Genomic DNA, 144,179 nt, shown 5'->3' on the forward strand with positions numbered 1-144,179 from the left:
CACTTCGCTCAAACTGTAAAGTAAACCCTTCAATTCACTTCGCATGCACTGTAAACCGAAAGCTCATGAAATTTTGAAAAGATCCACAGTCTTTATTTTCCGCGAGCGAAAAGACACACTTTTTCACGTAGGGTATGTTGCTACATCGTCGTAATTGCCTATTCCCGTCCTATCCAACACAAATTATTAAAAATATCAGCATTTTTATGACACACAATGCAAAACTAGTTGTTCCCTACTATTTTAGTTAGTTGTCTATCATACGCGATCAATCAAAGTGAGCTGAGATCTATTTAAATGCTTTTTATCATTAAAGAAGTCCTACCAGCCAAATTTCCTACGTTTTTTCGTGCGACGAAGAAGACAATGTCGACTAATCGTTTTAATTTCTGTCATTCATAAAAGAAAATAACTCACGCAAGGCATTGTCGTTATTCTACAGCCAGAAAAACTTGCCTGACCTGCAGAAATTTTGTAGAATAACATTTGTCATGCCGTCCTACACAAATATATGCGCGTTAGCTTCGTAAACATTGTTGTGATTTTTAGTTTGGACGATGACAAATTTTGATGGACGGATTTTAAAACGGTACGACGAATTTTAGCAATAAAGTCAGTTGCGTAATTTCAAAAATATGCTTTAATAGTCGCTTTTCAGTGATTTCAAAGTTCACGGATCGGAAGGTAAGTGTGTTTTAGTCAAATCAGCACAAGAACTATTGGAGTATTCATTAAATCCATCCAGCAAATGATGAAAATTAGAATGGCATTCCTTATTACGACGGGAATTAGAAGAAGACCCTACTTCAATTTTCACTTCGCTTGGAACTGTATCTATGCTTAAAAGGGAATCGTTTATACGATTTATGCTGTTCTGCAAGCACCGACACCGAGTAGTTTATTTTTGCCTTTTTCTTTTTGGTAAACGTAAACACACTTTTGACACTTGTATCTCAAAAGTGCTGACTCCTTGCTGGAAGATGATTTTCCAGAAATACAATGGGCACACTAGCGCCAATACTTGTCTAGAGGTATGAGGTCTGTTTTTTACAGGGGGATCTATTGCTGTCAAATTCCTTACATGTGTGCGTTACCGCAGATTGTGTTTGATCCACAAAGTTCGTTTGTACTGTCATGGACCAAACGGCTATGTGATTGATTTCGAGCGTAGGTTAGCAAAGTTGCCAAAAGCATTTAAATATTTTCCAAAAGTTGCGCCCATTATCCGCCATTAAGCACGCGAAAAGGTGGATAGAGTTCCGAGCGAAGTGAAAATCCCATACAAAACGTTTAACTTTTTCACAAGCGCAAAAGCTGCATGTCACTTCACTCGGAACTGTAAACAAACGTGATCCACCGAAATTAAAGATTGTGGATGACATCTTTTTCACTTGGGTACTTTTCTTTCGTACGCGCCAACGCTCGTGAACAAGGCTGCAGCTAGCGAAAACTTGACGTTTCAAGGCAATGAGTGTGTAGAGCTGTGGAAAAGGAAAATATTTATTAATATTGGCAACAAAGCCTTTATGACTCCAAAAACATACCGCAACAAGCAATGCGGATTTTTTGTAGAATTGGACGTCACGCCTAACCGTTTTTACTAGTTTTTCGGTTCCAAAAATGTAAGTGATAATGTTTTGCGCTACACTTAACTACTGCAGCACCATTGCCCCACTTGTAAATACCACATTGGCTTTAAATTTATTTTCACTTCGCTCGAACTGTAAACCCTTCAATTCACTTCGCATGAACTGTAAACCGAAAGCTCATGAAATTTTGAAAAGATCCACAGTCTTTCCCAGGTAACCAATAAGCATTAAAATAAGCAGTAAATCAGTTGTTTATTAGCATCCCTGGCGTTTTATACTGCAGGTTGTTGTTTATCAGCTTTTTGACTGCATAACTGTTTTAAATTGGCATCCACAATTCTATTTAAATTCTTCTTGTTGGTAACTAGCTGCAAATAAGCATTGTCAGCACTATAAGAGGGCTAGCAGTAAAGTAGCCGCATATTTTGCCAAAATAGCATTTAAGTAGCATTTATGGCAACTTAAATGCTTATTGGCTTGCTTTTAAATTGCATTGGAAATGCTTATTGGTTACCTGGGCTATTTTCCGCGAGCGAAAAGACACACTTTTTCACGTAGGGTATATTGCTACATCGTCGTAATTGCCTATTCCCGTCCTATCCAACACAAATTATTAGAAATATCAGCATTTTTATGACACACAATGCAAAACTAGTTGTTCCCTACTATTTTAGTTAGTTGTCTATCATACGCGATCAATCAAAGTGAGCTGAAATCTATTTAAATGCTTTTAATCATTAAAGAAGTCCTACCAGCCAAATTTCCTACGTTTTTTCGTGCGACGAAGATAAGACAATGTCGACTAATTGTTTTAATTTCCGTCATTCATAAAAGAAAATAACTCACGCAAGGCATTGTCGTTATTCTACAGCCAGAAAAACTTGCCTGACCTGCAGAAATTTTGTAGAATAACATTTGTCATGCCGTCCTAAACAAATACATGCGCGTTTGCTTCGTAAATATTGTTGTGATTTTTAGTTTGGACGATGAAAAATTTTGATGGACGGATTTTAAAACGGTACGACGAATTTTAGCAATGAAGTCAGTTGCGTAATTTCAAAAATATGCTTTAATAGTCGCTTTTCAGTGATTTCAAAGTTCACGGATCGGAAGGTAAGTGTGTTTTAGTCAAATCAGCACAGGAACTTTTGGAGTACAGCCTGAATTCGTTAATTGGGCCACGATTGCACTCCAGCTGATTCGCTAATTGGGCCGACTGACAGTTGTTAGAAATTTCTAAACTCGAAAATTCCATACAATTTTGACATTCAAGTTGTCATATAGCCCAATTAGCGAACACCCAATTAACGAACCGCCCAATTAACGAACCACCAATTAACGAAACTTTGCTGTATTCATTAAATCCATCCAGCAAATGATGAAAATTAGAATGGCTTTCCTTATTACGACGGGAATTAGAAAAAGACCCTACTTCAATTTTCACTTCGCTTGGAACTGTATCTATGCTTAAAAAGGAATCGTTTATACGATTTACGCTGTTCCGCAAGCACCGACACCAAGTAGTTTGTTTTTGCCGTTTTCTTTTTGGTAAACGTAAACACACTTTTGACACTTGTAGCTCAAAAGTGCTGACTCCTTGCTGGAAGATGATTATCCAGGAATACAATGGGCACACTAGCTCCAATACTTGTCTAGAGGTATGAGGTCTGTTTTTTACAGGGGGATCTATTGCTGTCAAATTCCTTACATGTGTGCGTTACCGCCACGGTCCTGCTAGGCAGCCATGTTTTTGGAGTCAACATCTAACCATTTGCGTAAATGAAATAGCATGACACCGCTATACGTTCTGTTCGTTTCACTCTGCAAAGCCGGTATGCTGGCAGACGGGTAGTATTTTCAAATCTTAGCCAGATTTTTGCAAATAATACCCACGCCGCCAGTAGATGTTGGCTACTGTCAAACACATTGAGTAGGGATAGGGTTGCCAGTCCCTTGGTTACCGCAGATTGTGTTTGGTCCATGACGTTTGTACTGTCATGGACCAAACGGCTATGTGATTGATTTCGAGCCAGGGGACTCGCAACTCTATTTTCGTCTGCTGCAGTTGACAGAAACTCAAACCCAAACACGCAGCGCAATTGTCGTTTGTATTGTTTTGATCCCGATAATGCATTTATTTGCTTTTTAGCGTAAATAATACAAACTAAGAAACTTTTCGGAAGCTACACATACAGGCAAGAGCAGCAAATCGGTAAGAAAAACCGACAGATCCCCACTGGTTTTTTACCCATTACTTTTCAGCAGCGTACGTCGCTTTACCCATTTTACCCGTTTGTAGGTAAAGCTTTAGGCAAGGCTTCAGGCTATTTTTATTTGAATGAAAAAGATAGGTAGTAGGATAACTTTGAATTGGGAAAGTTTAGGTAAAACATTGGTCTTATCTCTCTTTCTCTAGATTTTAGAGGTAAGGATCGAAATATTGTATTTTACCTAAAATTGGTGTTTATATATAAGATTAAGATTTTGGTTTTAAAATTAGTGTTAAATTTGTTTCCACTCAAGGTGGTCAATGTTTAAACTAAAACAAGTTAAAAAAAATTAAGAGTGTACCTATTTTTTGGTGAGTTTCGTTTGTCAAACTGACGATGTAACTTTTGTAAACATCATTGAATCATAATTTAAATTTTTGAATTTTATCAAAAATCCTTTTATAATTACAGGTAAAATAATCATTTAGTAAAATTTCCAAGTGCTGAAATTCAAAACCCTATATATTTTATCGTAGAATCAGTGTTAGCAAGCAGGCACGCTGAAAAAAATAGGAAAAGCAACTATTCAGCATTTTAAGAAATTAATCCGCATTGCAAGATGGATTTCCCCAGTTCAAGATATGCCAATGGTCAGCTTAGCGACGAATCTGCGTCGAACTGCGGTGAAGGATCTTCCAGTGAAAATGAAAGCAGAAATTCGTTCAAACGTAAACAAGAAACCGAAATGGGACCGGCGAAATTCCGCCGACTGGAAGACGCAGATCCCAGCCAGGAGGCCTCACCGTCAAGCAGCATCTATTCAGCGCAGTCCATGCGAATGATGAATATGATGAACTTCGACAAAAAAAAGGGCCTTGGCAAGAGCGGTCAGGGGCGAACCGACATAGTGCAGATATCCTCCCAGAAGGGACGCCGCGGTTTTGGACATAAACTGGAAGAGTTGGATTCCGTTGCGTTGGACTGGAGTAAAACTGAAGAGAAGATTACTATTCCCGAACGTGTTGATTGGCTAGAGAATCAGGATGGGACTGATATAAGCTGTTGGAATAGAGAATTTTTGGATCGCTGGATTAAGTATGGCAAGCGACCGGTTACAATGGACAACGAAGACAAGTTTTGCTCACAAGGAATATTAAAAAGAATCCTAGAATGTAAATCCGCATTCGACAAACTGGATACGAAAGAAATGCGGAAAGCAAGAACGAAATCGAATCCGTTTGAAACGATAAAATCTAACATTTTCATGAATAGGGCTGCAGTTAAAATGGCCAACTTAGATGCTATGTTCGACTATATGTTCACTAAACCCGTGGACAAAGACGGCAATTCAGTGATTCAAGAAAATGGTCTCTTATATTTCGCGGATGTGTGCGCCGGTCCCGGAGGATTTTCCGAGTACGTTCTCTGGCGTTTGAAATGGCGTGCGAAAGGGTTCGGGTTCACCTTGAAAGGTGATAATGATTTTAAATTGCATGACTTTATAGCAGGAACCCCGGAAACGTTTCACGCCTATTATGGTCCAAAAAATAACGGCGACGTGTTCGATTTGGACAACATCAATGGCCTGGAAAAGTATGTTTTAGGTCAAACAGAAGAAGGAGTTCACTTTATGATGGCCGATGGTGGATTTTCTGTCGATGGCAATGAAAATATGCAAGAAGTTCTTTCTAAACAGCTCTATTTGTGTCAAATGTTGGTAGCACTCAAGGTCGTCCGTGTTGGGGGGCATTGCGTAATAAAGTTGTTCGACTTGTTTACGCCTTTTAGCGTCGGATTAATATACCTAATGTACAGGAGTTTCGAAAAAATTTGCATATGTAAGCCAAACTCCAGTCGGCCGGCCAATTCAGAGCGATATTTGGTGTGCAAATGGAAGAAACCGGGTACGGAAGGAATTTGCGAGTATTTGTACAATGTTAATGAATTTCTACAAAACAAAAGTAGTAATGATAATGACATCGTGGAGTTAGTACCCTTCGAGAACCTAGATGCAGACAACACGTTTTTTGAGTACGTTTATAATAGCAACAATGAAATAGGAACAAACCAAATCAATGGATTACTGAAGATAGCAGCTTTTACCTCGGATGAAACGCTAGCGGAAACCAGACAGGTAGAAATAAAGGCACGCTGCTTAAAGTTATGGCGATTGGAAGATAATATGCGCAAAGCTGTCTTGAAACCAATGATGGATCAGAACGTTGATGAACTGCTCAAAGACTGGAAAAAAGAAAAGGTATTTTTGGGCGCTCCCGAAATAGAAGTAAATGTTACCGGAGTCGAAGCAGTGTTCCCTTCTGTCCATGGATGGTATTTTGTGCCAATACACAACGCTGAAAACAGCGGTAAAAATATTCGCTCAGTATTTATTGGGCGAGGAGGTAATGTAATACTACAACACAATGCCTCAAATGGAGCATGGACTGCGCTGAAAGATGTTCATTTGGAGCTACCCGCTAAAACTCTTATCTATGGTGAAATAGTTAACGAGCTGCATGGAGAGGGTAGATCCCAAATTACAATCCAAGCTTTCCACATAATCGATGGAATAATTCTTGGAGGTGTGGACATCCGTAAGTGGTCGCTAGTCGAGCGATTACGTATGTGCGAATTGTTTGCCAAAGCATTGAATAAACCACAGAAAACGATCAACAATTCCGATCACACTTATGCGGTTACAATGCCGATAAGGTGTAAAAAACTGATTGCTTTCTCGGATTTGAACCAATTTTTCCAGCAACTACAACACTATGAACTCAAGGGAAAAATAACACGTCTAGGATATAATCTACGTAATACAAATGAACCGGACAGATTCTACGTTCCGCGGGCGCTTTTGTTTCTCAATGAAACACGAATGGATTACCTTAAATGCTTCTCTAAAACAAGAAATAGGTTTTATTACTTTGGTAAAGCAGACAAAAAGTCGTATTTCCCGGAAGAGCTGCCGTGCGCAAACGATACGATAGCTTCCTTCAAAAACACTTACACCCATCGGATTATTTGGAAGTGGCTAAACCCGCATCAAGTTTTTGATGAAAATCAAATGGAAGGTATCGTAAAAGATGATGGATTGTTGTATCGAATAGATCTGGAGCGTTTCCTACTTGCTCAGACAATAAAATAAATTGTGAAAAACCAACATTAGGGTGCTTTATATATGATGCTTATATCACAATCTAAATTAAATTCTAAGAACTCTTGATACCTATTATATTGGACCCCCTTTATCCCACAATTACTCGCACAACGCATGGGGCTTCATCTCGGGATTCTTACAATAAAGAACGATTGATTGTGCTTAGATTCAATCGCTCCCCTATAGCGGCTTGTCCTTCGACACTTCTGCTCGATTATATTATCCAATCGATCCAATAGTGCGATGTAGGAGCCTCCGATAGTTGTCTGTCCCTTCGATAGGAAATAGAAAAACATACAGAGGCCATGATCTAGTTTGTAGACTGTTGAATCTTCGTACGCCGTCATCGTGATCTACAGAGTGTGCAACGAAACGAGAGGCACGATTTTCATGAAGGGCTTGCACATGACCTTTATTTTACAAATAGCCAGGAACTTTGCGACACGTGCCTCCCGCGGAGGGTAACCGTTAACGGCGACGAATTACCGAATTACGAATTACGAAAGTGGCTGATCAGCCCCAGCCGCTTTATTGTTCTACAGCCGACCGATCTCTTCTGCTACATCCTGGAGGTCGAGGGCTGGTATTCTGTCGTCTCTGCACGTGCTCCAAGATCTATTGCCATATCGTCACCTTCATGTTCAGCTACATCGCAGGCAAGGTGCTCGTCGTAATACTGCTTCCACCTCTCGGTCACCTCGTTCGTGAGAAGATTACCGTCTGAGTCCCGACACATATCGGCCTGCGGCACATAGCCTTTGCTACTTACTTACTTAGGTGGCTTGCCGTCCTAAAACAAAGGCTGTTGAACAAAATTTCTCCATGTAACTCGGTTGAGGGCTACCGCTCTCCAATTCCTCGGACACCGAGTACTCTCCGCCAGATCTCGCTCCACCTGGTCTAACCATCTTGCTCGCTGCGCTCCTGGTCGTCTTGTTCCTACCGGATTTGAGGCGAACACCATCTTTCCAGGGTAGTTGTCCGGCATTCTTGTAACATGCCCTGCCCTTAGCATCCGTCCAGCTTTAGCTACCTTCTGGATACTGGGTTCGCCATAGAGCTATGCGAGTTCATGGTTCATCCTCCGCCTCCATACTCCGTTCTCCTGTACGCCGCCGAAGATCGTTCTTAGCACTCGTTGTTCGAAGACTCCGAGCACCCGCAGGTCCTCCTCGAGCATTGTCCATGTTTCATGCCCGTAGAGAACAACCGGTCACTTTGTACGGGGACTTAGTCTGCTCGACCGCAATTGCTTGTGGAGCCCATAGTAAACACGACTTCCGCTGATAATACGCCTCCGAATCTCACGGCTGGTATCATTGTCCGCCGTTACCAGTGAGCCAAGGTAGACAAATTCATCGACTACCTCAAACTCATCGCCGTCGATCAATATACTACTGCCCAAGCGGTGTCGTTCGGCCTCGGTTCCGCTGGCCAGCATGTACTTTGTTTTAGACTTTGTTTCAACCCAATCTTTTCTGCTTCGCGCTTTAGTCTGGTGTACTGTTCAGCCACTGCCACAGATGTTCTGCCGATAATATCCATGTCATCGGCAAAGCAGACGAATTGACTAGATTTGTTGAATATCGTGCCCCGCGTGTTAATATCCGCTCGGTTCATAACACCTTGTAGCGCTATGTTGAACAGCAGGCATGAAAGACCATCACCTTGACGAAGCCCTCTGTGTGATTCGAATGAACTTGACAATCCACCCGAAATCCGAACACAGCACTGTGTACCATCCATCGTAGATTTAATCAGTTTGATGAGCTTCCTGGGGAAGCTGTTCTCGTCCATGATTTTCCATAGCTCTTTCCGGTCGATGGTATCATATGCGGCTTTGAAGTCAACGAATAAATGATGCGTGGGAACTCTGTATTCACGGCCCTTTTGGAGGATTTGCCGCAGTGTAAATATTTGATCCGTTGTAGACCGACCTTCGACGAAGCCGGCTTGATAAGTTCCCACAAATCTAATCGCAATTGGTGATAGACGGCGGAAAATGATTTGGGACAGCACTTTATAAGCGGCATTGAGAACGGTGATCGCTCGATAGTTCCCACGGTCCAACTTGTCGCCCTTTTTGTAGATCGGGCAGATAACCCCATCTTTCCACTCCTCCGGTAGCTGTTCCGTATCCCAAATTCTAACAATTAGTCGGTGAAGACAAACGACCAGCTTTTCTGGTCCCATTTTAATAAGCTCCGCTCCGATGCCATCTTTTCCAGCTGACTTGTTATTCTTTAGCTGCATGATGGCCTCCTTAACTTCGGCTATCGTTGGGGCTGGCACCTCTTCCCCGTTTGCTGCACCGTCGAAATCGCTTTCCCCGCCGCCATGGTTTTCCGCCTGAGTGTTCGTCGAAGTGCTGCTTCCACCTTTCCGTCACCTCACGATCGTCCGTCAGAATACTGCCAGTCTTATCCCGACACATTTCGGCTCGCGGCACAAAGCCTTTGCGGGATCCGTTCAGTTTCTGGTAGAACTTCCGCGTTTCCTGAGAACGATGCAGCCGCTCCAACTCTGCATATTCCTGCTCTTCCAGGTTGCGCTTTTTCTCCCGAAAGATTTGGTTTCGCTGCATCTTCTTCTGTTTGTGTCTTTCCACGTTCTAACGTGTGGTACTGCGCATCTTGGCCGTCCGCGCAGCGTTCTCCTCATCCATCACCCTCCTACATTCATCGTCAAACCAATCGTTCTGCTGATTCCGGGAAACATGCCCGATGGAGCTCTCCGCTACACTGCTGATGGCTGTTTTGATAGTGTTCCAACAGTCCTCGAGAGGGGCTTCGTCCAGTTCGTTCTCTTCCGGCAGCGCAGCTTCGAGTGTATGCGCGTAGTTTGCGGCGACGTCTGGCTGCTTCAGCCGCGCGAGATCTAACCGAGGCTGACGTCGGTACCGAATGTTGTTCACAACGGAGAGTCTTGGGCGCATCTTAACCATCACTAGGTAGTGGTCCGAGTCAACGTTAGCGCTTCGATAGGATCTGACGTCGATAATGTCTGAGAAGTGCCGACTGTCGATCAAAACGTGGTCGATCTGTGATTCTGTCCGATTTGGTGACCTCCAGGTGTACTTATGGTGGATTCTGTGCTGGAAAAAGGTACTACGTACGGCCATATTCTTGGAGGCGTTAAAGTCGATAAGTCCCATTTCATTGGTTCGCTGGTGTGCACGGAACCTTCCAATCACCGGTTTGTATTCCTCCTGGCCGACCTGAGCATTGAAATCCCCGATGACGATCTTGATATCATGTTTTGGGCAGCGGTCGTATTCACTCTCCAACTGCGCGTAGAATTCATCCTTGTCGTCATTGGTACTTCTGAGGTGAGGGCTGTGCACGTTGATGATGCTCATGTTGAAGAATCGGCCCTTGATTCTCAACCTGCACATTCGAGGATTGATTGGCCACCGCCCAATCACCCGTTTCCGCATCTCGCCCATCACTATGAAAGCTGTACCCAGCTCGTGTGTGTTGCCGCAGCTCTGGTAGATGGTATGTCCATCTCTGAACGTACGTATCGTTGAGCTCTTCCAGCACACCTCCTGCAGCGCTACGACGTCGAACTTGCGGCTTTTCAATACGTCGGAGAGCACTCCAGTGCTCCCTTGGAAGTTGAGAGATCGGCAGTTCCACGTCCCGAGTTTCCAATCCATAGTCCTTTTTCGTCGCGTGGGTCTATTCCGATTGTTCCAGTAAGAATATATTGTGGACCCCCGTTCGTTTGACCGTTTTTAATCTGAACACTTTTTAATTCGAACCCCGTTGGTTTGCACGACGTGCAAATTAAAAATGGTTCAAACGTCATTCTCAATATGACAACATTTGCTTATGCAGACAATGCACATAAACACGATTTGTTTGTGCTGATCTACCGTGTTTAAACTGTTTCACATTGCGTTTTCCCAACGATTATGGTAGAAATCCGATCGGAGAATGAAATATTCGCTGCTTGCAACTGCCAACTGAATCAAACCACCAAAACAATAACAAAGAGCAGGGCAGCCAGATCACACAAGTTCCAGCATATTTAGGGTTACCAGTAGTTCAAATTAAAAGCTAACCCCGTTAGTTTGCATGAGGAATCGTTCAAATGAACGGGGGTCCACTGTATTTGTTCTTCGTTCCATGCTTTAGTATTTTTCGTGGTGACGGCTTGCAAAGCCTGCTACACCAACCCCCTGTATCGCCGAAGGGCCAACGAAGCTCGAAAGAGCCCTCCTTTCCTGTCAGCATACGACCTTGGCTTCCACCGGGGTTGGTTACCCGATCTCCACCAAAGTTGCTCGTATCCCGGCTGGTACCACGAGGCGGTAGGAATAGGAGTTGCTGAATAAGAGGCTATGAACCACTGTAGGGTCTATTTCATGCCTACACGTGCACAAGGCACCGACGGTACGCATTATTCAGCCATTTACCATCCTATCGATATTCCACGATAGTTATCAATGAGTTGAATGCTTCCTGATTTGTGAATTGGGACCATTTTAGCAGTCTTCCAAATGGACGGGAACGTACGGTTAGCAAGGGAACGATTGAAAATCAGAGATATCGGGGCAGCCAGTTCTTGCGCACAGTTCTTGATGATAAATGGAGTCAATCCATCCACTCCAGGACCTTTTGTTACATCTAAATCGTTCAGCACTTCAAGTACATCCCTATCCGAGAAACGAAAGCTCGGGATGTCCACATCGTATGATGGTATCAAACGTAACCTTTCCGACTTGGTTGCGGGCAAACTGGTGCGGAACACGCTTTTAAAAAAGTTGGCAGCAAACAGGTTGGCAGCTTCTTTGGCTGAACTGGAAACACGTCCTTTGTACTCCACGTTACTCGGTGTGCGTTTTGACGACCTGTTGGTTCTTATGAAAGCCCAAAATGACGACGGATTCGATTTCAGGTTCGATTCCACCCTGCCCACGTACGCTGCATGACACTGTAAGTAGATCATTATAGTCACTTTCGATGATTCGTAGACGATTACTGTTTTCTACAGATCTGATGCTAAAGAATCGGTTTCGGGCTTTTCGAACTTTATTGCGTAAATTTCGGAGCTGTGGAGTCCACCAAGGCTTGTGGTTAACGAAGGACGTGCTAATTCTGCGGTGTGGTACAACTCCATCGAATATGTTATACAACGCGTCGTAGAAGGCATTTACGGTCTCATCTACAGAAGAACAACTCAATCGTTGCGTCCAGTCGATTGTCGAAATTTTATTGCTTAACTAGCTGAGATCGTATCTTCTGATGTCGAGGGCAACAATACTGATTCCACCTCTCGATTACCTCACGTTCGTTCATGAGAAGACTACCGTCTGAGTCGAAACATATCAGCCTGCGGCACATAACCTTTCCGCGAACGGTTTAATTTCTCGTAGAACTTCCGTTTATCGCTAGCACGGTACAGTTTTTCCATCGCCTCGCGATCTCGTTCCTCCTGTTGGCGCTTTTTCCTGCAGAAGACCAAGTTCCGTGCTTGTTTATATCGCTCCACATTCGCCCTCGGTACGGTGTTGCAGCATTCTCGCACTACCGATGGCGGTCTTAATGACTTTCCAACCATCTTCAAGAGTTGCTGCGCCAAGCTGCTCTTCCGTTGGTAGCGCTGCTTCCAGCTGCCGCGCGTATTCCTGGGCAACTCCGGTGTCTCGCGTAGCTGCTCGATGTTGGGTCGCGGCGTACGACTTCGACGCGTGTTATACACCGTCGAGAGTTTTGAGCGCATGCAGACTGCAATTAGGAAATGGTCCGAATCTACTGTATTCGCACTGCGGTAGGTGCGCACGTTTTTAACATCAGAGAAGAATTTACCGTTGATTAGAATATGGTCAATTTGGTTTTCTATTCGTTGGTCTTGTAATCTGCAGGTGGCTTTGTGGATATCTTCAAAATCTGCAAAATTTACGCATCGTTGGCCGTTGTCGTTCGTTGCGGCATGCAGGCTGTTTGGCCCGATTACCAGTCTGTATATAGCTTCCCGTCCCACCTGCGCGTTCATGTCACCGATGTCGATTTTCATCGGTTGCCAACCAATCACATGCTGGCGCATCTCTCTCAGTACTATAAAGCCGGTGCCCAGCTCGTTGGTGGTGCCACAGCTCTGGTAGAAAGTAGCCGCTCGATGCCCGCTTTTCCATACCTTCTGTCATGTCCAGCAAAGTTCCTGCAGTACTAAGCGGAAAGCCGAGCGATTTGCAATTCCATGTCCCGAGTTTCCAATCGTAGTTGATGGTGACTTTTTATTTTCCAGGCTGGTTTGTTGAGCCTGCCTCTGCCGGAAGTCCATCGTGCACAGCACTGTTTTGAGTCCCCGCTGGCACGAGAACGAGTATGATAATCAGCCGCCTCTAACATGGAGAACAGACACTATTTGAGCCGCACCCCCTTGATGAACATCAGACGCTCGTGTTTGACGAAGCATTTCCTTTACCGCCATGCTATGGTTCCCGCGCCAGTATTCGCGTCGCACAGCCTCACTTCGCTATTGTCTGATTGGCAACATTACCCCAGGCTACTCCGCATTTGGTATCATATGAATCGTGGAGGCGTGAGGCGGGAGCGTGTGACCATTTGGAGCCCGAGACATCGATATCATCGGTATTAACCGTAGAGCTATGGAAGAAGCTCAAACAACGCGGACTTTGAACGCGTCATGGGACGCCATGGCCTAGGAGAGAGCGAAAACGAGGAGCTGTTTACAGAATTCTGTGGTAATAACAACATGGTCATTGGTGGATCGCTCTGCCCCCATAAACCAGTACATAAAGTCACGTGGATTTCCCGCGACGGCCGAACAGAAAACCAAATCGACCACATCTGCATCAGCCGGAAATGGCGAAGGAGCCGGAGGAGACGAAGGAGAAAGTTCAGTGCCGCTACGACGTCCGCCGATTGGAGAATCCTGAGGTGAAAAGGGCCTTTGTCGAACAACTTGAATCTCGAGCCTCGGAGCTGCCACCGTTGGAACCGTCGAAGAGCAATGGACCGGTATCACCCAGGCAGCACTTGCAACATCTTCCATGTGGCTATTAAGTCTTGTTTAAATTGCAAAAAACTTCACCGGTTACAGTATTGAAACACGCAACAAATAAGCAACTTCATGTTATTAATATGTTGGATTCAGGTCATCCAATACTTATACTGGCTGTCACAAATATATTAGTCTATATCTAGTAACATGAAACTTCATCGCAACATCGTGTTATTATAATGCCATTGCTAAACAATAATGTCACATGATGTTGCATCATGTTGATTACGGCATATTGTTAAATAAAATGTAACCAAACAAATACAACCAATGTAACATCATATTCTGCCATATTTTTATGAAAAAATATTTTTCAACGAAGGAATGTTTTTATTTTAACAATAATTACACGAACATTCATCAGGAATCCATGGCATTTACTAAAATATTATTTGATTGCAGTATCTAGTTCTATTTTACACCGCATTTTTCCATCGTAAACGAATTCTTAATCTGGCTGGGTTAATTCTTTAAACTTGAAAATAAATAAATTAATAACTTTCACGAGGCGCATCAAATAATACAAAGCAAAATTATATTTTGCACGATAAATTTTGAATGGCATGGAGATTAGCTCATAATAGGCCCAAAAAGCTAAAGTCGCATTAAGAATATTAATATAAATAATTTTCGTCTTGGAGCCCTGAGAGGAAATCCCGGTTCCCGCTAAACATAATTCGTGATGAAGTTGCTCATAATTGTTTGGTTTTTCTGCGAGGAAAAAAGAGAAGAAAGTATTTTTGTTTTTGTTTTCACGCAAGTTTTGACAACGCGGCATAGGATTTCGTGTGAGTGCGAACAGGCATAAAATCTCTTTTAGTATCGTAGTCGCGAATACCTGCTTGTATTTAGATAACGCGCATTGGTTTTTGTGCGAGAAAAAAAGAGAAGGAAGTATTTTTGTTTATGTTTTCACGCAAGTTTTGACAACGCGGCATAGGATTTCGTGGGAGTGCGAACAGGCTTAAAATCTCTTTTAGTATCGTAGTCGCGAATGGATAGATAACGCGCATTGATGTTCCATAAAACATCTGTATAACAATTGGTTGCATATAGGCTCCACCTCTTGCGCTTTTTCAATCACATAACAGTTCGATAAAGGTAACTGATGCGAACTTTTACCATATTTGAATGTTTCAATTAGAGTTGCGTAACCCTTCATGCAACAAATGGTGCTGCTTGGGCAAGAACCCCTTCATCACGACCAGTGATGAAACCCTCGGCAAAGCGCGCAGCGGGCGGAGGGAGTGGATTTCGGATGAAACTTAGAGGAAAATCGACGAGCGGAGAGAGGCGAAAGCCGGCATTGAGCGAGCGCGGACCAGATCGGCTAAGACAGCTGCCCGTCAACGATACGCCGAACTGGAGAGGGCTGGAGCCTGGACTAACTCCCTAGCCGAACAAGGAGAAACCGCCGCCACCAATGGTGATATCCGTTTGTTGAACGATATTTCTCGCCGCCTTAGTGGTGCCAGGATGAATACAAAGATGCCGCTAAAAGACAAAGCTGGTCAGCTATTGACTGACCGTACAGAACAGCTTAAGCGATGGACTGAACATTTTGAACAACTCTTCCGAGTTTCAAATGTCAGAGACCAACAAAACAGTTCGTCGAATTAATCGCGTGAACTCGGAGGCGTCATCGCCGGATGAAATTGTAGCAGCCATCAAGAGTATGAAGTCCAATAGAGCGCCAGGGATAGATTGTATTTCAGCCGAAATGCTTAAAGCTGACCCATCTTTGTCAGCCCAGATGATGCATCAGCTTTTCAGCAATATTTGGGAAACCGCAACTTTTCCGGTGGAGTGGATGCAGGGCATGTTGGTCAAAGTCCCTAAGAAAAGAGACCAACTGAATGCGGTAGCTGGCATGGCATCACGTTGCTCTGTATTACTCTCAAAGTACTCTGTAAGGTAATCCTCAACACCGCGAAAGGTAACTCTCCGCTTTCGTTCAAAATTTAGCGGTTTTTGAGTGTCTCGGCGCTTCTGCAATCTCTAGTCTCTGTAGCGTACACGCATCTTTAAGAGGAAGCTGTGAGGATAGGGTTTAGCATACATTCTACCAAATCAAAGTATATGGTGGCTGGTAGAGAGCGTGATTGCCTTGATATAGATACTTTTGAAGTCTTCGACGAATTTGTTTGCCTTGGTACGTTAGTGACATGTGACAACGATGGAGTTGTGACGTAAAAAGGCGGAGCTGCCAACAGGGCCTGCTACGGATTACATAGCCAGCTGATGTCCCGTAGCATGCAACTCTGTACAAAACTCGCGCTCTATGAGACGCTGGTAGTACTCTATATGACCAAAAATCGTGGACGTTGAAAGAGAGCGACCGACAAGCTGTGCGCGTAAGATCATGCGATCTATTCTTGGCGGCATATTCAACGAAGTACAGTGGCGCAGCCTCATGAATCGTGAAATATACCAAGTGCAGGAAGATGCGGATATTGTAAACCGACTAAAACACGGCAGGCTACAATGGCCTGGCCACGTAGCAAGGATGCCAGATGAGACACCAGTGAAAACAATATTTAGCAGAGAACCCCACAGAGGCTAACGACTTCAAATACTCGTACACGCAGTATGACTGATCGTCTCGTATAAACCGTAATGTTAAACAGTCCTCGTAATGTCAACACACAGAGAACAGACAATTATGTTCATATAAAATATTTCGCAAAAGGTGTGTAAGGCTTTTAAACAAGACACTAGCGACATCGCTCTTAGAGTGCACCAGTTGCCCAACATCCTCGTTGCCAAATTTATTGTATGTGCGTGTCATAATCTACATATTCGAAACACCGGCAACTCCAATGTCAGTTACTGTAGCAACCGTAGCAACGGGGAGATTTTGTTTGTTATTTGCCGAACACGGCTAATCATTAAAAACAGAAACCAAAATGCATTTTAAATTTTTCTGTTATTTTGGATTAGAGTGGCCAAACAGGTATTGTATTTAAAGTTTTTCTACATTGAATCGTGCCATTTCATCGTTACACCAGCATGACCCCACCGCAGCGGTACTAGCTACGGATTTTTCATCTTTGAGCACCGGGAAATCCGTACTACTACTTCATCGAAGTCCACCGTAGGAGAAGCGTTTGGCTGTGATTCATTGACCTCAGAGGTGGCGACCACTAAAATCGTGGTATATTCTCGACCTATATGCCAATGACTCGTAACACCGAATTCATAATCAACCTTATCGCCATGAAGTTCGTTTTAATTTCAATTGGCGAAAGTTATCTGCAAACTGATTTGATGAATGATGTTTACCTTTATTTTGAGTTCGGTAGATTGGGTAAACAATACGTTAGTTGCTGTAGCAACTGTTAAAAGCTTTGGTGACAATATGACGAAAGCTTAAATCAAATCGTTGGCAAACATTAACAACCAAAGCCTATTATGTTAGTGATGTGAGCGCCACGTAACGGGAGCATTACCACTTACTTTCAAAATGGTGGCTAAGCTTTTACACACGTTACGAGCTTAAGATGAATGTCTGTTCTCTGTGGTCAACTTGCGTTTCAATCTGAATGCTGTCAGTTTAACCGAGATGTAATCTCGGTTAATTTATAAAGGCTTTAACAGCAATTCGATTAAAACTGATCGCTAATCGACGTCAGCTAAGTTGATTTATGAATTCGCATGTAGTGTTGGTATTTAATTCCACAACAATTTTAGCGTGTAACATAAAAGTCTGTGGCACTCGCGTTGCCGAATAAGTCGACTTGGCCGACTTTCGGCCAGCGAGTGCACCATCAGTGAGCGACCTTGCTGCTGTCACTGTCACTGTCATTTGACGCAACTCACGGAACAAAAATTAATACATGTGCGTTTTCGGTCCCGCTAGTGTTTCCGTGTGCCCATTGACCGTCAGAAAAAAAAGAACCGAACAGGGGAAATCTGACCGAATTTCGATGGTAAATATTTACGTTTTTGCAACAAAAATATGTGAAAAGTGTGCCCGAAAAAGCGCCCAACGTAATCAAAATGAATTTAGCGCGGAATAGATGAAATTTGATGGTTAAATTACGATTTGAAAAATAGTGAATCTGCTCGTCTGTCTCGTTTTGCTGCGGTTCCATTTTGGCAGACCGAGCAGAAAGCATTCGTCGTATGTGCTTGTGTGCGTGCTTGTGCAAACAGAAAAAAAGGAAAAAGTACCGTGGCCTTCCCGATACTCGTTTCTCAGGAAAGGGTCTCGAGCGGGAATTTGTAATATTTTTTTTTACTGAAACACCATACGACAAATTTGTGTTAAAAATATTATTTTGAAAATAACCATCGCAGGACTATAGGAGCGTGCTGTGAAGGGGTTTGTGACTCGTTTGCTGAACTTTTCCATGCCTGTACAAATGGTTTGCGACTCAACTTCGCTAGTGAGTGCAGCGCTCCGTGACTCGCTTGGATCGTCTTCTGCTTCTGGCAGTAGCGGTATAGGCACAATATCTGGCGGAAGTAACAATGGCCAATCTTCGACCTCTCTATTCGGTGCTAATTCGTCGAGCAACAGTTCCGGATTTCTCGAACCAGAAGAGGAGAGCATCGATCGCATAGAAAATACGCTAACGGCTGCCATCCGTCGGAATCAGCTCCGTCCGATCCGCTACGAGGAGGTACCACACTGTAGCAACGACCTGGACAGCCTCAGGTCCAAATATACCGTGCTGAAAACCACCGCCAGCAGCGGTAGCACAAGCGATTCTACGGGTGTTTGTGGGACTGGAGCGACTAACGGAAGCACCACCAACACCAACGGAATACTGATGAATGGCGGTATTCATTCGACGATGACGAGCAAAGCGACCACTGCTGACACTTCCAGTGGTGGCGGCAGCGGCGGCGGTAGTGGTGGAGGCGGCCAGCACAGTAAGTAACCAAGTAACTAGTCCCCATATGCCACTTATGTTGTGAGTATGCTTCTCACTTTGCAAGCTGCGAAGTACGGTCACTTTCCCCATTGCCATGTTTTTTCTGCATTCGTGCCTTTACTATAATGTTCGCAAGTGTGAGTTAGATTTTCCATTGACGTGCCGTGTTTTGTTTTCTGTAGTTGTAAAATGCTAAATTACTACCAATGCGCACAGCGGGGCAAAATTGTAGTTTTGGCCAAGATATTAGTTCCCATAATAACTGCAGTTGGGCCAACTTACAAACATTATTGCTGGTTACATAAAAAAATTTACATTCATTAAGTGCTATTTCCGATTGAATCTGTTCAGTGTCTTCGGCGCATTTATTGGAATATAACAAAAACATGTGCGGAAGTTACCGTCGCGATGCTCGTGATTCAGTCGAAAATTGTAGTTTGATGAACGACTGCGCCCTTTTGAATGTAAAATTTTTCATGTTACCAGCAATATTTGATGAAGAATTTTAACTGATTTTCAAGTTCTAATTATAATTTAACAAATATTTAAATTGTTGAATGACATTAATCAAAAAATATAGAAGCAAAGCCTGACGAATCTTGTCAGTAACATCAACCGGAATAATCTCTCAACACAAGTGGTCGATGTTAAATCAAACCGGACCAAGTTGCAAAATTTAAACAAAATGTAATGACAGCAAACGATCAAAAAATTTCTAAGCTACGTTTTACTTTAATCAGACTGCATAAATGTTGCAAATAGCCAGAGTTATAAGATGATTTCGAACGATTAATAGGTATAAGCCATTCAGAGCAGCAAACTTTGAACGCGTTTTTCTCGAAATAAGAATTTTGTCACTTGGTTCGGTCTGACACCGACCAACTGTACCTAAGAAAACTTCTTTTATAACTCGGTATAGTTATGTCTAATAATAAATTTTGGTTGAACGGATGAGAAAATCTCACTTTAGCACGATTTTTGTTAACATATTTATTCTCTGTCAAACGTTATGTTATTGCTTATCAGATTATCAGTTCAAGCAGTAAGTACTTTGATAGTTACATTGTATAATTGATGGAATTGATGGAAAATGATATCGGTGGAGCGGGTGGAGCTGACGAATAGTTTATGTTCAAAAGGAATGAATATCATGAAAATAAACCAACACCGCTATCAATGCTATTGTCAATTTGTACCAATATTTGCTTCATGGCCACCCAGGTAACCAATAAGCATTTCCAATGCAATTTGAATGCAAGCAAATAAGCATTTAAGTTGCCTTAAATGCTACTTAAATGCTATTTTGGCAAAATATGCGGCTACTTTACTGCTAGCCCTCTTATAGTGCTGTCAATGCTTATTTGCAGCTAGTTACCAACAAGAAGAATTTAAATAGAATTGTGGAAGCCAATTTACAACAGTTATGCAGTCAAAAGGCTGATAAACAGCAACCTGCAGTATAAAACACCAGGGATGCTAATAAACGATTGATTTACTGCTTATACTAATGCTTATTGATTACCTGGGCAGTGAATAATTTGAAAATTCTTTCGCGGATTTCGTTCAGCGTTCTCGTCGATTTAGTCAGACTATTTACCATCTTGTCAGGATTATACGAACGATTTTATGACTACAGCAGCGAATATTTAACCATTGCCCTTTTCGAAACCACCTTTTTGAATTCTGTTTGGCTGAGACACTCAGCGGACATATTGTCCTAATGATATGTTTAGCCAGTACGGAAAATGTTTAAAGAGTTGCTACGAATTGTCTTACAAGAAAGGTGAAAATCAAACCTAACCGAAACATGGCTGAAAACTCGCAGCAGCCCTCGGAACACTCTGCTGTGAAAAGTTTCAGTTTGAACTCGTAGACTAATACACCATGGACAATCAGTCTTTGCTATCAAAATAGCAGTTACAAGAGTTGCTCGGCGTATATTTCTCCTGGTTGCAAAGGTGTTCAGTCTTATTGGCATCAGCCTCGCTTCATACCTCGGTAGCTGCAGCATGTTGTGCCATGGCAGGCGACGGAAGACGAATTTAACCAATCAACGCCGTTGAAATAATGGGAATTCCAGAGTGCCAAGCAATATTCCAGCGTCGTACAAATTCCTCTGTGCAGCTTTTCACCGTTCTCACAATCCGACCGAGACTGCGCAATACTTTAGCAATGATAATCACATCGTTGAAAATAGCACGATGATGCGCCGATTTTACCAGCTAGATATCGATCAATCAAGTAGGACTTCCGCCAAAGCTGCAAGGTGCCACTAAGTCTCATCCTGTCAAGTTTGGCAGTAGTAATGTCGTGACTCAACTTATCAAAAGCAGCATATAGATCGAGGCGAATTGCATTCGTCTAGAAACACTGACATGACCGTAGCATGAATAGTAAATAAAAGAATATGTTTCGTGGTGAGTTGATGTTGCATGAATCTGCTGGTCTAACAAGCCAGTCGTCGGGTGCTTGAATCTCGGCTAGGCGGTGCTTGCTAGATAGAGTCATAGTAGAATTGTTACACTGGCTCCTTGCTTACAATTTTCAATTACATTCGTTCCCGGTTGATCCCTGCATTTCATTGCTGCAGGTATATCGAATTCTCTCCTTTGCTGATTGATATGTTTCCACCGTTTGTTGAGTATTTGGTTACTCCAATCAATCATAGAGTTAATTTGCCGTAAAAGCTTGAGGTTGTAGTAGCTATTCAGCTGATAAGGTCTACCACCGAAAGCTAGGAAAATTAAAGTCGTCAAGTACCACTAGTTTATCGAGGGGATGCGCTGTGCAATCCCTTGCTATGAATTTGACAGAGAACATCGCGCTTCCAAGACTGTCATTGCTTCCAAAAGTGTCAAATCCGACCGGTGTTGTTTACTTTTAAGGTGTTCGCTGTTTTCATTTCGTTGGCAATTTTTGTGACCTAAAGCAAGGAAAGCAAAATGATTGCTGCCGTTGCTCAACAGAAACTTTCTCTTTTGGTGATTCAGTAGATTTCTTTAGTTCTGGTAAGTTTAAATATTTTCATAGTGCACAGAACGTTCTGTTTTCATTATATGATATGATTCAAGTTTCGAAAAATGGATGACTGGTGTTTTTGGTTACAACCAAGAGAAAGTTCACAGTACCAGGATAAAATAACTTTGGGAATGAACTAAGAATGAACCGAAAGTCTTAAAAGTGGTATGTTGTAAGCTTACGTAAGGTTGTTTTATTTAGTGACCATTAAATAAAATTATTTTGTTCAACTTGTTTCGCGTAGATGGTTTAAAAGTTATGGTTTTAGTATAGCGGGTAATTCTTATGTCCAAGTAAAGGTTGATAATTTCCTTCATGATGTCCATTTGGTGAAACGATTTCACTTCGGTATCCTCTATGATATGCGTTTTCAGACAATCGAGTACTCTAACAAAATTAGATTGGATTCTCGAAATTATACAGTTTGTGAGTAGCGGGTAATATTTTTCAACCACTATTGTGAACTCTTTAACTGCAATTTTACAAAAAGTTACAATACTGGATGAAATGTTCGTATCCCAGAATGTTTCATCTGTCAGAATGGCAATAATGCATTTATAGCATTTGAATCGAGTCAGCAATCTTTTCTGTACTTCTGCGGCGTTCCTGGTAATGGTTTCTCGAACTATCTGGTCAGATACCGATAGTTGTACTGGCCAATCCTCCAGAAGAAGCTTTCTCGTTTCTTCATAATCTGTGTCGTTTTCGGTTAATCGGCTGTTAATAAAAGTAGATTTCTCCCGTCCCACTAGAAGCACAGTTTCATCAAAATTATGGCAGTTTGCTTAAGCCGATGCAGTTATGTTATCATGTTGAACATCATTTTTGTCCTATAGAGAATCTTCAACATCTACGTATAGCTTGTACAGTTCTTTAACAGTTTTCATTGCAACCATGAACCCTAGCCTAGAAACCCTGTCTTTAATGGGGAACTCAGAATACTGTTTCCATTCTCGGATTTTAAATTGAGAATGTATCGTTCAGCGTATTCGAAAGCCATTTCGTACATGTAGAAATTGTCGTCACAGAGCAGTTTTTTGAACCCTTTTGCGTGAATCGACATAGAGTTGTAGATATCAAAGAGGTCGTTAAAAATAGAAATGAACTCAACGGTAGCAGCAGCATCTTTGAATGAGTCGTCGTGAGCCATAAGAAAGGTAATTGCCTCCGCGACACTGTTACTCATCACTTGCGCAGCTAAGCACACTTTCATCTTGCTATTTTCAAAGTACACGGGCTTGTTCGATAGCTTTGCTACAAGCTTAGTACCTTTTAAGTTTTGCAAACTATTTAATTTTTCGATGTACTCCCAACGAATCTGAAAAGGGTCAGACAATATAACCGATTGTGATGCGAAGGTGTTACGCACCAATTTCAGCATATGACACTCATCCAACAACACGTGCACTTGATGGGTGTCGCAAGGGTGTTGGAAACTGGTAGAGAAATTTGTCTTATTTGGTTTTAAATAGCACCCCAAGATGTTCGCCATAGAAATGTTCGTGCTTGTGCCATCAAAGGTAGACGCGACGATTTTTACACCAACACCACTTAAACGTGTAAGTACCGTTTCAGAAGTTAATCCATTCGTAAAAAAATATGCGACAGGTTCGTTCCATTGCTCGTGAATACCAGTAACCATATACACCAACACTTCTCTGGCAACGACGATTTCATCGTCTGTGAACCGTCTTTGTTAGGAACTAAATTGGCATGATGAATACTTCCGTCCACCTTTTTTGTGAACAGATTCTATTCTACTTGCTGCCTGATGGACATTTCGTCCATCATTAGACAGCCTAGTAAAATATTACCCTGAGAACGGTAATCATCTCCTTTGTTCTTAGAGCAGCCAACGTTTCGTTTGTTAGCACGGATTCTTCGCTAGTGTTCGCGTGCATGTAATACGTATAATGATTCAGTATTCTCGCATTCGGCTAGGTGGTAGATAGAGCAAGCACATTTGAAGCAAACAATGCCAACTTGACTTGCACCCGGGCTTGCTCGATGGTTGCCAAAGCTTAATGAAATTGTCGGTGAACAGTAATTAGCACCCGACCGCCGTGGTAACCCGGAAAACTTTTCGGAACTGAAAAGGAATGCTGGAAGCCCACTCCGGATCCGATCCCCGACTTCAAGGTAGGAACGACTGAGATGGCTCGCATAAGTTTGACGAAATTCGTATCATTTCGTTGATGATTTTGCTCCACTGAAACGAAAGAGCAAGGGGCATCCGTAATGCCATATACCGTGAGTTCAGGTCTCGCCGAAAAACTGGAATTCGACTGGAGTATCAATGGAGTTTACTTACCTGTGCATTTAGCTTGAGAAAACGGTTAAGAGATTGCTTGAACTGGTTTTGATGGACTAGAATCTAGATTACCTAATTGGCTAGAAGCTAAAATAACCTATCTGTCTGTCTGTCGGTATGTTCCTTATAGAATCCAAAACTACTAAACCGATCGGTGTCATGTAGGGGTTTTTGTGCCCCCCTTGGAGGGGGGGGGGTCTCCCATATAAATGAAATACAAATTTCCTCATTTGGAGTCTTGAATTTATTTTATGATTGTTAGAGACCTCTGACCCCTGTGGTAGGGGAATAAGAAGTCTTATACAAATAAAACAGAATTTGTTTCGTAACTCAAAAACTAATCGAACTCGAGAAATATGAGACTCTTCCGCTGATACATTCCACTTAAAGTTTTTCGCGAAATGGTATTCGTATGGTATGGTATCGGAAATGTTGTACAATCACGGCGAATATTGCTATCCGCTTTCTGGCTAAGCAATGAGGGGCGTTGGTTTCTACTTTACTGTGAGGAAAAACTGCAAATTTGTATATTAAACTGCCCATCCCAGGTAACCAATAAGCAGCAAATCAGCATATCTGGCATTTTATACTGCACGTTGTTGTATATTAGCTTTTTGACTGCATAAGTGTTGTAAATTGGCATCCAAAATGCTATTCAAATTCTTCGTGTCGGTAATTTGCTGCAAATTAGCATCATCAGCACTATAAGAAGGTTCTTAAATACCTTTGAACACTTCACTTTTTGTTCTTACAATAAGTGTAAAATAATTTTTTTTACCTTCGTGCCGACCGGTTTCGGGTAACTAGTTACCCATCTACGAGGCCGAGTCCAACTAATTATGTTGATGAGAGCCGCTACAGACTTAACTTTGTTAAGCCGAAGAGCGGCGATACTATTGGAGCATCATCCTCGTTCATCAGTGGCCGCTCAGCTGTGAGGATGTGTAATGACTCCCACGCATTCAAATGTGATGATTTATGTACATTTTTTAAAAGTTTAGCACTATTTCAGTTTATTTTTAGTTTATCAGTTTATTGCCACACTGGAGTCATTAGTACGTTTATTTTCGGTTGCTGCTTTATGTTCTTTCACGCGGACTTTAACTTTTCGACGAGTTTGGCCAATATATATCATTAGGCAATCTTGACATTCGATTTGATAAATTCCCGATTTTTCTTCCGCGGGGGTTTTATCTTTCGCGTTACAAAGTAAATTCCGTAGTGTATTATTGCTTTTGTACACTACGTGATACCCATGTCGTTTAAGGCGTTGCTTAATCGGATTGGTGGCTTTCGGGTAGAATGGCATGCTGATTCGTTGTACATAATCTTTCTGCGGCTGTAACGTAGTGACATTTTTCCTGTGTCTCTTGCGCTCATGCAGACGAATTATTTTATCGACAAAATTATTATCGAAACCGTTGATTCTAGGAGCTTCGTATATATGGAATATTGCATGGAAATCCGCTTGTTGTTGCGCGCCGTAATGGTTACAATCCGACGTTATGTAGCGGTCCGTGGATGTAGGTTTTCGGTATATGCCAAACTTAAGTGTATTGTCCTCTTTTTTAGTTATTATCAGATCTAAAAAAGGTATTTTTCCATCCACATCTTTTTCGACCGTAAACTTTACTGTAGAATGTCGGGAGTTCAATAATTCGAGCGTTTGTGAAAGGTGTCGTTCTCCAAAGGTATTTAAGAGTCATTCTAGTTCTTACGTTAGCACAACTACGTAATTGAAGTTATAAGAAGGTTAGCAGTAAAGTAACTGTATACTTTGTCAAAATAGCATTTAAGTAGCATTTAAGGCGACTTAAATGCTTATTGACTTGCAATTGAATAGCATTGGTGATGTTTATTGGTTACCTGGGATGCTTTTATAGTTACGTAACTGCCAAAATAAATCATCTAAGGTTGAACTCCTCAGAAACTTGCAAAACTCGAGATTGTAACAGAGATCATCCGGGATTCATGATTTATGTACAACACAGGTTAATTTGTGGCAATACGAAGTTTGTCGGGTCAGCTAGTATATTTATAAAGTTGACCACAATTTTGCTCTTAACCCATTGTTCCACGGTCTGTTATCAAGTGCTAGCGGGAAACTCGCATTGAGCAGCCGCGTTGAATACGGTATAAGTGGATGTGGTTGCGTGTATGCGTGTTTGTAAAACCGTCTCGAAATCGAATCGAAGGAGCCGTCACTGGCGGTGTCGCTTCGCTCGCCTGCTGGTTTGATGGTTACCAAGGAAGAGCCGACAAAAGCTCATGATTAATACATACACGCTTCGCAACGATTTTGACTTATTACATGTTTCGTAATCATCATCATCAGCAACTGCAGCACCATCATCATCAGCAGTCACTGCCACTGTCTAGCAAACTATAGCTAACGCAAAGTGGAGTGAGTGTACAAGGTTGGGTTGGAACTTGGGAGAACGAACTCGTTACTGGGTGCTTAGTAGTCTTTTTTTGACATCATTTCCCGCGCGGTTTTTTTCTGGTGCATTATCCAAAGGAAACACTGTAATGTTATTTGTTCTAGAGTGAGCTATTAAATCAACATTAAAATTTAATGTTGAACAATTAACGCTCTATAATCGTAATTTTAGAGCGTGGCAAAAATCCAAGTAGACTGCCATGTGAATAAGTATTTACATCATATAAAACACTTAGTGCAGACACGGATGAAACGTGAAACAGCATGCCGCTCGGTGTGAGAAATGGAAAGAGAAAGAACGTTTTACGATTTACTCTCAACAGCGACACAAAATATTCACGTTTACTTTGTTATCGGCCGTTCTGTTGCTCATTGCTCTGGCTATGGCTACTCAGCCGATAAATTGCTTTTTACTACACTTTCCTCGTGTGCGCGCTGATTTTCGTTTATTCTCAGTCTCGCACTATCTCTACTCTATACACGTGTTTGACGGTCGCTGCTGTAATAATAGTTTCGCGCGAGCTGTATCATTGTGGTGTTATTCTATTGTCCTACGTGATAAAAGATTGTGCGTATGTACCTACTGTTTATTTTGGTGTCCGAATTTTGTCCTAAGCAAATTGAATAAGGGAAGGAAAGTTTTAAGCAGTGACCCACTTTTTGAGATATTGTAAGAAAACGATTCGTATGCAACGAAAATAAACTTGAGCACCGTCCCCCGGATGACTGAGGCGGACAGTTTGCACTACTACGATGAAACACTTAGAAGTGTGATTTTTTTGCCGGATGAATGAAGTAATTATCGAGTAATAATATTGATACTGCAACCAGAGAACTACCGCATAACCTCAATCGGATTATGAAAGCCAAACTGTCGATGCATTTCGTTTTCGTTCTCTTGGCGCCGTCACCAGCAGCACTTTAATGAACATTTTCCGACGAAAGCGTGCGCGAAGAAAAAGTACTGCCGCTGCCCTTCCGCTGATGCAGTCGTCCTGGGTGCTGGCTCTGTTCACCCAGGCAGTACGTGTTTACAAACATGTTCGGCATCGGCTTCTGGCGGTGCCCGGCATGATCAAGTACATTCTGCTGCTGTGGTGGCAACGCTGGTTGGACTGGCACTACGCCGCCAACGACGACAACTACGGCGGCTACAACGCCATTCAATCTCCGATAATTACCGGTAGAATTGGTGTTGCACCATCAGGCGACGACGACGACTGCGAAGAAATGACAAACGGCCGCGGTGCTGATCGTTTTATGTACTGTAATGGTAGGTTTTTTGCTTTCCCTTTTTCGGATTGAAATGAGACTAACAAAATACCTACCGAATCAAAATTTCACACTTTTTTTCAAACTATAAATTTTATAAAATTGATCGGATCCTAGTTGGCATAGATCAGTCACAAATTTGTTGTCAAAAATCAACTCGCGTTGTTGCCTCCGCCGTTTGGTGGTTTTTCCAAAACAACGGACCCTGGCACATCCCGATTCTCCCCCTAAATGGATGCTCTTACCAGATCAATTGCCCGTCTAACTCTCACTGCGAGTCCTGTCACGACACAAACATGTTCCGACCAAGTTGAGTACAACTGTTTACTATTTTTTTCAGATGGTAGTTCGGCTAGCGGAACGAAGGACCACCTGCCGACGCCAAAACGCGTCCTGTATCCTCGTGATTGCGTGCAGCTCGGCTGGAAGGCTAGCGGTCGGAAGTGGCTCACCGGGGCGGGCATGATCAACGTCGGTAACACGTGCTACCTTAATTCTACCCTTCAGGCGCTGTTCCACGTTCCAGCCATCGCCAACTGGCTCGCATCGGACAGCAACCATCGCGAGCGTTGCGACGACAGAAATGGTAAGTTAATCGAAACTCCCTCTACTATAAAACCGCCATCATCTAATATATGTTGTCTTTACCCAGATGGATGCATCATTTGTGCGATGGCAAAAACGTTGATAGCCTCCCAGGGCAATCAGGGCGCTATCAAACCGTATCTGGTGTACTCCAAACTACGGCTGGTTTGCAAACATTTGGTTCCCGGTCGCCAGGAAGACGCCCACGAATTTCTACGCTATCTGATGGAGGCCATGGAAAAGAGCTTCCTGTCTCGGTTCGATAAAAGTAAGGAACTCGACCAGTACAGTAAGGAAACGACCCCGCTGAATCAGATCCTCGGCGGCTATCTCCGATCGGAGGTAAAGTGTCTATCCTGTCAGCACACCTCGACGACATTCCAGCACTTTGAGGATCTACTGTTGGACATCAGAAAAGCAAGTTCAATTGAGGAAGCACTCGATGTGTACTTTGCTCGTGAGCGATTGGAAGAGATGCAATACAAGTGTGAAGCTTGTAAAAAGCGGGTGGCTGCAACGAAACAATTCTCGCTGGAAAGAGCACCATTCGTGCTCTGCATCCAGCTGAAGCGTTTTTCAATGTTAGGAGGCAAAATTAACAAGCATGTGGAGTTGAGAAGCCGACTGGACCTAACGCCCTACTCATCCAAATCGGCAACATCCAGCGGAAAGTTAACGTACAAGCTGGCGTCGATGGTTACCCACTTAGGAAACACGCAACATTGCGGCCACTACACCGCCATTGGCAGCACAGAAAGCGGCGCATATTACGTGTTCGATGACAGCTCCGTGAGGCCAATCTCAGTACAGAACGTCACCAGCACGAACGCTTACATTATATTCTACGAACTGGAAAGTGTTCAGAACGGTATCAAAACTAGTGCTAGTAGCACTGCCACGTTGGCATCGTTTGCCAACGCCAATGGGAGTTCACCCCGAAAGATCGGAAACAGTGGTTCAACGGCAGGTGGAAACTTCAGCACTAACTCATCGCCCCTCCGACTGGTTGGGTCTAGCGGCAGCTCTAGCCACAACCCTCTTTTCCCGAGCAAACTGGAGAACCGGACGAACTTTATTGGTCCAATGTTGCCCCAGCAGACACAGCAGAAACCGAAAAAGTTAGTTAACGGTTTGAGCCATCACCACTCGAACGATGAGAACGAAGCGGATGCAATGGTTTCATCCAGCACTGCCAGACTTTCGCCGGTATCGTCAACAACATCCTCCCTGTCCAGTCCTTCGCCAACTAAAAACCCAACACCGAACAGTCCATCCAACAGCAAGCTGGTGAAAAATCCCCTCCTCCAGAGCCCCATCAGCGTGAAAAACAAATTCGGCATGACGATTACCACCTCAAACTCAACCTCTGCCATGTGCAACGGTATCAGCGGTACCAACATCAACTTTAAATCTTCTTCCATAACTTCTGCCTGTTCTTCTTCATCTTCGTCATCCACACTACCATCAATGCCTAAACTTTGTAATAGTCCCGCAGTCACGAAGAGTACTGGCGCCGAGGAAAAGCCTTTCGAAGGAGCAAACTCTGCCACCGCCGGTGGTGGTCAAGGACTCAAGGGTGTTACTTTCTCAACCGCGACGCCAGCCGGCGTCGGGAAGAACACGCACTTCAACGGTCATAGCAGCAACAGCAGCAAATCGGTCAGTCTAGTTCCGTACGATGCCGACGACGACGAAGACGATGACGAGGGTGACGATTGTTACGTCAAACGTCGTTCTACCGAGCAGCAGCAGCAGGACAACGATAGTGAAGAGGATACCGAACGGTAAGTTTGCTAGACGATTTTTTTCACTTCAATGGGTGCGTTTTTTCGAAGAACAGACCAATACGCGGTCAGTTATCTTTGAATGTCTGATTACTATAGAATCTAGCAAAATCTACAAATGACCACCAATGATGAAACCACAATTCCAAATAATCCTTTTACTATCAGAAAATATATCGAACATACGGTTTATTCCACACCGCAAGAAAGAAAAAAGCGAAAATCAACGTTCTAGCTATACATAAGAAACCTAGGACAGGTCAAAAAACTGAAAACGCTTACTCATCTGAGGGATGGAAACGAAACGCCTATCTCTATCAAGCTCAAGCGCATCCAATAGTAAACGTGTGCCGTTGCGTTATTTTATCTTTGGAGGCTATTGAAATGCCCGTAGAAGTCATCAGATACTCCCGTAGCCATCTATTCCAAAATAGGTTGGCATTGATTTGCGAGGTTTTCCAGTTATTAGCTAACGTAGCGAGACTCGTATGGGTTTGAACCGTTGGATGATCACAACAGAAAATGATCGGGTGTTAGTTTTTCGTTGTCACCATTTTCGACAGGTCAGGACAGGACGTGAAGGGGCATGAGTTGATGATGGAAAGCCTTGGAAGTTTTATCTGGTACAGTATTTTCTTTACGGATTTTGCCAACCTCTCCCAGCTTCCACCTATGTGGGGACGGCTCGAAGGCAAGAAAGTTCATTTAGTCTTTGGTGTTACGATCTCTTTCGAAGAGCTTGCATTGAGCGAGTGTGCGATATCTATGAGTAGCACGTAGCTCCAAGCCATCTAATAAATACTCCCCATCTCATCTCCGTGGATCTACTTACAGCTATTAGAATCGAGCCGCAAGCAGTCGATACCGACATAGGGAAAGGCTCGATTATATTCAGCGAGCCTTGCTGTCAAGAGATCTGCCATAAGGGACAGTTGCGGGCTAGCTCTCTGGCATTCTTGCAAGCGTGACTGTCCTCGGGGTGCGATATTAATTGGCAACCAATTGCTCTCCTACGCATACGTAGTACACCACCGTTCTCGTCCAGGAATTCTTGCAAACCGAGACACCCACGCGATTATCCGAACAAGTTTTCGCCATTTAGAGTAATTGACAAGTTCAATGAGAAGCTCACGGACAGCGTGGACGTTTATCACTCGCCTAATCTCATTCGTGGTTAAGCCATGATCCAACAGCTACGCTGGTCGGGCATTTCGCTGTTGCCACAGGAAATTAGGGTCTCCCAACCTCCGACTTAATGGTGAGAGCTCAGGAATCTTTTGCCACTTTCGTTCCCTCATCTGCAACATTCAACTTTATCGGTTGCCAAAACCGCTCTGAGTTTGTTAATTCAGTCTTCTAGAATTTCGTCAACCTTTGGCACATTACCCTGCCACACGCGTTCCAATTACTGCTGTGGGAAGCTCTAATCGTGGAACCGAAACGTACTTCAGGGAAGCAACACAGGTTTTTGTCGCTACAAAAGCACACTCAATGATACCTCCTTCATGCCAAAAGTATGCGACCTTCGTGGAGCTGAACTTCGTTGGTTTGCAGAGAAGTGGTAGTCATCGTACATCAATCGCCAATTTTCCAAGTTTGCCAAAAGTTCATCGAATTTTGGTTCGTCCCAGTCTGTTTTCATTCGCTAGAGATCTTGGAGCAGAACCATTTTGGAGTTCTGAACGTAAAGGTGTGACTGAATGTGTTTTCAGCGCAATTGGCCAGTCTGGTCCCCGCCAAGGGGCGCTAGCTCTAGGAGGCGCCAAAAACGAGCTGAACCTTAGTAAGACATTCTCGAGTGTAGCGAAGTACTGCATGTAAGGAGTACTAGAGGAGACGAATCATGTATGACAGTCTAATTACTAAAAATAATAAACTTCGAAGGAACACTGATTTATGAAACGAGGTGACGCCCAACCGAGCCTTCGCCAGGGTCACCACAATGTCACTCTACGGTTCATCCTGCGCCTCCTTATCCGTTCTCCTGACGCCGCCGAAGATCGTTCTTAGCACTCGTCGAAAACTCCGAGCACTCACAGTTTCTCCTCGAGCATTGTCCATGTTTCATGCCCGTAGAGAACAACCGGTGTACCTAATAAGTGTTTTGTACAGGGAACACTTTGTACAGGGGCTTAGTCTGCTCAACCGCAATTGCTTGTGAAGTCCATAGTAAGCACGACTTCCGTTGATAATACGCCTCCATATCTCGCGGCTGGTATCATTGTCCGCCGTTAACAGTGAGTCAAGGTAGACAAATCCATCGACTACCTCAAACTCATCGCCTTCTTCTTCTTCAGCAGCATAGAGCCGGGGTGGCTCGTGCTGTTTCAAGCACTCGTCTCCATTCAACTCGGTCTTGGGCCTCTCGTCGCCAGTTTCTTTGTCGTCTCAGAAGTCGCAAATCGCTTTCGACCAGGTCGAGCCATCGTGCACGTTGGGCCCCCCCTGTTCCCGGTGCCGGTGGGGTTGTTGGAGAGGACTATTTTCGTCGCACTATCGTTCGGCATCCTTACGACGTGTCCGGCCCACCGTAGCCTGCTACCTTTCGCTAGATGTACTTTCAATTTGTACAATTTGTACTCCGCTTTCAATTTGTACTCTGCCAAATATCGTCCTCAGCACCTTCCGCTCGAACACGGCAAGGGCGCGTATGTCCTCCGTGAGCAGCGTCACGGCTTCAAGTCCATAAAGAACTACCGGTCTAATAAAGGTTTTGTACATTGTTAGCTTCGTGCGGCGGCATATGCTTCCTGATCATAGCGTTTTACGAAGGGCAATTTCCCGCTTGGACGCGCCGCTGGGTCTCCTTACTAGTGTTGTTGTCCGCGGTCACAAGCGATCCCAAATACACGAATTCCTCTACCACTTCTTGTTCGTCGCCTTCAACAGTTACTGTCCGTGGGAGACGCGCGTTTGTTTCCTTTGAGCCGCCGTCGCAAAGTTCCTGGCTATGATATCGAAGTCATCTGCAAAACCTAGAAGGTGGCTACCCTTGGTAAAAATCGTGCCTCTCGTTTCGATGCCCCCTCGTCGGATCACCCCCTCAAGAGCGATGTTGAACAGCATGCAGGATAAATCGTCACCTTGTCAACCCTCGCCGCGTCTAGAAGGGACTCGAGAGTGCCTCAGAGATGCGTACGAAACACACCCTCGATCCAATCCCGACATTTCTGCAAGATCTGTCGGATAGTAACAATTTGGTCCGCAGTTGCGCGAGCCCCTATGAATCCCGCCTGATAATTCCCTACGAAACCTTGTGCTCGGTGACCTCGGTGACAGGCGGCGTAACAGGATCTGGGAGAGTAGCTTGTAGGCGGCGTTTACCAGCGTAATACCGCGATAGTTGCAGCAGTCTAGTCGATCACCCAGAACAAACCACTCCTTCCATCCATTCCTCCGGTAGCTTTTCTTCCTCCCAAATCCTCGAAATAACCCAGTGTAGAGCCTTTACTAGCGTTTCTTCGCCATGTTTATAAAGCTCTGCCCTTAGGCGGTCCTTCCCAGCGGCTTTATTGGTCTTCAGCAGCCTGATTTCTCGTTTGACTTCTTGGAGATCAGGTGCTAGGACATTACTATCTTCCATCGGCGCTCCTAGGTTAATTTCCGTTCCGCCTCCTTCTGCAACTTCGCCATTGAGGTGTTCATCGAAGAACTGCTTCCATCTGTCGACCACCTCGCGCTCGTTTGTAATTAGATTCCCTCCCTCGTCCCTACACATGTCAGGTTTCGGTGTGTAGCCCTTCCGAGTTTACCTTCTCATAAAACTTACGCGTGTCATTAGCTCGAAATAGTTGTTCTAATTCTTCACGATCTCTGTCCTTTTGGCGCTTTTTTCTCCTCAGGATCGTGGTCAACTGGTTCCTAGCTCGCCCAGTTAGCTTCAAGGTACGATGCTGGTCTAACAAGCTAGTCGTCGTTCGAATCTCGGCTAGGCGGTTCTTGCTAGTTAGAGTCAATAGGATCGTTGCACTGGCCCCGTAATTTTCCTGTACTCTAACAGCCGGCTGCGAAGTCTGTCGATAAAGAAGGGTAATGTCTAAAGACGATATAAACCCATGGCTTTGCTTTTTTAGCTCGTCGATATTTGGCCAGGTTCTCTCTAGTGGCAATACTTAGATAATTTTTCCAAGCATTTTTTCTCCTCCATCGCTTGTTGGCATTCCCCATCAAACCAATCATTTTGTGTACTCCGAGGCTCAATACCTAGTGCCGCGGTAGCGGCCTCTCCGATGGCCGAGCGTATTTTGCCGCAACCGTCTTCGAGGTTTGAAGCAACTAACTCCTCGGAAGAAGGCAGTGCCTCATTCAGTACTCGCGCGTAGTTCTCGGCAGCTTGTGGGTTATCTAGCTTGATGTTCAGCCGAAAAGGGCGGCTTTGACGTGTCCGGTATGCGGTGGACAGCTTTGAGCGCACATGTACTGCTACTAGGCAATGGTCAGAACCAATATCCGCACCCCGACGGGAGCGTACGTTCGTGATGTTAGAGAAAAACCGGCCCTCTATGAGAACGTGGTCAAATTGGTTCATTGTACGTTGGTCAGGTGATCTCCAGGTGGCTTTATGGATATCCTTGCGCGGGAAAAAGGTGCTTCGGATCACCAGGCCTCGGGAAACTGCGAAGTTTATACATCGTTGGCCGTTATCGTTTGTGTCGGTGTGCAGGCTCTGGGGTCCTACCCCCGGTCTATAAATTTCTCCCCTACCGACCTGGGCGTTCATATCCCCGATGACGATCTTGATGTCCCGTGACGAGCAGCTGTCGTACGTTGCCTCCAGCCTCGCGTAGAACGTTTCTTTCTCATCGTCGGGTCTAACTTCGTGCGGGCAGTGCACGTTGATGATGCTATAATTGAAGAAACGGCCCTTTATCCTCAATACACACATTCTATCGTTGATCGCCTTCCAATCTATCACGCGATCCTGCATTCCGCCCAGCACTACAAAACCCAAAACAAAACAAAACGTTGGTAGCACCACCGCTCTGGTAAAACTGGGCCTTTCCGCCACGGATCTTCCATACCTTCTCTTCTTTGCGACAGATTTCCTGCAGAGCTACGATGCCGAGTTTGCGGGGTTCAAGCTGTTCAATCAGCAACCGCTCGCAACCTGCGAAATTTAGCGATCTGCAGTTCCAAGTACCGAGTCTCTATTCGTCGTCCTTGTTCCGCCGCCTAGGTCGATGCCGAATATTCCGCTCCGAATTTGCTTGAATTTTGTAAGTTTTTTTTTAATTTAGGTGTGTAGCCGTAGTGGGGCAACACTACCGAGTCTCGCGATGAGGCTGCCATCTTATAGTGCCGAGACTCACTATACCTCCTTCCCGGTTAGTATACGACCTTAGTTTCCACCGGGATTGGTTACCCGATCTCCGCTAAGGTTGCTCGTATTCCGGCTGGTACCACGAAGAGGTCGGGATCAGAGCTGCTGGATAAGAGGCTCACGACCACTATGGAGTCTATATTCCGCATTATCCAGCCGTTTACCAACAACCCAAAACCCACGCACTCGTTGATTTAACGTCCATGATTCATGTACGCCTCCCAGTTGGCTTCGAGGTATGACCGCTGGCCTAATAAACCAGTCGTATGTTCTAATCTCGCCTGGGAGAGGCTTTTAGAGTCAATAGGATCGTAGCAACTAGCCCCTGCAATTGTCCTGCACTCTAACAGCTGGCTGCGAAGTCTGTCGTATAAAAACAGAAGGGCAAGTTTCGATAACGGAATGTAGCACCTAGGCTTCGCTTCGCTTCGATTCATGTACGTAATGGACTACTGGGAGGATTAGTATTCTGTAGAGCGTCAGTTTTGTGCGAATTTGCATACTACCAGACTTCAGCTGGCTATGTAACATATGTATGTAAGCATATCGCTTCCCATCTAGCTCCACATCGGCACCAACACCATTTCGAATCCCACGTTCCCTGCGTTTTGGAGGTGTTGGGTAAGCCCCAATGTGCCAATGTCCTAGGCAATGTTGAATAGCAAGCCAGAGAGTGTATCACATACCTCACTTCATCCAACGTCACGAAAGGACTCTGCTAACGGTCTCAGTCTATCAGAACAGGATTCAAATTTCAAATTTATCACCAACAGGCAAGACTTGCCCTAATGAACCTTAATAACTAATACATAAAACGTCGAAACATAGAGACAAAACTCGAACGTTACACTCGTTGTGATAAATTAAAACCAAATACTGCCGAAACTCGGTTAAAAGAACGCTGTAGACCAGAGATAGCGCTGTTGGCACTGTAATTTGTCCGTCGAAAAGGTAAATTTAGCAGAGATAACCTCCGCAGTGATCTGGTTGGTGCATTCAAGTTGATTTGACGAAGGATGGTAGGGCAGTTGATGTTGGATGTCAAGATATCCGAAGCATCCGCGCGCTGTTTCTCGGCGAAGTTCGAGAGTATCGATTCGGATGAGTTGGCAACGATCTTCGTATCGAGTATTCCTCATTGGCTGTCGCCATGGAAGCAATCGAAGAGTGTAGCGTACGAAGCGACGCTGGATACTTTCGATGCATTAGATAGCGTTATTGTAGTGAGGTATCCATACTACGGAACAGTATTCTAGGGAAGCTCGAACCAGTGACCCGTAGAGCGCTACGAAACATTCAATGCTGTTAAAGTCACGTGTCATTCGCATAATTAAGCCTAGTTGTCTAGAGGCTTAAGCAACAATCAATGAAACGTGTTGTTTGAACGTTAGCTTAACATCAAGTAACACGCCGAGATCCTTGACTTGTTCCACTCGCTGAATTGGAAGTCCATTGAGTTTGTAGTTGAGATGAATCAGTTGCTTTTTTCTCGTAAAAGTGATTACAGAACATTTGATCGGATTTAGTAACATACGATTCATCTCGCACCAACTGGCAAATGCATTTAGCTGTTGTTGAAGAAACAAAGCAACGTTAATGTTTCGGACAGCGTTGAACAATTTTAAATCATCCGCGAAAGCTAGACGTGGGCATTCTAGCGAATGGATTCCACCGTTAAAATACAGGACAAACACCAGCGTACCCAGATGACTGCCTTGTGCAATCCCGCAAGTAGCAGGGAACAAAGCGGAAGTCACAACACCGATTTTCACACTCAGGATTCGTCCAGTTAAGTGAAGAAAGTGGTTTAATGACCACTAGCTCGAATAATTTCGACGTGGCACACAGCGCAGAAATTCCTCGATGTTATCGACCTTCGACCGATCGCCTTTTTTTGTGAACCGGAAACATAAATGCCTACTTCCAAGTTGCAGTGAATTTTCCAGTAGAGATGGACAGACGAAACAGGAGAATGAGAGGCTGAAGCAAACCAGCAATGCGCTTCTTGAGCAGCGTAGCCGGGATCCCATCCGGGCCTGGAGAGTACGAATGTTTGAGCTTTGCAGAAGCGGCCAGAATCATGTTGATATCAATGTTCATCGATGCGAAAGGGTGATCAAAGCGAGGAACGATACTTGCAGCTTCCGATACTTGGCTTGTTGTGAGTACTTCGTTGCAAAACACACTGGAGAACTTTGCTGCAAATAAGCTGCAAATGTCGGCAGCATTATTGGCCATTTCACCATCTAATTCCATAATGGAGGGCAGGCGTAACTGCTTCCGCTGATCATTAACAAAATTCCAGAACCGCTTAGGGTCAGACTTCAACTATCTCTGCATATGCCGTTTATAATTCGAATAACAGCGTCGTCTGAGTCTTTTGTAATCGTAGTTGATTCGTCGATAACATTCACGCAGCTGTAGTGAACCGCTCGCAGAAAAGCTCCTGAATGCAGAATTTTTCATTGTTTTCAAGCGTCGAAGCTCCGCTGATTGCCAAGGAAGAAAATTCTGGGAACGCTTTTGCACTTTAGGAACGAAACGGTCAATCAATCGATTGATAATTGATGTGAACTCGTTCACAGTCAGGTCGATGTCGCTTGCATTTAGAGCATTTATTGCATTGTAAAAAGTACCATTGGTGGGCTCGGTGTATGCAACACTATCACGGTTCGCAATGGAAAGAATAAGGGCCGGGTGGTGACGAACCAGTTTGACGAGTGGTGCTGGAGCGTATGCCAATTGAGGAGCGGCATCGCTAGTGCTCACAAAACAAAGATCGAGGCAGCGCCCATTCTCATTTGCGTTGTTGTTAATTTGCTGCATGTTTGCAGTATTGTATCCGTCAAGGAGGTCCAAAGCACAGGCGTGAAAAATAGAGTGATCTGGATCAGCGTAAAAAAATCCATCACGAGAGGGACACCAGAGTAAATTAGGCAGAATAAAATCGCCGATGATAATAACCTCAACACACGGCTTAGTCCTAGCGATGATCGACAATAGAGATTGAACATGTGTACCGATCAGCTGATTGTCACGAGTACGATCTGGTGGCAGATAAAGAACGCAAATAAATAATTTGCGATCAGTCAGCTGAACAGATACCCAGACTTGTTCGAGTGTGTCCCAAGCAGCATCGTAGATTAACCGCAGTGAGCATGCGAATTCTGTGGCCTGGGTCAATCGCTGGATGTTGAAATAAATCTTCCACTCAGTGCGAGCATTTACCGCGTTCAACAACCTTGCGCCACAATTGCGCCTCCTCCGGTTAACTCGTTACTTTTGCTTTCCCAAAACTGCGAAACCGAGTCCACCGACTTTTGTCTTTCTACCGCCACTATAGTAGTAGATGTGGTACTTGGAGAAAGTCCACTGCAAGGAACTCCCTTTCTCCAGCATTTGACCACCAAGCTTCCTAAATAGCAGCGATCTCCACTCCGAGTCGATGTAGCTCTCGTGCAGGCAAGCCAGCTCCTACCGGTTAGTGGAGAGTTCGGACATTCCATTGTTCTTTGTTCGTGGTTAATGAAAGTTTCGGAATACTACCTTATCGCGGTTGCGATATCCACATACCGCTGATGGGTCTGCCATTTTAGGTAGGTATAGTCATATTCAGCCGCTCGCTTCGAGACAGACACTGTTTCAGCCTGGGGAACCTGGGGAACAGTTGCTTAGATTCTCAACTGCTAGCTTAGCTGCTCCATGAAAGTTTGAGAGAACCGAAGCTAGATTTGACGCTTCTTCCAGATAACTCCGCTCCGCTAAGTTATAAAAGCGATTCATCAATATAGACGGCATTATAACTGATGAGATCCTCCTTCTAGCAAGGACGAAAAAGAAAAAAGGATGCTAAAATTTTTGAAAAACGCAAGACTTTATAATCAAATGTAATATTATTTTTCTAGTTTTAGATCAGACACTGGCATTCAATGATGAAGTGCCTTATATAAAATACTAGCTGACCCGACAAACTTCGTATTGCCACAAATTAACCTGTGTTGTACATAAATCATGAATCTCGGATGATCTTTGTCACAATCTCGAGTTTTGCAAGCCCCCCAGTGGGCGGCGCTTCCGACGACGGGTCACCGGAAACACTCGCGACCGTCTCGTCCTGAATGATCTAGTGTTACTATAGATAGTTTTTGTGGTCTTGTATTGACTAATGTTTTATGGAAGAGTCTCGAATTTCTCGAGTTCGATTAGTTTTTGAGTTTCGCAAAAATTTCTGTTTTATTTGTATGAGAGTCCATATCCCCGTACCACAGGGGTGAGAGGTCTCTAACTATCGTAAAATAAATTCAAGACTCCAAAATCTCCCACATGCCAAATTTGGTTCCATTTGCTTGATTAGTTCTCAAGTTATAAGGAAATTTGAATTTCATTTGTATGGGAGCTCCCCTCTTAAAAGGGGAAGGGGTCGTAATTCACCATAGAAAAAATTTCTGCCATCTAAAACTCCCACATGCCAAATTTGGTTCCATTTGATTGATTAGTTCTCGAGATAAGAGGAAATTTGCATTTCATTTGTATGGAAGCCCACCCTCTTAAAGGGGAGATGGGCCATAACTCGCTTTCTAAAGAAGAGAGGGGTCTCAATTCACCATAGAAAAAAATCTTGCGTCCAAAACCACTTACATGTCAAATTTGGTTCCATTTGCTTGATCAGTTTTCGAGTTATGAGGAAATTTGTTTTTCATTTGTATAGGAGCCCCCCCCCCCCCTCTTAAAGTGGGGAAATCCATAGAAAATATACCATAGAAAAAATTTTTGTCTCCAAAAACACCCACATGCCAAATTTGGTTCCATTTGCTTAATTACTTCTCGAGTTATGAGGAAAATTGTGTTTCTTTGGTACAGGAGCCCCTCCTCTTAAAGTGAGGTGGGGTCCTAATTTACTATAGAAAATATTCTTGCCCTCGAAAACCTTCACATGCCAAATTTGGTTCCATTTGCTTGATTAGTTCTCGAGTTATGAGGAAATTTGTGTTTCATTTGTATGGGAGCCCCCCCGCTTAGTGGGGGGAGGAGTTTCTAACCATCACTAAAACCTTTACTGGCCCCAAAAAACCTCTACATGCATATTTTTATGCCGATTGGTTCAGTAGTTTTCGATTCTATAAGGAACATACGGACAGACAGACAGACAGACAGACAGACAGAAATCCTTCTTTATAGGTATAGATAATAATAATAATATTGTTTTATTTTCTCTAATTTTCAGTTTCCATTCAAATGCGCGACTGGGCCCGATTGCGAAGAAAAACCTTTCGGAATCCCCTGAAGAAGAAGAAGAAGAATCCTCCCGTTCGCCCAAATCGCCACCGGTGATCAAAACGAAAACCGGTCTGTGGAAGGTGAGTGATAACAATGTTCCAACCAGCAGCAGTAGCAGTAGCAGTGCAAATAGTAGTAAGAGCGCCTCTCCCGCGACGTCCGGCAATTCATCTCCGGCTAACTACAGCCACACCAACGGTACCAGCGGGGGCCCGTTGGCGTCCGGTTATCAAACCAATGGCAATGGCAATGGCCGTCAGTCGACGAACGGCTTCAACAGTTACAGCAACGGCTACAGCCGGGGAGGCAACGACGTCGTAAATCAGCTGCAAAAGTTTTCGCACCGTGGTTACGGTGCCCCGGTACGTAGCTGGAACGGTCAACAGACCAACATGGAGCGCGAACTGCTTAACGAACGGCGCGAAGAACGCAAACGACAGGTTGAAGACGACCGCGAAACGGAAATGGACAGAGGTCGCATAAAGAAAGTAAAAACGAATTTCTACCAGCGTGACCAGCAGCAACAACAGCAGCAGCGTGTTGGTCCACTGCAAAATCCGTTCCAAAACTATCAAAGTCAGCTGATGAACGGTACAGGCGGCGGAGGAGTTAACAATAGGAATAAGTGGAACAATCACTCCAACGGCTTCGGTGGCGGTGGTGGTGGGAACAAATACGGAGGTCAGCACTATCAGCACAGAAACAACTACCACAACAACTACCAAAATGGGCGCAACTCTCAGTCCGGGGGGTTTCGAAACGGTGGGCGTCACGGTCGCAATGGGTTTTATAATAAGTCGAATCATCACCATCAGCGTGATAATGGCAGTGGCAATGGCTTTCATAGCCGATAGGCGGCTACTACTAGAACGACGACGACAACGACGAAAGGCGTGTGGATCGACGTTGTTGCAGGACGCTGCCGCACTAGACTAGACAAAACAAAACAAAACAAACAAAAATGCATATTTCCGTTTCAGCTGAGAACGGAAAAGAAGATGCTAAAAGAACACAACGCGAGAGAGTATAGATTGATTCGATTAATCAAATTTTACTTTTAGTCATAGTTCCTTTCCCCTCCGACTGCTGCTACCTAATTATGTTTTGTTGTATAAATGTGTAATTAAGCGAGAGCCTTTGAAAAGGGGAACCAAACGCGAGTGATTTTTCTCTGTTGACGACGAATGCAACGCTATCCTTGTCCCAAGTTCCGACATAAATCCACCACCAGAGAACGCATTTTTTCTACACTTGCTCTAGTACCTAGTAGTAATCACAGCACAGATTGAGTTGTTTCTTATCGCTTTCACTTTCTCTCTCTCTCTAGAGTTGATCCACTTTTTGCCTTTATCTTTTTAATGTTCAAGGGAATCCAATGATTAAAACAAGGCGAATTTGTACATAGACTAGAATCAATAATTCCTTTTATTTGGAACCAGAAGGGATTAAGAAACCAACGCTAAACAGATGTACATACGTCGAATAACTTACACGCAGAGAAGGAAAGTAAGAAAATACCTCTTAAAACAAGCTATTTTGGAGCAAACAAAATAAAGAGAAGTACATTTATACCTGCAACTGCTGAAACAGTTTAATAAAAGTAGACTAAATATTAGCAATTATAACGTCATATATCGTACGCATACCTACAAGATTAACCGAAGTAGCAAGTAATCGAAATTTTCGCGATGCGCGACGCTAGGGGTTCTTTCTACTGGGGAATGGTAACCGTGTTGAACCATCATTATTAGTTTTGTTTTTTTTTATGTCAATCAACATCAACGCTTAAACTAAGTCATAATGCGTTCTTCTTTTTTTTCGGTTAGCGCGTGATTCGAAATTGTCAAAGTTCCTTAAACATAACGGAACAGATGTCTTTATTTTTCTTAGTTTTTATTTTCTCGCAAAACATTTATCAGCAGCAAATTGGAACAAAAATGTAAGGAATAAAAAGTGATTCATTTGAAAAAAAGAAAGAATTCGAAAGATTTACTGGATTCACGCATATAACAGTGCATTGACGTAAAAGAAAAACTATGTCCAACCACTAACAGCAACAACAACAAGATTAATTTTATACACAACGTAGGATATACACATTGAGAACGCCAGTAATCAATCGAAAGTTTAAAGTGAACACGTACGTTATTGGCTGCTTAAGAGGAAAACAAATAAAAACAAAACTGCAAAATAACACAAACACCCGTGGGACACACAGTGATTTGCCAACGATTATTGCGTAGAACGAAGAAGGACGCGCAAAGCCTGGCTGGAATGCGTCTTTCGCGACTTGACTTGAGCGTGGGTGGGAAGGAAAACAGAGGAAAGAAACTAGTTACTGTAAATAGACTATCTAATAAATTATATATTACCTTCATTGTCATGAAATAAAGAGAGAAAACAAAAACTAAGCGCTAAAACTGATAAACCGTACACAGTGGGTAACAAAGGCAAACCTTGCTGGAAAGCTGCAAGAGCAAACGGCAGAAAAAAAACAATTGAATGTAAATTATTACGTAAGTTGATTAATAAAGTATATATAAGTTAGTTATCATACTGAGAAAAACGAGTTGAGTGAAAAAAGAACTAAATTCTTCGAATTCAATTGTGTTCACCCGATAACTTCAAAAAGTTTTTCCTCAAACAAACTTTTGGTAAAAAGTAATCGCAGCAACCATCGGTGTTGGACGTAAACGTTTTCACGTCCGCTAATTTCTGTGAGATGAATATTTTTCTAATCGGTCTTTTATACTAATTGGTGCTTCCGGACCTATAGCCGATCTGAAGACACATCGTAACGATCACTGTAGCAACAGTATCGATCAGGTTGTCGAACTTTTGCGACGTTGGCTGGCGCAACTAATGGATCATAGCCCACTGCACGCGCTTGCATTGTATTGAGGACAAATGGCACACACCGGACCACTACTACACCCCTCTGCTACTTGGCAATGGAAATAAAGTTAATGAAGGTAAGATCGGTAAGATCATTCTTTTATAATCGTTGATTATAAATATAAATTATAGTCTGCTTGGAAATCCGCTCACATGTTTCCAGTTCATAAGAAGGGGAACAAAAGAAACATAAACAACTACAGAGGGATCTCTGCCTTATGTGCATTATTGAAACTCTTCGATCTCATTGTGATCGTGCCAATTTCCTCGTTCGTCCAGCTGGCTACATCGCTGGCGATCAACACGGATTCATGCCCAAGCGCTTAATGTCTACCAATCTACTAACGCTCATTACGAACGTAACGGATTGCTTTGACGACCGATCCCAGAAAGACGTTATCTACACTGACCTCTCCGCCCCTTTCGACAAGCTTAATCATCAAATCGTCGCTGCAAAACTGAACAAACTGGGCATTGGAGGGCCGCTGCTTCAGTGGTTTAAATCGTATCTGTCGAATCGTCCTAACAACGTGTCTATCAATGGCTTCACCTCACCTGCTTTCACCGCTTTTTCGGGAGTCCCACAAGGTAGCCATCTCGGACCGTTGCTCTTTCTTATTTATTTCAATGACGTCAACTTAATGCTCAAAGGTCCTCGGCTTGTGTTCGCCGATGACCTGAGACTGCTTGCGAAAGTTAACGATTCATCGGACACTCGCACTCCAGGAGCAACTGTTGATATTCGCTTTCTCGAGAAAGCTGAATCCTACAATATTCGATTACCGATTATCAAGCGTACCCTTACGCCGTGTAGATTACGTCAAGGATCTTGGAGTACTGCTGGACTCTAAATTGACAGCATGTTTCATTCGTTGTCGACAAGGCCTGCAGAAACCTGGGATTCGTTATGCGTATCGCCAAACACTTCAACAATATTTATTGTTTGAAATCACTCTTCTGTGCGTTGGTTCGCTTCAACCTCGAGTATTGCACACCCGTATGGAGCCCGTATTACCAAAACGGTGTCAGTCGAATAGAGTCGGTGCAACGGAGGTTCCTCCGCTTTGCCCTCCGTAGGTTACCATGAAATGATCCCAAGCTACGAACAGCGCTGCAAGTTAATCAACTTGGACACCCTGCAAACACGTCGGGACATAACTAGAGCCGTCTTCATATCAAATGTTCTGACATCTTACAATAAACAATATTACGCTGCCGGTCAGCAGGAGATGGATTGTATCCCCATTCATTACCATCATCAAAAGAAACAGTTTAGATTCCTTTGCACTTCACTCGGTCCGTGGTTTGTTGCCAATAGAGCGTATCAACAGTTGTAAGTTAGCTTGGATGTGATCAAGCCATCTTGTTCACGTTGGGCCTCTGTATCGTTTTGTATCAAGAGTTTGCCTCCAATGCATGTCTTCCCGAGCTTCTCATAGCCAATTTGTTGAGCGTCTCGACACTCGCCAGTCGGCTTAACCAGGTTTAGCCATCTATAGCACGCTAGGTCCCTCTATTCTTGATGCCTGTGGGTTTATTGAAGACAACAGATTTTGCTGCACATTCGCCCAACTGGTCCTCTGTAACCTACCGACTTTGGCCAGGTGTACGATGGTAATCTATCCAGGTCGAGCCTGCAGCTCATGAACCACGAGCCAGCCACACCTGCACCATTCTCCGGTTTCCGTTTATACTTCACCAAAAATAGTCCGCAACATCATTCGTTCGAATACGGCAAGTCACGTATGTCTTCCATAAGCAAAGTTACAGTCTCAAGTCCGATCTACGGACTACTGGTTTGATTAGCATTTTGTTGTATATCGTCAGCCTTGTGCGGCGGTGTATGCTCCTTGATCGAAGCATCTTACGGAGGGAAAAGCAGGCTTGATTTGCAGCTTGAATGCGTCGTTGAATCTCCTTACTCATATTTTCGTCAGCAGTGTCCAGAGATCCCAAATATGCGAACTCATCAACCACTTCCAGTTCATCGCCGTCAATAGCTACTGTCCGTGTAAGGCGAGTTTGTTCCCGAAACGCGCACTTAGCAAATCACTGGCTGTTCTCGTTCAACTGTATCGTATGCAGCCTTGAAATCCACGAAAATATTATGCGTGGGCCCGTTGTACTCTCGACATTTCTGGCGGATTTGTCGAAGAGTAAAAATTTGATCCATAACAACACGGGCCCCCATAAAGCATGCCTGATACTGTCCTACGAATTCTCTTGCTATTGGGGATAGACGACGCAACAAAATCTGGGAGACGGTAATTACAGCAATCTAGCCGGTCGCCTTTTTTGTATATGGGACAGGCTACACCTTCCATCCACTCCTCCGGTAGTTTCTCCTCCTCCCAAATCCTAGGAATTATCCAATGAAGTGCCGTTGCTAATGGTGCTTGCCAATGGGTTCTGTCGGAAGTCGATAGTTTTGACACATGTATTGCCAGGGCCGCCGCTAGTCCATTTGTCGCTCTACGTAAACCCTTAAAATGGCGCCCCAAAATTTAGTCGTAAAGTGGAGAGAACTTCTTGATACGGTACGAGCGACCTTGGCACTTCCTCCAAAAGCGCCGCGAATACAGAGTTCTCACGCATCATTAGTTCGTTGACTTCAAAGCCACATATGATACCATCGACCAAAAAGAGCTATGGAAAGTCATCGACGAGTGTAGCTTCCGCAGAAAGCTCATCAAACTGAATCAATCTACGATGGACGGTACACGGTGCAGTGTTCGGATCTCGGGTAGATTGTCGAGTGCATTCGAATCACACAGAGGACTTCACCAAGGTGATGGTCTCTCATGGCTGCTGTACAGCATAGAGGTAGAATCGAGGCCGTCCGACGCCGCTTGGGCAGTAATGTAACTATCGACGACGATGAGTTAGAGATAGTCGATGAATCTGTCTACCTTGGCAGAAATTACACCAGCCGTTAGATTCGACGGCGTATCACAGCCTCTTAATCTGTGGGCGTATTATTAGCGGAAGTAATGCTTACTATGGGCTTCACAATCACTACGATGGCGATAAATTTTGTACAACAAACGGATATCACCATTGGCGACGGCGATTTCCCCTTGTTCGGCTAGGGAGTTAGTCCAAGCTCTCTTGTCATGCCCACGAGCACTTTTAACAGCCCTCTCCAGTTTGGCGTATCGTTGACGGGCAGCTGTCTTAGCCGATCTGGTTCGCGCTCGCTCAATGCCGGCTTTCGTCTCTCTCCACAAAGGCGTTCGACAAAGGCCCTTTTCCCCTCAGGGTTCTCCAATCGGCGGACGTCGTAGCGGCACCCAACTTTCTCCTCCCGTCGTTGGACACGTGCGACGTGCAAACGTCGGATGCGATGTCAGCGCAGCGTTTGTTGCGTACATCAAGAAGGCTCCTTCGCCATTGTCGGCTGATGCAGATGTGGTCCATTTGGTTTTCTGTTCGGCCATCGCAGGAAACCCACGTGACTTTATGTACTGGTCTATGGGGGAAGAGCGATCCACCAATGACCATGTTGTTATTACTACAGAATTCTGTAAACAGCTCCCCATTTTCGCTCATATCTCCTTGGCCATGGCGTCCCATAACGCGTTCAAGCTCCGCGTTGTTTGAGCCAATCTTCGCGTTGAAGTCGCCCATGTGGATTTGGATGTCCCCTGTTGGGAAGCCATCCCACCAACCGTTAAATGACAGCACCGAAGCTACCAGTGGGACTCTTCACTTGACAGCCGTCAACGTGACAGATGCTACCGCGGCTCTCGGTGTGCGATCATTCTTATCCGGTGACGGCCATCATCTTTTATCATTCTTATTGCGATAGCAGCAGCTCGCGGAGCACATTTTATTTGTGTAATTTGTCCTTAGAAATATATCATGTTTTATCGTTAACCGCGAGTTGCCACTATACCGAAACGCCCTATCGCAACATTCCCCTTCGGGATCTTCTCAACTACGTTGTTCAGCTGGCTGTAAAAACCCTGTTTCTCTTGCAGGTCGGCAGCATCTGTTAGCGCATAGCACTGGATAACTGTAAGGTTTCTAACACGTGTTCTGAATCTGGCAACGATTATTCGCTCATTTATCGGTTCCCACTTCATCAGAGCCGCAAGTACCCCAGGACTCAGTAGGAATCCAACTCCTCTTTCTCGAGTGACATTTTCACCTATGCCAGAGTAGAGCAAGACTTGTCCGGATGATGTTTTGTGTTCGCCAGTACCCGGCCAGCGGACATCGCTCAGCCCCAGGATCTCAAGCTTCAGGCGGCTAGCTTCCCTAGCAACTTGAGCCAATTTGCCCTGCTGGGCAAGAGTCAGTATATTGCATGTTCCGATTCGTGTCCGTGTTTTCATGCTAAATGTCGTTGCCAATAATCCAGAGAGATATCTTCTTCCATTTTCATCCTCCCGTCGTTGGATACGTATCTCATAGAATCAAAGCCTACTTTTACCTTGACAAAGGTAAGATTATATTTTGCGAAATGTTTGTCGCATGTCTGTATAAAATCTGTAGTCAAAAACATGTCTGTATCAGAACATGGAAAGTGTATAATACAGATTTGTCTGTATATCTGGCATCCCTGCTTGTGCACGTGTAGGCATAAAATAGACCCTACAGTGGTTCATAGCCTCTTATTCAGCAACTCCTATTCCTACCTCCTCGTGGTACCAGCCGGGATACGAGCAACTTTGATGGAAATCGGGTAACCAACCCCGGTGGAAGCCAAGGTCGCATGCTGACAGGAAAGGAGGGCTTTTTCGAGCTTCGTTGGCCCTCCGGCGTAACAGGGGGCTAGTGTAGCAGGCTTTGCAAGCCGTCACCACGACAAATACAAAAGCATGGAACGAAGAACAAGGAAATTCTTACTGGAACAATCGGAATAGACCCACGTGACGAAAAAGGACTATGGATTGGAAACTCGGGACGTGGAGCTGCTAATCTCTCAACTTGCAAGGGAGCACTCGAGTGTTCTCCGGCATATTGAAGAGTCGCAAGTTCGACGTCGTAGCGCTGCAGGGGGTGTGCTGGAAGAGCTCAACGGTACGTACGTTCAGCGATGGACATACCATCTACCAGAGCTGCGGCAACACACACGAGCTGGGTACAGCTTTCATAGTGATGGGCGAGATGCGGAAACGGGTGATTGGGTCGTGGCCAATCAATCCTCGAATGTGCAGGGTCGATTCTTCAATATAAGCATCATCAACGTGCACAGCCCTCACCTCAGAAGTACCGATGACGACAAGGATGAATTCTACACGCAGTTGAAGAGTGAATACGACCGCTGCCCAAAACATGATATCAAGATCGTCATCGGGGATTTCAATGCTCAGGTCGGCCAGGAGGAGGAATACAAACCGGTGATTGGAAGGTTCAGCGCACACTAGCGGACCAATGAAATGGGCCTAAGACTTATCGACTTTGCCGCCTCCAAGAATATGGTCGTTCGTAGTACCTTCTTCCAGCACAGAATTCATCACAAGTACACCTGGAGGTCACCAAATCAGACAGAATCACAGATCGACCACGTTTTGATCGACAGTCGGCACTTCTCAGACATTATCGACGTCAGATCCTATCGAAGCGAAGCGCTAACGTTGACTCGGACCACTACCTAGTGATGGTTAAGATGCGCCCAAGACTCTCCATTGTGAACAACATTCGGTACCGACGCCAGCCTCGGTTAGATCTCGCGCGGCTGAAGCAGCCAGACGTCGCCGCAAATTACGCGCATTCACTCGAAGCTGCACTGCCGGAAGAGGACGAGCTGGACGAAGCCCCTCTCGAGAACTGTTGGAGCACTATCGAAACAGGCATCAGCAGTGTAGCGGAGAGCTCCATCGGGCATGTGGCCCGGAATCAGCGGAACGATTGGTTTGACGAATGTAGGAGGGTGATGGATGAGGAGAACGCTGCGCGGGCGGCCAAGATCCGCAGTGCCACGCGTCAGAACGTGGAAAGCCACAAATAGAAGAAGATGCAGCGAAACCAAATTTTTCGGGAGAAAAAGCGCTACCTGGAAGAGCAGGAATATGCAGAGTTGGAGCGGCTGCATCGCTCTCAAGAAACGCGAAAGTTCTACCAGAAACTGAACGCATCTCGCAAAGGTTTTGTGCTGGCCGTTTATCTATACCGACTAATTGTTAGAATTTGGGATATGGAACAGCTACCGGAGGAGTGGAAAGAAGGGGTTATCTGCCCGATCTATAAAAAGGGTGACAAGTTGGACTGTGAGAACTATCGAGCGATCACCGTTCTCAATGCCGCCTATAAAGTGCTGTCCCAAATCATTTTCCGCCGTCTATCACCAATTGCGAGTAGATTTGTGAGAACTTATCAAGCCGGCTTCGTCGAAGGTCGGTCTACAACGGATCAAATATTTACACTGCGGCAAATCCTTCAAAAGGGCCGTGAATACAGAGTTCCCAAGCATCATTTACATGGGAAAACTTCAACAACAGGCTTTGTCTTAGGACGGCAAGCCACCTAAGTAAGTAAGTATGTCCACGCACGTTCTGGTAGTAAATTAGCTCAATTCAGTTGCGGATCAAACTCAGAGCTGGAAACCCATTTGACTTGCCTGACCGGCGGGACAGGAACGATAATTTTTCGCTGGCAGGATTCCCGCTACTATAATACCACAGTCATTGCATTCCGGTAAGGAATTCGATGCCAATAACGGTAAACAGTCGCACAGTTGTGTACTACGTCAAGAAGGCTGGATTGATGGATTAGTTCGATGGTGGAGCGTTTTCTATGCGAGATTTCATAGTCAAGTAGGTATCAATTCTTTCAACAAATTTAAAACATTTCTTTTGACCCTAATTTGCTTCTTTTTTATTTTGGCCTACAAGCATACAAACACGGTTGCAATATCTTATATGAGGCTTTGAACATTTCAATGTCAAATTTGTCGCACTACTTTGCAAACAGTAACTATTCTACTAGAACCTACCTAATAATGCCTAAGAGCCATACCATAGTTGAAATAAATAACCCACAGGTTCAGTTGCGTTAATTTAAAACTACAGATAATTTAGAGGAAAACTCACATGTGTGATGACATGATTTGATTGCCTGTGGCGAAAAACCTGTGTATCGGAATGTGCAGGACTAGATAAGTTGGGAAAGAATGCATAAATATTAAAAATGCCATGGAATTCTGAGCACAAAAAACCTTTACCCATACCGGCAGACAAAAAACACTACAATTGTACGAGTATTCTACTATCACTTCTTAGCTCTCACCAGAATTAACGTCACGAAACGAGCGATCTTCTCATATGTCATGAACATAAGCGCTGCCGTCAGTACCGTCTGCAATAACTTCGCTTCCAGGCCACGGAACAAACCGGCAGCTCCCTGCTTTTTGAGGATAATCAATAGCAACTGAATCATATCCGTATCCGGAGGAACATCCATATTTTTATCCGTATTACCATGCCGCAATTTGGTTTGTATCAGCTGCAACGGGTAGGTGAGCACAGTGGCTATCGCTTTGGCCACCGCTCCCATAGCGAAGTACGAAGCACTGGAGGCTAACTTCACATCCGGGACCAGCCGACGCTTCAGCGATTCGTACACCATAAACTGAATGGCAGGATTAATCACCAGCAGCAAGGACGGAACCGAACCGGCCCACAAACCTTTGACTCCTTCCGTACGCCAAATGTAAATCAATCCGTCCAGCAAATTATCGTAATGCATCGTGTTGTCCTTAACGCGATGGTTCAAGCCCTTCATTTTTAGCCGCGTATTTACCACCCAGAAGGGGGTTGTCATGAACACATTGACGACACCGGCCAGCGAGCCGAGCACCAGATCAGCCAGTGCCGATTGACTGCCTCCGTTGGCAGCACCCCGGATCGCCTTAAGACTGTGAAACGTGTAAAAGTAGACGAAGTTTGAGATGCACAGACTCTGCAGCACCGGGCCGATGCCACGGTACAACGTTTGGAAGCCCTCTTCCGCTACCAGCTGCTTCAGGATAGCCCAGGTGCTTTGCGCCTTTCGCCGTTCCGGCGCTTCCACTGTAACGAAAACAAATTTAGTTAAATGTTATTATCTAAGTCTAAGGCTATATAATAAAACTAGTCATAAAAAGGTATTTCCACACATTCGGCAGCCTATTTTTATGGTTCAGCTATCTTTAGAAGATTAGCACGCGATGTCTAGCAAAGTCTAGCAAGTGATGTTATCGATAAAGGGTTGATTAAAAATCTACACATGAACAAATGACTTGTCCATGTAAAGTTGCAATGAATGCAAATATAGTCATAACCAGAGAAGATAATCAGATTTGTGCCTTTAACAGTGTTAATCCTGCATAAATGCACTCGACTGTTCATGTGATAATACTTACACTGCAGTCTGGAGCGCACGGTATCCAGCGGATAAAAGGCCGACATAGCAACCACACTTCCCTGAAATGAATAAAGAGCAATAAATTACCTACGCCATTGTCCCATTTAGCAGTTCATGCATACCGTTGCTCCTGAAGCTGCATGCACCCAGGAAAGGTAGCTGAACACATCGTTCAACGGTTTCGATTGAGCCATCGTTTTGCGGTCAGCTTTGCAATCACCAATTCGTAAACAAATTTGGTAAATCTACGCTTTTCTTGGTGAAATGTGCGAAAGAATGGTCTGCCTGCCACTCGCCGGACTCTCGTTGGACTTAACCACTGGCGTGGCGATCAAAGCCACTTCAGAAGTGCTTTATCACTGCTCAATCGGTCAAGTTTTCTAGTTTTGCACACAAGTGTATGGAGTGATTAGTCGTGTACTGTTTTTTATACCTTTTAGCAATTAAATACGCATACATACGTCCGAATTAACCAGCAAATTGAAATTGAATGAGATTGGAAATAAGCCACTGCAAATAGTAATTAATTTATGCCCGTCTTTAAAACAAACACTCCGTACACAGAATCACAGCTAGAATCGCATGAACTACTTTCTAGCTTTTTAATATAACAAATTATATCAATATTGTATTCGAACTTTACGAAAAACAGAACGACCGACCCGACCGACCAAAGACGACGCAGGCGACCGATGAAACATGGAAAATGATCAAAAGAATAACAAAAATTTGACATATTTACATAAACCCGAACGTTACAGCCGTTAGCATTATCCTATACACTCAAAATAATTATCACGTCGAAATTATACGTGAATCCGTGAATCACATTATAATAGTTTTGCGGGCATAACTGAATCAACTGCATCAGAGCCAGACAGAAGCTGGAAGCAAGGCTGGAAGGGCAGTGATTGCATGGCAAATTAGGATGTTGTATCGAAATATCGTTCAACGAGTCGCCTGTCAGCAAGAGTAGCCGAGTGTCACAGAAACTGCAGCTTGGCTTACAACTTCTAGAGGAGCAAAAAAAAAATTCAAAAAGAAGTGTACAGCCACATCCCTGGCACGAACGTCTTTCTCATACATTTTCATTGAAGCCGTTTGAGCCAGGCTTGCTGGCTCGATTTTACGTCAAATTTGACAGCATCTGTAAGAATTACGCAATCATACGGTTTTATGCTTCAGAAAATTTGTTGCATGTGGGATGTAGATAGTGAAACAAGTTCGTTTTTTCTGTTATCGCTAACGTAAGATAGGAAAAATTCTGACTTTAGATAGTGTAATTTTTTTACGATACACGACAGAGGGGAAACAACACGCTGCATTCGTCATACTGCGCAGCATTAAATACATGCGTTGTCTCGTGTAAATTTTGTTTCAAAATTTGTTGTCTACCTCTATTACCACCACTACCGGAGGCGGCTTCAGCTGACAGCTGTCGTGCCAGGGATGTGTGTACAGCCTGAATTCGTTAATTGGGCCACGACTGCACTCTAGCTGATTCGCTAATTGGGCCGACTGACAGTTGTTAGAAATTTCTAAACTCGAAAATTCCATACAATTTTGACATTCAAGTTGTCACATAGCCCAATTAGCGAACACCCAGTTAACGAACCGCCCAATTAACGAACCGCCCAATTAACGAACCACCAATTAACGAAACTTTGCTGTATACGAATGAAGAGCTATACGTATGCGAAAGCTGGAAGAAGAAGCTAAGTTGAAGGAGATAGAAGAAGAGCAGGATGAAATATGAAAAGCGATTCCTGTAGTAGGAAAAGCGGAGTTAGCGAAAAGAGTAAACACGATCGGATGGAAAACTGGCTCGCCGAAGGCGCTCAAAGAAACAAAATTGAACAGTCGAAGGCATCCGGACCGAAAGTTACCCTAACCAGTTGCAACCGTTAGTAATGTGAATCCAATAAACACTGCGCTTCTATCGACCACAGTTTTTTTTCGATTACAGGAGTTCACTGAATCAGAGTATGCTGTATCTGACACCAACGGTTTATTATAGTTACTATATAAATATAGTTCGGCGGATACAAAAATCGGGAGCCAAATAAACGTCAAAAGCGGAGCCACACGTTTTTCAAAATTCGAATTGTGGGACTAATGTTAATAAACACACTTTATTTTCATAGAGCTAGTCATTTTCAACACCCACTAGCGATTATTTTCCGTAAAAACCTGCACATTTCTCCACAATTTAATTTCAAAATCAGAGTTGCCAATTCGCCTGGTTTTCTATCCGCCGAACTATATATATAGTAACTATACGGTTTATCTGTTTCCGGTGGCAAATTTTACGAGGCTTTAGCTGTAATTACAATGCTTGGAAGCAATTCAAGTGACTGTAAAATATCGTAGTTGTTTTTACCAACCTTTTTTTATACAATAACAAAAACGTAAATAATAAAAAACCGGTTGATGTTGATACTACCTGCGTTTTGCGTTAGCGCGCTACTGGCACCTTTATCTCATTTGCTTTGCGTTGACAAGAGCTAATATTAACATCATTGAGGGCTCAGAAATCGTGCGCACCACCGACTGCCGAAGAGTTAATTTGTGTGAAGAGTATCGATGATATATCTCATTTACGCCAATGCTAACATAAAAGCAAAGCAAAGCCATGGGTATAAACGTCCTTCAGAACTTGAAACTTCAAAGGTTCAAAGGGCAAAGGTTCTATTAATTCTGTAGTGGCACCGCTCAGTCGAGATTCGAACATACGACGACTGGCTTGTTGAGCCAGCATCGTACTCATACCCCGCAGCTAACTGACATGGATGCCTACCAGCTGCTAAGGACCCAAGATTGTGCGCGTAACGCATGGGCCAAAATATCTCTGGCTGGCAAGTGAGTGAACATGTGCAAATATATCACCTCTGTTTTCCAACTCCTATCTCTACCTCCACGTGGTGCCGGCTGGGGTACCGCGCACCTGGTGGTACGCAACATTGGTTGTCGTACGCAGACAGAGAAGGTGGAACACTCGCCGTGTGGTTTCCAGCTACCTAATCATGCAGTTCGGCGCCGGTTTTTTGGAGGGCGTGGCTGCGGGGTCTGGGCACACCGGGAGAGAGTTATTTTCTCTGCTAGCTTAGCACAGAGAGAGAGAGAGAGAGTGACTCTCAATCGGTCTGTTTACACAATCTGCAGTTATGCCCTTTGGCGGTTGGTGCCGAATTGGACGTTTGGGCAAAAATTGAGCCACGGGACCTGATCCTGTCGTGAGAGTCGGCAAATCAGGAGCCCCTAAGTCAAGGTCTAACTCCGTGCCGATGACTGAATGGCTGGAGGGGTGAAAACATACCAGTCGCGAACAGAGTGCTTTGGGCATCTTGCCCCCACTGTGCCATGCGGGGCTCTGGTACGGTCGATCTTTGTTGTCACTTGTGTCTCGTGGCAACAACATAGGAGTCCTGCCCAATTTCCCTTATGGGTTTTACGCCAAGTGCGTTCTGGCCAACATAATTGGCTTCGCTTACAATTTGCTGTCTGATCTGTGTTGGAGATTGTTTGTGCATATACTCCGCTAGTCAAATAGTTAGAGTCGCACAAATAAATCTTCAACACAAACGGGCAGCAAATTTGAATTTATGCGAAAAACTTTTTAATGGCTCTGTCACCATCGCATTGGTTCAGGAGCCATATTTTCGCAAGGGGTACTTTCATTCGACGGATATTGGAAACCAGAATGTCGTGACCGTGTTTAAGATGCCGTTCGCCGAAGACCAAAAACCAAACCGATCGTCTATACATCCATCCAAAAACTGAAGCTTCAACTTTTCAGAGCAATTTAGTTCACCCAGCTCTCTTTATTTTGCGAATTCCCATCCCACTCAAATTCTACCACACACACACTCATCGCGCTTTCGTGTGATCGAATAGTTTCGATTCCGAAGTAACTCAACGCAACCTGCTTCTATTTCTCTCTTATTCTCACCGATATTCAATAAACCCCAAACGCAAGCAAATACATACATGCATATTGAGGGTCATTTTTGCAGATCTAATACGATCATGCTCATCAATCATGGCCATATGTTATATACTACACAAAGCAGAAGAGGGTTATTTTATGCTTTCTAATTTTTATTCTAAGCATCTGGCATATTCTCTACACAGAACTTTGCTGTTTTCAGCAAAACTGGTATGACAAATCCTCGTTTGATGCCTAGGGCATGCATATTGTTGCATAGGTCAATAAGTGCATGCCTTATCTCTGAGTTGACTATTCGAGATATTTGTGCAGTCACAGTAGAACTCGTCGTGAATGATGTCCATAGGTGCTATGTCTACTGTTCTGCATACTTACCACACGATGAACCGTCTCCCAGCGACGATTTCAGAAATGTGGTGAGATATTATCAATTTCCCACCCTTTCGTACGCGATGAATTATAACCGTCGCGGACGAAACCATCGCCGGAATCGTCGCGAGGGCAAATATCGTTTATTTTGTCAAGTAAATCGATGGCTTACGTGCTAGACAAGCATAATATATACTAATAACTTACATACAGCCAAGCAGATTCTTTCTGCGACGATTTCAAGCTATCAAAAAAGTAAGCGGCGCGTTTTGTTACCAAAGAAACGGACAATACTGTCAATCTAATGGGCTTCCGCTCATTGTAGGCAGTGATGCCAATGCCCATCACATCATTTGGGGCAGCTCGGATATCAATCTGAGAGGCTCTGATTTGAAGGAATATTTAAGTAGTACCAATCTGGGAATACTCAACATTGGCAATTGTCCAACTTTCATACGAGCTGGTAGAGAGGAAGTGTTAGATATTACACTCTGCTCTAACAGGATCAGTCATGAGTTGGCACAATGGCATGTTTCAAATGAGACACCAATATCTGATCATTGCTTTATATATTTTGATTATTTGGGTGTCGCCTTGAACGCTGCAACATTTCGCAATCCGAGATTTTTCGACTGGAACTCTTTGAGGAGGAACTGGCGACGAAATTTCAAGGATTCGAACCGACGATTGAGTCATCGATCGACTTGGATGTGGCTGTAGATGTCACAATATCTTTTATTGCGGAAGCTTTTGAAGTATCCTGCCCGCTAAAAACTATTAAAACGGCTAGAGGAACACCATGGCGGAACTCTCATCTCGCGGAACTAAAGAAACGATGCGGGAGAGCCTGGAATAGACGTCGGAGGGATGGCGTGGAGCCTTTCAAGCAGGCCCTGAAAGCCTATGCAAAGGCTCTACGATCTTCAGCACGCACGAGCTGGCACAGTTTCTGCAGCAACGTTTCCAGTTTCGGAGAGGCAAGTCGACTTAATAAAATACTGTCAAAATCGAAAGATTATCAGGTTAATAACATTCGAAGTTCGAGCGGCGAATACTGTTCGAATGACAAAGAAATCTTGGAATGTCTCTTTTATAGGCTGTGTGGAAGCTGAAATTCGAAACAATCCAGAAATTGTTTTAGGCTTAGACTAAAGATGGACGCGCGACATACGGGCAAGCAAAAAGTTTTAGACCAATCAGTCTAACGTCTTTCTTGCTTAAATCACTTGAGCGGATTGTTGATCACCACATCCGCGAAACAAGCTTAGTAGAAGTTCCTCTTAATTCAGCACAACATGTTTATCAAAGTGGCAAGTCTACAACCACTTTATTACATGATGTGGTGGATAAAATTGAGGTTGCTTTTTCACAAAAGGAATCTTGCTTAGGAACTTTTTTGGATATTGAAGGCGCGTTTGATAACGTATCTTTCGCTTCCATTTTGGAGGCTGCACGTTATCATAATGTGCCTTCAATAATCATAAAGTGGATAGAATAAATGCTTAGTAACCGATTGCTTTTTTCGTCCTTACGGCAAGCAAGCATTTGGAAGAAAAGTGTTTGTGGATGTCCACAAGGTGGCGTTCTCTCTCCTCTTTTATGGAACCTTGTGGCGGACGGCCTATTGAGGAAACTCAATGGTCTAGGCTATCCGTCATATGGTTTTGCGGATGACTATCCCATCCTAGTAGTTGGAAAGTGCATAAGCACATTATTTGACTTAATGCAGCAGGCACTACGCGTCGTGGAAACGTGATGCCAAGAAACTGCACTTTCGGTAAATCCGAGCAAAACATCTATCGTCTTATTTTCAAGACGTAGAAATACCAATGGAGCTCGCGCTCTGCGCTTTTACGATTCGGATGTTGATGTTGTGAACGAAATGAAGTACGTGGGGTTGATTCTCAACTCCAAGCTTGACTGGTCCACAAATATTGATTTCCGAATTAAAAAAGCGTGCATGGTCTTTGGGCAAGCCAGCTTACTGTCAGCTACTAAGGGCCAAATAATGTGCGCGTAACGCATGGGCCAAAATATCTCCATAAAGGGCAGAACAGAATGCTGCATCAACGCGTCCGTTATCGTTTTTTTTTTTTTTTTTGTATGCCAGAAGGGCATTGGGTTAAAAGGCCACTGCGACAGTCTTCAGTCCGTTATCGTTATTCTGACAGTTTTCCCATGGGGATGGGGTTTACTGTCCAATTGACGCTGACGGATGCGTTGACGCAGCCTTGGGCGCAGCATTCTGTTTGACCCTAGTTTGCACACGCCCTTTCGTTATTTCATTCAAGAAATAACTAAACTCAAACTCTAACATGTGTAACGAGTGTAACAGATAAAAAGTATAAAAAAGTTAGAGTGACTATATACAGAGTGGCGACAATGTCAAAATTGGAATGATAATTATCTGTCAGTGTCATTCCAATCGAGCAGACAACCTATCCAACGCGTATGCAGGAAAGAGAAAGAAAAACCCAGGATAAACCGCATTGCATACATTTGGGATGACTTGGCGCCACTCTGTATATAGTCACTCTAAAAAAAGTGTCATTGACACTTGACGGTTGACGCACTGAGACACCGCACGGTACAGTAATGTTTGAATTTTTTGCTGTAAAACAAAAGTATTGGTATCTCTATAGGTTAATAATTCGAAATGTGCTATGTTTGAAATCCAGTAAAAACTCTATATGCTTATTTATTTATTTATTTATTGTTAAAATATTCTACTCTTTACTAAGCAAATTTACGTAAAATTTAACAATATTGCCTTTGTCTTTCCTGCTTGAAAATCGAGCGGTCACCGTACTTATTTTGACAGCAGCTTATTTTCTTTTCGAAATGTGATCGTTGTTTTGAATCGTGCAGGGTGCAGTAGAACATATTGTTTGGCTAAATTGTACTCTAAAAATGATAAAACTTTCGCTAAACGGAGTACTTTTAAGCGCAGCCACCAAAAACACACATCCTTTTTGTGCCGCAAGATGGTTTTGCTCTAGTGGTGCTTCTTCGCATACCTCATTTTTATCTTACGGTAAGTATCGTACGGAAACCAAGGGTACCGTAATCTGATGACTGTGTACCCCGTAGATAAAGATCCGGCTCCCGCATTTATTCGGAAAGATGTGCAAAAACTTCTTCGCTCGATGACTCGTCTGGAGTTGGACAAAATTTTCCGCAAACGTGCGGTTAGGGACAACTCGATCGAGTATCGGTTCATGACGGACGAACAACTGCGGCAGGAGGTGAAGAAATCGATTGGCCGTGCTGAGAAGTTGCTCCAGATGCCACCCATCGTCGCCGTAATGAAGGACAATCCGAAAGTGATATCGCGTGACCCGGCTTTGACGGGGTTTTCAGACACAAAAATGGTATTCACTGATATTACCTTCGGGGTGCCCAATGATAAGCGAACAATAGTCGAACGTCTCACGGACGGGACGCTGCAAGAGGTTTCGTACGAGACTAAAAAGCGTCTGAATCAAATTTATTTCCCGTTGGAAGGGCGCAAAATCCGAACACCGCAAATGTTCGAGGGTACACAATTGAAAAAGATTTTGGATTCTGGCGAATACGAGTTCGTACTGAACAGGGCGTGTGTACAGTATGAACCCTTTGAAAAGGAATATCACGATGTAACGGGTACCGTGTATCAACATGTGAACGACAACAAGTCATTCGATGTGCTGCGATCTACGCGGCATTTTGGACCGATGTGCTTTTTCCTAGCGTGGCATCGCTTGGTGGACGATTTGCTGTTGGATATGATCAAACGGGATTACCTGAGGAATGCCACTGAGCTGGTTTTCCTCTACTGCACACTTCACGGCGTTTCAGTCAATACGGAGGGCTCGGAACAATTGCAGCAGTACATTCTCAATACGGAAGCACCGATAATTGAGTCTGCAGAGCGAACGGCTCAAGAGTTTGAGCAGAACGAGAAGTTTTTATCATTTGTAGAGCAGTTTGTACTGGAACATTGCATTAAGAAAGTTCAACTCAATTTGGCGATTGCTGCCTACCGAGAGATGGCCAACGAGCGGCTGAAGCTTGCTGAAGGGATTCGGAAAATGCATGGTGAAAGATAAAGTTTGAAATGTTTGCAACTTTAGGCTTTAATAAAACAAACTAGTAGAACGGATGATTGAAAACGGTTTTTGATTCGTTATGTAACGATAGGTTTAGGGATGGTTATTTTTGGTTTCAACCTGGAGGCCATCCGAGTTGGCGACCTCCGATTACGTGAAGGTGCAGATGGAACACAGACTGACAACCATGTTCTCCGTTGTTAACCACCAGGCGGAATCCTTGAGGAGCTTTATCTTTACCCAGCTGTCCCGCGACATGCATTAGATGGCCGAAGGTTGTTATGTCAGCTGCGGTTCCATCCTCCAGTTTCGGAATGCGTCGCTTGGGGATTACCAGAAAATGGACCGGGCCTTGAGGAGATACGTCGTTGAATGCCAGGCATACGCTATCTTCATAAATAATATCCGCAGGAATTTGTTTTCGTATTATTTTATCGAAGATTGTGTCCGCTTCCGGAACCGGTGGTTTCGGATTGTTAGAGAAATTGCGTATCTGTTGGCAGTACGGCTGTAGTATTGCCGGTAACAGCCTTTGTTTGATGCTTCCGACGGAAGCCAAAAGTCGGTTCATTCCGGCAGAAAACAGAAACCGATGTTGCGATGTTTGACTGTTTGATGCTAGTGGCAGTGTTGCCAGCCGAATCCGGCAAAAACTGATAATCAGAGCGGGGGGATTTTGTCTGCAAAACACATCCGCATTGCCGACGTAGGACTAATCTCAGGCTGGTTGTACCAGCTAACTGGCACATTTATCTCATTTGCTTTGCGTTGTATACCCAAGTAACAACGGTAGCTGAATTGCAAGAGCAATGGCTGTTTACTGGTTGGTTTAAGGCGATCAAAGCTGCATAAAGTAAGCGCTCAAATGGTGTTTAAATAAGTGATGTGTAAGCTACTTTAAGTTTTTCAAACCAGTTCTCTCCCAAAAGCTGATAAAAAGGCTTTAGTAGATTTTTTTGCTAAACAATCTGCTTTTAAACAGCCATAAACATCAAACCGTTTTACGGCTGCTTACACACTTAGATTTTATCACCGAGCACGGTAAAATAAATTGCCGAGATCCCAACAGCTGAGATCTCGGTGAAAATCTCGGTAAAACATTGAAACACCGAGATCTTGGAAATCCAAAACATCAAACAACTGTCAAACTTTACCGACAATCTCGGTATTATTTTTCCAAGATATTCGGTAATCAATACTGAAACTCGGTTGAAATTGCCGAAAATTCGTAAAGCGTAAGCGACCCAAACTGTCAAATTTTAACGAGATTTTCTGTAAAACACTAGCTGAAAATGCTGAACTACGGTATTAATATGCTGAAAACTCGGTATTTTTAATAAGTTTATGAAAATCAATAAAATTTTGAATAAAACCATAAAACTATTCTAATCGTAGCATTCGCATAGTTTAAAAAAGCCTACTACTGCATTGCAGCCAACGGGGATGTTGTATTATTTCCATGAGATGACCCATTGCATTGGCCTCCACACTGCAACATCTCACCACGAATTATTAGCACTGGATTCACGTATTGGGTTGGGAGGGAATCGACAACCTAGAGAAATGTTTTTCATATTTTATCTTCCAAAATTCAGTACAGTAATTAAAAAAGCTTACTCCAATCCATTGCACCAACCCGTTCAAAGGATTTTTCTGTATTGCGGCTGCATCACGCGTGCGCTTACAGCCTCTGGTAGGGTTCTTAGACCGAATGATAGCCAGGGATCGAAAAAAATCTGCAAGAATTTATGCGTTAAGTTAAAACATTCACACATTCATAAACATTCCATTTACCATCCGAAATTTCTTTGAAGAGATGCCGATACGCGGTTAGAATTTTCTCCTGCCAGATCCGCCATTGATCTATAAATACTGTCGTACACTTGTGTATTTTACGAAAATCGATGTCAATCTATGAAAAAAAATCATCCATTTTCACAATTTTAACTTCACCGGTAACGAAACTGCTGTCGATCGCGCACAGTTAATTTTTGACATTGTTTTCCGAAATCTTGGTAAAACAGTTTGGGGCTTTTTTCGGTAGTATTTAACGAAATTTCGTTAAAATGATAATGAAATACCTAGATTCGGCACTTTATTTTACTGAGCTCGGGGATTTACTGTTTTACTGATCTTCTCGGCAAATAAGATTGCAGTATCTCGGTAAATAAGCTTCATTTCCGATATCTCAGTAAAATAATATTCCAAGTTACGGTAAAACGAGAAATGTTTACCGATATCACGGAAAAACAGACCTATTTTTGTGTAGTTCGGTATTTTACTTTACCGAGAATTTATTTTGGAATTGGGTATTTTAATTTTCCCAAAAAAGTGGATTTTTCTATCTCATTTGATAGCCCGTCGTTTCCTGAATCTAGCAGTTCTTTTTATATTTCAATTAAGTCAATATTCGATTAAAAAATTAATAAAAATCAAAACTAGAATGATTTGCTGTTTGACAGATATCAACCAAGCCGATTGATTGACTTGATGTCAGAAGTTCTCTCCCTCTCTTCTATCTCTCTGATAGAGCTCTTCATTTTAACCGAGCTTTTAAAGCTCTCATATGAAACCTGTATCGTTCGATGACCATAGTGTATCTATTCACTGTGTTGCCTAAGACGAACTAAAAAGAAAAGTGGTTTACTTGTAAGCTATCGTCTTATTCCAAAATTTTTTTTCAAATATAAAAAAAATGTTTTTTCATTACTTCCATTAGTCAAATTCGGAAAAGTCTTCATGTAGCGATTGAATGGCATCATATCTTGTCAGAATATGCGGAAATGTATATACCACTAAAATACCCAATTAAGTGTGTAAAGGTCTTAATATGTAGAGTGGAAGCTTTCATTAGGCTCACAGCTTTCAAATTACTTTAAGTCTGCTTAAGGGTGTTAAAGTGGCTTTACAAACTTCTACCAAGTTTTTTTTTCGGCTCACAGCAACCCGGTGGGCGTGTGCTGTTGAAGACGATGCACGTTCAGCTGGTGTTCGTGGGGATTGGAGAACGGCAGCCCAGGACCGACGGTACTGCAGGACCATAATTCGTTCGGCGCAGGATCGGTAACGAACCGTTACCACTAAAGTAAAGTAAGTATTCGTCCTTTTGGGAAATTTTGAGCGAGGTTGACCGTGATTGCGGTTTCGTATTAGATTAAGTAAGCACCGATGACACTCGAAAGTTTTTCCAGATTACACTTTCGATACCTGGCGTCAAAAGGACTAGTGTCCATGCTCTTTGGAATAGCGTTTCGATGGAAACAGGTGCCCAAGTAACCAGTGAGCACTTAAAGAAGCAGAAATCTAGCTTTTTATTAGCCTATGGTGCACACCATATCGTGCAGCATAGTTCAATATGCCTATAAAAAGCTTCTAGAAAGCCGGTTTTGGCGAAATATCCGGCTACATTAGTGCTTGGAGATTTACAAATTATGACATTTACATTTACAAATTTACAATTTACGATTTACAAATTATGACAAACGTAACGCCTGTTGCGTAACGGTAAAACGTCAAACATAAAAAAATGCGAAAAATATATTGTACATCCTTTTTTTATCTTCCCTCTCTGTTATGCTTATATGGCGTACTTTGTTGACGTTTCAAGATTGCTTTTTTATTTTCTTTTTCGGTTAGAATTGAACCGCCAGCCAGCCAATCTGTCGATTACGTGGCTTGGAGTGGAGGAGTAGGGCAACGCCTTTACCACCCAAGTAACCACAAGCATTAACGCATAACCCCATATTGGCTGTAGCTCGGCATCGCTAATACCAGACAGCGGTATATCAGCAATTCGCATGGTTAAAACTTTTGTATAAACATTGCTAATGCGTTTAAGCATTATCGTAAATTAGCATTATTAAAAACACTATTTGCGTATATAATGTTACAATATGTTGCTTACAAACTTTAGGACAAATCTTTAAAACGTACCGTAAATGTTAATAAAATGCTTATACTTGACTTCGTTTTTGCTTATTTACGGCCACTACTCATACTCTGTTTCACCTAACTGCTGCTGTCTTTTTTCAACCAATTGAATTCTAAAATCAACTACGAACGACGATTTAAGTACGACTAATTACAACCCACTCATCTATAACAGCTGTGGTTAAGATATCAAAGGCGCCAGCAAATGAACTATGCAGGGATACACGCACCCATCAGGTTCAAGTCTCCTTAAAGGTAACATTTGAAATGCAAAAAAAAATCCATTCGTCGTAAATAATGAAGTAACGCATAGCTTGAGAAGCTGCTAGAACCAGCGGACTTAAAAAATAAATATGAAATATATTTATTTTTGTCTTTTGACACGCCGGCCGAATTGATGTTTTTATATTTTTTTCGCAAACAGGCTAAAAATAACGATATGTCGATAATGCAGGCGAAGCGATGTTTAATTCATGCCGTAATGGTGCTTTAGCAATTGCTATTATAATGCAACTTTAATTTGACAATAGTGGGGCCCTTTTCCACTTTATTACTGCATTTATTGTACATGTAAGAAAATAACACATTATATGATATGCTTTGTAGCGCACTATAAAGCATTACAATTGAATTGATATAAAGCTTCGTGGTTACTTGGGCAGTTGATCTGTAAACGGTAGTTGCGAGTCAGCTGCCAATAGCTCTACTTAAATTACTGAAATTCTTAACTCGGATGTTTGCCCAAGTAACCAGTGAGCACTTATAGAAGCAGAAATCTAGCTTTTTATTAGCCTATGGTGCACGCCATATCGTGCAGCATAGTTCAATATGCCAATAAAAAGCTGCTAGAAAGCCGGTTTTGGCGAAATATCCGGCTACATTAGTGCTTGGAGCTTTACAAAAGTCATAAAACGTAACGCCTGTTGCGTAACGGTAAAACGTCAAACATAAAAAAATGCGAAAAATATCTTGTACATCCTTTTTTATCTTCCCTCTCTCTGTTATGCTTATATGGTGTACTTTGTTGACGTTTCAAGATTGCTTTTTGTTATTTTCTTTTTCGGTTAGAATTGAACCGCCAGCCAATCTGTCGATAGGAATAGGAATAGAGGAGTAGGGCAACGCCTTTACCAGTTGATCTGTAAACGGTAGTTGCGAGTCAGCTGCCAATAGCTCTACTTAAATTACCGAAATTCTTAACTCGGATGTTTGATTTGCTTATCAAGGCGGAATGGAGGGAAAGATTTTGTTTTTCACATATCTTCCATAAGTTGCGCTTTGGGAGAATTACCTACCTTTTATTTTCTTTTTATGTGATGGCATACATGTATAGAAATATTTCTTGCATATTATCCGTATGCATATGCCAGATTCGTGTTGATGTTTATTTAATCGGCGGTGCAGGATTTTGTGTAAGACAAAAAGAGAGGGAAGCATTTTTTCTGTTATCACGCGTACGTTCGCAAGGGGATTTCCTGCAAGTGTGAGCAGTGTTCAAAATCTCTTTTGATGCCGGTAACGGCAATAAAGCTTGCTTAGAGCATCTAATCAGCTTTTCATAGTGCTTCAAGTAAATATTAATTCAGCATTGAGAATGCCATTTTAAAGCTGCTATGCTTTGACAATGCTGAATTATATCTGGCAGCATGTAACTTGCAAATTTAGAGCAGCTTTCAAGCTTAATTCAGTGCTTAGCGGTTACCTGGGTGATTTGCTTATCGCGGTGGAATGGAGGGAAAGATTTTATTTTTTACATTTCTTCCATAAGCTGCGCTTTGGGAGAATTACCTACCTTTTATCACAGAGAACAGACATCCAAGCTAGAACAAATTTTTCGTAATTTTCTGTGTAAAAATTCAAACGAAAAACCGTTAAAACTACAACAGTTATCAAACGCCGCCTAGCCTACGAATCGCCAAACTAAATTGACTGTCAATCACCGTCAAATATTTCCGTCAATTTACGATGAGAGATAACACTTGAAATAACTATCGATATTACGGGGCTATTTATCGATGATTTGACGGATACTATTTCGAACAAAACTAGTCAAACATCAACAGTAATAATAATGATAATTAGCATAACAACACGATAACATCAAAAGAAGACCGAATTTTGCCACGTGTGTGTCACAAATCGCAAATCATTTCTAACGATGAAGTTTGACGATACTATCGATACCACACTAGTTTCGATAGTATCAACAAACCTTTGTACCATTCCCATCGTTCGGTTTGTTTACTGATGAGCTTTTGATGTTTTTTTTGGTTTTTGCAGGACTGAAGTAAAAAAGGGAAAGAAATATATTGGATCTCAGTTTTGACAGATGCTTGCGGGTGGCGCCGCCATCAAACGAATCGCCAAACTAACAAATACGAGGAGTAACTTCGGGTAACTTTAACGTGAACGAGGGGTTATTTCGAAATGACCGTTATAAAAATTTACACAGGTTGGGTATGCCAGCCTAGATGTCTGTTCTCTGTGCTTTTATTTTCTTTTTATGTGATGGCATATATGTATCCAGCTTTTTACGAGCCATAATGGCGGACGTGTTCGTAATATTTGAACGGCATTTTTGACAATTCCTTAATACATCGCACGTTTTCTTTCCGCGCGTTCACGGTAAAACTAAAGGAATGTACGGAAAGAAAATGTGCGATGTATTAGGGAAATGTCAAAAATACTGTTCAAATATTACGAACACGTCCGCCATTATGGCTCGTAAAAAGCTGGATAGAAATATTTCTTGTAAAATCCGTCTGCATATGCCATATAGATTCGTGATGATGTTTATTCTATCGGCGGTGCAGGATTGTGCGTAAGATAAAAAGAGAGGGAAGAAGAGGCGAACCAGCCGCAGGCTGAAAACCTTAATATAGAATAAAAAAAAGAGGGAAGCATTTTTTCTTTTATTACACGTACGTTCGCAATGAGAATTCCTGCAAGTGTGAGCAGTGTTCAAAATCTCTTTTGATGCCGGTAACGGCAATAAAGCTTGCTTAGAGCATCTAATCAGCTTTTCATAGTGCTTCAAGTAAATTTTAATTCAACATTGAGAATGCCATTTTAAAGCTGCTATGCATTGACAATGCTGAATTATATCTGGCAGCATGTAACTTGTAAATATAGAGCAGCTTTCAAGCTTAATTCAGTGCTTAGCGGTTACCTGGGTGGTGACTTATGAACATACAGAATCCTCTATCCAGCTTTTTACGAGCCATAATGGCGGACGTGTTCGTAATATTTCAACAGCATTTTTGACATTTCCCTAATACATCGCACGTTTTCTTTCCGTACGTTCCTTTAATTTTACCGTGAACACGCGGAAAGAAAACGTGCGATGTATTGGGGAAATGTCAAAAATGCTGTTGAAATATTACGAACACGTCCGCCATTATGGCTCGTAAAAAGCTGGATTGAATATCGATAGAGTGCTGTTGAAAGAGGCGATCGTGAAGTAGTTCAGTAAGCAAACAAAATTGGGTTAAACATATACCGTGGACCCCCGTTCGTTTGGCCGTTTTTAATCTGAACACTTTTTAATTTGAACCCCGTTGGTTTGCACGACGTGCAAATTAAAAATGGTTCAAACGTCATACTCATTATGACATCATTTGCTTATGCAGACAATGCACATAAACATGATTTGTTTGTGCTGATCTAGCGTGTTTATTCTGTTTCACATTGCGTTTTCCCAACGATTATGGTAGAAATCCGATCGGAGAATGAATATTCGCTGCTTGCAACTGCCAACTGAATCAAACTACCAAAACAATAATAAAGAGCAGGGCAGCCAGTTCACACAAGTTCCAGCATATTTAGGGTTACCAGTTGTTCAAATTAAAAACTAACCCCGTTAGTTTGCATGAGGAATCGTTCAAACGAACGGGGGTTCACTGTATTTCAGTACATCTGCCCAGTAAACCATTTGGTTTGTATCCAGCTTTTTACGAGCCATAATGGCGGACGTGTTCGTAATATTTGAACAGCATTTTTGATATTTTCATAATACATCGCACATTTTCTTTCCGCGCGTTCACGGTAAAACTAAAGGAATGTACGGAAAGAAAACGTGCGATGTATTAGGGAAATGTCAAAAATGCTGTTCAAATATTACGAACACGTCCGCCATTATGGCTCGTAAAAAGCTGGATATCTCGATTGCAACTGAGGTAGGGTATTGTCGTTATCGTCGGGCCACTGTTATGGTCGGGCCATCACGATTTTGCAGTTTTAGTAACTCATGATATCTATGATACAATCATTGTAAAACTTCTTACTGTGATAGCTAACTTTTCACAATATTGTGAGTTTCAATCGTGTATTCAAAACACCCGTATTGAATTCAGTGACTAAATCTTCCAAAAAAAAGTTTTCCACGCGCAATGAACTTCTCTTCAGGAAATGATTCATGAAATGCAATTATCGAGATAAATTTTGAAAATGTATGAAGTGTGTTGTGCTGCACACGTAGATTATAGAAAAATTCCCTCCAGTAAGGTGTTTGGGAAGGCTAAGGTGAAATACTAGAAAAGCGCTATTTGTACAGGTCGGGTCACTTGAGTAGTCATGGTTGGGCCACCATAATTTTAAGCGCAGAAGCGCAATAATCGCTAGAGAATGTCAATCACGTGAAATGTGATGAAATGAAGCAAAATTAATACGATAAATACTTAGATTTTTATTGTTATTTCATTGCAGTTGTACAATTCGGAAAAGGCAATTGTAGCAATACTGATTTTACAAGATCGCCAAAATTTCGCAAGAATGCAATTAAAAATAAGGTATTTGTGCATATATGAGCCGTTGTTCACGGAATTCATTCTTTTCATGCCTCTATATAGAATTTCAATACGTATGTCTTAGATTTTCTGCGGTGGCCCAAGCTGTACAACATGGCCCGACTATGACAACATTTTTTGTCTTCACGTAAATGCCTATAACTTTTTTATTTTTCAAGCAATCAGTTCAAAACTTCCTGGAAATATACATTATTCTTAGACCTTTGCAACGATGTATTTAGATTTCCAAAATTCCTTTTGAAACGAAAGTTATGGGCGAATTCCAAAACGTGGCCCAACCACGACGACACTCCCCTATACGAAAGCATATCTGAACGAAAAAGTTATATTTCACATATATTACATATATGTACCAAAGTGGAGGCGATATACGTGCGAAAATTTTGACAACTATTTGTAATTATATTTTGCGCAGTTTTTATAACACACAACTAAATACTCTTGAATATATGATTAAGATATAATCAAATATTGCAATTGTCTATCCTGCTTTATAATTCACAGTCATGAATTGTATATGAAGACATGCACGAATGCAAAACAACTTATTGTTCACTTCGATTTGACATACTCTAATCATTATACAATTCCAATGTGAAATTGGCATGAAAACGATTTAATGTGAACTTTCTATTACGATTTTGTGTTATCTGAGTGATTCCGGAACGGAAAAATAACGGATTTAAAATGATATTGTCAGTTCATATGTTCAAAAATGCAGTTATTTGTTGGATAAAAAACCTTTACATTACCGTTACCGATTGGTATGTTGAATAAAATGGTTTAACGTCAAATATTGTCCATCGAGACCATTTGAAGATTGATCAACTCCATGTTTTTGTGTAGACTAAATGTGTCAGATGTTTGAGTAATTTCTGTAGCAATAGTATGTCAAGTAGATGAAGGAAACTAGGAGATCCCTCTAACCCTAACGTGCAGTGAGTGCTTTGTTGTGCCATGCTTATGGCGTCGCGGTTAGAAAAATCAATTACACCGACCGAGAGATCGCTAGTAGAGTACGATAAAGCTCGAGTCATTTAATATCTAGACGTACTGTTTATTTTACTGCAGCGCTCCTAAGTAGTGATTAGATCTAGAATGTTTTGACCAGTTTTCCAGTAACAATTGCGAGTGAATTTTCTCCTTCGGCCAGGATTCCGTTAAAACGACTATACCGAAGTTCAACTCTGTTACAGCAATGAAAAAGTCATCGATTTTGGTTAGGAGTCCACGTACGTTCTAGTAATACATCAGCAGCAGTTTGGAGGCGTTCTGCTACATATTGGGCACATAGTTGGAAACGGCCCAAGCAACAATGTAAGTTTTATTGTACTCGTATGGTAGTCTTCATGACTAATTTTGGTCTTAAATGCCATCATAAGAGTGTAATAAAACCCAAAATGTTACTTGGGGGAGTCGCTTCCTCAAAAGAATTGTTATACGAGTTGTACTTGCACTTCATGATGTTCTAAAGTTTTATTTTCAATTATTCACTAGGTGCCAAGGTTAGTTTCGCTTTTGTTTGTTTTGTGGTTTTTGTCTGGTGTCTATCCTCTTGTCTCGTTCTAAAAGTAGAATTGACAGCATTGAGCAAATTGGCTATTTAAAAGCTCAAAAAAGTTTCTATTAAGCTTCATTGCTGCTTCCAAAGCATGTATTAATTAGCCTGAAGCTTTACAAAACCGACAAAATCACCAGATTTAGATGTTTAAGAGCTGAAAAAAGGTTTTTATTTCTAAACCTAAGCCATAGATCAGCCACAGGTTGAATAAAAACAGCTATAAAAGCGTTTGATCAGCCTGTAAATGTTACTTGGGAAGCATTTTGTGCATTTTGTGGATTTTGGTCACATCACATTGGTCAACTTTAGTAACACTGAGTAACGACGGTAACACCGTAACAGTTTAAGACGATTTTCATTTCAGTTTTTGTTTTTTCTTCTGACAGAAAAATAGTAAACAGGAACGCCAACGCCAAGTTTCGGTGCGTGGTTTTAAAACCTTTAAAACCTAAATTTGAACAATAACTGAACGCAACTTTTGTTCTAACTGTCCCCTCTGTCTACTAAAGTCACAATGGCTACCAGTGGGAAGCGTGCCATGATGGAAGACGGAAGCGGCGGCCCGATGTGGCCAAAAAAAGCTAAACCAGGCACTTCGAACTATTACGGTAAAGGCAAAAAAGTGAGAAAACCTTCCGGTAGAACGGGCAGTCTGCAAGTTGGCCAGCGCGGTTTTATGGTCACCTGTAACTACCAGGAACGGGACTGCCTTCGGGACAGCTACCGGCTGCTGAACGAGTATGCGGATGAACTGTACGGTAAGGTGGAGGGTGACGATGCCGAAAAAGAGGCTGCCAACAGTGGATCTGATCACGAGGAGGAGCAGGAGGAAGAGGATATTTCCGATCAGGTGGCCAAACAAGCAGAAGCGGCTCGCAAAGGGAAGCGACAGTTTCGATTTCAATCGGTGGAAACGGGATTGAACAATTGCTGCTTTATTACAACTACTCTGGAGAACCCGCGGGAACTGGCACTGAAGATTGTGTACGATTTGGTGGAAACTAAGCAGCAGAAAAGCCGCAACATTTTGCGTATGTTGCCTATCGAAGCCGTTACCAAAGCTAATTTGATGGATATTATGAATACGGCCGGTGCGCTGTTCGATAAGTATTTTTTGAAGGAACCGAAAAGTTTTGCCATCATCTTCAACCGGCGGTACAATAACTCACTGGACCGGACGCGGGTAATCAATGAACTGGCTCGGATTATCGTTGGAAAGAATCCGCGCAACAAAACGAACCTGAAACGGCCGGACCTGGCGGTCATTGTCGAGGTTATCAAGGGGATGTGTATGATTAGCGTTGTGCCGCATTACTACGAACTGAAGAAGTATAACTTGGTGGAAATATTCAATCAGAAGGCGGAGCTGAATAAAGATGCGGAGGACGATGGACAGTCGAGCTGCGCTCGATCAGAAACTGCGGGAGAGGATGACGGAAAAGAAGCCGTAGCTGAAGATGAGGAGTCAACCGATTCACCGGCAAAAGAAGTGGAGGAAAGAGCTGAAACTATTTTAAAAGATTCCTATTCCAAGAATGAGGAACTTGAACAAAAGATTAACTGGCCTGTTAAGTAAACTCAATTCTTCCTTGCTTCATTCGTGTATTTGATTCGACTCGACAAATAAAAAATGATATCGTAAATATTATTTACAACGGCTGAGTTTTAATACTTAGGCTTTTTAGGGGTAGTTCCTCCGTGGCCTTCGATCGCCGTACTACACTTTGAGCTTGTAGTTTGTACTTCCGCGAGAGGAGGGGCGCTTGCAGCGGGACTCGTTCGCTTACGCCTGGCGGGTGATTTCGTCGGCGAAAACTGCTTCAGACATTCCACATCGTTGAAGATAACCTGAGCGCCTCCACCGGTGGTGGGAATAACGTCCCCCTTGAAGATCTTCGTTTCCACTTCGCCTTCGGTGTCCGCTTCCTGTGAAATCAAACAATACTTGGAAGCCTTTGCATTCGTTACGTCGCGGGCGTCGCTCAGCTTGGTGACCGACTTGCGATCGCTGTAGTACGGCTGGAAAATGGTTCCCAGCGGGACGGGATTCGGAGCGCGATGCTCTAGCCAGCGTTCCGGTCCGGCAGACCGGGAGCGACGATGACGCGGATTTGCTACTGGAACGCCCTGGAAGGGAAAAAAACGAATAATTCATTAGTAATTGCTATATTAATAGGTAACGGGAAATTCTTACTGGGCAAAACTTTATTCAGTAAAATTGTAGTTAATAACTAGTTCTACAAATGTCCCATATATAATTTTGTCAAATTTTGCTCGGCTGAGATGGCACTGTCAAATTAATCAAAATTGAGTCAAAGTGATCGAACCATCCCTGCCTCTAAGAAATATTTTAGCAATGAACGTTGGCCGTTAGCACGTAAATTAATAAATTCACGATTTAGAGCAACTTTCGATAAATTCCCAACTTTTTCCCGATGGGTTTGAATTCCCGACTGCATTTACTAACGATGAAGCCTCTTACCAGGGCATGTGATATTAGTGATACTTGCTCGAGGTGCGAATGAAGCCCAAGGACAAATTTTAATTGGTCTCCGCACTTCCTGGCTCTAGACGAAGATTGGTTGAAAAGTAGAACGAAGAAGGAAAAAAGGGGTGAAAAACATCGACACAGATAACACGGAAGCTCACTTCATAGCGATACATCAAAATAACGAAGTGCGGAACAATACCTGGATGATATCACAATAGATCAAAACGCTGCACAGTGGTCCCATTGGTATCAGAACACGCGTTTTTTTAATAGGACACCATACGAACCGTTGCTTTTCAAGAGATGGCGCTTTTCTAGTGGTAGTAAAATCAAAATTTCTCACTTATTTATGTTTACCTACCTGAAAAACAATCACTAATCATATTTTATTTGTGGTTCAGTTATTCTGTTATACTTAATTTTCATGATTTCTGCCTAATTTTGATAAAAAACAAACATTTCCTATACCTCTCCATAGCATCTTACTACCAGTCATCCGAGAGCCCTAAAAAGCTAAAGCCCTATAAAGATACATTTATAGGGCTTTATGAAAAGTATGTTTGCGACATTTCAATTCGAAAAAATTAAATTTCGCAACATGAACGCAATAAATAAAAACAATGTTTACCAACTATTTTTTGGTTCAGGTGTCAAACGTTATATTACGATTAGCGATAAACACAAAAGAAACTGAGATGCATGAGAGAATAAGGGTGTTGATTTCAGTAAATTTATTGTCGCGCAAAATTCAGCTTTTACGGACATTCACACTATGCGCTACGAGGTAACGACATCTGTTGTATTCAACATGGAAACATTGATAGTTTCAAGCATACTCTCACGCATGGCGCATGATGAAACACTTGCGCCAACTTCTGTTATTTATTATCAGAAACTGGAGGCGGTGTCCTATTGCGCCTCAATGGTTGATTATACTGGTTAAGTATGTTCAGAGAAATTTCTCAGCGTTAAAAGCTTTTTCATATGGCATGAACGATTATTTGATTAATCCCCCTAAAAGTTAGATAAAAAATTTATTTTTTGAACAGTAAGAGATACAGCAAAACAATGTTCTACAAAATTTTTGAAAAGATTATTATAAAGAAGTTTAGACTAATCTCAAGTTTTTAGTCTTGACCTTGAAATGCGGTCATACATATATATTAATATTTTTTTTTTTTGAAACGATGGGTCTACAATTGATGAAGGGACGGTAGGGAAAGAAATGAAAATTTTTTGGTGAAGGTGGGGAAGAGCGGAAAGGAAGGGGGGGGGTATTGGTAGCTATGCTTGACAAGTAGTCATTTTGACTCCTACCTTTTGTCCAATACTGGAAGGTGCATGAGTCGAACCAAGCTGTAATCTAAGATTACAACCGGATTCGAACCCACAACACCCGCCAGGTTAGAATCTTCTGATCCGGTAATTTCTAGCATGAGGGAACTACCAAATAACGAAAACGCCATGTCCTCTGAAGATGTACCTACTGCAACTGATGGTCAGTACATATGATATGCACAATAATAGCGATAGTGAGGATGAAGAATCTTCAAATACATTTCGAAATTCGTACACCTCGAACTGCAGTAATCAAATTTCATCCAAAAACGAATTTTGAAAATCTTTTTCTCTACAAATAATCCATGCTGCTTGGATTACACATTTTCATAATTTATTTTGCATACTTTACTTGATCGGGATAACGCGGTTTTAAATTATTAAATATTAAATTCAACCGAGTAACAATTTTCAATGCGAGTGTTTTGGTAGAGGGATAGCCAGGGTCAAGCTAATTTGTTTTGCATTTTTTAGTATTTTTCTTGTACTTTCACATGGATAATAAATGGCTTGAATATATTTGCATGTTTGGGAGTTATTGCTGTTGGAAATTGGTTAATTTTTAAACGAAAACTCTAATTTTCTCCGCAAATATTTACGATAGCAAGTTACTATATTCTACACAAGTATGTAATTTGACTGTTAGAAAATATTTGCCGAACATGTCTAATGCGTATAATGACTGTAGAAAGAACTGTGGTCAAAAAATTGATTTTTGTAAAGTCTCCACAAAAATTGTCCTTTATCTCTAAAACTATAATAGCTAGAAGGTAACTTTCTTTGGCAAAGTTCTTTATAATAATCTTTTCAAAAATTTTGTAGAACATTGTTTTGCTGTATCTCTTACTGTTCAAAAAATAAATTTTTTATCTAACTTTTAGGGGGATTAATCAAATAATCGTTCATGCCATATGAAAGAGCTTTTAACGCTGAGAAATTTCTCTGAACATACTTAACCAGTATAATCAACCATTTCGGCGCAATTAAAAAACGCGTGTTCTGATACCAATGGGACCACTGTGCGGTGGGCCGGTTACGTCGTAAGGATGCCGGACGACAGTGCGACGAAAACAGTCCTCTTCAACAACCCCACCGGCACCAGGAACAGGGGGGCCCAACGTGCACGATGGCTCGACCAGGTCGAAGGCGATTTGCGACTTCTGAGACGACTAGGAAATTGGCGACGAGTGGCCCAAGACCGAGTTGAATGGAGACGAGTGCTTGAAACAGCACGAGCCACCCCGGCTCTATGCTGCTGAAGAAGAAGAAGACGTAATAACTAGTAATTTATTTTAACAATCTTAAGCAGAGCAAATTTACAACAATCCTATCTCAACGAAAGTGTTTGAAAAATTAGTGAAAATTTTCACCCCCGATTGCCTTGATTTGTTATTTTCCAAATCAAGCGGTAGCCAGGGTTACGGGGTTTGGCACGTTTGTATTATTCGTGTGTATAATGTCGGCAAGAGACCGTATCTGCCTGTTGAGGGTCAAGGGAAAGCTCTTCAGTTCTTCAGCTATAGCTTGATCAGTTCATACGCACCAAGGAACGACAAACCCGATCGTTCTATTAATCCCTTGATAAAACATATGGAGAGTGCCCAAAACATAATGTCAAAATCATCATCGGGGATACGAATGCATAGGTCGGAAGTAGAGAGCCTTAGAGAGTCGCCATCTTAAACCGAAAATTCCAATCGAACAGAATCAGTTGTCAAAAGTAAGTCCAATCGATCAGGAGACTTGTCAAAACACCGATTAGAGAGCCCTAAAAAGAGTAACGACTAGAGAGCCTGTTACAGATAGAGAGACGCAATCTCAAATCAAGAACATTTTTTGAGTAGATTTTTTTGAATTTTTAGCAGCTTTTTATGTATTATTCAAAATAAAAGCTTCAGAGAAAAATTCCTCTAGTATGTTGTTTTTATATATAGCATCGAGAAACTCGAAATCTTTAATTTAAATCGCTGGTTCTCAAAAGAATTAGCAATAACAGACAACAGCAGCATAACTATTTACGGTACGACCAATAACTGTGGTAAAATTATCATGAAAAGGAATTACATATCCAGATTATATAAAAGTTATTTATTCCAAATGCCTGTTGATCACAGAATAATCTGTGCGTGCGGCAACACTGACAGACACAGCTGCATTGTTGCTAGATAATTTGTTTCAGGTGGCGACTCTCTAAGGCTCTCTAGTCGGAAGGGAATAGTTTTTCCGCCTAATCATTGGAAAAGGGCGCCTTCACTCGACGACCAATGATAACGGCCTGAAAAATCGCCTAGAACGTCCTCCCAAATCGACCATGTCTTAATTGATGGTCGATACTTTTCTGACGTCATGGATGTCAGGTCCTTCACAGGGCCCAATATCGATTCTGATCGTTACCTAGTGGTATGAAAGATTTGCACTAGGCTGTCAAGCGTGACAAGTTCCAGAAGCCAGAGAACTATGCGTCTAGCTAAGCATCTAGCGACTATCAGCTCAGGGCATGGCCACAGAATATGCTCAGAAGCTTGAATTGAATAACACATGAATGAAGACACTTTGGATGCGAAGTGGCCGCGTGTCCATGATGTGTTAAAAAGCACAGCCACTGAGTTATTGGGCACCGGAACAAGCCGACCAAGAAATGGCTGGTTTGATGAAGAATGCCAAAGAGTGACAGATGAATAGAACGTGGCTAGGAGTCGCATGCTCACTGCGGCTACACGTCAAAGCAGGGAACGATATAAAGAGCTACGAGCAGCAGAGAAAAAAAAACCATCGGCGTCGTAAGCGTGAGTACCTGCTCAATAAGGCAGAAGGTCGTTTTTCCAGGAACGACGCGAGGAGTTTTTAGAAAATAATCTGTGGTGACTGACTTCACCCCTGTTTCTTTATTGGGTTCACACATACATGTAAAACGATATATCTGATATCATTACAAGCTAGCGTCGCGCAATGTGGTATATACAGGTGTGGCAAAGTTGGTTAAGTGGTGTTAGTGCAGTGAAGAAATTTCATCATGGTGTGGGTGAAATCGTAAATCAACCAATCACGATGAAGCGTGACGTCAAACTCCAAAAACAAACCCCATTGTCCGACGCGGTTTTGTAGTTTGACGTCGTTTTCTGATTTTTCGCTACTAATACCATCAAATGTCTTCATCTGCCACACCTTTTTAAACCTCATTGAGCGTCGCGAGCGTTCACAAGCTAAAGTCTCGGTCGAATAAAAACCTCGTTAAATATTGATAACAAACCGTGCTTTATTCGTTTTCTCAATACAGATCCCACAGTGGTGACCAGACTTTCAGTTACGTGTAAATTAAATAATCTAGCGATTTATAATTTCGCGAATTTAGTAAAACATTGCATCCAAAATTCGACCGACGCCATATTGTTTCCCCTGCCGCTTATAATGGATCAGCAACCAGCATCAGCTGCAACGGCTGCCATTTCGGTGAAGCTTCCTGATTTTTAGAAGAGTACAATAAAACTCACGTTGTTGCTTGGGCATGGGTGTGGTATAGTTTAAATGCGTAAAGCAATCGAGTACTAATCGAGAAATTGTAGGTTGGAGTCCCACTGCCACATAACCCAATATTTTTAGCAGCAGATCGAAACTTTCCCAGTATTCTGTCAACATTTTTCGCACCAAACGCTCCTCTGCTTTAAAAAAAAAACAGATATTCGACATTTGGTAGAGAGCTGACTGCCATGAAGATGGCTGTAGAATATTTCCGTCACATGATAAAGGGCCGTCAATTCACAATTTATACTGATCACAAGCCATTGACACATGCACTTGGAACACATTCTTCATCTCTTCATCTGCCCCATGAGGAACGACAGTTTACGATTGACATATGCCATATAAGTGGAAAAAACAACGTGGTTGTGGACTCACTATCTCGAGTGCAAATGATGGCACTTTCCGCCGTTGATTATGATGCCATCGCCGAGGATCAAGATGGAGATAAAGAACTCGGAAAATAGTTGCAGGATTCGTCTTTGAAATTTGAATGGAATTGCCATGGAAACAGCTGCGAGAGAGGTGGTAGACACAGCGCGTGGAAAACAGCGTAATAGCTGGTTTGATGCCGAATGCCAGAGAATGACAGATGAAAAGAACCAGACCAGGAGTCGCATGCTCACTGCGACAACGCATCAAAACAGAGAGAGGTACATAGAGACTGGAGCTGCGGAAAAAAGAACCCATCGTCTAAAAAATGCGAGTACGAGGAACACGTGCTCACCGGCGCAGAGGCGCGACGCGCGTTCTGCACGGTGAGAGGCAGGAATTTTGACATGCCTGTAATGTGCAATGATAGTGCCGGCAACCTTTTTACTGACAAAACGGCGCTTTCAGACACTGTTGAATGAAGAGTTAAACGCTGAGATCACCAGGGACAAGATGTAAGAATTGTAAGCGATAGCCAAGCTGTGGAACCACCAACACAGGACGAGGTTAAGAAGGCAATCAGTGAGCTGAAAACGGTAAGGCTGCTGGGAAGAACGGTATTCCGGCTGAACTTCTAAAAGCGGGGAACGAGCGGCTGTATGAAGCAATCCACCGGTACATTGTTACGATCGTTAGCGGAGTCCTTCGTCGGCAAGTACCAAGCTGGGTTTCGTGAAGGGGCGCTCCACGACGGATCAGATGTTTACCCTGTGTCAGTTACTAGACAAGTTCCGGGAGTACAACTTGCAGACAGGTCATAAGTTTGTGGACTTCAAGGCGGCGTAAAATTCAGTTAAACGAAATGACCTGTGGCAGATAATGCTAGAACATGGTTTTTCGACGAAACTAGTTACGCTGATTCGCGCGATGCTGCATGGGTCCAAATCATGCGTTAGAATACCCGGTGAGACCTCAGCCGCTTTCGTGACGTTGGATGGATTAAAACAAGGGGATGCACTCTCTAACCTGCTATTCAGCGACGAGATTGGGTCTTACTATTAACACCGCCAAAACGAAATACTTGATTGCTGGCAGGGAACGTGGGAGACCAAGTAGTGTTGGTGCCGAGGTGGAATTAGATGGGGAACGGTATGAAGTAGTGGAGGAATTCATATACCTCGTGATATGTGACGCCGATGTAAGCCGCGAATCGGGCTTTCTACGGATTACGTAGCCAGCTCAAATTCCGTAGCTTGCAAATTCGCACAAAACTGACGCTCTATAGAACACTAATCCTCCCGGTGGTCCTTTACGGACATGAATCATGGACGCTGAAGGAAGCTGATCGACGAGTGCTTGGGGTTTTTGAGCGTAAAATTCTGCGATCCATACTTGGTGGCAGAATAGAAGATGGAGCGTAGCGCAGACGCATGAATCACGAGCTGTACCAAGTATACTAATATGCTGATATAGTAAAGGTAGCATAATGGGGCAGGCTGTGGTGGGCTGGGCAAGTGACCCGTATGCCCGACGAAAGAGTAGTCAAAACTATTTTCAGCAGAGAACCAGGAAGAGGCCGTAGACTTCGAGGCAGAACCCGTCCCCGATGGGTGTGCGCTGTCGAAGACGATGCACGTTTAGCTGGTGTTCGGGGAGATTGGAGAACGGCAGCACAGGACCGACAGTACTGGATGCCTCAGACATCGCAAACGCGGCAGAGCTATTACAATCAACAAGATTCAAATACCTCTGGTTAAAACAATGAAAACTCTTGGAGTCTTAGTTGAAGCAAAGTTCATTTTTCTGCAAAACTTCTCAACAATCACGCAAAAAGCTGTACCAAGCGTTTTTATATTATGCACATCTTGGTTTGCCGCATTAAACCTACTAGTTGATCGACTACTTCAACTTTCATGAATATGGGACACGCATTAATTATATCTGAGCTGCTCTCCGGAATCGGAATCCAATTAGGACCAATATACAAGAATACAACGATCAACGATGAAAAGTAGCGAGCTGAAAAACGGCAAGGCAGCTGGAAAGGACGGCATCCCCGCCGAACTTTTGAAAGTCGGGAGCGAACGGCTGTATCGTGCAATCCATCAAGTTATACTACTGAAGGTAAGGACTAAGGAGCTATTACCTACGGATTGGTTGGAAGGCCTCACATGCCCAATTTACAAAAAAGGCCATCGACTCGAATGTAGCAATTCTCAAAATTCTCTCCGGCATCCTGATTCTCAGACTAAGGCCGTTGCAGGAAACCTTTGTTAGTGAACACCAGTGCGGTTTTCGAGAGGGATGCTCCACGACGGACCATATGTCCAAACCTTGCGACAGATCCTCGACAAATTCCGGGAATTCAACTTGCAGAATCACCATTTGTTTATAGACTTTAAGGCGGCGTACGATTCAGTTAAACGAAATGAGCTGTGGCAGATTATGCTTGAACATGGTTTTCCAACGAAACTGATTAGGCTGATACGTACTAGCCTTGATGGTTCAAAATCAAGCGTCAGAATAGTGGTTTACAATGTATATAGTGGCTGGTAGAGAGCGTGGTAACTCTTCGGGTGTTGGAAGTGCGGTGGCGATAGAAAGATACTTTTGAAGTGCTCAACGAATTGGTTTACCTTGGTACGTTAGTGACATGTGACAACGATGTAAGCCGTGAAGTAAAAAGGCGGATAGCGGCTGCCAACAGGGCCTTCTACGGATTACGTACCCAACTGAGGTCCCGTAGCCTGCAAGCAATGGGCTGGACACGTAACAAGGATGTCGGATAAAAGACCAGTAAAACAATATTCCTACCCGTTGGATGAGCGCTATTGACGAGGATGGTAGACCAGCGGGTGTTAGGGGCGACTGGAGAACGGCAGCCAAAGACCGAGAAATGGAGGAGACGACTTCTGAATTCGGCATGGATTCGATAAACGGATTGTCACCGAAAAAGTAAAGTACCTAAGTATTATAGAATTATAGAAAAGGTTCTGGAAGTTTTTAAGACTTGCCCAATCTCTTCCATTCTGGTTGAAGCAGAAAGAAAAGATACTCTTCTAAGCATCCCAATTCCATCTGAGGACGCAATACGTGAAATAGGAAAGCAGTGGAATTTGGGTAACATAGCAAGTAATATGGCACCCGACCAGCTTACAACTACGACGAATTAAACCCAACCCGGGCAAGTTTGTAGACCGGAGATCGGACTCGGACCACTCATAAATATTTTAAATATACCATAGGACGAATATAGTTAAAAGAGATGATTGAAATTTAATTTTAAAATCTATATAATAAAACAAAAAAAGGAGAATACTTACCCTGGCGGATCGAGGCATCGGTGCTGCTCCATTTGCAGCGGACGGAGCAACTGATTTTTGACTGCTAACCGGCGTCGGCGCCGCCAGCCGATCCACGCTGTTCGATCGAGGCCGTCTATGCGGAGTTTGAATGATCTGCGAAACCAACCGCAGCTGCTCATCCCTTTCTCGCACCTGTTCTTCCAGTTTATTTTTCTGCCCCTGCAGTCTCAGCTCCAGCTCACGACTTGTTTTCGTTTCGACAGCCATTTTTGAGTTGTACTTTTTCGCCTGCCGTTCGCCGTCGATTTTCAGCTGGTTCATTTGCTGAGTTTTCTGATTGATCTGGTGTCTCAGCTCTCGCACTTGGTCCTCCAAAGCACAGTTACGCAGATTACATTCGCTGACTACACCCTCGTAATGGGAGATGCGCTTTTCCAGTTCTTCCAATTTCTTTTGTTTGTGGTTCAAGGCAGCCTTCAGGGAATTATTTTCCGCCTTTACTTCCACATTTTCCCGCTCCATTTTCATCAGATTCGCTCGGAACTGATTCTGTCGTGCATCAAAGTCATCGCACAGTAACTTTCGCTTAGAAATGCGCATTTCCAGCACCTTGATGAGTTCCTGTATAAGTTCCTGCGATTCGGGCTCATCCATTTTCATTTCCGGGAAGTTCGAACCCAGGGTGTAAACCAATCCCAGGTCAATGTCTACTTTACCGGCGACATCTGGATGGCGTTTCTCCAGTTCCGTAAGAGCTTTCTTGAAGATTTGGTGTGCCTTGCGACGTCCCGGGGTCAAACCGACGTCGACCTTCACCGGCGTTGGGCGGGTGATCTGAACGTCCTGAGTCATTTCGGCAAACTTCATTACCTGTGCGGTTTCATCGTAATCTTCGGCCCTCGGATTGACGCAGACCACCATTCGTACCTGGCCTTCGCCATCGAAATAATTCTTAAATAAATGCGTAATTTTTGAATCACGATAAGGAACCTTCTTGGAACTGCCGGTCATTTGATTTTCACGCAATATTTCCAAGCAAGTCCTCAACGTCATCAGGCTGTTATTGATATTCCCAGCCTCGCGCAGCCGTTGACCGGTATTGCCGGTCCTGTTAGTACGCTCACTTCCCGCTAAATCAACCAACGACAGCTGACTGATGGTAACGTTTGCTCGGTCCTGAACCACGTGCTCCCCCTGACTGTCGACGGGTGCTTGCACTAAGCGAATAGTAAATACCGAATGCGACCGACTGGATTCGGCATTCAAAATCGTGTGGCCGACGCGCTTTCTCTTCTGCCCAACGACAAACACATCCAGTGCCTCTTCCATCGTTTTGACCTCAATCTCCGTAACACCGTGCACAAACATGTTGCGATTGCCATCCTCTCGAACCATTTTACTTTGCATTGTCCTAAAAAAAAACAATAAAATAACATAAACCTCCCAACAAAATTGCTTCCCAAGCCTTACTTCTGAAAAGTCGTTTCCTCCAGCAGATCGTACACGCAATTATTATACACCTCAACGTATGTAATAAAAACCGAGTAGATATTATCCTCATCGATTCCGCTAACCTCGGACGGTTCGACCGAGGCCTTCGACGCCAGCTCCGGATCCGTATCCTTCCGCTTCATTCGATTCATGCGCGAGTGCAGTTCGGCCTGCCGCTCGAGCATCGCGTCCGCATCCGACAGGATGTCGAACCCGTTCAGCCGGTCCGGCTTGAAAACGAACTTCTTCGCCTGATAATCGGAGATGGTACGGAACAGGGCATCCAAGCAGCGCGGCATTATGCCGCGATGCTGTATATCTCCGGTCATGGTATACGTTTTGCCACTACCCGTTACTCCATAGGTGAACAACAGCCCATTTTTCCCACGGATCAGCGCTTCAACCAGCGGTTGCGCAACCGTCGCGTACAGTTCGTGCTGCGTTGCGGCCGGTTCGAATACGTGCCGGAACAGATACTGGGTTTCCTTGAGGTTTGAAATCTTATAGTTGATCGCAATTTCGGGCGGTGTTAAGACGACCATATTGTGAGCGGCCACCCGCAGACAGGACAGATCGGATTCGCACGGTAATGGACGAACCCGACAGTAGACATGGACTGGATCGCTTGGCAATTTGTTGCCAGAATTTCCACGACTTGATAGAGGCGCCGCCTTTGGGAACACCTTTATAGGTGTTTTCTGCCGCCTATCAACAAATAACAAAATTTGAAGTTAACTATTTACAAAACAGGACTTATTGTACTTACATCGTCTTCATTTTCGAAACAGTTATAACGAGTCAGAATATAATACAAGTTTTTCATCAAAATCGAAACTTATTTCAGGGTAAAAAACTGCAGTAAACCACTTTTTACTGCCGGAACAATTAAACGGAGCAAAATCCGTTGTTACAAAACTCGTTACGAAAGATACAACACACACTCGATACAAGCGGCAAAAGTAAAACCTCCAGCGCAACTTTTCTTGAGGAAAAACTCTTTTATATTACAAGAACAATAGATTGAAATATAAAAACCGTTGTTTTAAAGTTCGTTACAAAACTGCTACGCAAACGTACTCGATAAGCGGTCGCGGTCGTGATGCCAGTTGACCCAATTGGCGCAGTTGCACCAATCGAGCAGTCGGTTTGCGAGGCAGAGATGCCAGATTTTTCTAAAAGAAATCATCTACATACTACTTACTACTCGAATAGCTCGAAATCGGAACGTTTGGAACAAGGTTTGGAACATTTGTCGACCAACATTTGAAAGGGGCGGAAGAGCCAACTGTCAAACAGACCGAGCGAGAGTTATTTTTTGCTGGAGCAGCATAGGAAAATGAACTCTTACTCGTTCTGTTTGACAGTTGGCTTATCCGCCCCTTTCAAATGTTGGTCGACATTTGTGGGAACAAAGATGCTCGAAATCGAAATACAGAGCAGAGATGCCAGCTTGAAAAGGGAGTTGGTTTTTCGTACTGTTGCTGAAAGTTGATGTGGTCCGTGATCTATGCACTCTTGCTGTTTGCATTGAAAGTTGGATTTTGAATACACTTTGTTCAGTCACACATTTGTAGGTGACAAGAGTTGCCAAAATTTCGTGGGAAAAAACCATGAATCTTGGTTGATTCACAGACAAACAGACATAACACTCGTTTTCCATTCTTCGTACCGATTAAACCGCCATTTCAAATTTGGGCTTAGTTGCACTGAGAAAACTTTTCGTATAGTTTCTATGTGTCCCACACTTAAATTTTTGCAATGTGCCCAGTTAATGAACTTTATATGCCACACAGTTATAATTTATGAATACGCGAAACTTTTGCACATATTATTCATTTGCATATATTTTTTATGTGTATAATTGCACATACTATTCATATCCGTATAATTTTTATGTGTATTTCTAGGTGGATTGTTCTTATATGTGGCACATGATAATCATCTGGAATTTCATATGGAAATTTACCATTAGTTATGTGCAGAATATTTTGAGTGTGGGAAGTTCTCCGTTTTGGTCAAAGTGGCGCTCTTTGACGAAAAAAAGGAATTCCCCATAAAAAATTCATGCTACTTTGAGGGATACCCATGTTGCTATTTGATATTTGGGAATGTCGATCTATATAGATGGTGCTAGTGTTCAGGCTAAATGTAAGGTACGATAATTTTTGTTGATTTTTCTTCCAAGAGTTATGTCTGTTTGTCTGTGGTTGATTCCTACTGTATTTAATAAATGAATAAATGAAAAATTAAATACTATTTGCTTTTCCTACAATTGATACTGGCGCCATTGTCAAATGAAATGTCGGATGTAAGAGTTGTAATGATGGGTAAGGAGCCATGCAAATATTACATAACGCTAAAAATGCGATTTTCACGAGCCCCCGACCCCCTCGTAACAATTTGTAACAATTGTTTCCCACACCCCCACCCATACACGTAACGCGTAACTTTTACGGCTGTATGTATGCTCGATCGCTCTGCTGATGATTGCGACACAGTAGCTTATTGCAATTTAGCTCACAAATGTCGGGTAATTAGTTTTTAAGTATTTATATACATATTTTCAAAATAGTTGTGGCTGATCTATGGCTTAAGTTTAGAAATAAAAACCTTTTTTCAGCTCTTAAACAGCTAAATCTGGTGATTTTATGAAGCTTCAGGCTAATTATTAGCTGCTTTCGAAGCTGCAATGAAGCTTAATAGAAATAGCCAATTTGCGCAGTGCTGTCAATTTTATTTTAAGAACGAGAAATAGTTTTGCAATCTGCTTTTCCATTCGCTCAATAAACGCTTCATCAACCTTTATGTAGCCAAAAAAAAATTGTTTTTTAATTAAAAAAATGAAACGTGTTATTTTTATTTTGCCGTGAACGCGATATTTTTAATTTTGAATAAACTTTAATTCGTCTAAATAAGCTAGCTAATTAAAATGCCTTTTTTTCCGGGAATTGAACCCGCCATCTTTTGATCCATAAGCACTCGCCGTATGATCTGCCCCATTTGCATCTGCAGAACAGACAGTGAGAATATCTTTACACCTGAAGTCTAGTCCGCCTAGCGTGAAGCTGTCGATAATGTCGATAACTGACAAACTTTTGCTGTCAGCCGAATTGATAAATTCTATGATCTGATAGTATCTGTGCTGTGAGCCGAAAAAAAAACTTGGAAGAAGTTTGTAAAGCCACTTTAACACCCTTAAGCAGCCTTAAAGTATAGTTTGAAAGCTGTGAGCCTAATGAAAGCTTTCACTCTACACTCTAACACCTTTAAGCAACCGTAAAACAGTTTGATGTTTATGGCTGTTTAGAAGCAGATTTTTTAGTAAAAAAAGTCCGCTATTAAGCTTGTTTATCAGCTTTTGGGAGAGAACTGGTTTGAAAAACTTAAAGTAGCTTAAACATCGGATTTAAACTCCATTTAATTGCTTATCTTTGTAAGAATAACGCGTGCGACTCGGATCAGTTCTGACAACGAAGTATTTATTATTCTGTTTCTCTTTCTGTTGTACATCGTTCTACAAGTATTGGTGATCATCTGTATTATATAAACTTAGACTATAAAAAGCAATACACAAGGGTGTGACATGACCTACTATTCCCGTTACATCTCCCCTTTTATAAATCAATTTAGTAATATTCAAATTCACTGTCTCTTCTCATATGAACTTCCCGTCCACTTCTTGTTCTGATTGGTAATCGTGTCGAGCTCGTATCAACTTCAGTGTTCGGAACGCTCGTTGAGGTGAAGTCTGTTGTTGGCTCTGCTTCTTGATCGTTTTCCTCGGGAACTGTGATGAATGGATCTTCAACGTATTGTGTGTCTGATGGTGATGTTTTAGATGGTTTTATATCTCTGACGTTCCTGCGTATTTGACAATTATCAGGCAAATTTACAAGGTAAGAGCGTGGTTGATCCAGTCGTTCCAGGATCTTTCCCTTTTCCCAAAGGTGTGACTTCGTATTTTGCACTACCACATTTTGACCCTTCGCAAACTCTGGCGCAGTAAGGCAGCCGCGGTCCGCGTATCGTTTTTGATTTTCTCTTGCTTCTCTTAGTTTGTCATGAACATTAAGAACTACCTTTGGTAGAAGTATCGCTTTTGTTACTGGCATGGTTGTACGTACCATTCTACTCATTAATCGTTGATTTGGTGATAATAGTTGTTTATCGCGAGGTGTATTCCTTTGGAGTAGAAGTGCTAGCTGAAGATCTGAGCCCTCTTCTGTACAACGCTTTAACAAGTTCTTTGCTGTTTGAACAAACCGCTCTGAAAGGCCATTACTTCTGGGAAAATGCGGACTCGAAGTGATATGATCGAAAGACCATTCTTTGCTGAACTTTGCGAATTCGTGTGATGAGTATTGAGGTCCATTGTCCGTATAAACTATTCGAGGTATTCCAAATGACGAGAACCATTGTTTAAGTTCTTGGATTACCGATTTTGATGACGTCTCTCTTAATTTTTTAAAATCATAATACCCAGAATAACTATCGGCGATTAAAACATAGTCTTCCCCTTGGAAATGAAACAAATCGGAACCAACTATTTCAAATGGCAGCGTAGGAACCTCGTTGGTCAAAATCTCATGTTTCGTTGACGAACGTTGATATTTTTCACATATTCTACAGTTTTCTACCATCTTTTTAATATCACTAACCATACCTATCCAGAATAGCATTTGCTTTGCTCGAATTACACATCCTTGTACTCCGTTGTGTCCAGCGTGAATTACCGTTAACATTTTTTGTTTGAGAGTAGCGGGGATCAATATTTGGTGCGATCGAAAAATTAATCCCTCGTAAACTGCCAGCTCATCTCGGAAATTCCAATATTTAGCAATACGGTTGGGAACAGCGTGTTTGTCGCATGGCCATCCTGACATTATTGTAGCACTCAATTCCTTTAACTCTGGATCATTTAACGTTTGTTCTGTTATTTCTGATCTAGCAGCTTTCGACATTTGGAGCACTATATGAACCTCTAATTCGTCGTTTGGATCGTTTTCGAATGTATCTTCTACGTCCCTACTTAGAATGTCAGGAATCGGAATATCAGATCCCCTTTTATATACTATTTTGGGGGCATATTGAGTAACATCTAGTAAAATTCGTTTGAGTCTGGGTGGCGCTCTATCCAATGTTTTCTTACAGATAGACTCTAAAGGCTTATGATCGGTTTCTATGGTTAATCTTTTTCCGTAAACGTACTCATGAAATTTATTACAAGCGAACCTAATTGCCGCCGCTTCCTTTTCGATTTGTGGGTAATTCTCTTGTGCAGAAGTAAGAGATTTCGAAGCATAAGCTACGGGTTTTCCGTTCTGCAGTAATACTGCTCCAAAAGCTTTTGAGCTTGCATCTACAGAAAGAGTCACATCTGATTTGACATCGTAATAAGCTAGTACCGGTGGTCGTTGCATGAGATTCTTGATTTTATTAAAAGACTGTTCTTGTTCAATGTCCCATACCCAATCGACGTTTTTTATTAGCAGTTTCCTCAGGGGCTCAGTAATTTCTGAAAGGTTCTCGATGAATTTTCCCAGATAGGTTACCATACCTAACACGCGTTGGAGTTGAATTTTGTTCTCGGGTCGCTTAAGACGTTGTATTGCTATTAATTTATCAGGATCAGCTTTAAGTCCTTCTCCTGAGACTATATGGCCCAGGAACTTGACTGATTGTTTGACGAATAAACATTTCTCATGATTTAGTTTCAAACCTGCCGACTCTATTCTGTGAAGTACTAGTTTCGTAATCTGGCCTAACTGGTCCTTTGAAGGAGCGTGTATCAAAATATCATCCATTGAGCTTTCCACTCCCTGGAGACCCTCTAGCAAGGAATTCATTAATTTTTGAAAGACTTCGGGTGCCGAAGCAAGCCCAAATGGTAAACGGTTGCATGTATACCGCCCCCATGGCGTACCGAATGCTAGGTATTTTTTTGTTCGTTCGGACACTGGGATTTGCCAAAATCCCTTTCTCATATCCAATACGGTGAACCACTTAGAACCGCAAATTCTGCTTGAAATTTCCTCTATGGTAGAAAGAGGGTGCGTGCGTCGAAGTAAATTTTTATTCACTTGCGAAGGGTCAATGCAAATACGAAGCTTACCTTTTTGTCTAATAATTACCATCGCATTTAATACTGGAGTTGGCGCGCTGATCTTTTTTATTACACCTATCTTCTCCATTGCATCTAGCTCAGCCTTTACTTGGTCGCGAAGTGAGTGTGGAATTCTACGGGGTGGATTGTACTGGAACGTTGGGTCTTCGGTTAAGTCTATATCATATTCGAATCCTTTGATGCACCCTAATCCGTTAAATAACGAGTCATCCATAGTTAATTCCTGCACTTTAGCGATTAAGTTGAACCGTACGCACGTTTTACGACCAAGGATAGGCATAACTTCTTCATCAATCACTTTAAACACAGCTGATTCTGCGCGACCTCTCACGATTAACGGTAAATGTGCTTCCCCTTTTACATTCAATTTGTGACCACTGTACGAAACTAAACGCATAGTTGTGGATGACATTAACTTTGACCCAAGTGATCGAAAAATGCTATTGGGTAATACATTGCACGCAGCACCGCTATCCAGTTTCAGCGTAACACTTTTTCCGTTGATTTGTACCGTCTCATACCACACATCATCACTGCTTTCATCATCATCATTTACCGCGCCTATAAAAAGCTCTTCGACCGATAGTTCTTCGGATTTTTCTTCTTGCTCGCATGTTACCATTTTCACAGATTTATTTTTCCTTGAATCAGTACCGGCTCTTCCAAAGCATCTGCTTGCAAAGTGTCCAACGCGATTACATCTCACGCACACTTTGTTAAATGCCGGACACTGTCTTCTTCGATGTTCAAGTCCACAGCGATTGCACGGAAACTTTTCTTCTCTGCCACTATTTTGCGAATTGTCATACTTTTTCTGTTTGAGCAAATCCACTTCACTGTACGAATTCTCCAACATCACTTTCGATTGTTTAATCGACTGTTCGTAATTTCTGCATGTATCGACAGTTTTTTGTAGGTCTAAATCGTCGTTCAATAACTGAGGAATGATTTTCTTGTGAACGGTGCCCGAAATAATTCTATCCTTTACCATCGAATCGCTAAGTACGCTGAACGAGCATTTTTTCGCTTGTTCACGGACACGAGTTAAAAACGTATCGAATTGTTCACCGGGATTTTGTACTATTTTACCGAACACGTTTCGCTCATAAGTTAGATTCGATTTTGGCACGAAGTATGAGTCGAATTTTTCTTTAAGAACCGTTATGTCTTGTTCTTGTGCATCTGTTAGACCAAACGTATCCATCACACGAACACTGTCGTCACCAATACAACTAAGCAGGGTTGCTGCTTGGATATGTTGAGGTTTGCTGTCGAGTCCGGTGGCTACCGCGTACCAATGAAATTGACGCCACCATTGCTTCCACTTGAGCGCCATACCCTCTTCGATGACTAATGGCCTGGGAGGCTTAATCGACGTTCCTGTAGTCGACATGGCCTTCTGCTCGAAGCTTAGATTCGAATTCTGCATTTCTTTATCCTCCTGCTTCCAATTTCACAACATTCCGAATCTTGCAATTACAAGATAGGCAAAAGAACGCTTTCACTTTTACTTGCTGACACCATGTAAGAATAACGCGTGCGACTCGGATCAGTTCTGACAACGAAGTATTTATTATTCTGTTTCTCTTTCTGTTGTACATCGTTCTACAAGTATTGGTGATCATCTGTATTATATAAACTTAGACTATAAAAAGCAATACACAAGGGTGTGACATGACCTACTATTCCCGTTACAATCTTATGCAGCTTTGATCGCCTTAAACCAACCCGTAAACAGCCATTGCTCTTGCAATTGAGTGAAAAACGTTAAGTTTTTGTAGCCTTTTGCACTGGGCTTATACCAGAGACAGACATACAATTGTACCAGCGTTGTACCTGTACAATTGTATGTCTGTCACCGTGTACAACAATAGAATCACGCAAGTAAAGTGGTACAACGGTGGTTTCTGTACCTACCTCTTTCACCGTTGTACGAAGGTACAACTGCTCGATTTTTACTGCGCGTAGCGCCAATGACTGGTAGTTGTGATAACAAAATCTAAGCAGAATTTTAAATTAATTATTATTTTGCAAGATTTTGGCAAAGATTTTACGCTAAACGCTCGGCATCTTGAAATTTGTGTTTATATTTCGTGAATAGGAACAAAAACCAACGACCATCGACCTTAGACCATCCAATTAGAGAATATCAGTGATGAACACAACCACGTACAACGTACAGCAGTATGTCTGTCTGTATGCCTTCCGTTGTAAATACAACGCTGTATACGTACAACGCTGGTACAATTGGTTGTCTGTCTAGGGTATTATAGAGTGACTATATACAGAGTGGCGACAAGTCATCCCAAATGTATGCAATGCGGTTTTTTCAAGGCTTTTCTTTCTCTTTCCTGCATACGCGTTGGATAGGTCGTCTGCTCGATTGGAATGACACTGACAGATAATTATCATTCCAATTTTGACATTGTCGCCACTCTGTATATAGTCACTCTAGGGTATTAGCAAGCTCTATTTCGATTTCGAGCAGCTTTGTTCCCACAAACAGGGATGCCAGGTGATTTTTTGAAAAGTCTTCACGAATCAAGAAAAAATGTCTTCATTTGTCTTCTCCGGCTTTCCAAAATTTTTTACCCATTTGAATTATAGGGTTTTATGCTGTAGGGTTTTTACATTTGTATGGTTTTATACTGAAAACTCGAAGCAATACTCGTGCGCTTCGGTTTGGCCAATTAATGGAAGGGGGATGGGGATTGGGGAATTATCGTGAGTGTCTCGTCAGTATGTCTGTGGTTTTAATTTGGCGTTTATATCGCGGTAGTGGACCAAGTTAGTGATCTTGGCGTCTTACTGGACCCAAAATTGACGTTTAACTTACATCGTGAGCTAATTATTTCTAAAGCAGCTCGGCAGCTTGGATTCATTTTTAAGATTGGACGAAATTTTGAGTATCCGCATTGTCTGAAATCACTGTATCCAGCTTTCCACGAGCGATAATGGCGGATATTGAGCACAACTGGGCACAATCTTTTGACATTCATTGCAGGAGCGTCGAGTTCGCCCTGACGGAGTTATTGTCAATTGCAAGGAAAATTGTACCATCCAAAGTGCGATATCGCTCATAAAAGTGCTATTTTGCATTAAATCGTTTCGGTATCTTCGGCGCACTTATTGCTTGGGAGATAACGAAAAAGTGCGCCGAAGATACCGAAACGATTTAATGCAAAATAGCACTTTTATGAGCGATATCGCCCTTTGGATGGTACAATTTTTCTTGCAATTGACAATACTATGAATACATTCATGATTGTTTGTTGTTCAAGTGTAAAAATGTAAACGTTGTTTAATTTTGCAGATCAGCTGAAGTGGAACATAACTAAACGGATTCAAACTTTTATAGTGGTTTGCGGCCATAATTTGCTGAAGGCACTGGCTCAGAATACTTTTTCACAATCGTGCGAATTAAAAATTCGAAACATTACACATTAACGCGAACATTAACTTCATGTTGGTCGAGCCGTTGTCAAGTTTGCTCTCGAACAGCGTCTCGACTTGATAAGAAAAATTCTGTTGCGTATTTGGACATTCGACCTGAAATTTGCAAAAACTACAAAGCCACAATCCATAAAACTTGTTGTCCGTTCAATTATGCTCCTCTTTAGCTGAGCTGCAAAATTGAATAATGTTTACATTTTTACATTCGAACAACAAACAACCATGAATGTATCCATAGTAACTCCGTCAGGGCGAACTCGACGCTCTTCCAATGAATGTCAAAAGATTGTGCCTACTTGTGCTCAATATCCGCCATTATCGCTCGTGGAAAGCTGGATTGCGCCATAGTTTGCCCGCTGTTGGAGAATTGTAGTTTGGTGTGGTTCCCTAAACAGCTAACCTGGAACATACGGATTGAACGCGTGCAAAGGAGATTTATCCGACTTGCTTTACATCTTCCATGGAACCACCCAGATAACTGCCCGCTTATGCAGATAGATGCCGTTTACTGGAACTTGACACACTAGAACGTAGACGCAAAATGCAACAGGCATTATTTGTAGCCAAAATTATCAACGGTGAAGTTGAATCTCTAACGCTATTGACCATGCTCAATTTCCGGGCATCATAGCGACCATTCCCAAGCAGATGTATGAAGGGTTATACCAGAGACAGACATACAACTCGACACAACTAGTATCCAGCTTTTTACGAGCCATAATGGCGGACGTGTTCGTAATATTTGAACAGCATTTTTGACATTTTCCTAATACATCGCACGTTTTCTTTCCGCGCGTTCACGGTAAAACTACAGGAATGCACGGAAAGAAAACGTGCGATGTATTGGGGAAATGTCAAAAATGCTGTTCAAATATTACGAACACGTCCGCCATTATGGCTCGTAAAAAGCTGGATAGTCATTGGCGCTGCGCGCAGTAAAAATCGAGCAGTTGTAGCTTCGTACAACGGTGAAAGAGGTAGGTACAGAAACCACCGTTGTAACACTTTGCTTGCGTGATTCTATCGTTGTACACGGTGACAGACATACAATTGTACAGGTACAACGCTGGTACAATTGTATGTCTGTCTAGGGTATTACGCAACTATAATTGAAATATTCAAGTATGGTAAAAGTTCGCATCAGTTACCTTTATCGAACTGTTATGTGACTGAAAAAGCGCAAGAGGTGGAGCCTATATGCAACCAATTGTTACACATATGTTTTATGAAACATCAATGCGCATTATCTATCCATTCGCGACTACGATATTAAAAGAGATTTTAAGCCTGTTCGCACTCCCACGAAATCCTATGCCACGTTGTCAAAACTTGCGTGAAAACAAAAACAAAAATACTTCCTTCTCTTTTTTTCTCGCACAAAAACCAATGCGCGTTATCTACATACAAGCAAGTATTCACGACTACGATACTAAAAGAGATTTTAAGTCTGTTCACACTCACACGAAATCCTATATGTCGCGTTGTCAAAACTTGCGTGAAAACAAAAACAAAAATGCTTTCTTCTCTTTTTTCCTCGGACAAAAACCAAACAATTATAAGCAACTTTATAATCGCGAATTATGTTTAGCAGGAAGCAAATTTCCTCTCTGGTCTCCAAGATGAAAATTAATTTACATTAATATCCTTGATGCGAAACAAAACTTTAGTTTTTTGGGCCTATTATGAGCTAATCTTCATGCCATTCAAAATTTATCGAGCAAAATATAATTTTGCTTTGTATTATTTGATGCGCCTCGTGAAAGTTATTAATTTGTTAATTTTCAAGTTTAAAGGATTAAACTAGTCAGATTAAGAATTCGTTTACGATGGAAAAAAGCGGTGTAAAACTAGGTGTAAAATCGAACTAGATACTGTAATCAAATAATATTTTAGTAAATGCCATGGATTCCTTATGAATGTTCGTGTAATTATTGTTAAAATAAAAACATTTCTTCGTTGAAAAATATTTTTTCATAAAAATATGGCGGAATATGATGTTACATTGATTGTATTTGTTTGGTTACATTTCATTTAAAAATATGCCGTAATCAACATGATGCAACATCATGTGACATTATTGTTTAGCAATGACATTATAATAACACGATGTTGCGATGAAGTTTCATGTTACTAGATATAGACTAATATATTTGTGACAGCCAGTATAAGTATTGGATAACCTGAATCTAACGTATTAATAACATGAAGTTGCTTATATATTGCGTGTTTCAATACTGTAACCGGTGAAGTTTATTGCAATTTAAACAAGACTAAATAACAACATGGAAGATGTTGCAAGTGCTGCTTGGGTTACGCTAACGGGATTATTGCAAACGTAGTTTCACCGGACTGCATTCGGTTACAACGAGCCAATTACTGAATGCATTAGAACTTTTTCGAAGGTGGAGGAACTGTTTAATTTCGGTGAACCAACGCACTTGTTTGCGCACAAGCTACGTAGTTTGGATTTTATTTAACTTAAGTTTTATTCATGTAGACAAATTCAAGGTCAGATGAATTATCCCAAATAAATAAATAAATAAATAAATCTCCTGAACGCGTTATCACCGCCGTCGCAGGTGGATTTTTCATAACTTACTTACTTACTTATGTGTCCATGTCCGCCGGTCTGGCAGAACAAAGGGGTGAAGTCAGAGATCTCCACTGCTGACGGTTACCTGCCATGGCTTTTACCTGTCGCCAGGACAGGTTCTCGTCTACAGCCCGGATGTCGTTGGCTAAGCTCCGTCGCCATGAGCCTCTGGGTCTGCCTCTTCTACGTGGTCCTTGTGGATTCCAGTCGAGAGCTTCTCTGCAAACCTCGTTCGCTCCTTTCCTCAAGGTGTGTCCTATCCACTTCCACCTACGTTCACGAATTTCTGTGGCTATCGGCCGTTGATGACACCGACGATGGAGTTCCTCATTGGATATCCAGTTATCAGGCCACCAGGCACGAATGATGTATCGCAGGCACCGGTTAATGAATACCTGCAGTTTTTGCGTTGTCTGAGACGCACCACGTTACGCAGGCATACAGCAGTACGGATTTCACTTTTGAATTATAGATTCAGGTTTTCGTACGTAGAGGGATTTTCATAAGCGCCGCATAATAAAATGCTTAAAATGCAAGCATATTTACTGTTTTTATCGTTTTTATAGGTTCGTTGCAACTTGCAAATCATTACAATCTTTTGAAATTTGCACAGATTTTCTCAAGCATTTTCTAAAATTGAGTGCGACAAGTACCTATATGTGTTTGCGCCGGGGTTTTTGCAAACCATTATTTCTCACTGCACTGCACATGGCAACCTTCTAATTTGAATTTCGAGTGGTTGCGTGTTTCGAGCAGTTTGCGAGTTTTCCTTTTCAAAAAAATCTGGCATCTCTGGTTCTGGTTCGTTTCGGTTTTCGTTTTCCGTCCGTTCTCCGTTCATTTTCACGGAAGTTGTCGGTAAGAGTGCTTGCCCTTTATGGAAGACAGTCGCTGTTTTTAAGATTATTTCGATTAAACACTTGCAAATTCAATTAAATGAAATGTGATTGAGCAATAATTACTAGGCCTTGAAACATTGGTAAGTAATCAGTTTGATTAAAGTTTAACCAAAAATGAAAAACTTCCCTTTTGATTGTGACACGTCGCGTTGGTTTGTAATTTTCAATCACCGGATTAATTCAGATAGGTTTTTAAAGATGATAAATATAAATTTATTGGTTTATTGAAAGTATTTCATAAAATATTTTCAATTTTATTTGTTATCAAGATGTAAAAAAAGTTTAAAATTAGTGAAAACGCGTTTTTCTGCTTGGAACGAATTAACCTCAATTTCGCATCCGACATTTTGTTTTCTTGCAGCATACGACGACGGTACCGTACGCGCAAGATGAACTAAAAATCCTACCATAGAGAACTCTTGATTAGTGTAGCGTACCATTCCGTGTTTCTGAGATGTATTTATACAACTTTATTCTGCAGCGTGCCACCGGCATCACGCATGCCGTGCATGGCTGCTTCGCCGGTACGAAGCAGCAGGAGATTCTGCTGTCGAAGGGCAAAAGCTTGGAGCTGGTCCGACCGGATCCGAACACCGGCAAGGTGCACACGCTGCTGCAGACCGAGGTGTTTGGCGTGATTCGATCGTTGATGTCTTTCCGGCTGACCGGTGGAACGAAAGGTAGGTAGGTTTTGTTTAAAAAAAATTGTAATTTGTTTGAGGGCACCACTTGCTTCATCCACGATCGGTTTAATCCATGATCCAGGGTGAAAACTCTTAGCTGAGTGCCTAGAAAGAATGCTTCGCATGTCGCTTTTGCAGCGTGACCCAAGCGCGCTTCGAATTGAAACTTGCGTGGACATTTTTCCGATGGAAATTTTTTATGAGCAACCCATAACCTTGAATATAGGTTAACATTGAGCGTCCAAATTCACCTGGGGCTGGATGTCATAATTCAAGGGATAACAGTTCCATTCGACTATAGGCATGCGGTTGGACTACTTTGTCAATCGCATACGTTTTGATGGAACAATACTTGAACATTTTGATATTTTTTCGTTTGTTCTTGAACTAAGTAGGCTTTAATGAATGCCACGTGTTTTTTTTTTCAGATTATGCTGTCGTCGGTTCGGATTCGGGCCGAATCGTCATATTGGAGTACAATGCGGCTAAAAATCAACTGGAGAAAGTTCATCAGGAAACGTTCGGAAAGTCAGGTTGTCGTCGGATTGTACCCGGTCAATATTTGGCCATCGACCCGAAGGGTCGAGCTGTTATGATTGGAGCAATTGAGAAGCAAAAGTTGGTCTATATTTTGAACCGAGATTCCGAAGCACGGTTGACCATTTCTTCGCCGCTGGAAGCGCATAAGTCGAGCACGCTAACCTATCACATGGTTGGTGTCGATGTTGGGTTTGAAAATCCGATGTTTGCCTGTTTGGAAATCGATTACGAAGAGGCGGATTTGGATCCTACTGGAGAAGCTGCAGCTAAGACACAGCAAACTTTAACGTTCTACGAGTTGGATCTTGGTTTGAACCACGTGGTTCGGAAATATTCGGAACCTTTGGAAGAACATGCAAACTTTTTGATCTCAGTACCGGGAGGAAATGATGGTCCTTCCGGTGTGCTCATTTGTTCTGAGAATTATTTGACCTACAAGAATCTCGGAGATCAACATGACATTCGTTGTCCGATTCCTCGGCGACGAAATGACTTGGACGATCCGGAGCGAGGAATGATCTTTATTTGTTCCGCCACTCACCGAACAAAGTCGATGTACTTTTTCCTCGTGCAAACCGAACAGGGCGACATCTTTAAAGTCACATTGGAAACAGACGATGACGTGGTGTCGGAGATCAAGTTGAAATACTTCGATACGGTGCCGCCTGCGACGGCAATGTGCGTGCTGAAGACTGGTTTCCTGTTTGTGGCATGTGATTTTGGAAATCATTACCTTTATCAAATTGCTCATCTGGGTGATGACGACGATGAACCGGAATTTAGCTCGGCAATGCCGCTCGAAGAGGGAGATACGTTTTTCTTTGCCCCGCGACAGTTGAAGAATTTAGTGATGGTGGATGAGATTCACTCGTATGCGCCCATTCTCGGCTGTCAGGTGGCGGATCTGGCGAATGAGGATACTCCACAATTGTACCTTGCTTGTGGACGTGGACCTCGATCTTCGATTCGAGTGCTTCGTCATGGTTTGGAGGTGTCGGAAATGGCTGTTTCCGAACTACCCGGCAACCCGAACGCAGTCTGGACCGTCAAGAAGCGAGTCGATGGTGAGTCCCTTTTCGGTAGTTGTTTGTAAACTAGTTTTTTTCACCAGCTGACTGACAAAAGTATTCTTCATTGTTAATCATCGAATCGACTGAACCTGGACCGGTTGCATGTCGGAGATGTTCCTCGCGAACAAGGAAGAGATGCAGCCTCGGCTCCGAAACCGAGGATTGGTGCCACCTTTCCATGTGTCATCGCACCTCACTGTCGAAGAACAATCTGTCCATCCGACGGTGCCAAAACACCGGACCCCGGAACGTTGACGGAAGTAGATATATTCCTGATCCTTGGCGTATTGTCCGTTGGACTCTGATCGCTGTAGATAAACCATATCAGCTACATTTGCTACCCTAGGAATATGATTGTCAGTCGGCGGTTTGTCCCCTGTTTAATTTTGAATCAGATTATTAATCACAAAAGCTGGTGTTTTGATTAGAAAAGAAACCTAAAAAAACTGCTCTTTATCCAAAGGAGCCAAGAAAGTCAAAAAGACCGTATCACAAACACCAGTTTTTCCTTCATTTTCAGACCGTCGTGGTTGAGTTGAGTTTGGAATATGTGAATCTGTGGAAAACAGTCTGCGAACGTCGTGCTAAAATTCAGCTCACGACTCCTCACTCGCAATAAATTCGCCAATAGGTAAGACGAGCGATGCTAGAAAAATGATACTACACTTGAGAATCAGAATCAGAATTTGTTAGGCAACTTTTTAACGTTTGGTAAATTGTTTCCCCCTAAAGCTAACCGGTTTGGCTTTCGGTCTCATTGCAGACGAATTCGACGCGTACATCATCGTGTCCTTCGTTAATGCCACGCTTGTGCTCAGTATCGGAGACACGGTCGAGGAAGTGACGGATAGCGGGTTTCTCGGCACGACACCGACGCTGTGCTGTTCCGCGCTGGGCGACGATGCGCTGGTGCAGGTTTACCCGGAGGGTATCCGTCATATTAGGGCCGACAAGCGTGTCAACGAGTGGAAGGCTCCCGGCAAGAAGACCATCATGAAGTGTGCCGTCAACCAGCGGCAGGTCGTCATTGCGCTGTCCGGCGGTGAGCTGGTTTACTTCGAGATGGATCCGGTAAGTTTTGGGGCGAGTTTACCCGGTTATCTATAGTTTGGTTTTTCCCATGATGAACACCTATGATTCGGAATTCTTTTGAAGAATAAAATGGTGTCCTGCAGTGCTGACTTTTGAACTTTTCCCCGATAACAATTTTAAAATAATCTTCGATTTCTAATTGCTACTTTTCACTTGTTTCTGAACTTTCAGACTGGCCAACTGAACGAATATACCGAACGGAAGAAGATGCCCAGCGATGTGATGTGCATGGCACTCGGGTCCGTTCCGGCGGGCGAGCAGCGCTCGTGGTTTTTGGCCGTAGGTCTAGCGGACAATACGGTACGAATTATTTCGCTGGATCCCAGCGATTGTTTGTCACCGCGTTCGATGCAGGCACTGCCATCGGCTGCCGAGTCGCTCTGTATCGTTGAGATGGGAGCCGGTGACACTACCGAGGAGGGAACGGTCTCAACGGCCGGTTGCATTTACCTGAACATTGGTCTGACCAATGGTGTACTGCTGCGGACGGTGCTGGATCCGGTTTCCGGTGATTTAGCCGATACCCGAACGCGGTATTTGGGATCGCGTCCCGTCAAGCTGTTCCGAATCAAGATGCAGGGCTCGGAGGCGGTGCTCGCTATGTCCAGTCGAACCTGGCTAAGTTACTACTATCAGAATCGGTTCCATTTAACTCCGCTTTCCTATGAGACGCTGGAATATGCGTCGGGTTTCTCCAGTGAACAATGCTCGGAAGGTATTGTGGCTATTTCTACCAACACGCTTAGGATCTTGGCCTTGGAAAAGCTGGGAGCAGTTTTCAATCAAATCACCTTCCCCCTGGAATACACACCGAAGCGATTCCTGATTCACAACGAAACGGGAAAGCTGATCATAAGCGAAACGGACCACAATGCCTACACGGAGGAAACGAAAACGGTTCGTAAGCGACAAATGGCCGATGAAATGCGTGAAGCTGCCGGAGAGGATGAGCAGGAGCTGGCCAACGAGATGGCGGACGCTTTCATCAACGAGGTGCTGCCGGAGGATACGTTCTCCTCGCCGAAGGCCGGCACCGGTATGTGGGCTTCGCAGATACGCGTCATGGACCCAATCAATGGGCACACCTACTCGAAGGTGCAGCTCGCGCAGAATGAAGCCGTCATGTCGATGGCGCTGGTCCGATTTGCGGTCGATCAAAAGTGGTACGTTGTTGCCGGTGTGGCAAAGGACCTGCAGATGAATCCGAAAATAGCGAACGGAGGTTTCATCGATGTTTACAAGTATGATTTCCAAACGCATCAGTTGGAGCATTATCATAGGACGGAAATTGATGAAGTTCCGGGCGCTATCTGCAGCTTCCAGGGTCGTGTGCTGGTTGGAGTCGGTCGTGTCCTGCGGATTTACGATTTAGGCAAAAAGAAACTGCTGCGGAAGTGTGAAAACAAACACATTCCGAATCAGATCGTTAACATTCAAGCGATGGGATCGAGGGTGTTCGTCTCCGACGTTCAAGAATCCATTTACTGCGTTAAATATAAGCGCACGGAGAATCAGTTGATCATCTTTGCGGATGACACTCACCCGCGGTGGTTGACGGCTTCCACCCTGATGGATTACGATACCGTCGCAACGGCGGATAAATTCGGCAATGTCGCTGTGCTCCGACTGCCACACTCGGTGTCGGACGACGTTGACGAAGATCCCACCGGCAACAAGGCCCTGTGGGATCGCGGACTGCTCAATGGAGCTTCGCAGAAGGCGGAGAACATCTGTACATTCCATCTGGGTGAGATAATTATGTCGCTGCAGAAGGCCACCCTCATCCCGGGGGGTTCCGAATCGCTAATCTATGCTACGATGAGCGGAACGGTGGGAGCACTGGTTCCGTTCACCAGTCGGGAAGATTATGACTTTTTCCAACATCTGGAAATGCACATGCGGAACGAAAACCCACCGCTCTGCGGTCGGGATCATCTGAGTTTCCGCAGCTACTACTATCCGGTAAAGAACGTGATGGACGGGGATCTGTGCGAACAGTTTACCTCGATGGATCCGGGCAAGCAGAAGAGTATCGCCACCGATTTGGGTCGAACGCCCAACGAGGTGGCCAAGAAGCTGGAGGACATCCGTACGAGATATGCTTTCTAAGGTGAGCGTTTTTGGCTTTTAAAATATGTTTTTAGAAAAAAACATTCTCATGATGACCTAAAGTCATGACCTTTGGACACTTAAGAAAATCCACTGTTTACCAAGTTAATTAAAGACCTGATAATCGGATAAATTTTCTATTTGTTGAATAACTTCGCCAGCAATTTACTAACGAGTTATTTTTTCCTTTATTTTCAGACTAATGTATTAGCAGTAAAAACTTTGAGTAGAACAAAACTGAGGTGAGTCACTTTTTTAAGGTTAGTTTTCGATCAGTAAAACCATTTCTATGATGAACTGCTTAAATTTGACCTTTGGACACCTAAAGAATGCCCTTGATTAAGACTACGTTACAAGCACTGATATTAATCAACGATTAAAATGTTTTCCATTCAACCTAGCTGCGCCTTACTAACGCTTTATTTTTCATTTCTTTCCAGAAAAGTCGATTTTTTACATAACCTTCAAGGCCAACTTTGATTCGTTCGTTCCAAACTAGGTAAGTTGAACGATTTCATACCGTTTTTTCCGTTTTTTCGATCAAACCTTCATTGAAACCGAATGATGATTTGCTTAAATTTGACCTTTGGACACCTAACGAATAAGCATTGATTAAAACTACGTTAGAAAAGCACTGACCACCGTTCAAATTTTCTGAAAAATCTAATTAGATGAGAAGCTAGCCCCTCTAATTAGGAACGATTTTGTTTGCTTTTGTTTCAGTTTCCTTACATTAACCGGTTTTTCGAGAACATCAGCAAACTTTTCAAACTCCAAGTAAGTTTTTCTCTATCTTCTAAACACAGTTAAGTTAAAGACTAAGATTTAAATGATGTTAAACCGCTTGTCGGTTTACCGTGTTTCAACTGAATTTGCTTGATTACAACTTACTTTTGCTGATAATCCACTTAATCTATCGATATGATGTTACAGCGTAGGGGTTTCTCTAATTTAGTATCGTTTCTCGTTCATTTCGCAGGCTAACCATTTGGAGCTCAATATGGAAAACCTAACCTTGTTGGAATGTTGGTAAGTTTATCTAAATTTCGCTAGTTTTCCTACGAAAATTTTCAATGATGAAATACATTTTAACGCAAGATAGACTAAAGAAATCCATTGATTATAAACTCAAAACTGATTCCAGTTAGGCTATCTGTTTTGTGTACAAGTAAATGTACGCTTACATTAACACAAACTTTGTGCTTTCTTTCGCTTTCAGATTGCCCGAACGATCAACAACCGACCGTATTAGAAAAGCCCAGTAAAGGTAAGCACAACAGCGCAGCTGTCCAGCAAAAAAACAAAACATTTTACGAACCACACAAATTAAAATGATGTTAAAACTTAATATACGCTATTACGGCCTTAATGCTCAAGGCATAAGCATGATTACAGAAAAGTAGCTGATTTATAACACCTCAACCAACATATTACCGTATTAGTAGAAAGCATTTTTTTAACTTTTAAATTTTTCAAGTTCCAATTTCACCAACAATTTTTCACGAATCTCCGTGACACCCAAAGATCCCCGACACCACCCCGGGAAGACCACTGGCGTAGAGTCTCAAAACTCCAAGAACCCCCTGCTTGCAATCTAATCTGGCGGCTCCGGAGATCTGGTGGTGGAACCAAATTTGTGGTTCCACCGAAAAGAAGGTCCAAGGAGCTTTTGAAGAAGCAAACAGGGGCAATTGGTAAAGTGTAGACTCTTCGTAGTTCCGGGGCCGAACCGTGACCCAGGAAATTCCAGAAAGATCTATCCCCCGGGGGGATCCAAACCAGATTTGGGTTTAGCCTCTGCGAGGCAAAAACCATATTATCAAACGTAGTTCTAGCTTTTCAACTCATTAGTCACCAGGTCCATTGTGAGGAACTTCTGACGTTGTCTTGAAAAGCGAGAGCCAAATGCCGAGTCCAATAAAAGTTGCACTCAAAAGCAGCTGAGACTCACTAAGCGAGAAATCAGCACATTCATCAGTCTACGGACTGAACACCTGTCCGAGCAAATATCAGCTTCGAAACTTTGCAGTTTCGTACGAGATGATATTTGTCGCCCTCGGAATATTTGCTCTGCAATTGTGGAGCATCATCAATGGGACGCAGGTTCCAGCATCTCAAAAGAGGGCACACCTGAGAGGCCCTCTTGAGGAGATCTGGTTTGCGTCGTCAATCGGGGGGGAACCACCAAGTTACCCCCCGATTGGCTCCAATATCTCGCTAGAGCTATCGTAGCTTATCACTTCATCAATAAGTGTTAGGCCGATAGTTGAAAGCGCAGTAGATTAAAACGGGTCAAAACCACGACGGCGCAAAATAATTGGGCACAGTGGTTCAGTTTCCCTACAAACCCCCCCCTCCCCCTACCTAAAACGACGGAAAAAATGATGAAAAAGCTGAACTCTTGCAACGAAGAGGTATTATATTGTAAGTTTCTCATACATTTTGCATTATCCTCCGAAAACTACGCCTTCTGTTCTGTATGATGATTATCCTGTTGTGAATATCCTGGTATTTTTCCGTATTCCGCACTTCATTTTTCAATGGGCCGCAAAAATCAAACATTTTCTCGAATATTCGAGCCAATGTCGAGAATAAATCTGCGCAAGCTACCGCAAGAGTCCATTTTTGACGGGCCTTCTGCAAATTTACACCAAATTTTGGCTTCCATGCTTGCATTTTACACATTTAGCGACTTAAAAAATAATAGAAATGTTGCCAAACATTCGCTTCGATTGACGGAGAATGGTCCCAGAATGAGAATGAAGGACAATGACAATGAGAGCGACAGAATAAGAATGAATCAGAAGAGAATGACGGAGAATGACAATGGGAATGACAGCGAATGACAGAACGAGAAAGACGGAGAATAACAGGTTGAGCATGACGGAGAATGATAGAATGAGAGAGATGGAGAATACCGGAGAATGACAATGAGAATGACAGACTGAGAATGCCAATGAGCATGACAGAATGAGAATAACAGAATGAGAAAAACGGAGAATGACAGATTGAGAACTGCGGAGAATGACAAATTGAGAATGACGAAGAATGACAGGTTGAGAATGCCGGAGGATGACAATGAGAATGACGCAGAATGACAGAATGAGTGATGCAGAATTATTGACAATGACAGAATTAGAATGACGGAGAATGACAGACTGAGAACGGCGGAGAATGACAGATTGTGAATGAAGCAGAATGACAGAATGAGAATGACGCAGAATGACAGAGAATGGCAGAATAAGATTGACCTAGAATGACGGAGAATGACAGACTGAGAACGGCGGATAATGACAGATTGTGAATGACGCAAAATGACAGAATTAGAATGACAGAATGATAACGACAATTGAGAACGACGCAGAATGACAGTGAATGACAATGAGAATGAGAATGGCGGAGAATGACAGATTGAGAACGACGCAGAATGACGGAGAATGACAGACTGAGAATGACGGAGAATGACAGCATGAGAATGACGTAGAATGACTAAGAATGACAGAATGAGAATGACAGCATGAGAATGACGTAGAATGACTAAGAATGACAGAATGAGAATGACGGAGAATGACAGATTGAGAACGTCGCAGAATGACAGTGAATGGCAGAATGAGAATGACGGAGAATGACAGAATGAAAATGACGTAGAATGACTGATAAAGACAATGAGAATGACGGAGAATGACAGATTGAGAACGGCGGATAATGGCGGATTGAGAAAGACGGAGAATGACAATGAGAATGAGAAAGACAGAATAAGAATGACAGAATAACAGAGAATAAGAATGATGAAGAATGGAAGAATGAGAATAACGGCGAATGGCAGAGTGGGAATGTCAGAATTAGAAAGACGGAAAATGACAGAATGAGAATGAAAATAACGGAGATTCTTGAAATGAAAGAAAAGAAGACTTCCAAATAAAATTCTACCATTACAGGGTGTAACTGGGTTCCAGGGTTACGCGGCGGTTATCCGTGGCCTTTCCCCCGCGGTTTCTTCTGGGTGGCTGGAGTGATCAGTGTAGCGTCCCTTCGATACTTTGGCACTCGTGGAACCTTTATAATAAGAACGGATCGATTTATTTCCGTACTTTAGGGTACGTCTTGACTCGCTAACAGTCCACTTCAGAATTAAATCTCTCGGCGATTGCGTCCTACGGGTCACTTCAATATTGCGGGAATATTTTTTACCTCGACAACTGACGTATGCGCTTATGTTGTGGGGCGAAAAGCTAGCTCACAGAGAGCATTAAACCTGCAGTCGTTGAAAGGGAAGATGGTGGTTTAGGTTTGTCGGCTCCGGCTCTGTTTGCACTTGCCTTGCCTCCGCTTCCAGTGTGATCCGGATTATAAGATACTAGACCGGTCGGGGTGGTTACTAGGCAAGTGATAGTTCAGTTGATTCTCTTCTCTTATAATCGTTACATACTACCTGGAAAACCGGGAATCCACGGAGATTTTTTTTAGTTGGAATTATCAGGGAACTTCACCAAAATTTACGGAATTCTCGAAATGCGTAATGACAGAATGAGAATGGCAGAGAATGAGATTGACCGAGAATTATAAATAGTGAGAATGACAGAATGAGAATGACGAAGAATGGCAAATAATGAGAGTGACAGAGAATAACAGTATGACGGAGAATGCAGAGAATGAGAATGACGGAGTATGAAAATAACAGAGAATGGCAGTAGAAGAATGACGGAGAATGACAGAGAATGAGAATAACGAGGAATGACGGAGAATGAGAATGAGAATGAGAATGCCAGAATAACAGATAATGGCGGCGAATGAAAGTAACGGAGAATGACAAAAATGAGAATGACAGAGAATAAAAATGACGGAGAATGACAAAGAATGAGAATGACGAAGAATGACAAAGAATGAGAATGACGAAGAATGACACTGATGGAAAATTGGAGAGAATGAGAATGACAATAAGAATGACGGGGAATGACAGAGAATGAGAACAACGAAGAATGACAGAGAATGAGGACATCGAGTGTTATTCCTCGTTGAGAATGAGAATGACAAAGTATGATAGAAAGAATGACTGAGAATTGCAGAAAACAGAATGGCGAAGAATGGAAGAATGAGAGAGAGACAAAGAGTAAGATTGACGGAGAATAACAATCAAATTCATCGCGCTCAGCATTGACGGAAACAAGGAATACTTTTGTGAATTCGAGTGAGATTTGGGGAAAAAAATACCTAAATGTGCCTGAAGTTTTTGGAGCGTCTTAGTAGAATACGAAACCTAAAAATAAAAAATAAGAAAACTTATCCAATTTAATTCTACTATGTGTATTTTATTCACGACAGATACGTATTTCGCCTACGACTTGCAGGCTTCCTCAGTGGCTGTTTTCGAACGTTCGAAAACAAACTGAGAAACTGAGGAAGCCTGGAAGTCGTAGGCGAAAATTCATAATTCATTCTAATGATATTCCCATTTAGTTAGATCAAGTAAGATTTCTGCTAATGTTGATCGAAGTGTTCTAGAATGTACAGTCATCTCGATAAGCACGAAAATTCATGTAATGTTAACCAGGGAGAGGGCGAACCGTAGGTAAACGGAACCGTTGAAGAAAGGTAGGAGCAAAATATTATAAATTTTAGTTCATTTTATAAATTCAGTAGAGAGAGAGAGAAACGTTTGGACTTCTTAACGTTGGCATAATTGGTTATTTGGCCGTATTACGCCGTATTACTTATCTATACAGGCTGCGGGGACAGCGGGACGCTTGGTGGCGGTCGGTTTTTTGAGGTTTGACGATGGACTCCCGTTGTACATATTGCGCATTAGCTATTTAATCTCCAGAGTTGGGAGTCGGGTGTGACTCTAGGGTTTAACGCTTTTGTCGACTACCGCGAACGCCCAGATCGTCTTCTTCTTCTTCAGCAGCATAGAGCCGGGGTGGCTCGTGCTGTTTCAAGCACTCGTCTCCATTCAACTCGGTCTTGGGCCACTCGTCGCCAATTTCCTAGTCGTCTCAGAAGTCGCAAATCGCTTTCGACCTGGTCGAGCCATCGTGCACGTTGGGCCCCCCTGTTCCTGGTGCCGGTGGGGTTGTTGAAGAGGACCGTTTTCGTCGCACTGTCGTCCGGCATCCTTACGACGTGTCCGGCCCACCGTAGCCTGCTAACTTTCGCTAGATGTACGATGGGAGTCTCCCCAAGCAGTGCCTGTAGCTCGTGATTCATACGCCTCCGCCACTCTCCGCTTTCAGTTTGTACTCCGCCAAATATCGTCCGCAGCACTTTCCGCTCAAACACGGCAAGGGCGCGTATGTCCTCCGTAAGCAGCGTCACGGCTTCAAGTCCATAAAGAACTACCGGTCTAATAATGGTTTTGTACATTGTTAGCTTCGTGCGGCGGCGTATGCTTCCTGATCGTAGCGTTTTACGAAGGGCAAAGTAGGCCCGATTTCCCGCTTGGATGCGCCGCTGGATCTCCTTACTAGTGTTGTTGTCCGCGGTCACCAGCGATCCCAAATACACGAACTCTTCTACCACTTCTAGTTCGTCGCCGTCAACGGTTACCGTCCGTGGGAGGCGCGCATTTGTTTCCTTTGAGCCTCTTCCTTTCATGTATTTGGTCTTCGACGCATTTATTTTTAGCCCAATTCTCCTAGACTCCGCTTTCAGTCTGGCGTAGATTGCCTCCGCCGTCGCAAAGTTCCTGGCAATGATATCGAAGTCATCTGCAAAGCCTAGAAGTTGGCTACTCTTGGTAAAAATCGTGCCTCTCGTTTCAATGCCCGCTCGTCGGATCACCCCCTCAAGAGCGATGTTGAACAGCATGCAGGATAGACCGTCACCTTGTCTCAACCCTCGTCGCGTCTCGAAGGGACTCGAGAGTGTCCCAGAGATGCGTACGAAACACATCACTCGATCCAATGTAGCTCTGATCAGTCGCGTCAGTTTGTCCGGAAAACCGTATTCGTGCATTATCTGCCATAGCTTGTCTCGATCGACTGTATCGTATGCTGCTTTGAAATCGATAAAGATGTGATGCGTGGGCACGTTGTACTCCCGACATTTCTGCAAGATCTGTCGGATAGTAAACATTTGGTCCGTAGTTGCGCGAGCCCCCATGAAACCCGCCTGATAATTCCCTACGAAACCTTGTGCTATCGGTGACAGCCGGCGTAACAGGATCTGGGAGAGTACCTTGTAGGCGGCGTTTACCAGCGTAATACCACGATAGTTGCAGCAGTCTAGCCGATCACCCTTTTTGTAGATGGGACAAACCACTCCTTCCATCCATTCCTCCGGTAGCTTTTCCTCCTCCCAAATCCTCGAAATAACCCAGTGTAGAGCCTTTGCTAGCGTTTCCCCGCCATGTTTATAAAGCTCTGCCGGTAGGCGGTCCTTCCCAGCGGCTTTATTGGTCTTCAGCAACCTGATTTCTCGTTTGACTTCTTGGAGATCAGGTGCTAGGACATCACTATCTTCCATGGGCGCTCCTAGGTTAATTTCCGTTCCGCCTCCTTCTGCGACTTCGCCATTGAGGTGTTCATCGAAGAACTGCTTCCACCTGTCGACCACCTCGCGCTCGTTTGTAATTAGATTCCCTCCCTCGTCCCTACACAAGTCAGGTTTCGGTGTGTAGCCCTTCCGAGTTTGGTTTACCTTCTCATAAAACTTGCGCGTGTGATTAGCTCGGAATAGTTGCTCCAATTCTTCACGATCCCTGTCCTCCTTTTGGCGCTTTTTTCTCCTCAGGATCGTGGTCAACTTGTTCCTAGCTCGTCGGTACTTGGCCAGGTTCTCTCTAGTGGCAATACTTAGATAATTTTTCCAAGCATTTTTTTCTCCTCCACCGCTTGTTGGCATTCCCCATCAAACCAATCATTTTGTGTACTCCGAGGCTCAATACCTAGTGCCGCGGTAGCGGCCTCTCCGATGGCCGAGCGTATTCTGCCCCAACCGTCTTCGAGGTTTGAAGCACCTAACTCCTCGGAAGAAGGCAGTGCCTCATTCAGTACTCGCGCGTAGTTCTCGGCAGCTTGTGGGTTATCTAGCTGCCTGATGTTCAGCCGAGGAGGGCGGCTTTGACGTGTCCGGTATACGGTGGACAGCTTTGAGCGCACATGTACTGCTACTAGGTAATGGTCAGAATCAATATCCGCACCCCGACGGGAGCGTACGTTCGTGATGTTAGAGAAGAACCGGCCTTCTATGAGAACGTGGTCAATTTGGTTCATTGTACGTTGGTCAGGTGATCTCCAGGTGGCTTTGTGGATATCCTTGCGCGGGAAAAAGGTACTTCGGATCACCAGGCCTCGGGAAGCTGCGAAGTTTATACATCGTTGGCCGTTTTCGTTTGTGTCGGTGTGCAGGCTATGGGGTCCTACCACCGGTCTATACATTTCTTCCCTACCGACCTGGGCGTTCATATCCCCGATGACGATCTTGATGTCCCGTGACGAGCAGCTGTCGTACGTAGCCTCCAGCCTCGCGTAGAACGCTTCTTTCTCATCGTCGGGTCTACCTTCGTGCGGGCAGTGCACGTTAATGATGCTATAATTGAAGAAACGGCCCTTTATCCTCAATACACACATTCTCTCGTTGATCGCCTTCCAATCTATCACGCGATCCTGCATTCCGCCCAGCACTACAAAGCCCGTTCCCAGTTCGTTGGTAGCGCCACCGCTCTGGTAAAACTGGGCCTTTCCGCCACGGATCTTCCATACCTTCTCTCCTTTGCGACAGATTTCCTGCAGAGCTACGATGCCGAGTTTGCGGGGTTCCAGCTGTTCAATTAGCACCCGCTCGCAACCTGCGAAATTTAGCGATCTGCAGTTCCAAGTCCCGAGTCTCCATTCGTCGTCCTTATTTCGTCGCCTAGGTCGATGCCGAATATTCCGCTCCGAATATGCTTGAATGTTGTTAGTTAAGTTTAGTTTAGGTGTGTAGCCGTACTGGGGCAACACTACCGAGTCTCGCGATGGGGCTGCCATCTCATAGTGCCGAGACGCACTATACCTCCTTCCCGGTTAGTATACGACCTTAGTTTCCACCGGGGTTGGTTACCCGATCTCCGCTAAGGTTGCTCGTATTCCGGCTGGTACCACGAGGAGGTCGGGATCGGAGTTGCTGGATAAGAGGCTAACGACCACTATGGGGTCTATATTCCGCATTATCTAGCCGTTTACCAACCTCGCCCAGATCGTGTTGAGCCCAATTTACTATGCAGACCTATCTTGGAATAGTTCATAAATGCCAGTGGGATGGAAGATGAAATCTGTTCCAAAGGTCTAGTCCTAGTAGTGTGTGGGGAGAGCGGTTGTCTGTCGAACGTGATTGTCGAGTAGAATATGCCAAATATCAAGCAAATGTTGAAGTTTTTAAAGTAAAATGTACCCATTCGGTCATATGTTGGTTGAGGTTACAGTTATTTTTAAATGATAAGTTTTTAAACAGTTTACAAATTATTCAACGTGTCTTTTTTAACATTTTCAGATAATCTTTCTCTTCGTGTTGATGTTTCTTTCTTCAAAATAAGGTGAGATACTGTTTGATTTACCATTTATTAATATCGGAAAACACAGAACGATGTGTGCTATTATTATGATGATCAACAAAAATATAAGTTCGGACTTATTAACACCTGTAATGATTAGTTATTGTTTATTTTACTGATTGTGCTTTTTACAATAGGCGCAACACCGCACACCGATTGTTAGCATTCGCAATTATCAGGCTGCTTTTTTCTCTTCTTTCTAGCCTCATCATTTTTCGTCTGTATTAACATCACGTTGTAGTGAAAATCATCAACTATTATAACTTCGCCTAGATTTTTAATCGATAAGAAAACCCACAGCAACAACAAAAGGTAAAAGAAAAATCACACAAAAACCGCTGCTGTGCAGATGTAATTAGCAGTTGTCCACAATAAAAGAAATGCATCATTATTCACACAGTAAACAGTTCTTTCTACCTTCTCAAAACGATTCGAACAATCAAACCAAAGAGGTGACCCTCAAAAAGGAAAAATTTCTCACGCGAATTCGGCGCTGATGACAGGGCCTTCGTTTGCAGTTTCTTTTCCCCTTTGTGCCTACTTGCAGTTGGTACGTATAGGTAGGTAAGGTACCCATCGTCTTCGTCTTCGGCTTCGTTACACGCATCAAAAAACCTCTTTCTTCCACACCGGGCCCAGGTGTTGGAGAGCGTCGTCGATGCGGCGTTTTATTTGCCTCTTTTTCCCCTTTCGGTGTTTCGGTACTTTGGTTTCTTCTCGGCTCTGCCGGTGCCCGTACCTACCCACCTAGGTACCTACAGTCTACATCACGCAATGTGGCTTTTGATGTTTGGTTCAATTTGGTTGTGCGTTGTTGTACAACAGTACTGCAGCACAAGATGGATATTTACCGAGAGCAGAGTAATGCTCTTGCAAACGTCTTGCGTAATGAATGTGCGAAGCGAGTGAGTACTGTTTTCGGTATTGTTCCAAATTTAGAAGAGGTTTTACCTAGATTTTAGCTGATGAGAGATGTCATCGCGATGGCGATTGTAGATAACTGATGCACCTAGTGTTTGATCAGTATTAAAGCTGCTGGAATCGACAATCTAATCCGCCAAAATTCCCGTGCATACTAATATCAATTTATAATTGATGATAAAAATTCGATTAATAATGCAAACAAACCAAAAGCAGTGAACATCTGTTAGGTGTAACTACATACCTATATAGAAGCTAATGGGCGCGAATAGTTGACGTGACAATGAAATTGATTTTAATCTGCCGGTATCTGCCGGCCTTACCTACCGTACCGTACCGACCGACCACCCGACCGACAGCATGGATAAATTCGATGCGACGGATGTCGACGACCACACAGAGCACAGCACAGCACACAGCAGACCACATGGTTTTGCCGATATGGGATTACTGTATGATTTCAATTGTTGGTTCCGCTTATTAGGTATGATTTGCTTGCTTAGCTGCTCGGGTTGCTTCATCAGCTGCTGCTGCTGGCTGGTCAGCGCGCCACGTATCACTCGAAACAACCCCAGCCCAGAGTCAGCCAGCCAGCCAGCCACTCAGCATAATATTATAAATGCGCGCGCTCCGAGAAGTTATGTCAAACATTTCGATTGTTCGTTCGATGCTGCTCTGCTGCCCGTTTGCATGCAGATGATCGTTAACTCCACCATTCGAGAGTGGACACACATCGGGCCAGCTGGGCGGAAGTTGCCCGAGAGTATAGATATATGTATTCGGCTAAACGATCACACGCTACTGGTTGTAAATTGCTTGATTGTGACGAGCGAACTCTATACACATGTGTCGGCAAATAGTGGAAAAGTTTTTTTATTCAGCTGTAGTACGAGGTAACATTGATGGACAGCTGGTGGGATTGAGTTGAGTGTCCCATTTTTTTTTTCGCTTCGCTATTCTAAGAACTAGAACCCCCGTAAAGGTGTGGTCGAACCAATTTGAAAGGAATTCGCGTTAAGATCAACAGAGCTTCACGCAGCATCCATCCACTTTTGCTAGGAGGTGAGCTGAGCGGTGAACTAAAGTCGACCCGTATTCGCGTGAGATATTATGCCATTCACAGTCGTCGAGTATAATTCCGCTTGATTGCTGCTACAGACGTGGCCTTTCCCCCTATCGTTTTTTTAAATTGCTTTGGATCACTCGCTGCTAGAGTTCACGATGGGACCAAGAAAAAAGAGCACGGTAGACGCGAGTTTGTATTTAATGCGTCAAATTTGCCGGGGAAATTATGAAAACGTAAAAACCTTTGGCTTCTACAAATATGGTTATTAAAATAAAATTTGTCCCGATTTTAACTTCTGTTTTCTTGCAAAAAGGCCATCAAATTTGCTTAGAACTAAATCTAAAAAAAATAATTCAATGTTGCTTAGCCTATTAACTATCACAGCAGATTGAAATTTTAAAAAAAAGAAATAGGGTCTATTTCTAATTCCTGTCGTAGTAAGTAAAGCCATTCTAATTTTCATCATTTGTTGGGTGGATTTAATGAATACCCCAAAAGTTCTTGTGCTGATTTGACTAAAACACACTTACCTTCCGATCCGTGAACTTTGAAATCACTGATAAGCGACTATTAAAGCATATTATTGAAATTACGCAACTGACTTTATTTCTTAAATTCGTCGTACCGTTTTAAAATCCGTCCATCAAAATTTTTCATCGTCCGAACTAAAAATCACAAATGTTATTCTGCAAAATTTCTGCAGGTCAAGCAAGTTTTCCTGGTTGTAAACTAACGACAATGCCTTGCGTGAGTTATTTTCATTTATGAATGACGGAAATTAAACGATTAGTCGACATTTTCTGCTTCGTCGCACGGAAAAACATAGGAAATTTAGCTGGTAGGTATTCTTTAATGATAAAAAGCATTTAAATAGATCTCAGCTCACTTTGATTGATCGCGTATGATAGACAACAAACTAGAATATTAGGGAATAACTAATTTTGCATTGTGTGTCATAAAAATGCTGATATTTTTAATAATTTGTGTGGGATAGGACGGGAATAGGCAATTATGACGAAGCAGAAACATACCCTATTTCCCCTAAAGTTTTCAGAGGACATTCGCGATCTCCTTTTTCTATAGGACAGATCAAATTCAATTTTTGCAGATCGAAGCAAACTGTGGCTGTGGCTGCAAGCGGTTGTAGAACCCTTCTCTGTTACACTGGTGGACGCGGTTTTTTGAAAAGTTTTCACTATTTTTGATAACTTAGAAACAGTTAGTGTAGAAGCCTAAAATCTATTGATTTATATTTTGAAGAAGCATGACGGCGGCATTGTTATTCTTTTGAGTGGGACGGAAAGGTGTGCCCTGGAAGTTGAAACAGTTGCAGAGTAATGTCATTTGACTGGTGGACCGTGGACTTTTCGTCACAATGTTCCACCATGTGGCGGAATAGTACAGAATGGAACTCGAACAACGTAAAAAAATCTTACACAAACATTTAGAAAATCCAGAGTCGCCAGGATAAAAGCGGGCTAAAGCGCTAAAAATGCCAAAATCCACCGTGTTCTGAAGGGTTTTAAGGCGTTGCATCTGGCTGTGGAAAGGCGACAAAGGGCTTTCAAGCCAACCGGAACTAGGAACCGAGAACTGAGGAGGAAGTTATTGATTTGCGTTAAGCCTAATACTGGCATCATATCCTGGATGGATATGACAGGATTGGACTTAGCGCACTTCAAAACTACTTAGAAGGAAGGCTGCAAACCATCAAACCACGAGGAACATCGTCGCTCAAAAAGGTATCAGGTATCAGGTATCAGCATCTTTGGCTCGAGCAGCACGTTCCTCACAATCATGTGGAAGATTTGTGCCTTGCCCATCTTGCCCGTGTCATCATTTACCTGATGAGGACGGGAAGGAAAACAGGAGGAATAGGAAGGGGTGGATGAGGAATTTGGACAAACACAAACATATATATACCGAGAGATTTTTGTACCCCCGAGGGGATACTGCAATCCTTGGTAGTTAACTTATCAAAAGTACACCCCCTGGGGGGTATACTCATGATAAATAAGAGCTTATAGCTCAATACCGCTTTCGGTAAGGAACATCAAAATGTCTCGTAATTTTAGTTTCCTAAAATCCGATTCATTTAAGACGTAGGATCCAAAGATCCTATGACGCAATTGTGCTACTGCAGGACAGTTGCAAATTACGTGATATGGTGTACCGTAGTCGGATTCACATAAATTACAATGGAACGATTCAGCTCGCTGAATCGTAGCCATATGATAATTTAGTCTGCAGTGACCAGTCAGTGATCTGACAAGAATACTGCAATTTACCTTTGAGTGTTGCAAAAGAAATTTCGCAACCTTCTCACAAGGCTTAACAATGAAACTTTTCGTTTGACGACAAGTTTCAAGATTTTCCCAATAACGTACATGTTCAGATGAAAACCAAGATCGAATCTTTTGTTTTATCCAACATGCCGCAATTGGTAAAGCAGGTTCCGGTCCGAAAACCGACTTTTCTGCTCCAGATCTTGCTAGTTCATCAGCCCATTCATTTCCGGTTATACCAGAATGGCCAGGAACCCAAACCAGATGAACGGCATTTAGAATGCTTAGTTCTTCTAATTGGGTGTGGCAGGCGATGACTGTTTTAGATTTAGAATTAGCCGCACAAAGGGCTTTTATAGCGGCTTGACTGTCAGAACAGAAGTAGATAATCTTGCCTATCAGTTCTTTCTGAAGTGCAAACTGAGCTCCGCACATAATTGCAAAGATTTCAGCTTGAAAAACGGTGCAGTAACTACCCAACGAATAGGATTCCTCCAATTCCAGCTCACGGCAGTAAACACCAGCACCCGCGCGACCTTCGTACAAGGAACCATCGGTATAACAGACCACATAGTCGGAAATTTTCCTTTCCATGTAGCCTGACATCCAATCCTCTCTAGGAGGAAAGTCACTTGAGAAAGTCCTATACGGGAAAGTACGCATGAGCGTTACATCGCTAGGAGCAAGGGCAAACTTGTCCTCAGCAACAATTTGCGACCACAATCGAGTATGACCAGTGGAACCGTCCACAGACTGCCAAAGTCCAATCGCGTGTAGTCGGTAAGCACATATTAGTGCCTCTTGCTTCAGGTGGAAGTGTAGAGGTTTAATATTGAAAATAGCTTCTAGGGCGGCAGTAGGAGTTGTAGTAAATGCACCAGACATTGCCATTAAACACATCCTTTGAAGATGGTTTAGCTTTGTCTGGACAGTCACAACTTCCCCTCTCTGCCACCATACAAGACAACCATACGCCAGTATTGGTCTGACAACGACCGTGTATAACCAGTGTATATATTTGGGTTTAAGCCCCCAAGAGTTGCCAATTGCTCGTCTACATTGCCCAAAGGCCATGCACGCTTTTTTAATTCGGAAATCAATATTTGTGGACCAGTCAAGCTTGGAGTTGAGAATCAACCCCACGTACTTCACTTCGTTCACAACATCAACATCCGAATCGTAAAAGCGCAGAGCGCGAGCTCCATTGGTATTTCTACGTCTTGAAAATAAGACGATAGATGTTTTGCTCGGATTTACCGAAAGTGCAGTTTCTCGGCACCACGTTTCTACGACACGTAGTGCCTGCTGCATTAAGTCAAATAATGTGCTTATGCACTTTCCAACTACTAGGATGAGATAGTCATCCGCAAAACCATATGACGGATAGCCTAGACCATTGAGTTTCCTCAATAGGCCGTCCGCCACAAGGTTCCATAAAAGAGGCGAGAGAACGCCACCTTGTGGACATCCACAAACACTTTGCTTCCAAATGCTTGCTTGCCGTAAGGACGAAAAAAGCAATCGGTTACTAAGCATTTGTTCTATCCACTTTATGATTATTGAAGGCACATTATGATAACGAGCAGCCTCCAAAATGGAAGCGACAGATACGTTATCAAACGTGCCTTCAATATCCAAAAAAGTTCCTAAGCAAGATTCCTTTTGTGAAAAAGCAACCTCAATTTTATCCACCACATCATGTAATAAAGTGGTTGTAGACTTGCCACTTTGATAAGCATGCTGTGCTGAATGAAGAGGAACTTCTACTAAGCTTGTTTCGCGGATGTGGTGATCAACAATCCGCTCAAGTGATTTAAGCAAGAAAGACGTTAGACTGATTGGTCTAAAACTTTTTGCCCACTCAATCGCTTCAGTTGTGACAAGTCTCCGAGCAAAAGCCCATGAGTCTAAGCCACCTAAAACGATTTCTGGATCGATTCGAACTTCAGGTTCCACACAGCCCGGAAAGTGACTATAAAAGAGACATTCCAGGATTTCATTGTCATTCGAACAGTATTCACCGTTCGAACTTCGAATGTTATTAACCTGATAATCTTTCGATTTTGACAGTATTTTATTAAGTCGACTTGCCTCGCCGAAACTGGAAACGTTGCTACAGAACCTGTGCCAGCTCGTGCGTGCTGAAGATCGTAGAGCCTTTGAATAGGCTTTCCGGGCCTGCTTGAAAGGCTCCACGCCATCCCTCCGACGTCTATTCCAGGCTCTCCTGCATCGTTTCTTTAGTTCCGCGAGATGAGAGTTCCACCACGGTGTTCCTCTAGTCGTTTTAATAGTTTTTAGCGGGCAAGCTACTTCAAAAGCTTCCGCAATAAAAGATGTTGTGACATCTACAGCCACATCCAAGTCGATCGATGACTCAATCGTCGGTTCGAATCCTTGAAATTTCGTCGCCAGTTCCTCCTCAAAGAGTTCCCAGTCAGAAAATCTCGGATTGCGAAATGTTGCAGCGTTCAAGGAGACACCCAAACGATCAAAATATATAAAGCAATGATCAGATATTGGTGTCTCATTTGAAACATGCCATTGTGCCAACTCATGACTGATCCTGTTAGAGCAGAGTGTTATATCTAACACTTCCTCTCTACCAGCTCGTATGAAAGTTGGACAATTGCCAATGTTGAGTATTCCAAGGTTGGTACTACTCAAATATTCCATCAAATCAGAGCCTCTCAGATTGATATCCGAGCTGCCCCAAATGATGTGATGGGCATTGGCATCACTGCCTACAATGAGCGGAAGCCCATTAGATTGGCAGTATCTCACCACATTTCTGAAATCGTCGCTGGGAGACGGTTCATCGTGTGGTAAGTATGCAGAACAGTAGACATAGCGCCTATGGACATCATCCACGACGAGTTCTACTGTGACTGCACAAATATCTCGAGTAGTCAACTCAGAGATAAGGCATGCACTTATTGACCTATGCAACAATATGCATGCCCTGGGCATCAAACGAGGATTTGTCATACCAGTTTTGCTGAAAACAGCAAAGTTCTGGTTTCCAATATCCGTCGAATGAAAGTACCCCTTGCGAAAATATGGCTCCTGAACCAATGCGATGGTGACAGAGCCATTAAAAAGTTTTTCGCATAAATACAAATTTGCTGCCTGTTTGTGTTGAAGATTTATTTGTGCGACTCTAACTATTTGACTAGCGCAGTATATGCACAAACAATCTCCAACACAGATCAGACAGCAAATTGTAAGCGAAGCCAATTAAGTTGGCCAGAACGCACTTGGCGTAAAACCCATAAGGGAAATTGGGCAGGACTACTATGCTGTTCCCACGAAACGCAAGGGACAACAAAGATCGACCGTACCAGAACCCCGCATGGCACAGTAGGGGCAAGATGCCCAAAGCACTCCGTTCGCGACTGGCATGTTTTCACCCCTCCAGCCATTCAGTCATCGGCACGGAGGTAGACCTTGACTTAGGGGCACCTAATTTGCCGACTCCCGGCAGGATCAGGTCCCGTGGCTCAATTTTTGCCCAAACGTACAATTCGGCCCCAACCGCCAAAGGGCGTAAGTGCAGATTGTGTAAAACAGACCGATTAAGAGTCTCTCTCTCTCTCTGTGCTAAGCCAGCTGAGAAAATAACTCTCTCCCGGTGTGCTCACATCCCGCAGCCGCGCCCTCCGAAAATCCTGCGCCGAACTGCATGATTAGGTAGCCGGAAACCACACGGCGAGTGTTCCACCTTCTCTGTCTGCATACGACAACCAAAGTTGCGTACCACCAGGTGCGCAACTTTGGCTACCGTACCCCAGCCGGCACCTCGTGGAGGTAGAGATAGGAGTTAGAAAACAGAGGTGATAAATTTGCACATGTTCACTCATTTGCCAGCCAAACCACGAGGAACATCGTCGCTCAAAAAGACTACTTGAAGCAGGATTGGGTAGCCAAGAAGTGTGCTAGGCGTTTGGACGTTTTGCCGATATTCAACGGATGTATTTTGATGGACGACGAAAATTACGTGAAAATCAGGCAACTTCCCGGTTAAAAGTGCCTAACGTGATGCTAGAGTAGTATGCAGCTAATGATGCCGATTCCGTGCCAAGAGAGATGAATCCTCAAAATTGTTCGGAGTTTCGAGCCGTTGAAAAATGTTGGGCAATTGTCAAACTACGACTTCGACGAAGCGGGAAACAGTCAACAGTTCTAAAGAAATGCGTTCAAAGTGGAAGAAACATGCTGATTCAGTCGCATCTTCTACTGTGCAGGGTATACTGGCGTGTCCAGACTGGGGCACGTACCCCACCTTCTCTAAAAAATTTAACATTGAACAAAATAATTCCTCAATGTGTAACCCGAATGTATAGAGATGTCAATTCAATAACCGGTATTTTTGCAATAAGTCCAATCCCAAGCACAATTTGAAGGCCAAATTTTAGTCCATTTTCATTTCCAATCCAAATTCAAATCCGGTTTCAAGAACAATTTCATGTCCAATTTTTAATTTTAAGTTCAATTCCCAATTCAATTTGAAATAAAACTAAGCAAAGTAAATTGATCCAAAATGCGAGTCCAATTTCATGCCAGTTTCAAGTAAAACTTCAAATCCTTTTTTAGCTCCAATTTCAAGTGTAGTTTAGTTTCACGTCTAATTTAAAGAACAATTTCAGGCCCATTTTAGGTCCAATTTTGTGTCGCATAACAAGTGCAATTTCAAGTCTAATTTAATACCATTTTCAACACAAATTTCAAGTGCAATTTCAGATCCAGTGTAATTCCAATATTAAGTCTAATTTATAGTGCAATTTTACAACCTATTTCAAGTTCCATTTCAAATCAAATTTCACGTTTGCATATTTGCAAGCCTTCATACTCATTCATTCGTGAAACTTAAAGCTGGATAAAAAATACTGCAATCTAGTCATTTTATGTTTTTTTTACGAAACTCCAAACGCGAGTTATGGATTATTGTTCTATGCATCCAAATTTACTTTTAGCCAGACTATAACCCAGATCCAAGTACAGTGGAGAGGGATTCTTGATATGGCCAGAGTCATTCCGGCTCTATGGTATTGGAAGAAGAAGCCATAACATAACAACAGATCCGTATTTCGCCTACGACTTGCAGGCCTAACTAGTGTCTGTTTTCGAAGTTTGAGTGTTTCTTTAATTTCAATCTTCGTATTCAACTAAGACGCTCAGGAAGCCTCAGTGACCTTCAAGTGCTTTGTGATGGTGGTGAAGTTTGCATGAATTTAATTTTCGACGATCGAGCCTGCTTAATGTAGGGGAAACAAGGGAGACTTGATCCCCATTTTGTTTTATGTATATTTCTCAAAAGTCTACTAGAAAAAAAACCTGGGTTTTCAATTTTTCGGCAGTTTACAATACAGCTTACTACCTACAATTTATCAATTAGTGATACGTAGCGCTTAACAAAAGATATGAGATATTTTGTAAAGTACAGAAAATTGTACATATTCAAAATATGCGGGAGACTTGATCCCCCGTTTAGGCACAATTGATCCATTTGCAAATATATATTTTTAAAGCTCAACTTTCATTTGGAAGTTGTATTAAAATAGGCCTAGTTCATATAGTGTCATTATTTAGTGTACAACAGTTTAATTCAAAAGTATAAAAAGTATTTAGAAATCGTTAAGTGCATCGATCTGTAAAAGTATAGCTTTGGACATCTTTTATAATTTGCGACGAGAACTTTTTCGTTGGGTTTTAATTTTTGAAGCATTATATTTTTCCTGTTTAATAATCAGAGCGGCCTCCAGGTTCAATTTCGTTGGTGCATCTGTAAGGATGTGTATCTCCTCGTTTTCTTACTCTTCGCATATTTTTACGTGGTGATGCCTTTGGAAATGGTTTTATATTTACAGGTGTTTTGATAATTGTATTGTACGGAATCATCGATTTTGGTACCTGATTGATAGAATTCTTCAAAGAAGATGAGTTGTTTTGTTCAGATGGATTCTTTGTCCGAGCAGTCTTTTTTCATCCTTGGAAAATGCACATGTTGCTCCTCCGTAGTCCGGTCGGTAGATGAACTTTTCAGAAGCATTTTTTCGCTCTCTCACATATCGCTTAAGTGTCATTACATTCAAATTGAACATTTTTGCGGTCGTTCTGACCGGATTTCCAAACTATTCGTGATTTTTACATAGCAAATGTTTACGATATGGAGAATTGTTCATTTTATTATTTGAGACATAACGGCCTCCAAGCTCTTCATTTCCTAACAAAAGGATCAAGTGTCACTGAAATTATGTGGATCAAGTGTACCTGTCGTAGTAAGTTTTACTGAAAATTAATTTTGTAAAATATATACAAGTTTTATTGTAAAATGTATACAGCATCAATGAATAAACATGTTTAGCTAATTTTTTGTTTGAAAAGTAATTCAAAAATTTCAAGGCAGTTTTCCGTAGCCAAAAAGTTGGACTTCACTAAAAAAAGAAGTATAGAGAATTATTCCGTTGCAAATCTTATTATATTATATTTTCTTTGCAATGTAAAAATTTATTACATTTTTGTTTTGCAATTTTGTTAGTTGAATGAAATGTACAACTTTGTTTTTTCTGCATAAAAACAACATTGTATTTACTGAGAAACAATGAATGGATCAAGTGTCCCAAGGGATCAAGTCTACCTGGTCTCCCCTACCCTTCTCTATTTGAACGAAGAGAACAATTTTATAACCACTATGCCAGGTGGAAGGAGCACTTTCAGACTTTGTTGAATGGAGAGGTAAATGCGGAGATCAGCAGGGACAGGATAGGAATTGTAAACGAAGGTCAAGCTGTGGAGCCACCAACACAGGAGGAGGTTCAAAAGGCAATCAGTGAACTGGAAAACGGTAAGGCTGCTGAGAAGGACGGTATCCCGGCTGAACTTCATCGACTGGAGTGTAAAAACTATCGAGGAATTACATTGCTCAATTCTGCCTAGAAGGTGTTTTCCCGTATCCTGTTCTGCAGACTGAGACCGTTAGCGTAGTCCTTCGTCGGCGAGTACCAAGCTGGTTTTCGTGAGGGTCGCTCCACGACGGATCAGATGTTTACCCTGCGTCAGTTGCTAGACAAGTTCCGGGAGTACAACTTGCAGACACCATCTGTTTGTGGAGCGGCATACGATTCAGTTAAACGAAATGAGCTGTGGCAGATAATGCTAGAACATGTTTTCCGACGAAACTAGTTACGCTGATTCCCCGAGCAAGGATTGACAGCAAAAGTATATCAAAATTATTACATATTCTGCTGTTGATATCAATTAGAAAACTTGTTTTGTTACCAACTCAAAATGGCACTTATGATATATAAGACTTTGCTATCATTTTGCTTTCATTTTTATTGAAAGAAAATGTGTTGACAGATTCTATATATGATGTAAATAAACCTTCAATATTTAAATTAATCTATTTTCACTTAATTTTTTTGCTAGTAAAATTGTTGGTTCAAATTATATGATGATAGCAAAATGATGATGATATGATAGTAAAATGATAACTAATTCTGCTTTCTTATTAATATTGTGTAACAGCAAGATTAGCATTCCGTTTGATATTTTTGATAGCAAAAGTAGTATTCAATTTAATTTCACGGCATGGAATTTTTGCAATCAATTTTGATATTTTAACCGCTAAGTCGACCAAAATGAAATCACACAGAGTATTCAAAATCCGTTACATCAAGATATCAAATTTTGTTTTCATTTTGCTCTAAAACTCTGCTCGGGCGTGCGTCGCAGGACGGATCCAAATCATGCGTTAGCATAGCTGCTTTCGTGACGTTGGATGGACTTAGGCAAGGGGATGCACTCTCTAACCTGCTATTCAACATTGCCTTGGAAGGTGCATTACCAAGGGCAAACGTGGAAAGGAATGGAACTATCGTCACGAAATCTCACATGCTTCTTGGTTTTGCGGATGACGTCGATATCATCGGAATCAACCGTAGAGCAGTGGAAGAGGCCTTCAGACCTTTTAAAAGGAAAGCGGCAAGATTGGGACTTACCATTAACACCGCCATAACGAAGTACTGGTAGGGAACGTGGGAGCCCAAGTGGTGTTGGTACCGAGGTGGAGTTAGATGAGAAACAATATGAAGTAGTGGAGGAATTTATATACCTTGGAACACTCGTGACATGTGACAACGATGTTTATCCGCGAAGTGAAACGACGAGTTGCAGCCGCGAATCGGGCTTTCTACGGATTACGTAGCCAGCTGAAGCCCCGTAGTTTGCAAATTCGCACAAAACTGGCGCTCTACAGAACGATAATCCTCCCGGTGACCCTTTACGGACACGAATCATGGACGCTAAAGGAAGCTGATCGGTGAGGGCTTGGGGTTTTTGAGCGTAAAATTCTGCGATCTATACTTGGTGGCAAAATGGAAAATGGAGTGTGGCGCAGACGCATGAATCACGAGCTGTACCAAGTATACAAATATGCTGATATAGTGAAGGTAGTGCAATGTGGCAGGCTGCGGTGGGCTGGACACGTGGCCTGAATGCCCGATGAAAGAGTAGCCAAAACTATTTTCAGCATTGAACCAGGAAGAGGTCGTAGACTCCGAGGCAGACCCCGCCTCCGGTGGGTGTGTGCTGTCGAAGACGATGCACGTTCAGCTGGTGTTCGTGGGGATTGGAGAACGGCAGCCCGGGACCGACGGTACTGGAGGATCATAATTCGTTCGGCGCAGGATCGGTAACGGACCGTTGCCACTAAAGTAAATTAGCATGCCAGGTATCCCACGAATAATCCGATATTAACAGTGTCGTTTTTTATGCAAAATTTTGGCTATGACCGTCGTCAAAAAAGGTTTGGCTAGGTAAGTAATGAAATGGTGAAACTTGGAAAATGGGACGGACTAAAATTGTACCTGAAATGTGTTGGAATAAAACAAGGGCTACCCCTTCAGTCAATTGATGCGGAGTGAGTCAACGCAACTCATCAGAATGGCACCGACAATCAGTGGAAAGCAATCAAAAGAGAACAAATAAGAAGAAGAAGAAAGGGCATCGTCCTCGTTGGCTTGTTATGACAAACTACATGTCGTGCACAGGTAGGACTGAAAGGTATCTTGACTGACGACCGTGCGGTGATCGAAAGGTGGAAACAGCACTACGATGAACACCTGAATGGCGTGCAGGCGGAAAACCATGATAGCGGAGGAAGTGACCACAGTGGTGTAGCAAGTATCGAAGCGGCATTGAAACGGAACTTATTCAAATGGGCCCGGACAAGTTGGCCGGCTGTCTGCATCAACTGATTGTCAAGATTTGGGAGCGGCAAGACAGGGTTATCTGCCCTATCTACAAAAAAGGTGAGAAGCTGGTGTCGCTGCTAGAGCGGAATGATAAAAATAAATAACTTAGCTGGAGGCATTATCGCTTCCAGAGGTAGAGCAAACAAGCTGCTTAGCTAGACGCGCCAACGATGTAATCAAATAAACATGCCAGAAAACGATCCATCTGATCGGGAGTAGGAAAATCAGAATATGAAAAGGAATCTGAAAAACCATCTCGCGCATGGATTATGTACTGATTAGACTATTTATTTAGGGCATGAAAGATTAAGCCACTCCCATGTGTCGCATTTAGAATTTCTTTCTCTTTTTATCGTTAGGACGCAATGAGGAGTGTTCAAACAATTATAGAGTTTTAGAATAAGCGCCCGTTAGACTCCAGAAGGAAAATAAATGAAAATTATGGATATTCGAAGAAAAGTCTGGTATCTAAAGGGACATAGTATATAAGTCAATTTTTCTGGGATGCTTTACATAAGTATCCATCGATTATTCAACGCGTAGCTTTAAGACGACAATTGTAACTTTTTTCAATAAAGTTAAGTTTTCCTGGGAACAGTTTCCCACATACCAGTAGTGAAGTGAATCAGCACGATCAGCACGAGTGAATATCACAGCCAATTTCGGAGTACGACCTAGTCGGAAAAAGACTTTGGGCAAGCAGGCAAAACCACCGGCTAAGACCATCTCTAGCCAAAATAAGTGTTGCTCGCGACAACAGCTGGATTGTGCGAGCTACCGAGCAATCACTATCCTGAATGCCGTCTACAAAGTGCTGTCCCAAGTCATCTTTCATCGACTATCTCCAATAGCCAATAGATTTAGGGGAAGTTACCAGGCGACTTCATGAAGGATCTACAACGGACCAAATCTTCACCCTGCGGAAGATCCTCCAAAAGTGCCGCGAATTCTGAGTTCCCACGCACCACCTGCTCATCGATTTCAATACCGCATATGATAGCGTAAACCGATAAGAGCTATGGAAAATCGTCGCTTGGCGCAGTTGGCTCACTGGCAACAGAGGACAGCAATATCAGCCGTGAGATTAAAAGGCGTATTATCAGCGGAAGTCGGGCCTACTACGGAGTACGGACTCTACAAATACTTGCGGTCGAACAATCTGAGCCTCCGTTCAAAGTGCATACTGTACAAGAGGCTAATTAGACCGGTTGTCCTCTACGGGCACGAAACGTGGACACTGCTAGAAGTGGACCTACGAGCACTCGGAGTGCTTCGAACGGCGGGTGCTAAGAACCATCTTTGGCGGAGTGCAAGAGAACGGTGCATGGAGGCGAAGAATGAACCACGAGCTAGCGCGTCTCTACGGCGAACCAAGTATTCAGAAGGTGGTTAAAGCTGGACGGATACGTTGGGCAGGACATGTTGCTAGAATGCCGGACAACTATCCTGCAAAAATGGTTTTCGCATCAAATCCGGTAGGAACAAGACGAAGAGGGACACAGCTAGCGAGGTGGCAAGACCAGGTGGAGCGAGATCTGGCGAGCACTGGGTGCCCGCGGAACTGGAGATCAGGTGCCATGGACCGAAATAGATGGAAAAATTATACTGCGCAGGCCTTGTTGTAAGACGTTAGGCCAATTAAGTAAGTAAGTAAGCGCCGAGGTTCTAATTAATTTCCTTCAGCCAGATTAAAGAGTAGGCAATTTAAAAAACTAAACTTTGAGATCTAAAATATCAGTCAAGAGCAAAAAAATTGACTGTCAGGTTCGTTGAGCAATCATTCAGCACTGCAATTCATTCACTCTAATTATATTCACTTTCATGCAGGGGAGTCGATTTTTTCGAGCATTGGCCGTGGCGAAAATAGTGAAGCAACTATGTTTGATGCTTTGTTCGTATTACTAGCTTCGTCCGGGAGCTAAGAAGTTAGACATCATGAGGCACTTCGTATTCACCGGATATACCCAATCCGGCATTATCTACATCCTTTCCAGCTGTAGAAAGCTGAGAGCGTCGAACGGAAGCCTGACTCCGGCTGCCTAACGATGCCGCGTGACCGTGAAGTGCAGTAGAAGCTGAAGAGGAAGACCGAGAGCAAGGTGGCCTCATCGGTTCACGCATTAGCCCGGGAGGTCGGAACAATCGGTTTAGCAGTAAAGAAATACCTGGCCAAAATGAAGTCCAAAGGCCAAAGGCAGTCACCCAAAAGGAGCGACTGAAGTTGCCGGTGAAAATCTTTTCAGCGACGCGTGACGTCATGACGCGTCATATTCATAATGGATGACGATACCTACTTGACGCAGGACAATAACCACTGGCAGGGGACCGGGTACTTTACACCTCACGTCAGGTAGATAAACGATAACTCCCACACAAAGTTCCCAAAGAAGGTCCCTTTGTGGATGATGATTAGCGAGAAGTTGCCGTTTTCATCAAGAAGTATCACGTGAAGGAGGATGTAGTGCTATTATGCCTAGAGAGCCCTGGAGAAGTGGGATTAGCTGAAGATATGGTTTGTCCCAAGCACCGCAAATCCTCCCAACGTGCCCCAGCTGCGACGGATAAAGAATGTTTGCGCGAACCTCAATCAAAAATTTCGTGGCCAAAAAGAAAAGCAGCTAAGCGCCAAGACCACGAAAGAGCTGAAAAAAATGGATAAGATTTCGGACAATTGTCATAAGATCGTTGAAATCGTTTTGTAAAATGTTTAATTAACGCCGGATTTTAGTAAAATTTGTTCTTTTGTCATCCAAAGTTAGTCAATATTTCTTAAATGCATACGTTAAGAGCTATTTTAACCACTAGCCTAGCTCACTGTGAACCGTCATCGCATGGCGTCAAAACAAAACGAGTCCCGATCGATGGCCTGCCGCTATTTGTGGAAATCCCCGCGAGATGCGCAATGCACGTGTTCACCAAACTATGCGCTAGCTAGAATGAAAATGCAATATAAGCTTCGGTTTCTGGAGACATTCTCATGATTATTAATAGCGAGAAGAATGACATTCTCGTGGCATCGCTCGGTACGGCCTGGCTCGATTTTTGCCTGGCAGGCGATAGCGGCTTCATTAGACGACAGGATAGGACCCATGCAGTGTGGCGTCTCTTCCAACTGCAGGGCGAGTTGAAATTTGGACGATGCACCTTTCTATTTTTGGGAATAGCACGCCGCTGCTGGCTGCTCCGCGGTTGATGAGCGCCAACAGCAGCATCCCCTGAGGAGGGCAATCACACGCAGCGTGAAATTTCGGCAGTAGGTAAGCGCGCTACAGCGCGTCATTCTGAGCCGTAACGTCCTCGCCGTCTCATTATTATTAGGGCTTGTTTACGCACATGTGCGGTGCCCGCCGCAACTCGCATCGTCACAAATTGTCGCAGCTGCCGTTTGACAATCTATTTTCTGCTGCCCGTCCGTCCGTCCGTTCGTTGCGCTTCCGTGGAGCTGCTTCCTGACGAAACAACCATCCATCTAGCCATTCGTTCGGATGATATCCAATCCAGCCGGCGACGACCTTCCTATAAATAAATGCGAAATTTTATCGGTTTCATTGAACGTGCAAGACTGTGCGCGCCGGATAATGCGAGCTGGAACCTACTAGGTAGTTTGCGATTCAAATTATTCACAACTGCACGCGCGTGTCTAATGCGTCGCGATCGTGGCATGTAAAGTAATTCTCTCATATAAATTACCTAACCTTAACAGCAATGACCTCCAGGTGGTTTGATTTGTGCCCTCCCGTAAGGTGAATAGAACGAACGAAAATGAAGGCACGTGTTCGGTTCGATTTGTTTTTTGTTTCCCCAGTTGCTGCGTCACTGTCAGTCTGTTGCTGCTGCACGCTCGATGTCGATGCCAATTTGAATTCCGTGGGGCTTTGAGGTTGGTTTGGCAAATAGATGCTATTAGTTTTTGATTTCACTTTTTTACTACCTAGTTTATTTACTCTGTTTTTGTTACTAAACCACTCATTATTTCTAACTTTACAATGAACTGTTTTTGAAACCAAATGTCTTTTTTATATGGACATAGAATGAGACAGGAGCAAATGGACATAATTTTGCGCAGCCAGACCGAGATTCTATAACAATTTTTATAGACCAATCTGGAATGTTGAATTTGGAACAAGTTTTTTTCAGTATTAAACCATCCTTGGGTTGTTTTACCCACTTTATCAAAACAATTCGCAGATGCAATAGCTAACAAAAGCTAACAGAATCGATGACAAGCGCCATGCGCTTGTGAACTATTCCCCCGTTCGCTCTTGGCTCTTTCAAAAGCCAAAGAAGCTAACACAGTTCAGCAGATGGATTGCAGAGGGTCAATCAAAAGAAAAATTATGCTCCAGCAAAAGTTCGTGGCCTTTTTATTAGCGAACAACGAACGCCCGACTCAACCTTACGTCCGCCCGTGCGGTGCTGGGTTTGCATTCAATCTCGAATTCCACGAGGAAGCCGGCCGCCAGGAGAGCCGAGAAGCCAGTCTAGTGAGACAGCTTCAATAAAAATCACTAGACCGAGAATACATACACTCTACTGACTGAATTATATCACACAGCTGCAATCTTTCTCCGGTTTGCCGTTTTCGCTCCATCCACAACGAAACCGAAGGAGTGAACAATAATTTACTTTCTTCGCACTCGACTACCGGCCACGGCCACACTGTCAGCTGCTGACGTTTGTAAGCGGCATGGGCTTCTGCGTTTTCTTGCACGTGGTCAATCAATGCAATGGGTTTGAATGATTCATACAAAATCCTGCAGATGAATACTATAAGTTTCACTGGCGTGCCCAGCCTGGGGCACACTGCGGCACATGCCCTACCTTTTTTGTAAATTTCACTGTAAAACAAACTAATTACTGTAACCTAGAAGCCTGCAGTTTTCAATTCAGTAGATCACTATTTTTGCGATAAAAATAGTTCCACTTTTAAGTCAAATCTCAAGTCTAGATAGCTTCAAGCCTAATTTACGTCTAATAATACGCAATTTCAACACCGATTTCAAATCCAATTTTAAGTCTCGTTTCACTTTCAAGATTAATTTCAAATACAATTTCAGTTCCCAATTTAATAAATAACGGGTGACAACTAAAATTATGGATTTTTTTCTCAATCTGTCAAAAAAGACAAAGATACATGAAGAAGATCTGATTTACCGAAATTGACGATACATTATCCATTGTTGAAAAAAAATAATTAGTGTACATTTGAAAACGGTCCGTAATCGGCTGTTCGGCGAAGCTTCCGTTTGATGTCCGAACAGGAGCGTTGTACGGCCGTCATGTCAACTTTGCGAATGCATCTCTTGATTGTACCAATCAACTGTTTGCAATCCGTGGCTCTCCAGTTATTTTTGTACACCAAGGAACTCAAAATACTAAAGAAATCTTCGACTGGGCGCACTGTGACAGATTTTTCTGGTCGACAATATTGACAAAAAGAGGAGAGAGTAGCTAACACATACATACTCTTATTTCTCTCGGAGCTCGTTTGTTGTTGAGTATAGAGGCCTCAAAAAAATTCCAAAATTTTAGTTGTCACCCGTTAATTTCATGTCCATTCCCAGGTCGAATTTTAATGTTGGTTTTAAGCCAACTTCAAATATATTTTTAAGTCCGATTTGAAATCCAATTTAAAGTCTAGTTTCAAGTTTAATTTAAAACAGAATAATATAAAAATTTGGGGTCTTCACACAGCATGAAAATACGAAAATAACAAATATTTTTGTGATTGCTGAAAACTTTTAGCTTTCGTTCCACATTTTTTCTGAACTTACTTACTTAAGTGGCTTGCCGTCCTAATGTAGGGAGGCTTAAGGGCTCCTCCCTCAATACTAAAACACGCCCGTGGAAGGAAATGCATCGAAAATAATAAAAACGCGATTTACTTCTGCGCCACTGACCTTAGCTGGTCGGTGGATAAGTCAATAAGCCCCGTATATTTTTCGTTACATTCGTTTTGTTACTTAAGTCTAATGAGGGGAAAACCCTTTCCTATTCTCAATTTCTCTCTATGACACTAATGTCAACCTACTCTAACGTGTATTAATTATCCCACCGCTGTCACCACAAATGTAGGCCCCTGAGGGTACCTGTTTCTGCCAGAAGGAAATAAAAGAATGTTTTCCTATAGCCGACCGGTTGTGGGTTATCGCTCTCCAATTCCTCGGACACTGAGTACTCTCCGCCTGATATCGCTCCACCTAGCCTAACCATCTTGCTCGCTGCGCTGCTGGTCGTCTTTTTCCTATAAAGGATTTGAGGCAAATACCATCTTTGCAGGATAGCTGTCCGGCATTCTTGCAACATGCCCTGTCCATCGTATCCGTCCATTGGTTCATCCTCCGCCTCCATACTCCGTAATCCTGTACGTCGCCGAAGATCGTCCTCGTCTGTCGAAAACTCCGAGCACTCGCAGGTCCTCTCTTCGAGGATTGTCCATGTTTCATGCCCGTAGAGAACAAACGGTCTAATAAGCGTCTAATGTGGGGGGCTCCCAGTTGGCCTCGAGGTAAGACGCTGGTCTAAGAAGCCAGTCGTCGTCTGTTTGAATCTCGGCTGGGAGAGGCTGTTAGAGTCAATAGGATTATAGCGCTGACCCCGCACTTTCCTGTATTCTAACACCTGGTTGCGAAGTCTGTCGTATAAAAAAACAGAAGGTCAAATTTCGATAACGAAATTAGTACCCAGGCTTTGGTTTTGCTATGTTAGGGGCTCCGTAGCTGCAAGGTTACCGAGTGAATTTTATTATCAGTGAATTATATTTTCGACACTCTACGACCGTTAATTTAATAGCGAAAATTATTGATATTTTTTTTTCTTTGTTTTTTTTTTTTGAAACGATGATTCTACAATTGATGAAGGGACGGTAAGGGAAAGTAATGAAGAAGGATTTTTTCGGGAATGAAGGGGAAGGATGGAAAGGAAGGGGGGGGGGGGGGGGTAATAGGAAAATTATTGGTCAATTTCATGCTCAACGTAAATATGGCATCACTCCCCATATACACCCGTTTCCTTGGTAACGAACAACAACGACGGTCGCGGATTCGGAATTGCAATCGAAACGAACTAAAGTTTTTCATACCAATTCAAGTGAACAGTTTAGGCAAAATCATTGTAATAACTGGTCGGGTGGGAAATTAACGTTTTCTTTGTCTCAAGTTAAGTTTCGCAAGTGATGTGACGACTGGAATGGTCGAAAAAAATTAATGAAAAATCGACGGCGAGAAAGTGAAAATATAGTGATGAGTTTTAATTGGGCAGAAATCTCAGTATTTAGTGTAATTTATGCCCAAAAAAGTAATCGAACCTATAGAATGCATTGTTTAGTGCCTAGAGTTGCAAGATCTTATTACGGCTAGCAGCTTAGTTGAACTATTTTTTTTTGTGATGGTTTCCCGAGTCTATGGGATCATGTTGGTGCACTGAAGAAGGGAAGGGAAGGGTGATATTCGGTGCCATACTGACTGCCATAAATGGATCCTGACGACCTAGTCGTTAAATCGGCTTGATCGTCTTTGAGAAACGTTCGACTAATTGGCGCCTTGAAAAAGCACAAACATCTAACTTAACAAAACTCTTTCAAAACTTTTGGCAGTAGTAAGAGCTCTCATTTGATACTAAAATTGATGCAATCGATTGAGCGGTTCCGCAGAAAATCGTGTCACGCAATTTTCACCTTATTGTTAACAACTTTTTAACGAAATGCGAAATCCGATCCGATCGCAAAATAGGTCATACAAGGTAATAGCGAACGAATCGATTCAGCAAATGAGGCAGAAAACGGGGAGATTTTACAAAAAAATAGGAAGAATGGATAATAGGAAAAATAAAAGAAAAGAAGGAAAAACCATACAGGAAACGAAGAAAACGGGAAAGAAAATAAAGCTGAATTGCACAGAAAGGACAAAATAGGAGAAAAACGGCATAGTAAAGCAGGAAAAGAAAGGGAGAAAATACGGAGGCAAGAAAATGGAGAAACGACAATAGAAAAAGTGGAAAAACGGGAAGCGGAAAAATAAAAAAACTGGTGAGAAAAAAATGAAAACGGGAGAACAGAACAGACGTCACCAAAATGGAAGAAAAGTAGGGCATAATAAGAGGAAGAATGGAGCAAATGAAAAACAGGATAGAATTTTGAAAAAACATGAAAAAAGAACCGAAAAAATCTAAACGGGACAGAAAATAACAAAAGAGACAAACCAAAAATATTTTAAGTTGTGCAATGGCAGGTGGGGCTCGCACCTACGCTCTCTCGGTTGGTATCTGAGTGTTCTGCTAACTAAATTACCGCCGGTGCCGCCCCGGCGCGAATGGAGAATGAAAGAATTAGAGAATAAAACGAAATTAGGTTGGTATTAGACCCAAAATATTTTTGGTCTATATCGAAATTTTCCAGTTCATCCAATCAAATCATTCCTCGCATCAGACACTTCCTTCATTTCCAAAACGAGACAGGAAATGAGGGAAAACGGGTCTGAAAAACGGAAGAAAAAATGAAAAACGGAAAAGCCTGAAATTAAATAAAAAAGAAAACTTTTCAATTAAATTCTACTATGTATATTTGTTCTTGACAGATACGTATTTCGAAATACGAAGGAACTTGACAGATACGTATTTCGAAATACGTATCTGTCAAGAATAAATATACATTGGTAGAATTTAATTGAAAAGTTTTCTTTTTCATTTAATTTCAGGTTATGTATTCTAGTAAGACGCTCCTTCAGTCTTCAGTCAAAAGGAAAAGAGAACTTAGGAAAATAGTGAAAAAAGAAAAAGTAAAAGAAGATAAAAGGATAGAGAAGATAGAGAAAAAGAAGAAAGCGAGGTAACGGAATATAAAAGAGAAAAACAAGAGGAAAATCAAGATTGAATAGCACATATAATGAGGAAACAGTGGGCAAAAGAGAAAAAACGTAAAGGAGGGAAAACGAAACAAATAGAGCGGGAAAGATGGGAAAAAAATTCTACAGAAAAGGAGGGAAATTGGGGAGAAAGACAGAAAACGAGGCAAGAGAGGAAATAGCAAAAAACAAGAGAAATAAAAAATTGGAGGAAAACCGGAGAGGAAAGAGAAAAAGGGAGCCAAAAAACAGGATAAATGTGACAGAAAAGACGGAAGAAAGAAACACAAAACAACAGGAGTAGAACGTGAAAAAATGAACATAAAAAGAGTTAGGAAAAACGAATATTCGTAACGAAAAAAGGCAAAAGAGAAGAGATGGGAAACGGGGAAAATGGACCAGAAAACAAAGAATAATGGCACAATAAAACGGGAAACGCGGGACTGAAAAAAAAGAAAACGAGAAAAATGGTAGAAAAATGAGAGCAAAAACCTAGAAAATGCTACAGAAAAGGAGAAAAAACGGAACAAGTGGAAAAACGAGACTGAAAAAGTGAAAACTCCTGGTAGAAAAGAGCTAAGACGGGTGAAAAAATAAGACAAGAAATGTCTTGCTTAATTTGTTGTAAAACTTTGTGTCTAATTTCGCAACCACGTTCGGTTGGAAGTTGAAATTTAAGTCTAATTTAATCTCCAATGTCAAGATCAATTTCACGTTCGATGGCATCTTCGATTTTAAGTCCAATTTCAAGTCTAGTTTAATTCCAATTTTCAGTTCAATTTTAAAACATTTTTTAACTCTGATTGCAAGTCAAGCTTTAAGTACAATATGAATTCCAATTTCCAGTTCAAGCCTCAAACCCAAGTTAGTCCAAATTTGATGGCCTATGTCAAGTTCGTTTTCAAGTCCAACTTCTAGTCCAGTTCCAGTTCAATTTTTAGCCCAATTTCAGTTTTTTTTATTTTAAATCCAATTGCATCTGAAAAAACAGAGTTTTCAACCTAATTGGCCTGTGCTCCGTTACTCCGTATTTCCAGGCCAAAACATTCTACTGAAAGAACGGGTGCTTTACCATATGTTTATGTCTGGATAGGCTATTGTACAAGAATGTTGTTGAATCATGTCCGTTTGTCATCGCAAAATCAGACACAATTTGACACAATCAAAGGATTCAGAGACAAGAAAAAAAAACCTCGGCTTCGTAAGTCCCACATCATTGAAGTTATCCGAGAAATAAATTAACCTCCATTCGCGCTCGACGATAGCAGTAATAACCTAACAACTTAATCTTATCGCGCACTCTAAACTGTCCGCCAGGAAAAACGCTAGCATTTAAAATATGCAATATTATGCGAACCGCGGCTATATGTTAGCACCTAAGCAGCACCGCTCTGCCCAGTCGGACGGAGTGAAAAACGGTGCGTCGTCTGGTCTAATCGCATGAAGTCATTTAAAATGCAGCGACAATCCTCGAACCGTTAAGGTTTTCTGATCCCGGGGGTCTTTCCGTTGGATCGAACGAAGCCACGCGGGTCACCCACCGTATGCTGCACTGCAGTGGTGTAATTGATTATACACGTTCTCGGGTGCTGAGCTTATCCGTGGAAGTGGCCCATCTGTGCGAGTGAACAGCTCGTAGGCCAGATTTTAACAGCTCTGGTTCTAAATCAGTGGAACTTAGCACAGCAACTCGCAGAGAGCGACCATTGCCCCCGTTCGCTGGCTTCGATAGCGGCTTCCGGTAGTTGGAAAACCGGTACACCACCTGTCTCCCAAGAGGTCCATTTCGAGGCTCTAACTAGGCGCAGTAGGCGTAGAAGCAGCAGCATCTAGTAGGCGCATAACCAATCGCATATACACAACACACATACGGCAGGCCAGTCAGCAGCAACAGCAGCAGCAGCAGCAGCAGCAGAGCGCAGGTGAGTGAAGTAAACAAACAACTTATCTTTTCTCTAATGGATCGCTCTACGGCCGGGTAACCATCAGCAACCACCTGTACGTCTCGTATTACCGGTTTTCGGGCTTCTTGGAGGAGGTTGGGTTTCCGACCGATCCGTAATCGGTACCGATGACTTAGCTGTATAGCAAACTGCAAACTGAACTGCACCACCTCATAGCATAGCATCAGCGTGTAATGGAGCGCGCGGGTCTGACTCCGACGGCTGGCCTGGCGTTCGCAACTCCCCGAGGCATTTGAAGCTCTGATGCTGGTTAAATGTCAAACAAAGTTATTGGCCTCTTGTTTTGCAGCCCCGGCTGCTGCTGCAGCAGGCAGCAGTACATTAAAACTGATCTTGACTGGCTTTGCGCTCTGCGCGAGTACGAATGCCCACAATTGCAAACCGGGTGGCTGGAAGCCGTAATCGAGGAGATAATTTTGAACTAAAAAATAGCGACAGATTAAAATCTGAAGCAAATTATTAACAAATGTCCCACCGAATGTGGTACCGGTTGTTAAAATGCCACCATCCAATGTTAGTGAATAATTGCTGCTGTTCTTTATGATGACGCTGATCCGAAGAACACGGTAAAAAATCAACTTAAATGGAAGAACAATTGTTTTCTCGAAATTTAATTTTACTTCGAAACAAAAGACCGGATCGAAAAAACACGGTTCGGAACAAAGTGCCGCGGCGCCATCGTTAAGTACCGATTTGGTTATCGTCGCGACACCTACCCATTGTAAACATGAACGCCCAACTTAAGTCCCGGGCAATTTTCTCCGACGACTGACGGCTCGCTCGGTCGCTCGCTCGGTTGAAGCTCATGAATACTGACGTTGCGAAGACTGTTATTATTGTCGCGAGACGTTAAGAACACACAGCTCAATCACCTGCAACTAAGGTGTGGTAGCAGCATTGTCAGCAGTGTATTTATGGTATGACATTTATTTTCCCGGTGATGTCTGTGGCGGCCACAACCCTTCCCCACCTCCAGGAGCTTTCCAATAGAATGAAAATCTGGTGCCTTGGTCTGAATTGTGCAGACTTTCTTTTTACCGTGTCCCCTAGTAGGCCCTAATGGTGTCTGCTGGTATGCAAATTACTCTGTAAATTTCTATGCACTCGAGCACGATACCGTTGGGTTGCGTTGGCATGAGCAAACACCGATCTCCCACCAGGAAGGAAGTCGCGAAATCCTCATCCAACCCCGCACTAGCACTTGGCATGATAACGGAACGCCGCTACACTTGGCTCACTACCGGCCGCCCGCGGACGAGTATTCCATCTTTTAGTTCCTTCCTTCTAGAGATCCGTCATGTGGTTTCCTTATGTTCGACATAAATCAACGCTGAATGAAATAAATTAAACGGAAAGGCATTCATTTTCGAGCCGCGCACCTCCCCCGGACGGACGGACGACGAATGGCAAGATTCGATTGAGCTTGCAGCAGCACGACGAGTGTTTGCGCACGTTTAGCGCAGTGAGTGATGAGTGTGTTATGCAGCTCCTAAATTAACAGCAGCGCCCGGCAATTTATGTGCACCCACCCCATCCCTCCCTCGGTGCCAAGTTGTGGCAATACGGGGCAAATGGAATATCAAGCATGGCTGAATAATATATCCTTAATTTGATCCGCCAGATATTGTATTTAGTTTATTTCCGATGAAACTATTGGCAATTACTATTTGGACTTTTTACTCAAACTGAATTATCAAAACCCATCGTTGGAATTGTTTTTACAGACTTTATCAAGTTGTTCAATGTTCTTTATTTATACATAAATACGAAAGACCAAACTAATGTAATGTGAGTACAGGAACATCTTTGAATATGTTAAAGCAAATTATGGAAGCATTAGACAAATATTGGCCAGTGTTAACTAGTAAATTATTCTTAGAAATGAAGATAATGTCGAGGCTAATGTGGATTATTCTTACTTGAGCTTAAACGTCTTACCCCTTTTTCTTCGACAGATTTCGCAGTCGACTGTTAGAGTACAGGCCAATTACGGGGCTAGTGCAATGACCCTACTAATTCTAGTAGCATCACCCAGCCGGCATTCGAACATAAGAGGATTGGCTTGATAGGCCTGAATCGTAATGTTCTAGAGTAACTGGGAGCTGCTGTGGATATCTTCTTTCAAATGTTATCAGGAATATGCAAAAAATACCATCTTAACGCCGGTTACAAATTGCTTTCTCTGATACTCTTTCGCCGTCTGTCGCGTTTTTTGGACGGCCGATCGGTAGCAGCTCAAATCTTTGTGTGGTGATTGGCGACAGACCCTTCAAAACTGATCCGTCGATGAGAAGGAAGCATTCTACGCGAGGCTGGAGGCAACGTACGACAGCTGCTTACCACGGGACATCAAGATCGTCATCGAGGATATGAACGCCCAGGTATCGGTAGGAACTGTATAGACCCGTGATAGGACCTCTTTGCCTGCACTCCGACTCGAACGATGATGGCCAACGATGTATAAACTTCGCAGCTTCCCGAGGCCAGGTGATCCGAAGCACTTTTTTTCCCACGCAAAGATATGCACAAGCCACCTGGAGATCACCTGACCAACGTATAATGAACCAGATTGGCCACGTTCTCATAGATGGCCGGGTTTCCGCTAACATTAGGAATACCCGGTCCCTACGGGGTGGAGATATTGACTCTGATCATCATCTAGTAGCAGTACATGTGCGCTTAAAACTGTTAACTATGTACCAGACATGTCAAAGCCGTCTTTCTCCGTTGAACATCAGGCAGCTACATAATACGCAATCTGTGAAGAACTTCGCGCGAATACTGGAATGAGGCACTGCCTTCTTTCGAGGAGCTAGAGCCTTTTTCAAACCGCGAAGATGGTTGGTGCTGAATACACTCGGCTCTCGACACTAGGTGAACAGTCCCGGCGAATACAAAATGATTGGTTAGATGTGGAAAGGAAAAAAAATTGTTTGGAAAAATTATCTGAGCATTGCCACTAGGGAGAACTTGGCCAAATACCACGAGCAAGGCATCAGTTGACCACGATCCTGAGGATTAAAAAGCGTCGCAAGAAGGACAGAGATCGTGAAGAATTAGAACAGCTATTCCGAGCTAATGTCACGCGCAAGTTTTACGAGAAGTTAACCCAAACTCATAAGGACTACACACCGAAACCTGACATGTCTAGGGACGAGGAAGGGAACGTAATTACAAACGAGCGCGAAGTAATGGACAGGTGGAACCAGTTCTTCTATTAAAACCTTGATGGCGAAGTTATCGAAAGAGGTTGAACGGAAGTTAACCTAGGAGTGATCATGGGAAATAGTAATGTCCCAGCACCTGATCCCCAAGAAGTACTTCCAAGATTTGGGAGAAGGAGAAGCTACCGGATGACTGACTGGAAGGAGTGGTCTGTTTCATCTACAAAAAGGGTGATCGGCTCGACTGCTACTTCTGCGGTAACGTTGATAAACGCCGCTTCCAAGGCCCAGATCCTGTTACGCCGGCTGTCACAAGGTAGCGCAAGGTTTCGTAAGAAATTATCAGGCGGGCTTATGGGGGTTCGCGCCACTACGGACCAAACTTTCACCATCCCGCAGATTAAGCAGAGATGTCAGAAGTACAACATCTTTATCTATTTCCTCAAAGCAGCATACGATACAGTTGGTTGAGACCAGCTCTGGCAGATAATGCACGAACACGATTCTCCGGACAAACTGATGTGACTGATCAGAGCGAGTCAGGTATTTCGTGCACATCTCGGAAACAGTTTCGAATCCTTTCGAGGACGGCGAGGGTTGATAGAAGCTGACGATTTATTCTATATGCTATTCAGCATTTTTTTTTTCCGTGTTGGGTATTTTTATCACTGCGACCATTTGTTTGATCTATTGTGATATATTCCCCGTTTTATTATAGCTATGTTGTCAAGATGACGCACCACTAGCAGAAGTGATTGTCATTGTTTGACTAATAGCATTTGTCCAGCCCGGTGATGCACTTCGGATGAAGTGCACTACTGCGCTGGGAGTTGTTCTCCAAATATCAGAGGGTTCTAACAGCCCTCTTTCGAAGAACCTTAATCTTTTATTGAGAATTGCCGGACATCGGCATAACAGGTGTTCCGAGTCTTCTTTTTCTATGCCGCAGAAGCGACATATATCATCATGAAGTTTTCCCATTAGCTTCAGATGATAGCGGCTCGGACAATGTCCTGTTATAAGACCAGTATAAATGCTTAGATCTTTCTTCGAAAGCTCCAGTATCGAAGAAGCATTGAAAGTGTTATTCCAATTTGATTCCACTTTCGTACATTCCCATGCTTTTAGCTCCATTTTTAAAGCAGAAGCAGATAAGCAACAGAAGGGCTCAGGTCCTACAAATTGATGAGATGATCCGAGTCTTGCTAGTGCATCAGCTCTCTCATTTCCATCAATTCCACAGTGACCTGGGACCCAGTACAAGTTGACTTGGTTACGACGAGGCAATTTTTGGAGTGATTGAATACATTCCCAGACAAGTTTTGATGTGCATGTCGCCGACTTTAGAGCGTTTAGAGCTGCTTGGCTGTCGGACATGATGCATATATTTGAATGTTTATAGTTCCTGCGCAAGCACACAGTCGTACATTCTAGAATTGCTTGTATTTCAGCTTGGAATACAGTTGGCCATCTGCCCATAGAAATTGACATGTCTATTCCTGGGCCAGTGACTCCTGCTCCCACTTGATTGTCCATTTTTGAACCATCTGTATAGAAAACTGTCGAGCCTGGACGAATATCGGGACCACCATCTTCCCAGAAATCACGTCTAGGCTCAAATACACGAAATATTCGGTTGAAGTTGTATTTTTTCTCCATCCAATCTTCATTACTGGTTACAAGAGGATTTATACTAATAGTTTTTAGAATACTGAGATGACCTGACCTGACCCTTCAAAAAGGTTCTTTGATCTTTTGATCCTCAGAGCACTTTTTTCAGCTTCTAATTGTATAAACTGATGCAATGGAAGTATATAGAGTAAAGCATCCAATGCCTTCGAAGGTGTACTTCTCATTGCACCTGTTATTGAGAGAGTGGCTAGCCTTTGAAGTTTTTCCAGCTTTGTTTGGGTAGTTTTCTCTTTCGTTTTTGGCCACCAGACCAACGAAGCATAGGTAATCCTGGGTCTGACAATGGCCGAATAGATCCAATGGATCATCTTCGGTTTCAATCCCCATTGCTTACCAAACGTTCTTTTACATATCCATAGAGCATTTGTTGCTTTGTTTACTGCTTGCTCTAGATGTGTGTTCCAATTGAGTTTTCTGTCAAGAAATACTCCAAGATATTTAACAGTGTCTGAAAGTTTTAAAAGTGTTCCTTTCAATCTGATGTTATTTAATGTAAAATTTTTCCTTCTCGTAAATGGTATGATAGTAGTTTTATTGGCATTTATGCTGAGACCCTGCCTATCACACCATGATGAAATCAAATTTAAAGCCATTTGCATTCGGTCAGCGATAATAGAATCAAATTTTCCTCGAACAATTATGACTATATCATCTGCGAAGCCAATTATTTCAAAGCCTAGCGCCGTCAACTTTTGAAGAAGATCATCAACTATTAAAGACCACAGTAGAGGTGATATTACGCCTCCTTGTGGGCAACCTTTTACTGCTCTAATGCTTATAGATGAGCTCCAAGGCTTGCTGATATCTCCCTTTTTGATAACATTTCGCTAATCCAGTCGATAATGGATATATCGAAACCACGTTTCGTCATAGCCGTAATCATTGAATTATGAGATGAATTATCAAATGCGCCTTCTATGTCAAGGAAGGCACCTAGTGAAATTTCTTTCGCTTCAAAAGACTTTTCTAGTTTTTTTACAACAGTTTGTACTGCTGTTATTGAAGATTTGCCTTCTTGATATGCGAATTGATATTCGCTCAAAGGATCTTTGGCTAAATATGATGATTTTATATGCTCATCAATTATTTTTTCCATTGTTTTTAACACAACGGACGATAAGCTTATCGGCCTGAAGGATTTTGGTGAAGTCTTATCCTTCTTATTAGCCTTCGGAATGAACGTGACCCGTACTTGTCGCCATACTGCTGGTATATGACCTAGTATCAGGCTTGATTGAAAAAGGTTTGTTAGAATAGGTGTTAAAAACGCCTTGCCCTTCTGTAGTAGTACAGGAAAAATTCCATCCCTACCCGGTGATTTGCAGGGTTCAAAAGTGTCAATCGCCCATTCAACCTTGCTTCTTGTAAAAAATTTTTTGGCCAAAGTACAAGCATCATTCCTGTTTCTATCTAACCCAGTCATTTCACTCGCTATTTCGAGAATGTCTGTCCTGGTTTCAAGATTTACAGTTCTCAATGCCGGTGCACTTTGGTCTCCGCATGCATTAATGATTGAACAGGGAAAATGTGTTCTCATCATTAACTCTAATGTTTCCTTAGTTGAGTTAGTAAAAGAGCCATCCTCTTTTTTCAAAGTACCTAACCCATTAGAATGATCTTTAGCGAGGATTTTCTGCAATCTAGCAGTTGCTGGAGTATTTTCAATGTTTTCACATGTGTGCCTCCAGTGAATCCTCTTTGATCTTCGTATTTCCCTATTATAGGCAGTGAGAGTTTGTTTATACTCCTCCCACTGTTGTGTTCTTTTTGCCCGGTTAAATAATTTCCGAGTTTTCTTTCTAAATTTCTCCAAAGTTTTGTTCCACCAAGGTACATCTCTATTCGTTCCTTTGCGGGACAGCTTTCGTGATAAGCTTGTTGGATCAGGTTTGAAAGTTGTTTTGAGTTGTCCTCAAGTTCTTTACATGTCCTTGAGCAGCCTTTCAAGTTCTTGACTCCAACCTTCAGTTTCAAATTATACTGATCCCAGTTTGTTTTCCTGGGATCTCTTATAATTTCCTTAAGTTGCTGATTAGCTTCGTAATCAAACATGATTTGCTTGTGATCGGACAAAGATTCTTCATCCGATACGTGCCAATTTTTTATTTTATCAGTCATCGTTGGACTGCATAGTGTTAAGTCAAGTACTTCTTGCCTTATTGCGTTTACAAAAGTTGGCTCTTCCCCTTTATTGCATATATCTATATCATTTGATGATATATAGTCTAAAAGGAGTTCACCTCTGTTATTGGTATTTGTGCTGGCCCCAACAGTGTGATGGGCGTTTGCATCACATCCAATTACAAGTGCTTTGTTTTGTTTCTTGCAGTAAGAAACCAAATTTACCACTTCTGGTGGAGGTACTTCACCCAAATCTCCTGGAAAATATGCAGATGCTACGCAAATTTCAGTCGTACCATGGGTCGTTGGAACCTCCATCATTATTGCTGTGAGATCTTTTGTAATCAATTCTGTAATTGGAAAACTTTTTATGTTTTCACTTACTAAAATGGCAGCTCTTGGCGTGAGCTCACCTTCGGCGTAAATCAATTTACACGACTTTGTAGGAATTCCTTGTATCCTACCTTTATAGGTCCAGGGCTCCTGGATCAGTGCTACATCCAGGTTGCTTTCTGTGAATCTTCTACAAAGTACAGCAGTTGCTCCCTTTGCATGGTGAAGATTCACCTGGACAAATTTAACATTTTTTCTTTGTAATTTTATATGATTTGTGGTACGACCGGGCTGTTTTGGGTTTAGTCCTGCACCGTTGACACAACTGGGTCCTGGGAATTGACTGATTATATCAGCATCGCCAGTTTCCTCTTGGGTCTTATCGATGTCAGGGTCCCTCCTGAGTGCTGATCCCCCACTTGATTTGTTATTTATATTTATATTAAAAGTTTTATTAATTGTTTCCATCTCAATGGTCTTAATTTGCTGGGAGAAAGAATCAGCTGTCCGTTACCAGCTTAGAACAGAGGGAGCAAATTACTGCACGGGGTGCCCTGGTACCATGCAGGCTCCGTTCGACCTTGGGAGACTTAATTAGACCCCCCCAAGCATTCATCCTTAGGCACGGGTCGCGTTACACCGAGGATTGGGGTCCTCCTCCGCAGTTTACTCAGAATGCAGCATGCTCCAATGTTGCTTGCTACATTGGGAGCAAACGTTTTTTTACAAGATTTGCCGCGGAAGAGACTCGGTGCAGATCTAGATGGATCCATCACGTGTTTGTCATGGAGCCATCCAGCGCTGCACACCAAAAGACAAATCTCAACACTCCTCCTTTATCCTGGCTTGTGACAGACAGTTTGGGTCCCGATCCAATTTCCCCATCACTTGTTCACTCTTTTTATGGAGTCACACGTGCTAGTTCATCAGCGTGGTCCCTCACTGGCGGAGTTGCTATTCAGCATAGCATAGCGAGTATCAAAAGGCATAATCTTCAGTAAAAGTAGCCAACTCCTAGGCTTCCCATATGGTTTTGTTAACATAACCAGTGATTTTGTGACAGTGGAGACAATCTACGCCAAACTCAAAGCGGAGTGTAGGAGGATTGGG

At 42.8% G+C, this 144,179-nt stretch overlaps 8 protein-coding genes across 12 annotated transcripts; 5 read left to right on the top strand and 3 right to left on the bottom strand.

Annotated features, from left to right (window-relative positions):
- Positions 1 to 4,199: 4,199 nt before the first annotated feature.
- LOC128735036 (cap-specific mRNA (nucleoside-2'-O-)-methyltransferase 1) lies at positions 4,200 to 6,948 on the top strand. The gene is made up of 2 exons (XM_053829496.1): positions 4,200 to 4,270; positions 4,336 to 6,948. Exon 2 carries the CDS (start codon positions 4,419 to 4,421, stop codon positions 6,945 to 6,947), a length of 2,529 nt encoding a protein of 842 aa, XP_053685471.1. The 5' UTR covers positions 4,200 to 4,270; positions 4,336 to 4,418; the 3' UTR covers position 6,948.
- A 10,922-nt stretch (positions 6,949 to 17,870) lies between these two features.
- On the top strand, positions 17,871 to 43,427 carry LOC128734963 (ubiquitin carboxyl-terminal hydrolase 36). 2 transcript variants are annotated; one of them, XM_053829382.1, is made up of 5 exons: positions 17,871 to 17,920; positions 18,291 to 18,869; positions 28,253 to 28,498; positions 28,565 to 30,281; positions 40,826 to 43,427. In XM_053829382.1, the coding sequence occupies exons 2-5, from the start codon at positions 18,344 to 18,346 to the stop codon at positions 41,730 to 41,732; spliced, it is 3,396 nt and encodes a 1,131-aa protein (XP_053685357.1). In that variant the 5' UTR covers positions 17,871 to 17,920; positions 18,291 to 18,343; the 3' UTR covers positions 41,733 to 43,427. The 2 variants fall into 2 exon arrangements, with proteins under 2 accessions (XP_053685357.1, XP_053685358.1); XM_053829383.1 differs by having other exon boundaries at positions 17,884 to 18,869.
- A 7,158-nt stretch (positions 43,428 to 50,585) lies between these two features.
- On the bottom strand, positions 50,586 to 52,776 carry LOC128736895 (peroxisomal membrane protein PMP34). 2 transcript variants are annotated; one of them, XM_053831396.1, is made up of 4 exons: positions 52,584 to 52,776; positions 52,245 to 52,502; positions 52,121 to 52,181; positions 50,586 to 51,788 (listed from the first exon to the last, which is right to left on the bottom strand). In XM_053831396.1, exons 2-4 carry the CDS (start codon positions 52,314 to 52,316, stop codon positions 50,989 to 50,991), a joined length of 933 nt encoding a protein of 310 aa, XP_053687371.1. In that variant the 5' UTR covers positions 52,317 to 52,502; positions 52,584 to 52,776; the 3' UTR covers positions 50,586 to 50,988. The 2 variants fall into 2 exon arrangements, with proteins under 2 accessions (XP_053687371.1, XP_053687370.1); XM_053831395.1 differs by having other exon boundaries at positions 52,245 to 52,776.
- Positions 52,777 to 59,302: 6,526 nt separating this feature from the next.
- Positions 59,303 to 60,573, top strand: LOC128734904 (28S ribosomal protein S22, mitochondrial). Its single transcript, XM_053829302.1, has 2 exons — positions 59,303 to 59,471; positions 59,528 to 60,573. The coding sequence occupies exons 1-2, from the start codon at positions 59,348 to 59,350 to the stop codon at positions 60,523 to 60,525; spliced, it is 1,122 nt and encodes a 373-aa protein (XP_053685277.1). The 5' UTR covers positions 59,303 to 59,347; the 3' UTR covers positions 60,526 to 60,573.
- Positions 60,537 to 61,122, bottom strand: LOC128734905 (uncharacterized HIT-like protein Synpcc7942_1390). The gene has a single exon (XM_053829304.1). The coding sequence runs from the start codon at positions 61,094 to 61,096 to the stop codon at positions 60,641 to 60,643; it is 456 nt and encodes a 151-aa protein (XP_053685279.1). The 5' UTR covers positions 61,097 to 61,122; the 3' UTR covers positions 60,537 to 60,640.
- A 10,112-nt stretch (positions 61,123 to 71,234) lies between these two features.
- Positions 71,235 to 72,468, top strand: LOC128734584 (THUMP domain-containing protein 1 homolog). Its single transcript, XM_053828850.1, has one exon. The coding sequence runs from the start codon at positions 71,336 to 71,338 to the stop codon at positions 72,395 to 72,397; it is 1,062 nt and encodes a 353-aa protein (XP_053684825.1). The 5' UTR covers positions 71,235 to 71,335; the 3' UTR covers positions 72,398 to 72,468.
- LOC128734582 (kinesin-like protein KIF23) lies at positions 72,415 to 84,157 on the bottom strand. Of its 2 annotated transcripts, XM_053828849.1 has the most exons (4): positions 84,104 to 84,157; positions 83,317 to 84,042; positions 81,865 to 83,257; positions 72,415 to 72,948 (listed from the first exon to the last, which is right to left on the bottom strand). In XM_053828849.1, exons 1-4 carry the CDS (start codon positions 84,112 to 84,114, stop codon positions 72,487 to 72,489), a joined length of 2,592 nt encoding a protein of 863 aa, XP_053684824.1. In that variant the 5' UTR covers positions 84,115 to 84,157; the 3' UTR covers positions 72,415 to 72,486. The 2 variants fall into 2 exon arrangements, 1 of the variants encoding a protein (XP_053684824.1); XR_008411982.1 differs by lacking the exons at positions 81,865 to 83,257; positions 83,317 to 84,042; positions 84,104 to 84,157 and adding an exon at positions 73,674 to 73,864 and having other exon boundaries at positions 72,841 to 72,948.
- Positions 84,158 to 96,356: 12,199 nt separating this feature from the next.
- On the top strand, positions 96,357 to 111,823 carry LOC128733454 (splicing factor 3B subunit 3). Of its 2 annotated transcripts, none has more exons than XM_053827051.1 (12): positions 96,357 to 96,486; positions 96,768 to 97,086; positions 97,518 to 98,693; positions 99,463 to 99,770; positions 99,963 to 101,901; positions 102,099 to 102,142; positions 102,341 to 102,399; positions 102,624 to 102,677; positions 102,880 to 102,929; positions 103,120 to 103,167; positions 111,369 to 111,411; positions 111,633 to 111,823. In XM_053827051.1, exons 2-5 carry the CDS (start codon positions 96,861 to 96,863, stop codon positions 101,898 to 101,900), a joined length of 3,648 nt encoding a protein of 1,215 aa, XP_053683026.1. In that variant the 5' UTR covers positions 96,357 to 96,486; positions 96,768 to 96,860; the 3' UTR covers position 101,901; positions 102,099 to 102,142; positions 102,341 to 102,399; positions 102,624 to 102,677; positions 102,880 to 102,929; positions 103,120 to 103,167; positions 111,369 to 111,411; positions 111,633 to 111,823. The 2 variants fall into 2 exon arrangements, with proteins under 2 accessions (XP_053683026.1, XP_053683027.1); XM_053827052.1 differs by having other exon boundaries at positions 96,888 to 97,086.
- The last annotated feature ends 32,356 nt before the right edge of the window (positions 111,824 to 144,179 follow it).

The sequence above is a fragment of the Sabethes cyaneus genome, chromosome 2 (genome assembly GCF_943734655.1).
Source record: "Sabethes cyaneus chromosome 2, idSabCyanKW18_F2, whole genome shotgun sequence".
NCBI lineage: Eukaryota > Metazoa > Arthropoda > Insecta > Diptera > Culicidae > Sabethes > Sabethes cyaneus.

Excerpts from the sequence above, each read along its gene's own strand:
- LOC128734963 (XM_053829382.1), top strand. The coding sequence starts at position 18,344 with ATGCCTGTACAAATGGTTTGCGACTCAACTTCGCTAGTGAGTGCAGCG. Across the intron at positions 28,499-28,564 it reads GCGTTGCGACGACAGAAATG|ATGGATGCATCATTTGTGCG; the intron begins GTAAGTTAATCG and ends GTCTTTACCCAG. Across the intron at positions 30,282-40,825 it reads AGTGAAGAGGATACCGAACG|TTTCCATTCAAATGCGCGAC; the intron begins GTAAGTTTGCTA and ends TCTAATTTTCAG.
- LOC128734584 (XM_053828850.1), top strand. The coding sequence starts at position 71,336 with ATGGCTACCAGTGGGAAGCGTGCCATGATGGAAGACGGAAGCGGCGGC.
- LOC128734582 (XM_053828849.1), bottom strand. Across the intron at positions 83,258-83,316 it reads GAGGAAACGACTTTTCAGAA|GACAATGCAAAGTAAAATGG; the intron begins GTAAGGCTTGGG and ends GTTTTTTTTTAG. Across the intron at positions 72,949-81,864 it reads CGATGCCTCGATCCGCCAGG|GGCGTTCCAGTAGCAAATCC; the intron begins GTAAGTATTCTC and ends TTTCCCTTCCAG.
- LOC128734904 (XM_053829302.1), top strand. The coding sequence starts at position 59,348 with ATGATAAAACTTTCGCTAAACGGAGTACTTTTAAGCGCAGCCACCAAA. Across the intron at positions 59,472-59,527 it reads TACCTCATTTTTATCTTACG|ATAAAGATCCGGCTCCCGCA; the intron begins GTAAGTATCGTA and ends TGTACCCCGTAG.
- LOC128736895 (XM_053831396.1), bottom strand. The coding sequence starts at position 52,316 with ATGGCTCAATCGAAACCGTTGAACGATGTGTTCAGCTACCTTTCCTGG. Across the intron at positions 52,182-52,244 it reads ATGCAGCTTCAGGAGCAACG|GGAAGTGTGGTTGCTATGTC; the intron begins GTATGCATGAAC and ends TATTCATTTCAG. Across the intron at positions 51,789-52,120 it reads CGTGCGCTCCAGACTGCAGT|TGGAAGCGCCGGAACGGCGA; the intron begins GTAAGTATTATC and ends TTTTCGTTACAG.
- LOC128735036 (XM_053829496.1), top strand. The coding sequence starts at position 4,419 with ATGGATTTCCCCAGTTCAAGATATGCCAATGGTCAGCTTAGCGACGAA.
- LOC128734905 (XM_053829304.1), bottom strand. The coding sequence starts at position 61,096 with ATGAACCGACTTTTGGCTTCCGTCGGAAGCATCAAACAAAGGCTGTTA.
- LOC128733454 (XM_053827051.1), top strand. The coding sequence starts at position 96,861 with ATGTATTTATACAACTTTATTCTGCAGCGTGCCACCGGCATCACGCAT. Across the intron at positions 97,087-97,517 it reads GCTGACCGGTGGAACGAAAG|ATTATGCTGTCGTCGGTTCG; the intron begins GTAGGTAGGTTT and ends TTTTTTTTTCAG. Across the intron at positions 98,694-99,462 it reads CGTCAAGAAGCGAGTCGATG|ACGAATTCGACGCGTACATC; the intron begins GTGAGTCCCTTT and ends GTCTCATTGCAG.